The sequence below is a fragment of the Natrix helvetica genome (assembly GCF_964273705.1).
Source record: "Natrix helvetica genome assembly, chromosome: 12".
Lineage (NCBI taxonomy): Eukaryota > Metazoa > Chordata > Lepidosauria > Squamata > Natricidae > Natrix > Natrix helvetica.
The window spans coordinates 16,498,993-16,620,572 of record NC_138556.1 but is presented as its reverse complement, the minus strand read 5'-3'; the positions used below and the strand labels follow the sequence as shown (position 1 = coordinate 16,620,572).

The window sequence follows — 121,580 nt, the reverse complement described above, 5'->3', positions numbered from 1 at the left end:
CCACAAAGAGTGCAGAGAAGAGCAACCAGGACGATGAGGGGACTGGAGGCTAAAACATACAATGAACGGTTGCAGGAAATGGGCATGGCTAGTTTAGTGAAGAGAAGGACCAGGGGAGACACGATAGCAGCCTTCCAATATTTGAGGGGCAGCCACAGAAAGGAGGGGGGTCAAGCTATTTTCCAAAGCACCCAAAGGCCAGACAAGGAATAATGGATGGAAACTGACCAAGGAGAGATTCAACCTAGAAACGAGGAAACTTTCTGACAATGAGAACAATCAACCAATGGAACAGAAGTTGCCTTCAGAAGTTGTGGGAGCTTCCTCACTTGACACTTTGAAGAAGAGATTGAACTGCCATTTGTCAGAAATGGTGTAGGGTCTCCTGCTTGGGCAGAGGGGTTGGACTAGATGACCTATAAGATCCCTTCCAACTCCAATCTGTTAATCTGTTAAACATAATATCACACAAACACACACAAACGCATGGAGAAAGCGTGCAAAGGGAAGTGCGGCGCTGTTCTGCATAAACGAAGAGGAAAAACCGCAACATCAGTTCCCTGCTTTTGAAAAAGGATCGGCACAGGGGCACCGAACACTGCTTTTTTTTTCCAAGAGAATTTTAATAAGCTAAAACCGCTTGCTTGCACGCACGCGTGCTCTCTCTCTCTCTCTCTCTCTCTCTGGGGCTCTGTTTCATTGTGGGGTGTGGGGGTTTTGTTTCGTTTTTTTGCTCGTTTTCACGGTTAAAAACGCCGCCGCCGCCAACGTGGGCATGCAAACTCTTCAACCACTCCAACCGTTCACAGGAATTGGTCCAAGTCCGCCCACTCAACTCTACGGATGGGGAGGATGGAGCTGCTGCGCTTCCCCCTCCAGGGCTGTCGTCGTTCCCCCTCCCCTTCCTGGCATCCGCGGTCCAGACGTTGTCAGTGGTTGCTCCCTCCGTTGGGTCTCGGTCTTCAGCCGGGCAGAGTCCATTTATGGTCTCCAACAACGGTCCCTTTTCCTGCCCCCGGGGACAGCGCCAGCACAGTCTGAAGGGAGGGGCTCCTCCACCCCCTCAGTTTGTATAGACCTGAGTGCCGATTACACGCATGATCTCCTTCTGAATTTTAGGGTCCTGAGTATTGATGTTGGCGTCCCCGACTTGGCCGTCTTCGTACCTGTGAGGATTGGTGGGAGGGGGGGGGGGGGGGAAGAGAACTATGAAATGGTCTCTTTTCGGGGAGGAGAGGTTTTCCCTCCTTCCCATCAAGCCCATTGCTGGGGATCTGGGCTCCCGAGCCATCCCACGGAGGGAGAGAGAGAGTGGGCCCTCCTCCCACGTGGTTCAGGAGACCGAGCTTTTACTCACACAAAGAAAAAGCGAGTGCAGACGTGGTCAGAGACAGGACAAACCCAGATGTTGCCATGCTTCTGGAGATCCTTTGATGTGATCACTGCAAGGGAAGAAGGGGATTCAACAAGGGAGCAGGGAGAGTCCCTTTCGGGAGAGGGGGCGGTCTATAAGCGCTAAGAAATAAATAAATAAGTTGACAAAGCTTGCAACCGTTGGCTCCTTTATGCCAGACAGCCAGACTGGGCAGGGTTCCAGGGTAGGAATCGCACTTTAAGACTTGCATACCGCTTCACAGTGCTTTTACAGCCTCTTGCTGTAAGCGGTTTACACAGATAGCCTCTTGCTCCCAACAATCTGAGTCCTCATTTTATCCACCTCGGAAGGATGGAAGGCTGAGTCAGCCTTGAGCTGGTCAGGATCGAACTCCAGGCTGTGGGCAGAGTTTACCTCCAATACTGAATTCTAAGCACTGTGCCATTATGATCCTTCCTCCTTCCTTCCTCCCTCCCTCCCTCCTTCCTTCCTTCCCTACCACTTAGCAATAACACTTAGACTTATATACCTCTTCCCAGTGCTTTTACAGCCCTCTCTAAGCAGTTTTACAGAGTCAGCCTCTTTCCCCCAACAATCTGGGTCCTCATTTTACCGACCTCGGAAGGATGGAAGGCTGAGTCAACCTTGAATTGATGAAATTTGAACTGTCGGACTGCAGCTAGCAGTCAGCTGAAGTAGCCCGCAGTACTGCATTCTAACCACTGCACCACCTCAGCTCTACTGCCTGCCCACTGTTAGAATGGACTGCAAGAGTAATTGGGACTTCAGATTAACTCAGCAAAGCCTGCATGATGTCCGAAAGGTGATTTTTTCCAAAGGCAACTGGACTTCCTTGGTATTTCCCTTGAAAAGAACTGAAGAAGCTCCTTGGATGAGAAGCGAAATGTTCTCAAGGGAAAAAAAAAAACCAACCTCCAAGAAAGCTCTGTTGCCTTTGGGACAACCACGTTGTCTGATGGTTGAGAATCTCCATGGACAAGATTTTTTCCACCTCTTTTCTTTCTAGCAAATAATCCCATCGATTAGCATTTGCGCGAACAAGGAAGTCGCTTTACGTTGGTGTGTAAGTGGGCAGACAGATGATCTCACAGGTGTGAGATGGACTGGACGATTGAACGCTCACTTTTCAAACTCACCTTCACAAAGTGCGATGCAGTTCAGATTGCGACTCTGCAGGAATCTGGACTGGATGGATCGCGTCTGGGGACGAAAGCAGAGATCCAGAATCAGCCCCCCACCCCACTACACACCTTGCTTGGGCCCCAAATTTCCCCACTCTGCCCTCCTTGAGTACCTGTCCCTGAGCCCCCCACAGGTGCTCTCTCTAAAGAAATGGGCGTCCCTCATCACAACAAACGTGCAATGAGGAGAGAGCGTGGGAAATCGGGAAATCCAGGCGGTTCAAACGAATAGAAGGGTTTGATTGCAAGCTTAAGTTCTCTACAAGAATCTGACCTACTAACGGTCAAAGCAAACTGGCGGTAGAGAAGTCAACGCAATTCAAGGTGGGCTGGACTTAGATCTCTCGTGGGCCTGAAGGGACTGATGATGTGGCCGGCCCCCTCCTTTGGACTCGGCCAGGTCTCCTCCTACATTTGCTTAGGATACCCAATGTGGCAGGTCCATGGCAGATCCAAACATCAGCGTAACGGCTGTGCATGCAATCCGTTACCTGGGGAATCGTGTTCATTCTGTTGTACCTCTGAACCAGCTCATCCTTGGAGGGCATCCGGTGCTGCCCTTTCCCCATCCCTGCATGGACAATAAAGGGGGTAAGAAGAAGCCGCCATGGGGGACGCCAGGATTTGGTTGATCTCCTAGCCCCGTGATGGCGAACCTATGGCGCGCGTGCCCAAATTGGCATGCAAAGCCATGTGGCCCGGCACACGCGGCCTTGCCTGTTTGTCTTCCGTGTTTCTGGCACGCACACACGCACGACGATCAGCTATCCCTCACGCGTGCAGCAGTGCCGAAAACCGGCGTGTGCATGTGTGCCGGCCAGCATGCGCGCTAGGAATTGGGAATTTGGTTTTTCCAGAGCACAGCCCCGTGTGTGCGAGTGCGACATTTCCACACAACCTTTTTGGCACTTGGTGCTGAAAAGGCTCGGCATCCTTGTCCTAGTCCACATGTGAGCGGCGCCCTCAGTCCCTGACGCAAAGTTTGGTGGAGAATGGAGTGATGCAAACGGTGAACATGATCAAAAGGGATCCCACATATCTAGAGAGCAGTGTGTCAAGCGCCCTTGATCTCACACATGGCTTCGTAACAGGTTCCTTGCTGCCTTCCAAGTTCCCCCCTCCCCTTTCTTCTTTTAATCCTTCCATTAAAAGAAAACGAGCTCGAAGCTAACACGATGCAAAGCTAAACCCAAGCCTCACGGATATATTTTGTATCTCAGAAAGACTTCAAATTTTTAGAAAACAAAAGACTTCATAAATGGCCACCAAGAAACAGGTTCATCGCAACTAATTCTCAACTAAGTTGTAAGGCCAGGTCTAAACCAGAGGTCTTCAAACTTGGCAACTTTAAGACTTGTGGACTTTAACTCTCAGAATTCTCCAGCCAGCTGGCTGGAGAATTCTGGGAGTTGAAGTCCACAAGTCTTAAAAGTTGCCAAGTTTGCTGGCTGGAGAATTCTGGGAGTTGAAGTCCACAAGTCTTAAAGTTGCCAAGTTTGCTGGCTGGAGAATTCTGGGAGTTGAAGTCCACAAGTCTTAAAAGATGCCAAGTTTGCTGGCTGGAGAATTCTGGGAGTTGAAGTCCACAAGTCTTAAAGTTGCCAAGTTTGGGGACCCCTGGTCTAAACATTCATTTGAGGCGTGGTTGGTAGCCAACTGCCTTCTTTAATTCCTACTCAGGAATAGATCTCAAAATCTGCATTCATAAAGCATATGTAACCTGGTTACCAAATTAACCCACGTTCAGGCTTTGCACAATACACTAAACTTTAAACTAATCAACAAGCTGAGTTCACACAGCGTATATTTCGCACCTCTACCTTCGGGGTAGAAGACAACGAAGCATAGCCAGCCGAACAAATAGCTTTAAAAAAATAGTTTCTATCCTTGGGCTGTCAAGAGTTTTAAACACAATCACAATCACTCCACGCACACGCGGGAACATATGACTAGTTTTTCCTTTTGTCCTAATTCCTTGCATAGGGATTATTCTTTATGCTATTTATGTTGTTTGTATTTGTTGTCATGGATTTCACCAGTGAGGCTAAAACCAATTTTGTTGTATACATGATGTACAATGACAATAAAGGCTATACTCTACTCTACTCTACACTACTCCATACTCGTATATAGTATATACAATACTATATATTATATTCAGCTACAAAAAAAGGTTAAAAACTAATTTAACATGTTGCCACCTGCAACCCTTTGAGCCCCTCACTCCAGAACCACATCATGTCGTGGCTGTGAGACACAAAGCAGAAGATATCTATCTGTAGATCTCCATTCTTTGGAGGATGAAGGGCATTTAAAAAATAAAAATAATTAAAAGGACTTTGTGACCCTGTCACCGTCGGTGTTTTTCAATTCTGATCCCTCCGCTTCAAGAGCCAGCCCACTGATTGGATGAAGGAGGAGGTTATCGCATCTATTCTTCATTTTTAAACAAATGAATAAATCGGGAGGGTAAAACAAAGAAGCATGAGGTCGACCCCAGCTTTCCCCCTCCTGTTCTTGTTTCGTTAGCTGCATCCCGAATGTGTTTCTCTCGGTTGGAGAGGGAAGAGTTGGGGGGAACGCAACCTATCTGTAGGAGAGCAACTTCAGGAAGCTGGAGACAACCTCCTGGCAGCCAGCAGGACAGAAACAGGATAGAAAAAGCAGGAAGTCTGGGAGAGCCAAAGGCCAACTGTGTCTCACTTGAAAAATAAAAGTTTCTGTGGCAAATGTGCACATTAAGGCGGGCCCCAGGCGCATGATGCAACGGTGACAGGGGTTACGTCTGTCCCGATTGTGCACCTGGTTTACTTGGGACTTTCCCTGACCGTCCGAAAACAAGCTTTCCACCAATCCACGCCGTATCCCAAACTCCATGACAAGCCGCCTGCCCCAAACGGCAGAAAACCCACCCCTCCCGATGGTCTCAAGCTAGCAACCTGCTCCGCGCGAACACAACCGTCTCAGGCCGCAGCGGAGGGAAATCATTCTCAAGGGCGGGAGAACCTTTTCAGAAGGACAGAGAGCCCTAGGGTCAGGCTCCCTACCACAAAAGGGAGAAGAAGACAGGGCCAAGGTTAGTGCTGGGTGCCGCCCCCCACTTCGAGACGCTCCAGATGTCCGCCAAAGGAATCGACCCCCCCCAGATGCGTGGCGTGAATGGTCCCTTCCCCGCCCTCGGAGCATGTGGATGAAGAACACAGGGGGTGGGGAGGGGAGGAAGGGGAGGGGAGGGTGAGAGCGGCTCTTGGATGCAAGGCAAGCGCATGTGCAGGACATGAGGTGCACTGACAGATGGAGGGGACGACGGGAGAGCCGCTTACCTGAGTATCCAAAGGAAATACTGGAGATGGGGCTCAGATAGATGCCTTTGCCATAGGCTGCTCCATGCAGCTTGCAGAAAAACACCAATGTGAGCCAGAAAAAACAGAACAAAACAAAAACAAAACAAAAACAAAACAAAAACAAAACAAAAACAAAACAAAAACAAAACAAAAACAAAACAAAACAAAACAGGCTAGGGCAGGGGTGTCAAACTCGATTTCCTGGAGGGCCGTTATCAGGGCTGTGGTTGATCTCGGGGGGGGAGGGGGGAATGCTGAATGGGCGGGCGTGGCCAGCTTGACGCCACTCCTCAAACTGCTGGCACGTTTTCCTCTTTGCACTGGGTAGACTGGGCCGAAGCCACGCTGGCCCAATCTTTCCTCTTCGCATTGGGTAGGTAGACCAGGACGGTCCCGCATCTGACCACATTGCGGGCCATATCCGGCCCGCGGGCCGTGAGTTTGACACCCCTGGGTTAGGGGAAATAGGACACAGGATGGCCTGGGTCCTGAGAAACTGAGATGTTCTCTCTCTCTCTCTGGAATTATCTAGAAAGACTGGCATTCCTCCAGCCTGGCTGCGGAGTCCCCTGCCAAGGCTAGTACCGTATTTTCCGGACTGTAAGACACACCAAGATTTCAAAGAGGTAAGTAAGAAACTAAAAGGTTTTTGCCTTCTCTCAGCGCCCAGCAGCACTCTGAAGCCTGCAGAGGGCTGAGGGAAGGCAAAGACGCCTCCTTTCTGCCTTGCCCAAGCCCTGCTGAAGCCTGCAGAGGGCTGCTGGGGACTGAGGGAAGGCAAAAAAGGCTCCATTTTCACGAAAAATGGCCCAGTTTTTGCAAAAATGGGGGGCGGGGCTTCGGGAGGCAACAAATGGCTGTATTTGGTGTATAAGACGCACCAACATTTCCACGCTCTTTAAGGGGGGGGAAGGTGCGTCTTATACTCCGAAAAATATGGTAAGTTCCATTCTGTGCAGTAGCCAAACACTGATAAGATCTTCCGATGCGGGGCTCTTCCCCCAGGCTACCTTATCTAGAGAAAGCCGGCTGCAACTGAGTCAGCCTTCCGGGCAGGGCCCTGGGATGGTGCATCCCAGCCCAGCCCTCCTGGAGACAGATGTGGGGGAGGGCTCTCCTCCAAGGCCGCTGCTCACTCTCAGCATATAAGCACGTTAAGGGTGTGGCTTCGATCTGCTTGATGATAGAGCCGGCCCTGGGCACTGAGCTCTTCAAATTAGACAGGGGGGTTGGGGGGGGGGAAGTACGCACGGAAAAGTAAGAGTTAAAAACCTTTAGGGGAGGGTGGCTGAAACGACCTCCTTCTGCTAGTATTTCCTTCTTTGCTCCGTCCCCTTTTAAAATAGTCGAGTCAAGAGTCTGTTCTTGGATAACCCCCACCCCACCCCGAATTACTTGGGTCTTTCCAGGTCTCCTTTTATGAACACAGAATCATCTGCCCCCCCCCCCAAAAAATCTCCCCCTTAAATGTCTGCTGCAGCTATTCACTGTCTCATAATCAGAAGAAATTGTCCCTCCACCAGAGCTGATTCCGTGGTTTAAAGAGGAGAGCTAGTTGCCGCAAGGAACTATTTAAACTATTTAACTATCTAAAGTTGTTGTTGTTATTATTGTCATGTTTCCCCCAAAATACGACGGGGTCTTTTGACCCCCGAAATATGCACTTGGCCTTATTTTCGGGGAGCTCTTATTATTTTTGAGGTTCAGGAGGCGGCAAGCGTGGCCCCCTCATGGCTGCTGCTGCGTTGCAATATTTTTGGGGAGGGCTTATTTTAGCGCCTGCACTCAAAAGCCTGATTGGGCTTATTACCCGGGGAGGTCTTATTTTCAGGGAAACAGGGTAGTATTATTATTATTATTTTTAAGAACAGGGAGAACGACGTGTTCCTCTTGAATTCCTCAGAAGAAAGGGTAAGCAGAAATAAAATGAGATTTTTTAAGGCCATAATGCCCTCGTATGGAAGAATTTGAGTGTCTGTAGGTATGTGGGTGTGTTTATTTCCACAAACACAACCGGGAGGTGTGAAGTGCACAGCGTTTCCTCCAAGAAACACCATTAGGGATGCGATGCAGTTAATCCACGCTGAGTTGCTAAGTCATGCCGGTGGCCTCAAGGACGGGCACAAATGACCCTGTTGCATTGAGCTGCCCGATGCTACTTCACCATGGCACCGAGGGGATTGAAGCTGGCTGCAACTACAGCACACGGAGCCCTTATGCTCTACCAGGGGGGACTCACACTGCTGAAGGGCTAGCTGAATAGCAGCTGCAAAGGAGAGGCCAGTGTCCAAAAGGTCGCTCCGAGAGCATCTTGGTGGAGGGAGGGCAGGAGTATCACGGGGGCAGGACTGGGGGCAGACATCCAGAGCTGCCTGTAGCCAATTGGACAGGAAGGGATCCTAGATGAAGCAGGACAAGTCAGCTGGGTAGCCGTGATGATCATTTTAAGAACTGTGGGTGGGGCTGTGGCCCAGGAAGCCCACAGCCTCCCGTGTTTTGAGCTGCCCCGCTGAGAACGTCAGGAGCCCAGCCCAGTCTCTTACCTGCAATTTGGTGTAGGATGCATTGACCAGGCCATTGCGCAGAATGGAATGCCAATTCTCAATGTGAGAGCCACTGGGTGGGTGGGTGGGTGGGTGGGTGGGGAAGAAGGGGAGGGGGGGGGAAGAGAGAAAGAAACTCGTCACTCGCCAGTCCTGTCTGCCGCCACAGATAATCAAGTGAGCATCAATATAAGACCTTGTGGCAGAGAACAGGCCACCCCCCCAACCCCCAGGCTAAGTGAATCTGCAGAAATTGCTTGCAAAACCACTGCCTTTCCCAAAGCAAAGGCAAAAAATGAGGGGAGAGAGAAGAGAAAAGAAAAAGCAAGCAAAACAAGAAAAAAAGGAAAGAGAAAAAGGAAGAGGAAAGATAAAAGGAAAGAAACAATAAAAGGAAAGGAGAGCAGAGGGAAGGGAACGAAAGAAAAGAAAAAAGAAGAAAAGCAAAACCTGAACAGTCTCTTGACAAAGCACCCCACATCACCCCTTCTCATCCTGGTTAGACTGGGAGAGGGACTGGGGAGACTTACTGAAAGGCGAAGGTGCTGCCGTACAGTTTCTTGGCTGTCCGGAAGCGCGCCTCCTTCGCAGGAGGACTGCTCAGCAGGAGAAATTGGTGTGAGGTGTGCATAAATTTCAGCTGCTACCGAGGGAAACAGACCCACGTGAAAAAAGAGAAGGGGTGGGGGAGAAGAAGGGCACAACAGCACAGAGAGAGAGAAAGAGAGAGAGAAAGAGAAAAAGAAGGACCATCATGCAAGGTAGTTTTTTTTGCCGACAAGCTCCAGTTCCGATTTAACAGCCTGCCTTTTCCAAATCCTGGGGTTGTTGTTGTTGTTGTTTTTTAAAGGTTTTAATGAGCATTTTAGAAGTCTTTTTACGAACGGTAAATTATTCTGACTCATAACACAGGACTTCCAAGGGGGGGGGTCCCCACCCCCCAACACGTTCGCTGACTCTTACTTTAAAAACCATAGTGTAACCGTGCTGTTCTTTTTATCGAGTCATACCGGGAGAGAAAGCTAGCCATAACTTAGCGATAATTAGCAATAAAATAACGAATCATTTGGAAGGATCCCAGACCCTTCCCAATGAAACTCAATTAACAAAGGCCATTGATACTGGCAAACTTACAGCACATTATAAGAATCCTGTATAAGGATACTGTAAAATCTCCATTCCCACTCCACTCCAGGGGAAGGCTACTGCAAAATCCCCATTCCCTCCTGATCAGCTGGGATTCGGGAGGCAGAGAATACATGGAGGGGGGCCAGTCAGAGGTGTATTTGTCTGTTCTCTGAACTACTCAAAATTTTTGCTACCAGTTCTCCAGAACTGGTCAGAACCTGCTGAATGCCACATCTGGGTGGAGAGGACGGGGGTTGGTCCCCATGAAGTGGCTACAGGACGACAGCTTAAGGAGGCCTAACTTCACAGCATTTAAAAGATGTGGATGTTTAGGGAGCCAGGTGGGATGGTGGCCAGGGGAGCGGCTGGCGGCATCCTTTTAACTGGGAGAGATGGGAAACAAACGGGGGACCAGCTGCCTGCGAAATCAGCCATTTGCTACTGAGTTGCGGGGTGCTTGGCTGCTCTGATGCTTCGGGGTTAAGCGGGTTGGTTGCAAGCGAAGGAATGGAGGCTGGCGACATACCCTGCTGAGAGGTAGCTTGACAATGTGAGATCTGTTGCTGGAAATGATCCTAGGAAGAGCAGAGAGAGAGAGAAAGTCAGAATAGGGAAAAGGCTAGAGATCATTTCATCCAGGGGTCTCCAACCTTGCCAACTTTAAGACTTGTGGACTTCAACTCCCAGAGGAGTTGAAGAGGGAGTTGAAGTCCACAAGTCTTAAAAGTTGCCAAGGTTGGAGACCCCTGATTTAATCAACACAATCCAAAGAAGGCAAATCTAGGCTGCCAGAAAAGCATTCGTCCACCACGGCCAATTTAGCAGAAGATCGGGTGTTGACCGTAATCAGTTCCAGGACTTCGGTTGGCACCCGATTATATATATATATATATAATTTTATGTTAATATAAACAATCCATCTTCCATTAAACAGTGTCTGGGTACAAATATTTTCTGCAATAACAGTTAAAATGTACAATCATATTGATGATTTAATCTATTCCTAGCTTAATACCAATACCTTAAAGGTCTAATACAGGGGTGTCCAAACTTGGGAACTTTAAGACTTATGGACTTCAACTCCCAGAATTCCCCAGCTGGCTGGGGAATTCTGGGAGTTGAAGTCCACAAGTCTTAAAGTTCCCAAGTTTGGACATTCCTGGTCTAATACTATAACAACCCTCTCCTTGATTTATTTAACTCTATTAATACATTTTCTATCTTTTACTCATTTACTTTTACTTCTAATTCTCATATTTATTCTCTAACTATCGACAAAATGATTCCCTTATAATATAATAACCAGTTTGTTCTTTCTCTTTAATTGACTATCTGTTCATTTGTACACATTCTAATAATTTTCCTCATCACATTCTCCTCTGTAGGGATCTCTTCCCTTTTCCAGTTTTGTGCAAATACAATTCTAGCTGCTGTTATTACATGGATAATCTAATATACGTTTTCTTTGCTATAAGTTTCCGGTCAAATCCTCAACAGGAGTATTTCAGGTTTCAAGCCAATATGTTGCTGTATCATCTTTTCCAACTACATGATAAATCCTGATAAGCGTGATAAATCTGTGGCACCTATTCGTACCTCAAATGTCCTGAAATCAAACCAAGATCTAATGCAGGGGTGGGCAACTAAACCCCCTTTAGGACCTGGGGACTTCAACTCCCAGAATTCCTGAGCCAGCGGTGGGTCTTTAAAGGGGCCGTAGCTGCCCAGCCCTGGTCTAGTTGGAGACATTTCAATAGGGAGGTGCTTAAGGACTGCAATCACCGTGCCAACTCTTGAAGTGAACCTGGCTGAGGCCATCTTGGAAGCTTCAGAGTTGCCACACAACAGAGGGAAGGGGGCAATAGCTAGATGGGGTCTTGTAGCAAAAACAATGAAGTTTTCCTGTGGGAACCAAGGACGTGCTCACAGGTGGCTGGCCAGAGGAGGAGCGAAGATACCAAGCAACCGGCCAGCACTTTGATTGGAAGCGCTTTACTTTTTTTAATTAGGCAAAAGCCACGAGGACTTTCAGAGTCGGCTTTCACCAGTTGTGCCAATAGTATGTTTCCAGTAAAACTGTCCTTTGAGGAATTTGCCTGCCTCGGAGTTCTGCTGTCTATGGGTGCATTGCTTGGAAGGCTGACACACCGCAGAGATAACTTTGCTTACTATACCAAGTCCAGCCTCATGCCTTACTCTTAGTTGGCTTCCCAGCAGCCTCTGCCCTATAGTTGCGATCTGCTTGCTTACCACTGTAGGAGGGGATGGGCCAAAGGATCTAACTTGTCCATTTGCTTCTTGATCTCCAGGTAAGAACCCTGGGGAAAAAAAAAAAAAAAGAAAGGCAACAAATTCAGAGGGACGGCAATGCTCCCTCTGAATGAGCCAACGTACTGACTTCACAACTCTACACAGGAATGCGTGTATGTACCAATTTTGTTGCATTTCAGTAGAACGACAATAAAGATGATACTTATACTTATGTACAAACCTATGTCAACGCGTACAGGGGTTCGTGTGCTTTACTTCACACAATTTCTACGCATCCCAACCAGTGGTGGGATTCAATTTTTTTTGCTACCAGTTCTGTGGGCGTGGCTTGGTGGGGCGTGGCAGAGGAATACTGTAAAATCCCCATTTCCACCCACTCCAGGGCAAGGAAACGGTAAAATCTCCATTCCCTCCCCACCCCACTAATCTGCTTTCCCGCTCCCTTCTCCTGTGCAGAGCAACAGAAGGAGATCCAGCCGATCAGTTGGGACTCAGGAGGCAGCAAATAGATGGGGGTGGGGCCACTCAGAGATGGTATTTGCCCGTTCTCCAAACTACTCAAAATTTCCACTACCGGTTCTCCAGAGCCGGCTGGATACCACCTCCGATCCCATCAAGATCAGAGCTCCACCATGACAAGAGATGGGCTTAAATCTAACCCAGACATAAAAGTGTGAATGCCTACTTGAGTCATTTCACGGATTGACATGACGCTGTCCAGGGCTTTCTGCAGCCTCTCGTAATTCTTTTTCTATAGGTCAATGAAAGAGATGCAGATCAAAAATACAAGTAAAACACTCTTACGGTTATAAGCTCCGAGGACCAAAGGCAACACGGATTCTGGTTGAACTGGTGGTTGAATTGCTGATAGGCTACAAAGTTCTTGTTGCTGACCATGGGCTTTGAGCCCCCTAGCTCAAGGCTTCTCATCCATGACAGCTTTAAGATAGCAATAGCAACAGCACTTAAGACTTATATACCGCTTCACGGTGCTTTACAGCCCTCTCTAAGCGGTTTACAGAGTCAGCCTCCTGCCCCCAACGATCTGGGTCCTCATTTTACCCACCTCGAAAGGATGGAAGGCTGAGTCAACCTTGAGCCTGGTGAGACTCGAACTACTGACTGTGGCTAATACTGCATTCTAACCACTGGAAGGGAATGAATGAATGAATGAATGAATGAATGAATGAAGGAAGGAAGGAAGGAAGGAAGGAAGGAAGGAATTGCCCCCAACAATGTGGGTCCCCATTTTACCCACCTCGGAAGGATGGAAGACTGGGTTAACCTTGAGCCTAGTGAGATCTGAACTGCCAAATTGCAGTCAGCCAGCAGTCAGCAGAAGTAGCCTGCAGTACTGCACTCTAACCACTGCGCCACCATGGCTCATATGTGGACTCCAACTCCCAAGAATCCCCCAGCTAGCCTAGGTGGGGAATTCTGGGAGTTGAAATCCAGCCGACTCTGATTTCAATTTTAAGAGTTGGTCCACCCACCCTAAAGCTGCCATGGTTGGGAGAGATTACTCCAGCTAAACCATAAAGCAACAGGTAAGTGGCTTCTATAATGGAGACACTGGATTCGTAGCATGAATGTTATTGGCGACTGTAAATCCTGTGGCAGATAAGAAGGCTTTATGCCGAAGAATCGCACCAACCTTGGGGTTGAAGGCAAGGGTCTTGGGGTCACTGGGATCCACAACAGACGGATAAGGCTCGAAGATGATGCTCTTGCGTGGGGATTCCAAAGCCGCCCGGCACATGGCCACCAGCAGATCGACTACCTGAAGGAAAGGAGACATGGAAGAAAGACTGGGATAGGCTCATCTCCATTATAACATCTCTCCTACTCTGGCATTGTCAACTGTTGGCCCAGATTGTGAGCTGCCTAGAGGTAGGGGGGAGGGAGGAAGGAAGGAAAAAGAAAAAAAGGAAGAAAAATGAAAGGAAAGAAAAAAGAAAGGAAAGAGAGAGGGAGGGAGGGAGGATCTGAGATTTCATTTCTATCATAAATATAGATGATGATTAGACAGAGACAGACAGAAAGACAGACAAGGTAGAAGAAATAGATTCATGGGTAGACAGACATAGATCAAAGAGAAAGATAGAAAATTATACAGAAGATGAGTGAGAGTGAGAGAGATGATAGATGGATGGATAGGATAGGATGGTAGGTAGGTAGATAGATGAGAGAAAGAGAGTGTGAGATGGTAGGTAGGTAGGTAGGTAGGTAGGTAGGTAGGTAGGTAGGTAGGTAGATAGATAGATAGATAGATAGATAGATAGATAGATAGATAGATAGATAGATAGATAGATACGCCCGTATGGAATTGAATATGTATCAGAATCACACCCTGAATTTTCATCCTTGCCGTACCAGGAGTGAATTTTTTTCAGTCCTTTTATTTCTCTTTCTGTTTCGCACATGACATAAATATTTGGGGAAACGATATTCAAATTCAAACTTCCGGAGGTGCTGTCACACTATTGGGTGGGTGGATACAGCATGTTTGAGTGAGGGCTTCATAAGAGACGAGGCCTAATGGAACTTGATGGCAGGCCTGCAAGTCATTTTTTTCTTTAGGACCTTTGGCCTCCCCCACACTTTCTATTATTCTACTATGCCTTTTTTCTATGGTGGGAAAATGGGAAGGGGGATTGTACGGAGTTGGATGACATGTAGCCATAACAAAATTCTTTCTAGAAAGCCAAGGTCATGCTTTGTCTCTGCACCTCACTGGAACTGGATGGGTGGAACTGCCAGCGTCGCAGTGGGAGATTGGACCATGTTAAGGACTTGTGGGTGTGGGGGCAAGATCTTGAACTTTCAACTGGGTGGGGACAACCGGGAAGCTTTCAGATTCAGGTTTTCCCAGATGTGCTCTCTTAATCAATTGGAACTTTGAGCAATACTTTGCCTTGGACTCTGATTTACTTTTGGATGCTATTTGGAACCCTGACACTTGAGGGTACCAAGTTCCACTCAGGTTCTATGAAGTAACCCTTGATGGAGAAGGCCAGAATTAGCCCAGGATTGAAGAGAGGCCTTTCCTGAATCCAAAGTTCTTCTAACCCCGTGCTGTAGATGCTTCCCTTCCGGTTTGGCCTCCCTACCCTTGTACCTCTGCTCCTGTGGCCACTTCTTCCGCAGCACCGGACATCACCCCCAAGGTGTAGAAAGAGAAGACACACAGCTCTCGTGTGCACACAGCTGGCTGAAAACAAAAGCCATACCACTAGTGAGAAAGGATCCCAAAGCCTGTTCTGACCCAGGCTTCCCAAGAGCATGAAGCAAACTCCTTGTCCCGACAAAAAAAAAACCCTTTTATTAATTGACTGTGAATTCCACTCATTGACATCCAGCAAAGTCTTTCAAGGGAGGATTTACAGTCACAGACCTTAGCTGGCTGCCAGGCCGATATCTGCAGAACTGGGCAAGGAGTCCCGGAGAGTCACAAACCGATTAAGCGAATAATGTTCTCCTACAAACTCCACTCCCCTTTCGCTCCTCTTTTATTTAAGGGGCAGTACCTTTAGCATGGACCCATTCTGGAAGACGTGCTGTTCATCGCATACCACACAGTACTCATTCAAAGTAGGAATCCTCTGCTCTGCATATTTCATAATCTGAGAGATAGAGAGATAGAGATAGAGATAGAGAGAGAGAGAGAGAGAGAGAGACAGACAGACTCCAGCAAAGTCAGTAAAACCAACTCCCCTAAGCCTAGGGAAGGGAGCAGAAGACTGGAGGCTCAGCTTGGAGAAGGTTCAGAGTCGATCCTTTCCCATTAGTGGATCTCAAAGCACTTTGGGAAAGCATTGCTAGACTACTTAAGTCAACCTCATCTCAGAAGCAAGGGATCCATTTAAGAGCCATGGTGGCGCAGTGGTTAGAGTAGGGGTGGGCTGCTGGGGGTTTGCACGGATTCAGGCAATCCTCTAGCTAGGATTCTGCCCAGTTCGGCGAACCCCCAAATGCCACCTCTGGCTGCCCCCTCCCAGGAGTCTCCACGTGGCCCGTTCTTCACGCCAGGTAAATGCAGGACCTGCGCGGAAGCTCCGGGAGGGGGAAAAAACAGGCCTACCAAAGGCTCCGGAAGTCTGGAAATAAGCCTGTTTCCGGCCTCCAGGGGAAACAGTTTTCGCCCTCCCAGGGGCTCGGGGAAAGCCTCCGGAGCCTGGGAAGGGCGAAAAATCCCCCCCTGCAATTTTTGAAGCCCACCCCTGGGTTAGAGTGCAGTACTTCAGTCTCCTTCTGCTGACTGCCTGCAATTTGGCAAATCGAATCTCACCAGGCTCAAGGTTGACCCAGCCTTCCATCCTTCCGAGGTGGGTAAGAGGAGGACCCAGATGGTTGGGGGGCAAGAGGATGACTCTGTAAACCGCTTAGAGAGGGCTGTGAAGCGGTATTTAAGTCTAAGAGCTATTGTAAGTGGGAAGGAAGGAAGGAAGGAATGGAGGGAGGGAGGGAGGGAGGGAGGATCGCAATGGCACAGTGATTAGAATGCAGTATTGCAGGCTAATTCTGCCCACTGCCAGCAGTTCATCCTGACAGGCTCAAGGTTGACCCAGCCTTCCATCCTTCCGAGGTGGGTAAGAGGAGGACCCAGATTGTTGGGGGGCAAGAGGCTGACTCTGTAAACTGCTTAAAGAGGGCTGTAAAAGCACCGTAAAGCAGAATATAAGTCTAAGTGCCCAAACAAGCAAGGTTGGGTTGAGTTGAGTTGTGCTCAGTTGGGTCTTTGATTCCAATCAGACCAAAACCCAACTGGTTTATTATGCGACAGGAGTGGGACATCACGCTTAGGGAAGTAGGATATGATAAGGGGGAGGCACAAATATTTACCTGGACGAGAAAGCCGTACTCCAAGGTGGGGATGTTTTTGCAGTGGCCACCAACCTGTGGACAAAACACACACACAGACACAAAAATAGAGACCACCGCATGAGGTCTTCTAGTCCAGCCCCCTGCTCAAGCAGGAGAACCTATAAACAAATTAGCAAGGCAGTAGAACCTTCGCATTCCATTCAAGGTGCTAATTTTGGAATTGCAGGGTGTTTCCCAATTGGGTAGTTTAGTGGAGAGAACCTTTCCAATCTGTTCTTTTCCCCACCTGCAACCCAAAGCCTCCAACCCAGGTCTCTGCTCCAGGAGTCTGCTGATCCTCTCTTTCGATTCTAATTTCCCCAAGGAGAGAGGCACCAACCCCGAAAAAGGGAACTCCACCCAACCAGCCCGAAGGGACAAGGGCGGAGAGGGAACCCACCAGGATGTTGAATGGGACAACACCTGCCTGGGTGCTGGGAGGGTAGCCAAAAACTTCCACCTTAGAATTCTTCATCGTGCAGGAGATTGAGCGGTTCATCAGGCGGTTGACCCTTAGATCTGGCACACCGAGTTTGCCCTTGAGCATCGAGTCCTGGATGACGGGGAAACTGGGAGACCTGTGTAGCCCAAAGAGATGCCCATCAGTTGAGGGATCAGCTGAGGGTACGGAAAAGGAGAATCGTGAGAACGGTGACTGGGTAGAGCTGGGTTTCAAAGCTAGGGGGCCAACAACTGCGGTTGGGCTTTTGGCTTCCATCCATTTCCACATCCAGGGGAGGACAGACGAGAACAACCCAACCACCTTCCACATCCAATGGAGGCTTCCAACCACCTCCGTGTCTCCTTGAGAAGAGAGGACAGAGAAAAGCAACCCTATACCTTCCAACCACCATCCATGTCCAATGGAAGCTTACAACTACCTCCATGTCCAATGGAGGCCTCCAACTATATGTCCAATGGAGGCCTCCAACCACTTCTATGTTCAATGGAGGCCTCCAACTACTCAATGTCCAATGGAGGCCTCCAACCACTTTCATGTCCAATGGAGGCTTCCAACCACCTCCATGTCCAATGGAGGCCTCCAACTACCTCTATGTCCAATGGAGGCTTCCAACCACCTCCAACTACTCAATGTCCAATGGAGGCTTCCAACCACCATCCATGTCCAATGGAGGCCTCCAACTACCTCCATGTCCAGTGGAGGCCTCCAACTACCTCTATGTCCAATGGAGGCTTCCAACCACCTTCAACTACTCAGTGTCCAATGGTGGCTTCCAACCACCATCCATGTCCAATGGAGGCCTCCAACTACCTCCATGTCCAATGGAGGCTTCCAACTACCTCCATGTCCAATGGAGGCTTCCAACTACCTCTATGTCCAATGGAGGCTTCCAACCACCTCCAACTACTCAATGTCCAATGGAGGCTTCCAACCACCATCCATGTCCAATGGAGGCCTCTAACTACCTCCATGTCCAGTGGAGGCCTCCAACTACCTCTATGTCCAATGGAGGCTTCCAACCACCTCCAACTACTCAATGTCCAATGGAGGCTTCCAACCACCATCCATGTCCAATGGAGGCCTCCAACTACCTCCATGTCCAGTGGAGGCCTCCAACTACCTCTATGTCCACTGGAGGCTTCCAACCACCATCCATGTCCCCTTAGGAAGAGAGGACAGAGAAGAGCAACCCTACTTCTGACCACCTTTCAACCTCCTTCCATGTCTAATAGAGGCCTACAACCACCTCCACAACCCCTCTTAGGAAGAGAGAAGAGAAGAAAGCAGCCCTACTTGGGAATGGGTGAAAAGATGCTGAGACCAGCACGGAATTTTTTGATTGTGCCACTGGCTTTGAACCAGCTGTGCCGCTTTTCTTGCTGGGTCTTGAGGAAGTCGTTGCTGAGGTGTTTCCATTGCTGGGATGTGAACATGCCCAGGATTCTGTGGAGATGATTGACAAGGATTAGATAGAACGAGACGGTCGAGAACACACAAGGCAGACTCTGGAGGCTTTCCCCGCCCAATCGGAATGGAACTAATTGTCTCCTGCAAACTCCACTCCCCTTTCGCTCCTCTTTTATTTCCTCTGGGAGGGGCCGTTCATCGTCCACCTGTGGCCTTACTCCCAAGTTGACCCATTCTTTATCTGTTCCCTTCGCCTGGCAGCTCTGCACATGCACACACCAGGAACAGGCTCCAGCTGTTCGTCTGCCTCACTGATGCCTGACTCTGAAGGCAGCTGATAACTGCATATGGCCCTGGTCCCCTCTCTTTCCTGACACAGAGCCCTCATCAGAGCCTTCCCCAGACTCCAGGACTGGCCCAGGTTCCTCCCCAACCTCCTCATTGTCTGAGTCAGCTGCGAGCTCTGCTGGCTGCTGGTGGGCCACAACATTTATTTATTTATTTATTTCTTAGATTTTTAGACCGCCCCTCTCCCAGAAAGGGACTCGGGGCGGTGTACAGTCAATACAAATAAAACCAGTCATAATAATAAAATACATTTAAGATACATTTGGAGGGGGAGATAGGCTGTACTAAGAAATAAATATATTCTAATCCTAAAAACATCACAATTAAAACCCCAAACCCAATTAAAATAAAATAAATCCCCGGGAGGTAAAACTAAGAAAGTGCCAGGCCAGCTGATTGAAATAGGTGAGTCTTTAACTTTTGCCGGAAGGAACGGAGGTCGGTGGTAGTTCGAATGTCTGGGGGGAGGTCATTCCAGAGGGTTGGGCCCATCACAGAGAAGGATCTACTCCTAGGTGTCGCCCGCTGGCATTGCCTAGCAGACGGCACCAGGAGGAGCCCCTCCCTGTGTGAGCGGATAGGTCGCAGGGACGTGTGTGGTAGGATGCGATCCTGCAGATAACTAGGTCCTATGCCATGGAGCGCTTTAAAGATGGTGATCAATACCTTGAAACGCACCCGAAAGGCCACAGGTAGCCAGTGCAGCTCGCGCAGGAGAGGTGTTACGTGGGAGTAACGTGTACTTCCCATAATAACCCGCGCGGCTGCGTTCTGAACTAGCTGCAGTCTCCGGATGCGTCCCAAGGGAAGCCCCATGTAGAGAGCATTGCAGTAGTCCAGGCGAGACGTCACCAGCGCATGAGTGACCGTGCGCAGGGCACTCCGGTCCAGTAGGGGGCGCAATTGGCGCACCAGGCGAACCTGGTGGAACGCCCCCCTTGCCACGGCTGCCACATGGTCCTCCATTGACAGCCGGGCATCGAGGAGGACGCCCAAATTGCGCGCCCGCTCCACGGGGGACAGTTGTTCGCCCCCTATGGCCAGCGATGGAGTCAGCTGGCTGAACCGAGGTGCCGGTACCCACAGCCACTCGGTCTTGGAGGGGTTGAGTTTGAGTCTGTTGTCCCCCATCCAGACCCCGACGGCTTCCAAACACCGGGACATCACTTCGACAGCCTCGTTGGGGTGGTTTGGCCTTCTGAGACAGGAGAGGGACTTGTTTTTCCTTTCAAGAAATAATCCCTTGGTCCCACAGTCAGAGTATATCTCAGGATTCCAAGGAGCGATCCCTGACTCACTTCTTCAGCTGCAGGCCCAGTCCAAACCCTTCCTTGTTGGATGGTTGGAAAACCTCGATGGACGGTTCTGGAGAAGAAAGCCAGAGTTAAGTGGTTAGCATTTGAACAAGGAGTCTAGTGTGAAACCCCCGTAAGTCACACGTAGAAGGGAAGAGACCGCAACCCTCCCTCAACCCCTTCCCCTTTCTGACACACACTAGTGTTTCCTGCTGTGTAATTTTTAAAAAGCCATTTGATAAGGATGGGGGAAGGTTTTCTTTTTCCTCTGCTCGTTAAGGTAAAGGTTCTCCTCGCACATATGTGCTAGTCGTTCCCGGCTCTAGGGGGCGGTGCTCATCTCCATTTCAAACCCGAAGAGCCAGCGCTGTCAGAAGACGTCTCCGTGGTCATGTGGCCGGCATGACTAAATGCCCGAAGGCGCATGGAACGCTGTTACCTTCCCACCTGATTGTACTGTACTTTCTCCAATTCCTACCTCTGGCCTCTCTCCGTTCAAAGAATTTATTCCAAATCATATAATATTCTGTATCTTCTTCATCTTTAATTTTAAAGGTTAGCCTAACCCAGGGGTGTCCAAACTTGGGAACTTTAAGACTTGGGGACTTCAACTCCCAGAATTCCCCAGCCAGCATGGCTGGCTGGGGAATTCTGGGAGTTGAACTCCACAAGTCTTAAAGTTCCCAAGTTTGGACACCCCTGGTCTAACCATTTCGGCACAATCTAAAAAAAATTCGAAGTAGAGCCACAGTTGTTAAGTGGATCCCTGCCCTCGTTAAATGAGCAACACGGTTAAGTGGATCTGGCCTTGATTTGGCTTGTCCAGAGGAGAATCACGTGACCCAGGGATATACTTTTTTTTTCTCACCGCCATTGTAACTTCGAAGACTTACTAAAACGAACGGCTGTTAAGTCGAGGGCCACTTGAAATGGCAACTTAAGGATCGGACCTGGTTTCCTCAAATTAAGGATATGTCAGATAACACTCGGCTAACGGTGCCCCTAATCTTGACCAAAAAGTCAACAAGCAAAAAAACGAGACTCTTTCATTCTCCTTCTGTGTCTCATCCAGAGGCCTGCTACTCACCGGGGCCATCCAGATACTGGGAAAGGGAGAACCGCAGTCGGAGGACGATGGGCTCGGTCCGGAGGACCTTCCAGGCAGTGGCGACCTCTTCCTACAATGCGAAACAATAATGGCATTGTTCATATATTAAGAAGAAACTAGAGTTAAATTTGGAAAATAGGGAAAGAAAAGAAGGTGGTTGGAATTTGATATGGAAAGACGGTGTAAAAAAGAAGGATGCATAAGAGAAGATGTTAAGGAGGAAATCGCAGGCAGCGCTTTGTTTATGAAAGAAGTTAAAACATGTAACCAAAAAATTAAAAATAAAAACTTTGTGGCAGGAATGTCATTCTCTGTGCGTGACTAAGTGATACCAACCAGGGGAGGAAAGAAACCCACAAAGGGGCAACCTGGGAGCCCTTTGCCAACCTCCACCCCTTCGGGGCAAGAGAGGCAATAGCACGGCCTGCAACTTACATCTAGGAAGCCGATGTTGATATGCAGGTCGATGTCCACATCATCAATGGTCCCATATTCCCTACAGGGGAAAAGAGGAGGTTAGGAAAAGGTCCATTGAAACGAGGAAGGTAGGGAAACCAAAGCTGTGGGGCAGAAGCCGAAGAGGAAGCTGGCGAACCCACGGAGGTTTCTCCCTTGTTATTGATGTATGGCTTAAGATGAAAGATTATAGAAGAGAGAGAGTTAAGTTGTCATCACAGAGTAAGTGATAAATTAGGTCCGCATCCTGGACATAAATTGTTTCAATTTCTACCCTCAAAACGATGCTATAGGGCACTGCACACCAGAACAACTAGACACAAGGGTGGTTTTTCCCCCGAATGCCATCACTCTGCTTAACAACTAATTCCCACAACACTTTCAAATTATCTAAGACTGTATTACTGTTGTTCTTCTCATCCTTCCTAGTACCTATCGCCTTCCACTTATGACTGTTACCATGTTGCTTATATCTTCACAATTTATATTGTTTTGTTCCCTAGCATGATTTGATTGCTTATTAGTAACCCATGACTATCACTAAGTGTTGTCTCTTGTAATTCTTGATGAATGTATTCTATTTTATTTTTCTTTAGGCACACTGAGAGCATCGATTGTGTGCACTTATGCACCAAAGACAAATTCCTTGTGTGTGCCGTCACATTTGGCCAATAAAGAATTCTATTCTATTCAGAATTGTTCTTGTAATTGCCTTAAAAAAAATAAGAGAGGGGAGGGGAAAGGGGAAGGAAAAGCAAGAAGGGAAGGGAAGGGAAGGAAAAGGAAAAGGAGAGAAAAAAGGAAAGGGAAGGGAAGAAAAGGGAAGAAGAAAGGAAAGAGGAAAGCAAAGGAAGGGAAGGGAAATATCCCTTTTAGGAACCTTTTCCCCCACAGCTCCAGCTTAGGCTGAAAGCTCCAGTCCACGCACCTGGCTCTTTCCCAGCTCTGCTGCCCTCATCCCGCTCCCCTCCACGCTTCACTAAAAATCCTCCCTGGTTTATTTCTCTGACCTTAACATTTCTGCTGTTGCTATCTAATAATTGCTGCTTCTGCTTCAGAAGGCAACAAAAGCAGCAACTTGTCCTCAGGGTACTAGCAGCTCACAAATACACACACACACACAGGCACATACAGACAGAGACAGAGACAGAGAGAGAGAGAGAGAGAGAGAGAGAGAGAACATTGTCCTGGAAGTCACCTGAGAGAGATTTTATTGCTTCTCCGAGGAACTATATTTAGACGGGAAATGATAACAGTTCCTCTCCATTGCACGTATGTAAACTCAGCTTTGCATTAACCAGCACATTGTCCGGCCTGCAGCCATCTTTTCTTTTGGATCGTTGGCCTGCCACTCTTTCTATTATTCTACTATGCATTTTCTACGGTGGGAAAATGGGAGGGGGGATTGTAAGGAGTGAGATGCTATGCAGCCATAACCAAATTCTTTCTAGAAAGCCAAGGTTATCCTTTCTCTCTGCACCTGACCGGAATTGGATGGGTGGAAGCTGCCAGCGGGGCAGTGGGAGATTGGACCATGGGATGGACTTGTGGGTGTGGGGGGCAAGATCTTGAACTTTCAACTGGGTGGGGAAAACCGGGGAAGCTTCCAGATTCGGCTTTTACCAGATGTGCCAACATGGCTCTCTTCATAAATTGGAACTTTGAGCAATACTTTGCCTTGGACTCTGGTTTACTTTCGGATGCTATTTGGAGCCCCGAAATTTCTGCACGTACTTCAACGCTCCAACCTCAAAGCAAATCTTGTTTTGTCTCGTCTTGTTTAAAAGGAAGTTGACCAGGCTGCAGTACAGGACTTACCGGACAGAGACGGAGTTCTCGCTGTAGAGTTCCTTCACTGCTTCGATGTCCACATCCAGTTGAGGATGCCGATAGAGGTCCGCGGCACAGGTGCCCTGCAGAACGACAGAGAAAAAACCCTCATGGAGTTGTTTCCAGAGACATTGGCCGGTTTGCATGTTACGTTAGCCGTAGTTTGGTGGGCGAGCCGCAATGCTTAAGTTTGCATGGCGGGCTAACTCAAAATTTCATCTATCCACATTGTGGTTTAGCCTAAAACTGTCCAGAGTGAAGACAGTGAGATGCCAAATCCCTAGATATTTAATCGGGATTTGTGATTAGACTTCACTGTGAAACAATAACATTATTTCTACTTATTCCCAATCAGAAAAGGTCAGCATTTGAAAAACTAGAGAGCTCTGCATTGGGGATCCAATAATCCAGGTAGGATATACAGAACGATCGTTATTTTATTTGAGTGAGTGCGGTTTTATGCCGTCCCAATTTTTTTCTAGGAAATCCTACTCACTCCCACCTTAAGTTAGCCACCACAACTCATCATCTTGACCCTTCAGAGGTCTCAGGAGCCTGACCTGTACTCCATATAAAAATTCCTCGGACTCATTTTCTCCATCAGAATCATCATCGGTCCAGTACTGGCCTTTGATGTCCTAAAAAGACAAGAGAGGCACCTGAGAATTAGAGCTGGAAAATCGACATGTTCCCCCTCCGCTATAATTGCATATCCTGAATCACAGAAGGGCTTCATCTTTGAGCTTTTTTGAGGTTTTTCAACAATGACGACAAAAATATTGTCCCCTCCCCCCCCCCTCAGCAATGAATTTAACACCCATGTTAAATTACCTTAAAACTTCATGTAAAACATAAATTGGCATATCCCCCCCCGCCCCCCGTCGGTCCTCTACTTTCCTTCCTGTTTGTTCTTCCATCTGTGGAATCAGAAATTGTATATGCTGCCTTCTTCTGGTTACAAAGAGTTAACCAGGAATCACCATCATTAGCTAATATGTCACGAGCTGACTCATTCACACACATGTATAAATATATAATTTTATTTGCATATAACTTATAAATAACATAATTGTTTATAATAAAGTAATTGATTTATAAATAAAAATTTATAATTGATTTATATACACACACTTAAACAAAAAGGCTGAAAATAACAACAAAATAATAATAATAAATGTTCAGTTGACTGAGTTTCATGCTTAATGAATAAAAGAGATTATTATTATTATTATTATTATTATTATTATTATTATTATTATATTGTTATTGTTATTATTGTTATTGTTGTTATTATTATTATTGTTATTATTACAACTATAATAAAATCGAAACTACACAGCTATGGATGAAGCATGTAGCAGTGATACCCATTGTCATCGGGGCACTTGGCACCATGTCCAAGAATTTTACAAGCTACATCCACAAATTTCAGCTTCCTGCAATAACAACAAGCGGAACTGCAAAAAACTGCGCTGCTCAGAACATCATATATTTTAAGAAGGTACTTGGTTGATACCTAGGACGCTGGCAGCAACCCGTATCAACCATTAGCACCAGTCACTGGTATTTGTGGTGCGTTTTGAATGTTCAGTATATAATAATAATTATAATATAATCCTATGGGACTTTCAGATCCAAAGAGACAGACATTTTGGCCCACAACACACCTGACATCGCTATTATGGAAAAGGAAAAAGTCTGGTTCATTAATATTGTAATGCCAAGTGATGCACACATTGAAGAGAAACGGCTACAAAAAATAACGAAAGATTGTGATTTGCAAACTGAAGTTGAGCAATGATGAAGAAATCAATGGTTGGACGAATAGCCATAAGGAGCCCTTGGAGCAATACCCAAAGGGCTACCTAGATGCATGGAAATTTTAAACCTATCAGACCTGACTTTGCAAAAAAAAGCCCCACCTTACTCAGAACTGCCTATGTACTCAGATGCTACCTTAACAGCTCTTAGGTCCTGGTTAGGACTGGAACTGTTAAGTTTTTACCAGCCCCAGATTGTGAATTGAATAGATTAATTATTATTGTTGTTGTTGGTATTATAATTATTATATTCATTAAACATGAAACTCAGTCAACTGAATATTTAAAAATGTATCACAAATATCATTGACTGGCACAAATGGTTGATATGGGTTGCTGCCAGCATCCTAGGTATCAACCAAGTAGCTTCTTCAAATGTGGTTGCTATTGTTATTAACCTAGATGTATTATTGTTATTATTTTATTAGCCAGATTATTTATTACATCTATTATATCTATCTACCTACTATCCATTCATCCATCCTCTATCTATCTATCTTTCTATCTATCTATCGTCGGACCATCCATCCATCCATCCACTACCTACCTACCTACCTACCTATCGTCCATCTGTCCATCCATCTTCTATCTACCTATCTATCTATATCATCTATCTATCTATCTATCTATCTATCTATCTATCTATCTATCTATCTATCTATCTATCTATCTATCTATCTATCTATCATCTACCTACCTACCTACCTACCTACCTACCTACCTACCTACCTACCATATCTATCATCTATCATCCATCCATCATTATTATCCATCCATCCATCCATCTCTTATCTCGCTCCAGCTGTCTAGCTCATCCTCCATCCATCTGACCAAGGACCAGAGAGGGCTAGCAAAAACTAGGCTGCAATGCTCGCCATGAGCACTAGAGGGAAGCAAAGGCAAGCTGGGCACGGCCCCTTAGCGGAGCCTGGGGGTACTGCAGCCCAGGATTGCCCGTCCGAAGGGCCCCTTTTCCTCCCTCCCCGGCCGCCTCCACAGAGCCCAGCCCCGGGGGGCAGAAAGCGCCCCTCCCCGGCGCCGCCCCTTCCCCTCCGCCTCCGCCGGCCCGCCGCTCACCATTTGCCTGGCGGGTTCAGAGGCGCTGCTTTCTGCTCAGGGCCGGGCCTCGCCCCTCCATGCCACCCTCCGCCAGCCTGCGAGCTGCCAGACGGGCATCCGGGCCGGGCGAGGGGAGAGGAGGCCTCGGGGTCAGGCCGGGCGGCCGATTCCTCCGTCGCCCCGGCAACCAAGGCTCCGTCCTCGAGGAAGCGACGGCGGCGGCGCGGCGGCGGTGACGTCAGCGCTTCTTCATTGGTTCGGGGAAACTCCGCCTCCTGGAGGTGGGGGGAAAGAGAGAGCTAGAGAGAGAGAAGGGGGAAGCCCGGGAACGTGGGGGGGGGGGGGTTGCTGCGGGGGCGCATGGGAGTTGCAGTCCCATCTCATCTGGAGCTGGGATAAGCTGCTGCTTGGCGCTGAATTTCTCTCCTTTCCCTGCATTGGCCATTCAGAATGAATCTTGGGCTTTATTATTATAAGGGAGAGAGGGATGGTCAGGTGGATGGAGATGAGCTAGACAATTGGACACAGACAGAGATGATAATAGATAGATAGATAGATAGATAGATAGATAGATAGATAGATAGATAGATAGATAGATAGATGATAGATAGATAGATAGATAGATAGATAGATAGATAGATAGATAGATAATGGATGGATAGATAGATAGATAGATAGATAGACAGACAGACAGACATAAGATAAATGGATAGAGATGGAGAGATTATATAGAAAGACAGAGAGAGATAATAAGATATAAATGAACAGATGATAGATAGATAGGATATAAATGGAGAAATGATAAAATATAGATGGAAAGATAAGTAGATGATAGACATAAATTGGTAGTGTAATAATAGATGATAGATTGATGATAGAGTAATAGTGCACTGATAGATGATAAGTAGATGATATATAGGCAGAGAGATAACAATTTTGTATTTTTTTTGTACAACGACAATAAAGGCTATGCTATATAACAAAAGAGAGAATAGAGAGAGAGTGAATTAGAAGTTGGAGGATAGAGAGAGTGGACTAAACAGGATAGGTAATAGAATAGGTAGGAGCTAGACAGAAGAGATAAAAGATGTATCTTCTAAGTAGATATAGACGACATTAGATACATTGATATAAAAGCTAGAAAGAGAGATGAGAGTTAGGTGTATAGTCTGACTCTGCACATATATTTCTATCCATATATTTATATTCTTCAGAGCAAGGATAATATTTAAAAAAAATAAGTAAAATGGATACAGAGACAAAAGTGGAAGGAAAGAGTTGAGGCACATTGTCGGAGAATGAATTAAACCAATGTTTCTCAAGCTTGGCAATATTAAGATATGTGGACTTCCATTTCCCAGAATTTTGGCTGGAGAATTCTGGGAATTGGCATCCACACATTTTACAATCGGCAAATTTGAGGAACTCTGGATTAAACAAAACTAACATAGCTGGGATTAGAACAACAGTATTCCCTTCCCCTGTCATAAAATCTAAATAGGTTGGAATATGATGCAGGAAATATCCAAAGCTTTTTGCTTCCTTGGCCATAAGAATGTTATGATAATTAATTCAATAGCCCAATTTCAGAAAACCAGAAAAGAATAACAGAGTTGGAAGGGACCTTGGAGGTCTTCTAGTCTAACTCCCTGCTTAAGCAGGAAACCCTACACCACTTCAGACAAATGGTTATCCAACCTCTTCTTAAAAACTTTCAGTGTTGGAGCATTCACAACTTCTGGAGGCAAGTTGTTCCACTGATTAATTGTTCTCACTGTCAGGAAATTTCTCCTTAGTTCTAAGTTGCTTCTCTCCTTGGTTAATTTCCATTTATTAATTCTTGTGCTTTGGAGAATAGCTTGACTCCCTCTTCTTTGGGGCAGCCCCTGAGATATCGGAGACTGCGATCATGCCTCCCCTTTTCATTAAACTAGACATCCCCAGTCCCTGCAGCCATTCTTCATATAGAATCATTTCATTCTCTTGACATCCTGCTTTGACAACCTTCAGATCAAAATGCTTCTTCCCCCTATGTCGGAGGGTCAGTCGCTTTCAATTAATGTTTTAGAAATGAGCAAGGACTCATTTCCTGGCCTAAAACCCTGATGTGACACTGCTTCGTTTCAACACCGCCCCTTCGCACACTCCAGTTGTAGGGAAAGGATCTGGATTTCAAAGCCCTCTCAAGGTTCCTTGCGGTTAAATGTCACCTTCTATTCTTCAAGATCCTTGTTTTATTCCTTAGGAGGGGATCGGGAAGAATTGTGAAGCAATTCCCTGGAGTGTTACTAACGGACAGGATACAATCCTCTTATTATTACGCACAAAAACTGGAGACCACCCCCCCCTCCACTTTTCCTAAAAAAAAACCAAAAGCTATCCATATGTGCATGAATATGCATGAACAAAAGCAACCCCCATCCTTTGTGCAAGATTTACAACACCAGATTGTGGCTTCCCCCTCTCCCCGAGCAACCTTTACAAGCCAAATAGAGGCAACGGTTGTGGGGAAGAGTTGCTATGTAGCAGTTGGAGGGTGGGAAGTGGTTAAGGATCCTGGCTACCCCCACCCCCACCTGCCCCCCCAAGCAACTCTTCTTCCAGCCTGATCCATGAGCCTGAGCCAAGCAGGCTTCCCAAACCCTGCAAACCATCCTCCCCTCCCGCCCTACTCACAGCGATTGAGTCGATGGTGGGACCCTCTGCGAGGAGATGCGCCAGGGGGAACCTGGCCAGGAGATGCCGAGTGCCAAACGGAGACTGTAGGATCGGCCTCCCTGCAGGAGGAGGAAGCGGCTCACGAGAACATCCCCGAGCTGGCCTGTCTGCCTTGACGGAAACAAAAGGCTTGCCTTTGGCCAGCTGCTGCTGCTGCTGCTACTCTCTTTGTTGTTCTCTGAATGCACCTGCCTGGCAGCCCAGATGGTTGTGCCCATGCTCGGTGCAACTCCGGGCTGGGAGGATCATGTGATGGTTCCCTGGGATCGGCGCACGCCCGGGGGTGTTGCCTGAAGCAGCGCCAGCCGTTGATCAGCCTGATCAAAAATGCAGCCTGGTGGCTCACAGATCCTCCAATGTGGTTGGCCCAGGTGTGCCACAGAGGAGGAGAACAGGTGTCAATAGTATAGCCCCGTGATGGCGAAGCTATCGCACGGGTGCCACGGGGGGCATACAGTGCCCTCTCTGTGGGCCCTTGAGCCATCGCCCCCAGTTCAGTTCCACCGTGCATAGGTGTGCACCTCCCACCAGCCAGCTGGTCTTCGGGTCTCATGCTGTGCATGCGCAAGGGATGGGGGGGCATGTGCGCAGGGGAGGAGCGCATGCGTGGGGCGTGTTTGCAGGCATGGGGCGCATGCGGGGCATGCAAGAATGCGCGAGGATGCATGGGGTGCTATGCTCACATGCACGGGGCGGGGGGCATGCAAGGGGGCAGCACGCACATTGCATTTGGGGGGATTGGGCACTCGGTCCGGAAAAGGTTCGCCATCACTGGGACAGACTTTATTGTCATTGTACATCATGTATACAACGAAAATGGTTTTATCCTCACTGGTGCAATCCGTGGCAACAAATGCAAACAACATAAATAGTATAAAGAATAATCCCTGTGCAAGTAATAAGGACAAAAAGAAAAACTAGTCATTCGTTGCCCCGTGTGCGTGGAGTGGTTGTGGTTGTGTTTAAGAGTCTTGACAGCCCAAGGACAGAAATTATTTTTAAACCTATTTGTTCGGCTGCTTCAATGTCTTCTGCCCGATGGTAGAAGTGCAAAAAGACACTGGCCAGGGTGTGAATCATCTCTTGAGTATCTTCCCTACTCTGCTAAAGCAGCGAGATCTGGCGATGTCATCCAATGGTGTCAGAGGGCAACCAATGGTTTCTTGTGCCAAATTGATCTCTCTGTAGTGTCTTCCTGTCTGCAGCTGTTAAACCAGCATACCATACTATAATGCAGTAACTGAGGACATTTTCTATCGTGGACCGATAGAAAGAGGCCATCAGCCGTTGTTCCACCTGATTTTTTCGCAGGACTCTAAGGAAATGAAGTCTCTGTTGGCCCTTGCTCATAATGAAGGACATGTTGTTTTTTTCCAGGTGAGATCTTGACTCCCAATAATTTAAAAGAGGAAAACCCACCCTTCACACACTCCGCCCTCGATATACAGTGGGGCAGGTTCCTCCTCTGTGCTTCCAGAAATCTAGCACCATCTCCTTTGTCTTACTAGTATTTAGATGTAAGTCGTTTTTTGAGCACCATGCGGATACTTTAACAGTTTAACAGAGCTGGAGGGGACCTTATAGGTCATCTAGTCCAACCCCCCGCCAAAGCAGGAGACCCTACACCATTTCAGACAGACGGCAGTCCCCGTCTCTTCTTGAAAGCCTCCAGGGATGAAGCTCGCACAACCTCTGAGGACAACTTCTGTTCCATTGGTCGATCGTTCTCAACTGTCAGAAAGTTCCTCCTTATTTCTAGATTGAATCTCTCCCTGGTCAGTTTCCATCCATTATTCCTTGTCTGGCTTTCAGATGCCTTGGAAAATAGCTTGACCCTCTCCTCTCTGGGGCAGCCCCTCAAATATTGGAAGTCTGCTATCCTGTCTCTCCTGGTCCTTCTCTTCCCTAGATTAGCCACGCCCAATTCCTGCAAGTGTCCATCATTGAGTTGAGTTGGACAGTCTTATAAATGTATGAAACAAACATTTTTACATTAGGGTTTTTTCTATCAACACTGTTATCTGAACAATCGGATCTTTATCGCTATGCTTGAATGTTTGTGGCAGGTGTCACCTCAAATAAAATATGCCGTCACTTCTGCTATTGTTTTCCAAGCTCTGTATTTTTACCTTTAGCAAAGAAAAAAACAGTGTTCACATCCAGTCCTATACAGTCGGTCATTGTTAGTCAGGTAATTTCAAGATCCTTCCCACTTATGCTTGATATAAAATCGCTAAAAAAAAAAACACCAACTGGACATTGCCCTGAAGCGTTTTGCAATTTAAAAACTTCCATCTCAGTACGAAGTTTCGCTTAGAAGATTCCAAAATAAATAGATGACTTGAAATTGTAGCTCTCCCCGCCGTGCAGTTGGACAAATACACTTCACGTACAGGGATGGCGTAGATAAAATTATCTTGCTTTCTTCTGCAGTGGCTGGGGGCAAGAGCTTTTTTTAAACTCCCAAACTTGCAGCAACTTAGCAGTGGACAATTTTAATCATTCTCAAAATCTTCTTCCCAGAATTTGAAGCTCAAGAGCAGAGACAGCTACGCATCCCATTTGAAGGTTCGGGGAAGGATTTTGAAAATTTGGCCAACCAAAACAGCCATTTATATTCCTTGCAGACAGCTGGTCATTTGCATTTTTAGAGAGTCATTGGGGCTCCTGTGTTCTCAAGAAATCTTTCCATTCCCCACCATCCAGTCAGAGCTGAAGAAGCTTCTTGGATGAGAAGTGAAATGCCTTCAAAGAAAAACCAGAAAGTCCAGTGGCCTCTCGAACAAAAGCACCTCTGGGACAACTGAGGACACAGATTAAACCTCCAAGTGGTCTCAACAACCCTCTAAAAGGATGCAAATGATCAGTTGTCTGCAAGGAATATAAATCCTTCCATTCCCCACCATCCAGTCAGAGCTGAAGAAGCTTCTTGGATGAGAAGCGATACGTCTTCAAAGAAAAACCAGAAAGTCCAGTGGCCTCTTGAAAAAAAAAGCACCTTGGGGACAACCATGTAAACACAATGAGTAAACCCAGTTCTCCAGTGAGTAAAAGTTACCAGCAACAACAAAGACAGCAATCTAAGTATGCCATTTTGCTTTTTTATTTTTTATTTGCTTGAAGGAACCAACAAAGGACCACTCTTACTAAAGAAAGGTTTCACAATGCATCCTGGATAAATTCATAATACTGAGAACTGTTTCTAGCCACATACAAAGACTTCCATAACAAGCCATCTACTCCAGGCCAGCTTCTTCGTCCATCTAGCCCACACTGTTGATACAACCAGTAGTAGCTTTCCACCAATCCGGCAGGAGTTTTCCACATCATACTATACTTTGATTCTTTTTTAGTGGAAGTTCTTGGGAATTATATCTGCAACCTTAGCCCACCAAACATCCGTTCTGGCACTGAGATATGGGCTCTGTTTTCTAAATCCTTTTTTGTCTAGCTTTCCAGTCCATTAGCCATCAATCCAGATAGCAATCTTCTCAATGCATCTGCTTTCCAATTAGCAAACAGCAGAAATCCATCAGTACTGAGAATCAGGTAAAATATCTAAGAGAAATCTGTTCTCTTAGCTGAGAAATTAAAACAGCCTTCTATATCTGTAAAAATAGAGACCCCCGTTCCAATGGTGGGATTCATTTTTTTAAACTATTGGTTCTGTGGGCGTGGCTTGGTGGGCATGGCAAGGGAAGGATACTTCCCCTGCCATGGATACCCCATTCTCTCCCAACTCCGAGGGAAGATTGCTGCACAATCCCCATTCCATCCCAACTCCAGGAAAAGGTTGCTGCAAAATCCACATTCCCTCCCGGTCAGCTGGGACTCGAGAGGCAGAGAATAGATGGGGGTAGGGGCAGTCAGAGGTGGCATTTACCGTTTCTCCAAACTACTCAAAATTTCTGCTACCGGTTCTTCAGAACTGTTCAGAACCTACTGAATACTACCTCTGCCCCGTTCAATCATGGGATGGAACCCACCAAAATTAATCTCATAGCTCACTAAACCTAGTTATGTTGATCAGGGCTTCTGTGCTGGCTATCAAGTTGCAACAGACCATGATTTAAAGTGGAGCACAGATGTATAAATGACCCAGTGAAGGGATGACATTTCTAAAGTCAGGGATGAAATAAAGTGGCAGTTAGGTCTTCTCGTGATGTCCTCAAACATTCAAGCTGGCACCCAAAATTTTTTGGATGGACACAATATTAGAGCCTACAAACATTGGATCTGCAAGGCCTCCATTGCAGAGGCAGCCATTGAAGAAGTAGAAGAGATGTTCCCAAGGGGCAGGAATGGGTGAGCACTGATGGAATTCAGGATTTGGGAGGCGAGCGGGGTGGATGCAGGGGCCTGGGCGCAAGAGTCTGGATTTGATGACGCTCACAAGGTCCATCTCAGAACTGGCCACTCCCTACATGGAGAAGGATGATCTGGAGCCCTTGAAGAAGGCTTTGGAGTCCAACATGCAAGGTGCGGCTGCATTGGCCACTACGGAGCATATGATGCAACCATTCTTGGATCTGCAGACTTCTGGTCCACCAATGAACGGTTTCCAACCTCTTGCCTGCTCCATGCAACGAAGAGCCTGTAGACCACAAATGGTCCACCCGACCTCGGATTTACATGCACGGCTCCAGGCCGTGACTTTTGAGCCCTTCGGTGCAAGTCACTGCTCTGCAGCCAGGCAGCTGGAGGGCTGAGTAGAGACCGGATAGAGCAAAGACATGTGCTCAGCCCCCTGGATGGGCAGCTTGTGGCTGGCGTAGTGGTGGATAACTTCCGGGACATTGTTGAAGGGAGGGCTGTGCTGGCCCAAGACAAACTTGTTGTCTTCCGTCTGCAAGAGTTTCATGTGAAGGAACCCTTGGCTGCTCCTAGGGAGAGAGAGAGAGAGAGTGAGAGAGAGAGAGTGAGAGTGAGAGAGTGAGAGTGAGAGTGAGAGAGAGAGAGAGAGAGAGAGAGAGAGAGAGAGAGAGAGAGAAGAGGAACATAGCACATATGTGCGATCAGGGTGCCAGCTATTCCCTTTACTGATTGTGATACCCCCTCCTAAAAGGGACACGGTGGCTCGGACGCTGAGCTTGTCGATCAGAAAGGTCGGCAGTTCACCGGTTCGAATCCTTAGCGCTGCGTGACAGAGGGAGCTCCCGTCACTTGTCCCAGCTTCTGCCAACCTAGCAGTTCGAAAGCATGTACAAAAAGGCAAGTAGACAAATAGGGACCCCCTTTGGTGGGAAGGTAACAGCGTTCCGTGCCCCCTTTGGCATTGAGTCATGCCTGATGATCACGGAGACGTCTTCGGACAGCACTGGCTCTTCGGCTTTGAAACAGAGATGAGCACCGCCCCCTAGAGCCGGGAACGAGGGGAACCTTTACCTTTACCTTCCCCCCTCCTACCAAGAGGAGGAATCGTTCGTATGATTACACTCACTTGAGGGAGAGGGAAAAGGCATCGTGGCTACTTTCACTGTTCCGAACCAGGTAACTTGCTTCCCGGCAAAGTCGGAGAAGGGTCTCAGCATCCACCCGACTCAAGGTTCCATGATACCACCTGCAAAGAAGAGATCCCCTTTTGAAAAATTATTCAAAAAGTTAAACTGCATTTTTTTTTGTCGTTTAATTACCCCATAATCCCTTGTGGGGTGGACTCTGGGCAAGTGAATGGAGCTGGGTTTTTACTGGCCGGATGCTCTTCCCTGTCGCCAGTGCGGAGTTTTGTTCGGCAGATATCTTCTCATTCTTCCCAGAGAGAGAAATATCAGCCTCAACCTCGGATCGAACTCACATTCACTCCGCATTGTGAGGTGAGAGCTCCACCTCTAGGCCACCGCATCACAAAAAGTTAAAATATACAAATCCCGAAAAATAAAAGAATGACAAGCAATACCCCACCCCACCCCCCGGCAAACAAAAGGAACAAAATGTTTTTAAAATACCCTTTAAAAAAGAACAGAAAAGAAAGAAGGCAAAGAAGAGATTCCTCTACGTAGGTCAGGGTCTCCCTGGGAGTGAGAGGGGTGGTCTCTAAATCAGCCTACTTACGCTTGGCTCTCCAGTGGCAGTGCAGGATTGACATATTCGCCAAAAGCTACCCCATCCTCTGGGCTCAACCACACGGGCACATGGTCTTTCACGGTGGCTGCACCTTGGAGCAGAAGCACATAATGGAATGTGAAAGGTGGAGCTGTGGGATGCGGCTGCGGGACAAGAGTGAAAGGCAGGATCAGGCCCCGGGGGATTATGGGAAGGGGCAAATAAGATGGAGATGAAAAATATAGCCAATGTGCTGAGGATTCGGCAAAAGCAGGGGTATCTGCGGTAGGAGCAAGGGGGCCTTTACAATTAAGGATCATTACCCCTTTTGACACATTATGTGATAGGCGAGGAGGTAGATTTCCCCGGAGGGAGGGGCAGAATTCCAAAGGAGCAAGAGGCAGCCCAGATATTTTGTGTGAGGGAAAGAGGGTGAAGACAGTTTCTCCTCAATTGTTCCCAGAGTATATCATACTGTAGATGGAAGATAGGAGAGTTTACAGGGACAAGATTCTGGCTATAGGCGTTGTACAATAAAAAAACTCAGCTGGGTAAGGATTGTCATGTGCCATTCTTGGTTTTGGGTCGGACACACAATAGCTGATGAATTCTGGGAGTTGAAGTCCACAAATGAGGTGATGGAAGGCAGTGAGGAGGTGGATTCCCAGGAGGGAAAAGGTGCAATGCAGAGGAGGAAGAGGAAACTGAGCCCAGATATCATGTGTGAGAGAAAGAGGGTGAAGACAGTCACTCCTTAATAGCTCCCAGAGCAGTCAGACAAGATTCTGTCTGTAGGTTTGGAACAATAAAACACTCAGCTTGCAAGATTCACGGCGTGTCACTCCTGATTTTGGGCCTGACACTCGCATGTGAAAAAAGTGTGTGTGTGTGTGTGTGTGTGTGTGTGAAGTTTTGAATAAGTTGCAACTTTTCCCCCCTCCCTCCTCTCCTGCAAAGAGACCCCTTTGGGCACAGGACGAAGCCCCAATTCTGTTGTTAAGCAACCGTTCATTAAGCGAGGACTACCTATAGCTCAGTGGTGGGATTCAAATTTTTTCACCTCCGGTTCTGTGGGCGTGGTTTGGAGGGCATGGCTTGGTAGGCGTGGCAGGGGAAGGATACTGCAAAATCCCCATTCCCTCCCCACTCCAGGGGAAGGATACTGCAAAATCCCCATTCCCTCCCCACTCCAGGGAAAGGATACTGCAAAATCCCCATTCCCTCCCCACTCCAGGGGAAGGATACTTGAAAATCTCCATTCCTCCCAATCAGCTGGGACTCGGGAGGCAGAGAATAGATGGGGGCGGGGGCGGTCAGAGGTGGCATTTACCGGTTCCCCGGAACTACTCAAAATTTCCACTACCGGTTCTCCAGAACTGGTCAGAACCTGCTGAATACCACCTCTGCTATAGCTGACGGTGCAGTTGCCATTATGCAAAAACGTGTGTGCTCGGTTATACCATTTTAAGGGCCGAAACACATGCACACACACACCTTTCTTTAGTCAGCTTACTCACCATTGGCCTCCAGGGGACAGGGCAAAGCAGAAGAGCCTGGAGTGCTGGTACTGGCATTTGGGGGACCCGGGGAAGCATCTCTGGAGCTGGCGCTTTGGAGAAGGAGATGTTTCTCAGGTTCCGAGCGGATAGTTGAGCCATCAAGCTGTCCAACCGGCGGAGGCCACGGCAAGTCTTTGACCCCTTCAATCTCCACTGGGTGAACCATCAAGAGGGAAAAAAATTCAGGAGGAGGCTGAAGATGTCCATAGAGCGGGAGGAGACCCCCGGGGTAGGTAGCCTTGCGACTGTGGGTGGGAGGAGACCAGCCACTGAGTCCAATTCCCAGGACCCCTCCCACTCAGACCAAAGGAAAGAAATGTGGAGGGAATCAGAGGTAGATTCTGCAGGCTACAGATAATGTCTTTTGCAATTGGGGTGGGGGGTAGAGGGAGGTGAAGGAGGGAATGAACAAATTGGGGGAAGGGTTTCGACCTGCTATTTTATTCCTGCTCTGATCTACACCTAACCAGAGATGCCTCATGAGAGGGAGGGAGGAAGGCGAGAAAGGAGGAGGAGGAGGAGGAGGAGTATACTGACCCAGGCTTCCCGAAAAAGCATGAGGCAGAGTCCTGATCCCGACAAAACCCCTTTCATTAAACGAATGTGAATTCCTCTCATTCACATTCAGCCAAGGCCTGGCAAACAGCCTTTCAAAGGAGTATTTATGACTACAGACCTTATCTATCTTGGAAAGCTGCCATGTAAATATTGTCCGAATGAGCAAGGAAAGACTGGGCACAGAGTCTCTGAGATTCACAGACAGATCTTCACACTCCTGAAATGAATCTAATGACTGAACGAACAAATAGTTTCCTGCAAAAGCCGACTCCCCTTTCCCTTCTCTTTTATGTCCTGGGGGCGGGGACAATCACCTTCCACCTTTGGCTTTACTCCCAAGTCTACCCTGATTTTTGAGTTGTTCTTTTCTTCTGGCAGCTCTGCGTATGCACACATTGGGAACAGGCTCCAGCTGTTCCTCTGCCTCACTGCTGTCTGACTCTGTAGGCACCTGATCACTGCCAGAGGGCCCTGGCCCCCTCTCTGCCTCCAACACAGAGCCCTCGTCCGAGCCTTCCTCAGCCTCCAGGACTGGCCCAGGCTCCTCCTCGATCTCCTCACTATCTGACTCTGTTGCCAGCTCCATTGGCTGCTAATTGGACACAACAAGGAGGAGGAAGAGAAAGAGGAGGAGGAGAAAGAAGAGGAGGAGGAAGAAGAAGAGGAGGAAGAGGAGGAGGAAGAGAAAGAGGAGGAGGAGAAAAAAGAGGAGGAGGAGAAAAAAGAGGAGGAAGAGAAAGAGGAGGAGGAGAAAGAAGAGGAGGAGGAAGAAGAAGAGGAGGAGGAGAAAGAAGAGGAGGAAGAGGAGGAGGAAGAGAAAGAGGAGGAGGAGAAAGAAGAGGAGGGGGAGAAAGAAGAGGAGGAGGAAGAAGAGGAAGAGGAGGAGGAAGAGAAAGAGGAGGAGGAGAAAAAAGAGGAGGGGGAGGAAGAAGAGGAGGAGGAAGAAGAGGAGGAAGAGGAAAAGAGAAAGAGGAGGAAGAGAAAGAGGAGGAGGAGAGATTTGGCATCTGTGCCAAATGGTGGAGCATCTTATCTTGGTTTACCAGCAAAGACTCTGGAGATCCGCTCCTTCTTCCACTCCCAGGGCTGGTCATACTCCTCTGGAGGCCTCTCGTCATCCTCTGGCAACCACGAGTAGCGACAGGAGACAGCAGGCTGAGAAGAAGGTTGGTCCTCTGGGCCCAATTCATTCTCAGGGCCTTCGTAGGGCGTGTCATACAAGTGCAGAGGCTTCTGAGTGGCCAGTTCTTCCTTGGACCCGTTCTTCTGAACCTCTAGGTGGCAAAGAGGAGAAGAGAGTCCGCTTGAAGACTTCCCACGCCTGGATATGCAAGTGTCACGACACCAACTCTCCCCTCCAATTAGAGCTTCTCCTAGCGTCTTGGAAGGACAGTCTGCTGTGGAGGAGGAGAGGAGGAGGAGGAAGAGAAGGAGGAAGAATAAGAGGAGGAGGAAGAGAAGGAGGAGGAATAAGAGGAGGAAGAGGGGGAGGAGGAAGAGAAGGAGGAGGAATAAGAGGAGAGGAGGAGGAAAAGGAGAAGGAAGAGGAAGAGGAAGAGAAGGAGGAAGAAGAGGAGGAGGAAGAGGAGGAGGAATAAGAGGAGGAGGAGGAGGAGGAGGAGGAGGAGGAAGAGAAGGAGGAAGAGGAAGAGGAGAGGAGGAAGAGGAGAAGTGGAAGAGGAAGAGGAGGAGGAAGAGGAGGAGGAGAAGGAAGGAGGAGGAAGAAGAGGAGGAGGACTGTGGGGTCCTTGGTGCTCTCTGAACTTGGTTGCTTTCTTGCAGACGTTCCATGACCTTACTAGGTAACATCATCAGTACTAGAAGAGAGTGGGATTTGCACTGGGAAGATGGAGGTGGTGGTGGTGGTGGAGGAGGAGGTGGTGGTGGTGGTGGTGGTGGTGGTGGTGGTGGTGGTGGAGAAGACTGTGGGGTCCTTGGTGCTCTCTGCGCTTGATTTTTTTCTTACAGACTTTTCATTTCTCAACTAGATAACAGTCTCTGTGCACTGATGGTATTACCTCCTTGGGTCATGAAACGTCTGCAACAAAACAACCAAGCTCAGAACGCAGTAAGGACCCCACAGTCCTCTTCCTCCTCCACTCCAGAAAAAACCCACTCCCTTCTAGCACTGATGATGTTACCTCGCAGGGTCCTGAAACGTCTGCAAGAAAGCAACCAACCTCCGAGAGCACCAAGGACCCCACAGTTCCACCCCGGGCGACCAAAATTCTCTTTATCTGTCCATTAAAACACCTCCCTCCTTACCAGCCAGCAGCTTCTGAGCTTCGAAGGGTTCCATATATCCTTCATTTTTATCCCTTTGCTGTTCCTGCCTCTGACTGTGAATGTCTTGCCTTGTGTCGAATGGGTCTGAATAGTCTTGCGGAATGGCCATCTACAAAAGGAAAGGGGCATTTAGCCGTGGGTTCAGCAGTAGCAGGAGACGGCCAACTTTGGCTTGGGAACAAGGAAGAAGGACCCTCCTCCAAGCCAAGTTGCGTCCACGTCTTTAACTCCAGAAGATCTAAATTAACAATGTCAGCCTCATACAAAGAGAACTTATGCAAAATGTTCTATTGTTGGCATCTAGCACCGGCAAGATTGGCAAAGATTTACCCAAATTTGAGTCCCAGATGTTGGAAATGTCAACAAGAACAGGGCTCATACTTTAATATAGGGTGGACCTGTCCGGAAGCGAGGAAATATTGGAGTAAAATAAGAATTTGGTTGCAAGGCAGGCCTTCCAATCCAATTTAAATCAGAGATATTTTTGCTAGATATAATTAAAGGAACATTTACAAAGGAAATCAATTGTATCATTATACATATACTGACAGCAGCAAGAATAGCATATGCCCAAAACTGGAAAAGAGATGGCATACCCTCCGAAAAACATGATCATTTAAAAAATAATAGACTGCACGGAAATGGTTAAATTAACTCTCAAACTGCAAGATAAAGAAGAAAAAGAATACTATGCAGTATGGGACAAATGGTATCAGTGTTTAGAGAACAGGAATAACGAATGAAAGTAGAATATTGATATATGTAAATATTAAGTTATAGGAATTCCAGAAGATCCAATTCGACTTATTGACCATCCTGGCCATCCTGGAGGATTTTGAGATCTAAGTGAGAAGCAAAGTCACTGGTCCATCTTGTTCATTCAGCAGCAAACTTTAATTTTAAACTTTAAAAAGGCAGGGGGTTGGACTAGAAGACCTCCAAGGTCCCTTCCAACTCTACTATTGTATTATTGTATTAATTAATGCCTAACAAATCTATAGCAATGGAGCCCCTGTTTTTCTGCTTGTATATTCAAAAGAAAGGCCCCCAAAGTAGCAGCTCTAAAATCTACAAAACCTAAAAGATCAAAGTGTAGGTAGGGCTTTCTGTCTAAGCAGGGGGTTGGACTAGAAGGCCTCCAAGGTCCCTTCCAACTCTGTTATTCTATTCTATTTACAAAACGCTAAAAGAAGGTCGAGCAGTTTGCAACTCCAGGATTGTCTGTGCATGTTGTGTGAACACCAGTCCAAGCTACTGGGTGCAAACCCAGCATTAGTGTTTTAAGGAAGATTTAGCATCTGAGCCCAGGAGTTTATGGGGTGGGTGTTTTTTTAGATAAAAGGCTACCATTAATTAATTCATGTATATACAGTAAAAGCAGCCCAACTGCGCGTTTCGACTTTTCTAAAACGCAAACAAAATACCTGTTTCATTTGGGGATTTTTTTTACGGCTTTTTTTCTTTTTTGTGCCTCATCTGTTTAATTGAACAGTTATTTATTTTTATTTATTGTAAATAAATGTATAATAAATATAATTGGTCTTTATTTTGCTTTCCTGAGCAGCCCTAAAATACCGGTTCTGTGGGTGTGGCTTGGTGGGCGTGGTGGGCTTGGCAGGGGAAGGATACTGCAAAATCCCCCTTCCCTCCCCACTCTGGGGCCAGGCAGAGGTGGCATTTGCAGGTTCTGCAAACTACTCAAAATTTCCGCTACCGGTTCTCCAGAACCTGCTGGATTTCACCCCTGATCCAAGCCAACACACGCCTACGGGGACCATCCCTTTGCCAGCTACTCTCCTTTCTCTCCCCCAACGGGAGGGGCATCAAAGACAAGACAGACTGCTCCCCCCCCCCCACTCCCAGATGCTTCCCAGGACCAACTCCACAGACCCTCTACCTTTAGCAGTGACCCATGGAGGTTGGAATCCCCCAACAGCCCAGCCAAAAGCAACCAAGGCGGATTCCAAACCCACCCACCTACCCCAATCCCCCCCCCCCAGCCCTGGAAAGGCGAAGGGCTATCTTTCCCTCGCCCCCCCCCCTCCGCGGGAGAAAAAAAGATGGGCGGAGATGCCCAGCCCCCCCCTCCTTCCCGCCGCAAGACCTTGTTCTCCTTCTGGTCCGGCGGGTCCCCCAGCCCGAGGGAGGGGGGGCCCGCCGCCGCCCTCTCCGCTTCCACCCGGATGAGCCTCCGGCGGGGCGAGCGGCAGCGTCGCGGGGCGGCCGGGGGGTCGCCGGAGCCCCCGCCGTAGGGATCCTCGAAGTCGCGCTCGCGTTGCAGGCGGTAGGCGGCCAGCAAGTCGGGCTGCTCGGGACCCGCCGCGTAGTCCGGCTGCGGGGGCTCCGGCTTGGCGCTGCGGAAGAGAAGGCGGTCGCGGAGCCAGCGAGCCATCATGCCGGACCCCCGCGCGGGACCTCCGAAGACCCCCCGGGCCCGCTCCGAGCGCAACGCCCCCCCCGGGGGGGGAGGGAGCTCAGCCGGCCGGCTCCACCGCCATCCCCGATCCCGGCTGGATCGCTCGGCTGCGGACCCCCGCGGGAGATGCCCGGCCGGCCCGAAGCCCCTCGCCCAGCTACTCACCCACCCAACCGCCCAGCCACCCCGCTCTCCCCCAGGCGCCCAACGCCGCCTTTAAACCCGCATCCTCCGCGTCTCTACCTTCCAGATGCTGCGGGACTACAAAGCCCGGCGGCCCCGGGCGGGCGGCTCTTGGTGAGGGATGATGGGAGCTGTAGTTCGCCACTTCGGAGTAGTCTTCCTCCTCCTCCTTCTCCCCCAGCGCCCAGCCTCTGCTGAAGAGCAAGGCGAAGGGAAGGGAGCGTCCGCTTGCAAGACGCGGGACCTTGCCAGATGTTGCACCGGCGTGCACTTCCATGGGGCGCGGCCATTTGGCAGTGGCTGATGGGGATGTTTGAGTCCCAAACTGGTGTCCATCGTGCTGGCCTGGTTCGGTCTGAGCGACCCTAATCCTATGTGATCCTATCCTATTCCTATTCCATTCTATTCCATTCTATTCCATTCTATTCCATTCTATTCCATTCTATTCCATTCTATTCCATTCTATTCCATTCTATGGGCTTGATGAGTCCCATGCTAATCTGTGTCTGTTAACCCTCAACGCACCTTGCATCATATAAATACAGCAACATATTATATTATGTGTGGATTTGTTGGAAGTGCCAATAAAATAAAGATCAGTTTAATTTTATCGAACGTTTACATTTTTATTCCTGTGAGTAGTTGTCGTAGGGGACCCAGTGCACTGCCTTTTGGGGGGGGGGGGCATGATGCTGTTTCTTTTTAGAGCAAATCTTTTTTATTTTTATGTTTTCAATATTTTTATTCATAAACATTTTGAATACTGTATGGTCAGGGATACCATTTACCAAAAAAATGAGGAACCACAGAAAATACAGTAATAAACATTAGCACATGTACTAATGCTGTTAAGACAGTCCCGTGCATTGGAGTAACGTGTGAACCAGCGATAGAGAAGGTAGGAGGCGTGTTTGGGATCATCATGTATGCCCCCTGTAGGCAGGTTTATGAAAAAGCAACAGGCTGATAGACTACCTGGAGTGAAGCTCGACTACATTTGTCCGGAATTTGGTAGAGGGTCTCCTACTTGAGCGGCAGGTTGGAGTAGAAGACCTTTAAGGTCCCCCCTTCCAACTCTTCCAAATCCACGCAGAATAAACATTCAGAAGCAATTCACTCCGAATCTAGAACCGGATTCCTGCTGGAACCCAAGCTCCCTTTCTGATCCGTTGCGCTGAATTTTGCAAGAGCTCATTTCTTTTCCTTTACTGCCGAATAATTTAAAAATAATTTAAGAAGTACCTTGTTATAAAATGTTGGAAATCCGAATTTAGAGAAAAAGGGAACGCGCCCTTGCCGTGACTCGGATTCGAACCGAGGTTGCTGCGGCCACAACGCAGAGTACTAACCACTATACGATCACGGCGAGCCACCCAGGCGCTGGGGAAAGAGCTTGGCAACCACCTTCTTCATTTCTGCGGTCCCTGACGTCATCGCTTCTTCGGATGGGAATTCCTGCCTGTCTCGCACAGCGCCACCTTTGGTGAGTAGGCTGCAAAACAGGAAGGAAGGAACTAAACTGAATTTTTGGGGGGCAATAGATAATTTGCAGTACTTTCAAACAGTACTGCAGAGTCCCGAAACATCACTTAGGGATGCTTTGCATCTTTTCATCCCTGTAATGATTCCCCCCCCCCCCCACTACATCTTTAAGAATTTTGCATGCTTGACTTTGCATTTGGCTGCCACAAAGAAGAGGGGGATAACCTATTCTCCAAAGCACTTGAGGGCAGGACAAGAATAGATTTCTATTCTATTCTACATTCTATTGATATTGATTGTTTCCTGATTGCTTATTTGTACCCTATGACTATAATTGTGTTGTACCTAATCTGGACGAATGTATCTTGTCTTTTTATGTACACTGAGATCATATGCACCAAAGACAAATTCCTTGTGTGTCCAATCACACTTGACCAATAAAGAATTCTATTCTATTCTAGTCTAGTCTAGTCTATCGTTTAACAAAAGATATTTGGGGCTTCTTTGTGGCCCTAGGTTTGAGAACTGCCTGTACTGATCTGAAGGTACAAGGTTGGATTGTGAAATTGATTTAAGAAACCTTTTTTATCTGGGTGGCACCCGAGTGTAAAGTCTATTAGATATTATGGCACTTAAAATTGATATGGGTAAGTGAGTCCCCTGGAGCTTGGTGCCTACAACATGCAAATAGAATTTTGCAAGGAAGTTTTGCCACACTGTTTTTTCCTTGAACAATTATCGAGAAGCTTAAAGTTTATTCTTTGGCTTCTGATTGCATGTTTGTGTTGGTCCTTATCATTTTCTCGTATGCTAGTAATTTTTGCAAACCGATGTGCAATTCTTGTTTATTCATCGGATTTGGCATTCGTTTGTCAAAGCCTCCCAGAAACACATAAATATTAGGTACGTGCTATGATAAAATTATGACTCATCATCATAAAAGTACCATAAAAACGGGCACAGTTAAAGGAAGAATGGAAGAAAATTAAAGCTAATCTTAAGGACTAGGTGAAAAAAGAAAGTTTTTCCTACGGAACTGGGGGGAAAAAACACGTTTTGCAATCAAATTCACCTCTAATGGTATAAAAAGCTTTAAAAAAAAGGATTTCCCCCTAAAACCTGAAAAGCCAATGAAGTCTGGTAAGAATAGACAGCAGTGTGCCAAAAATGTCTGACTTTCCCCACTCTGAGAGTAGAAGAAATGGTTGAATCAATTGGAAAAACTCCGGCGTGTTTCTTGAAGACAAAGTTTGTAGAGTTGATTTTGGTGAGCATGGAAGGACCATTAAAGGAGGAAGGAAGGAAGGAAGGAATCATCAGAGAGGAAGTGGTTCAGAAATAATTGCACAGACCTGAGATGGGGAAAGAGCAAGAAAGAAACTTGAACAAACCCTGCCTTGATTCTCCTTAGTATAAGATTCATCGGGGAGTCTCTGGAGATTCTCAATCATGCAGGTCATGGCTACCCCAAAGGTGCTTTTCCAAAAAGGCAACTGGACTTTCTGGCTTTTTCCTTGCCAACGTTTTGCTTCTCAGCCAAGACATGGAACGGGCGCGCAATTTGGGCGTCCTCCTTGATGCCCGGCTGTCAATGGATGACCATGTGGCGGCCGTGGCAAGGGGGGCGTTCCACCAGGTTCGCCTGGTGCGCCAATTGCGCCCCCTACTGGACCGGGATGCCCTACGCACGGTCACTCATGCGCTGGTGACGTCCCGCCTGGATTACTGCAACACTCTCTACATGGGGCTGCCCTTGGGACGCGCCCGGAGACTGCAGTTAGTTCAGAATGCAGCCGCGCGGGCTGTGATGGGGAGTACGAGGTACTCCCACGTAACACCTCTCCTGCGCGAGCTGCATTGGCTACCTGTGGTTTTCCGGGTGCGTTTCAAGGTGCTGATTACCATCTTTAAAGCGCTCCATGGCACGGGACCTAGTTACTTGCGGGATCGCATCCTCCCACATACATCCCTGCGGCCAATACGCTCACACAGGGAGGGACTTCTCCTGGTGCCGTCCACTGGACAATGCCGGCGGGCGACACCGAGGAGTAGGGCCTTCTCTGTGATGGGCCCAACCCTCTGGAATGACCTCCCCCCCGACATTAGAACCACTTCTGACCTCCGCTCCTTCCGGCAAAAACTGAAGACCCACCTGTTCCGATTAGCAGGCCTGGCATAATTCAACTGTCCCTCCTGGCAAACGCACTATATCTGGTTATTTTAGGGGTTTTTTAATTCACTGTATTTGTTTTTAGGGGTTTGAATTTATTTTAATCTGCTTTGTACAGTTCTTTTAATGTCATTCTTACCTCCTCCATGTCAGCTGTCAACTGTACATACTTAATTTTATTGTATCTGATATATTTTGTATGAACTGTACACCGCCCCGAGTCCCTTTCGGGAGAGGGGGCGGTCTAGAAGCATTAAATTAAATTAAATTAAATTAAAAACATTTCTTTAGTTCCTGAAGAACCGAAGAAGCTTCTTGGATGAGAAGCGAAACGTTTTTAAGGGGGGGGGGGGGACAAGAAAGTTCAGTTGCCTTTTGGAAAAGCACATTTGGGACATAAATTTCAAGATCATTCAATCATGGATGCTCCAACACTGGAGGTTTTAAAGAAAAGATTGGACAGTCATTGGTCTGAAATGGTACAGTGCCTTCGGCTTGAGAAAGAGCAACAAAGATGATTAGGGGACTGGAGTCTAAAACATATGAAGAGCTGTTGCTGGAATTGTGTATGTCTAGTTTGATGAAAAGAAGGACTAGGGGAGACATGATAGCATTGTTCCAATATCTCAGGGGTTGCCACAAAGAAGAGGGAGTCAAACTATTCTCCAAGGCACCTGAAGGTAGAACAAGAAGCAACGGGTGGAAACTAATCAAGGAGAGAAGCAACTTAGAACTGAGGAGAAATTTCCTGACAGTTAGAACAATTAATCAGTGGAACAGCTTGCCTCCAGGAGTTGTGAATGCCCCAACACTGGAAGTCTTTAAGAAGATGTTGGTTAGCTATTTGTCTGAAACGGTATAGGGTTTCCTGCCTAGGCAGGGGGTTGGACTAGAAGACCTCCAAGGTCCCTTCCAACTCTACTATTGTATTGTAAAGGTCCTCTTCAACTCTGTTATTCTGTTGTGTTCTGTGGACATTTTTTCTTTGTTTCCTTAATGACGTGGTTCCTTCTTATCTATCTCCCTTTCTTATCTGTCCCCTGAAAGGATCTTGTAGAGCAGATTCCTGTCTTTTCTCCTCCCTGCTTGCTCTACGTGCCTGCTACGTCTTCAGACCATTTCAACCCAAAGTTTGTCCATTGTTGAAGATCCATCCTGGGCTTTCCTGGGCTTTATTTCACCCACGCAAAATTTCTTTGCCTTCTGATTGTTTTCAAACTATCCGAGAGTTGAACTGTTTAATGTGTAACTATCGCCAGAGCAACCTCAAAGTTGTTGTTGAACCATCAGCATGTTTTATGCTACCCAGAGTACAAGGGGACACGCAACTGTCCTGCCGAGCACATGGTCTAAAATTATGGGATTGTGGTGGTGTGGTGGCCATAATTAAAATGAGGTCAGATCTGACTGCAATGGGGTATTGCCGAAATGGTGTTCCTAATAAATGACTGGATTTCTTTTGAAACTTGGCTTGAGGCTCATGAATTAATTAGGGCATTTTTCGGAAACCTGACAGATGATTTATAGCACGGGTGGGGAACTGTGGCTCTTTTGTGACTTGTGGACTTCAACTCCCAGAATTCCTGAGGCAGCTATGTTGGTTCTGGAATTCTGGGAGTTGAAGTCCACAAGTCGCAAAAGAGCCACAGTTCCCCACCCCTGACCAGGCATTGCAAGGACTACTGGAATTCCACTTTATTGTTATAGCTTATAATAATAGAACCTTGAAACCCTGCCAAAGTCTACTTCTATTCCTCCTTCTATCAAATAAAATCAAGGCGGGGTTATTTTTCTTTTCTTTTTCTTGCTTTCCATTTTTCCAACACTGAATGAGCTTTTCTTTTCCCTCAACTGCTCCTGAGTACCGAGATGATCTTGGAAAGAAAAGATCAAAGGGATTTTTGCATTTCTCTACAAGGGTTACACCGAAGGCTCTGCCCAAAATATGACTTGAAGAAGCAACAGAGAGTGAAAAGGTTGACATCCATTCTAGTCCTTCTCTTCTCTTGACCCTAACTTGGATGCGTCGTTGGCATTTAATCCTAGGTAGCCTTTTCTGCTTCTACCTGTTCTGTGTTTAAGGAGTAGGGCCCCTTTGCAGTCTAAAACCAGATGTGTTTCATATCTGAAGGACATCAAGAGGACCTCAGGAGGACTAAGAAGCCTCCTGCAAGCCCTCCTGCAGAATCTTTCTGCAATCTACTACATCCTCATCACCCCATTCCTTGCAGTTGTTGGAGAATGGATTTTGACTTTGATTGGATTGGGATCTTTCTTCTCAGTTCCCTAAGGGGAGAAAATGAAGTTCTTCCTGGAAATAGGTAGGTAGAAAGAGTGCGGAAACATAATAAAACTCCCAGGTGGGTGGGAATGGGGAGGAGTAGGACTTTTGTTATGGGCTAATAAATCTATCTCCAGATCTTTGGACTATGCAGCTGTTAATTGATTACTGATTTATGATCTGGTCTTAAGGATAAGTAGTAACTAAAGGACTTCTTCTTGGTTCTGAGGGTGAGCTGCGGAGAAGAGACTGGTTTTGCTGGGAGTTATTTATCATGGATATGGGTAGGATTACTGTTGGGAAGAGAACCAAACCCACTAAAGAGGGATTAAGGAGCAACTGCTTCCCCTAGACGAAGGAGCCAGATAGCAAAAACTGTGGGGCTAGCTTGTGACCTCCTGCAGTTGTGGAAGGAAATACAGTGGAAAGAATCACAGTGCGACTTGTTGGTTGAGAAGGAGAGCAGCACACTTTGATAGCAACGGTGCAACCAATACACTATCCGGTACACTCAACTGAAACAGGTAGTGTCAGGTAATTGATTAACTCATCGGGTTTGTAGCCCCTACAGATGTTTGTAGCCCATGGATAGAAGCATTCTACCTGGAAGTGGAGTTATAGGATTGAAGTGCTGGAGGGAGGGAAGGAGGGAAGGACAGGGGTGTGACCATGGCTGGTCTGACAGTAGGAAGATGTTCTGGGGAGCTACTTATTTATTTATTTAGTTTGCCAAATGTGTACGAGATAACATGTATAAGTATAAACACGGACACGAACACAGGAAATAGGTATGAATAAATGGGGACAGTAGGACAGGGATGGTGGACACTCTGGGGAGCTTATGCACACCCCCTTTATGGACCTCTTAGGAATGGGGTGAGGTCCACGGTGGACAGTTTGAGGTTGGAGTTATGGGGGGTTTGAGGATGTAACAACAGAGTCGGGTAGAGCATTCCAGGCGTTGACCACTCTGTTGCTGAAGTCGTATTTTCTGCAATCGAGTTTGGAGCGGTTGACCTCGAGTTTGTATCGATTGTTTGCCTGAGTATTATTGTGGTTGAAGCTGAAGAAGTCGTTGACAGGTAGGACGTTGTAGCAGACAATTTTGCCTATAATGTTTAGATTGGACCGCAGGAGACGCAGTTCCAGATTGTCCAAGCCCAAAATTATTCTATTGTGAGTAGAGGAGTGGAGTACTCTTCTCGTGAAATACTTCTGGATCTACTCAATTGTATTAATGTTCGATATTCAGTGTGGATTCCAGGCAGATGAGCTGTATTCGAGAATTGGTCTGGCAAAGGTTTTGTATGCCCTAATTAGCAGTACAATGTTACCGGAAAAGAAGCTTCACAAAATTAGGGTTACAACTCTTAAGGTCTTTTTACAGTGAGCTCTGGGGCTTAGATCGTTTGTGATGAGTACTCCTAGGTCCTTGACAGAGTGAGGGCCGTCTACGAGATCGTTTCCACCCAACTTGTATTTGGTGTTCTGATTTTTATTGTCAATGTGCAGGACAGATCATTTATTAGTTGAAAATAAATACTCGGCAAGCTGACAGTGGATCTTGTCTTCCAGAACAGGCCAAGGTGGAGGTAGCAGCTTCAGAACCCCAAGACAATGGACGAAGTCAAGATTTCACCGAAAAACAGTCATAAGGGCTTGGAAAACCCAACATTTGAGCTTATGGTAAGTTTTTCTCCTCCTCCTTAGCTTTGTCCTTCACACTTTCTTCAAAGATGCTAATGGCGTCTGTGTTTTTGGCAGGAATCAGAGAGAAATGGAATGGAGGAAGTCAAGATTTCACCTACAAATGGAGATAGCATGGTAAGTTTTTCTTCCTCTCCTTAGCTTTGTGCTTCACATGTTCCTCAGAGATGGTAAATGAAGTATGTGTTTTTGGCAGGAATCAGAGACAAATGGAAATGAAGCACCGTCTCTTGGGGAAGAAAATCCTGTCCAGGACAGTCGTTTTGGGAGGTACTAAGTATGGATGACCAAGGAAATGTGTTGTTTCAGCTGGAGAATCAACTGTTGTTTAAAACTAGTAGATCCCCAGATGTTCCCCTTCTTAGCTGCTTTGTGTGAGCCCCTGTAGATTGGCAGCCTCAATCTGAGATCCCAGTTTGTCTTTTCATCCCAACTTGTGCAAGGAAGAAAGAATAATTACCTCTCAGAAATGCCACAGAAATATAATAGCTCCTTTGGATATTACTTGATATTATTGCTATTGTTTGTATGCTGCTCCATTTCCAGAAACTCAGAGCCGTTTACTGTACTAATGTAGTGAGATTTTTTAAAAAGAAGAATCAAGCCATGGGATTAATCAAGGTGATGTGGTCCCATACGGAAAAAGAGCCTGATTTTACTCATCCTTAAAGGTCTTTGGGGAAAGACCTTCAAGGATGAGTATCAGATCGTTAGTATTTCTTATATTATTATTACAACACTCTGATGCTAAGGAGACGTTCTACTCCCCCTCCCCACCTGAAAAGAACTCCGTTCCAACTGCCACTCAGCTGTGGCCGTGGCCAATGCGCAACTCATCCAGCTGGGAGTTTAGACATTCTATTCCCCCTCCCAACCTGAAAAATGCTCTGATGCTAAGACTGAAGGAGAGAAGGGGATAAGATAGGAGAGGCCTCTATAGGGCCAGCCTGAGGGAGAGAAGGGGATAAGATAGGAGAGGAGAGGCTTAATTTTCAAGCTGTAAGTGTCAATTTATCAAGCCCGATCACAAAGTTTCATAGCAGCGCATGGGTATCCAGTTAGTCTAACCATAAATATCCAAAATGGGCTCCACAAAATTATGTATAGGATCCCTTCCAGATGTTCTGTAATGTTGATTTTCTTGATGTGCCTTTCAGCTGGCTCAAGAACGTGACTCAGCCTTTCTCTAAAGCAAAGAGATTCTGCAAGGCTCATCGTAAATTATTCCACCGGGTATTCTTAGGCATCTTATGCGCAGGTAAGTCTTTCACTCTCCGGGTCGCAAGTGGTGATCACAGGACCCCGGGCAGTTGCAACTGTTATAAGTACATGTCAGTTGCCAAGTGCCTGAATTTTGATGGCATGACCCTGGAGCTCCTACGATGGCTATAAGTGCAAGAATCGCTTGTAAGTCCCTTTTTCCCCCAGTGGCGTCGTAATTTTGAATGGGTCACTAAGTAAATGCTCATAAAGAGGGGACTCCCTGTATTTCAGCCAGTGCTGGAACTTCTGCCCCAAACCTTTGTGAATGGCACTAGTCTAAATGAACTGTATGGACCAGCTATAACTAATTTGCGGTGGTTTCTGAAGACTTGAGACCTTGGGCTGTTCAATGCTTTGAGGTCTTGATGTTCAATGCCTTGAGCCTTGGTGGCACAGTGGCCGTCCCCAGTGTTTAGAATGCAGCATTGCAGGCTAATTCTGCCCACTGCCAGCAGTTCGATCCTGACTGGCTCAAGGTTGACTCAGCCTTCCATCTTTCCGAGGTGGGTAAAATGAGGACCCAAATTGTTGGGGGGCAAGAGGCTGACTCTGTAAACCACTTAGAGAGGGCTTTCAAGCACTGGGAAGCAGCATATAAATCTATGGGCTATTGCTAGTCAGTCCTTCCTTCCCTTTCCTTCCTTCCTTCCTTCCTTCCTTCCTTCCTTCCTTCCTTCCTTCCTTCATTTCTTCCTTCTTCACTCACTCACTCACTCCACTTCCCAGTGTTTAGAATGCAGTATTGCAAGCTAATTCTGCTGACTGCCAATTGCCAGCAGTTTGAATCTCACCAGGCTCAAGGTTGACTCAGCCTTCCATCCTTCCGAGGTGGGTAAATGAGGACCCAGATAGTTGGGGGCAAGAGGCTGACTCTGTAAGACCACTTAAGAGAGATTCCTTCCTTCCTTCCTTCCTTCCTTCCTTTCTTCTCAGTAGTTAGAATGCAGTATTGCAGGTTAACTTTGCCCACTGCCAGCAGTTCGATCCTGACTGGCTCAAGGTTGATTTAGCCTTCCATCCTTCCGTGGCCTGTCAAATGAGGACCCAGATTGTTGGGGGCAAGAGGCTGACTTTGCAAACAGCTTAGAGAGGGCTGTAAAGCAATGTGAAGTTATATATATATATACGTGCTATTGCTATTCTCATTTTAGGGTACCTGGCCTACTTCATTGCTGCTTGTTACCTGGACTACCTTCGAGCTTTGGCGTTGATTGTTTTGACAAGCCTGGCTGTTGCTTTCCTGGCTTATAGCTTGGTCAAAAAATATTTGGGAGCCAAGATTGTCCAGATGTTGAGCCCCTGCAGCAAATGCTGTCAGAAGGCCTGGCCGTGGCTGAAATGGTAAGGGGTTGATTGGCTGCACAGATCAGTTTTATGTCAGGTCTTTTTCAAGAAGCCATGGTGAGCCAATCTTCACTTTGCTTCTTTAGATATCAGAGCATTTCTAGAGCATTTCCAGAGCACTTCCAGAGCATCTCTAGAGCATTTCTAGAGCATTGAGCTGGTGGTTGGATTGCATGACCCTAAGGGTGAGCTTGCATCTTATAACTCCATGATCATGGAGGAATAAATACAATGCAATGCAATGAAGAACACAACACAACACAACACTACACAACGCAATCAAAGAAATAATATAAGTGATGCAACATAAAGATAATACAACTGATTTTTTTAAAAGGCTAAAAAAAATGGATTCCGCCCTAGGATCCTCAGCCAGGCAAGTAAAATATAAATATCCTAGCACAGAATGTAAATCCCAACATTGTGGAAAGTAAGAGGGGATAAATTAAGTATTGCAATAAGGACTTTTCTTATATCTTTTCTCCCCGCCCCCCCCCCCCATTGTTTTCCCCCACAGGCTTATCAAGAATGTGTATTTAATAAAATGGCTTATCGTGGGTGTATGTTGAATCAGGCCAAGTACATATTATTCTGCTTCCCCTGTAATTTTCTAGGGTTTTGTGCGCCCTTCTTCTAATTGCTTTGATCACATGGCTGGTTCTGGACATGTCCGAGAGGAAAGAGCAGCTGATTTCATTGGGTGGCTACTGTGTGCTGGTCTTCTTGTTATTTCTCTTTTCCAAGCATCACATGGCTGTAAGCACTATCATTTCTTTCTTTTTTTTTAGTTTAGCACCTTAACCAAGATTCAATATAACAGGCTTTTTCTTTTGGTACTGCTTTTTATTCACTCTACCTCCAGTCGCGCTTCTCAGAGCAGTCTGTAAATTCTCCATGATGTTGGCTTATCGCAGTGATGGCTAACCTTTTTCTAAAGGTGTGCCTACTCAACTGCACATGTGACTCTGCGCATGCACACGTGACCCCCACCCCGTGCATGTGCGCAGCCCCACCCCTGCACGCAAGGGGGAGTTTTTGCCCTCCCCAGGCTCCGGAGGCTTTCCTGAAGTGTGGGGAGGGCGAAAACAGCCTCCGTTTTCACCCTCCCTAGGCTCCCCATGATGAAAAATGGCCCAACGGCTCAACCAGAAGTTTGGCAACGCCCGCAAAGCCACACCCACAGAGCCAGCAGTTTTCCCCTGCCATGCCCACAAAGCGGCACCCACAGAACTGGTAGTAAAAAAATTTGAATCCCACCCCTGGGCCATGCCCACCTGGCCAAGGCCCACACAACCCTGATGTGTCCATGAATGAAATTGAGTTTGACGCCCCTGGTCTGGAAGATGTTCACAAAATGTCCTGGGTTGCAGGTATCCTGGAGAGCTGTGTTGTGGGGTCTTGGTCTACAGTTTGTCCTCGGACTCTTCATCATCCGAACTGAACCTGGATTTCAGGCTTTCCAATGGCTGGGCAATCAGATTCAGGTATGAGTAGAATAATGTTTGAAGATGTTATGTGATATCCCTTGTTCCTTGGGCACAAAATCTCTCCTTACAAGTCACATGTCTACTAGCTAGGATTGAAGTGCTGGAGGGAGGGAGGGAGGGAAGGAGGGAAGGACAGGGGTGTGACCATGGCTGGCCTGACAGTAGGAAGATGTTCTGGGGAGCTACTTATTTATTTATTTAGTTTGCCAAACGTGTACAAGATAACATGTATAAGTATAAACACGGACACGAACACAGGAAATGGGTATGAATAAATGGGGACAGTAGGACAGGGATGGTAGGCACTCTGGGGAGCTTATGCACGCCCCCTTTACGGACCTCTTAGCAATGGGGTGAGGTCCACGGTAGACAGTTTGAGGTTGAAGCTGTGGGGGGTTTGAGGACGTAACAACGGAGTCAGGTAGAGCATTCCAGGCGTTGACCACTCTGTTGCTGAAGTCGTATTTTCTGCAATCGAGTTTGGAGTGGTTGACCTTGAGTTTGTATCGACCGTTTGCCCTTGTATTATTGCGGTTGAAGCTGAAGTAGCCTTTGACAGGTAGGACATTGTAGCAGACAATTTTGCGTACTATGCTTAGGTCAGACTTTATCGGTGTAGTTCTGGATTGTCCAAGCCCAAAATTTCAAGCCTGATGGCCTAAGGGATTCTGTGGCGAGCAGAGGAGTGGAGGGCTCTTCTCGTGAAATACCTCTGGACTTGTTCGATTGTATTAATGTCTGATATACAGTGTGGATTCCAGGCAGATGAGCTGTATTCGAGGATTGGTCTGGCAAAGGTTTTGTATGCCCTAGTTTGCAGTACAATGCACCTTCTAATATTGTTCCCCTTACAGGCATTCCTCAACTATACCACGGCTGGATCCAGCTTTGTCTTTGGGGAGAAACTGATTCAAGAAAGCTTTGCTTTTCAGGTGAATGTAGATAAACATATTCTCCCTCTCCTCCTCTTCCTGGCCCCCATTTTCTCTTGAAGGTCTTAAAAAATGGCTTCACAGCTGCCTTGCCCAGGTCTTTGGTTCTTTATGCTTGGGTGAAGGATGGAGTGGGAAGCCTTGGCTGGTCCATTCTGTGCCCTTGCCTCTATCCACTGCTGTCTGCTTCTGTCAATTAGGGAGTAACATCCTGCTCAAAGCTCCTCCAAACCGGATGAACACCTGGTTTGTTCAGGGTGCCCCTTGTTTTACTAGGAAGCTAGGTTTTTCCTAGGCTTCAAACTCCACAAGAACCGTATGACTTCTGTGTACGAGGGTGTGATGCTTTCCTCCAATTATCCTTCATTATTAATCATATTGGTTAGGTTTGATGGGAGCTATCATTCAGCAACATCTGGAAAGCTGCAGGGGCCCTGTGCTAAGGATGCATACTGTTCTCTTCTGTCTCCAGGCCCTGCCCATTGTTGTCTTCTTCAGTTGTGTGATGTCCATCCTCTACTACTTGGGAGTCATGCAGTTTATAATCCTGAAGGTAACACTGAGTTTTAGGATTCCAAGAATAAGCTTATAATTTTCCTAATAGAGCGAAAACAGTATATAGAATAGATCATACACATATACCATACATCTGGCCATAAGGCCGGATGTAGGGCCTTAGTGTATGGCCAAGAAACATTATAAGGTACCCAAAGAGAGTAATATAAATTCTTCCGCTCTTAGAAAGTACTACTAGAAGGGAACATGTTGACTCAGTGACTAAGACGCTGAGCTTGTTGACGAGAAAGGTCGGCAGTTTGGTGGTTCGAATCCCTAGCATCATGTAACGGAGTGAGCTCCCGCGACTTGTCCCAGCTTCTGCCAACCTAGCAGTTCAAAAGCATGTAAAAAATGCAATTAGAAAAATAGGAACCACCTTTGGTGGGAAGGTAACAGTGTTCCGTGCACCTTCGGCGTTGAGTCATGCCGGCCACATGACCACGGAGACGTCTTCAGACAGCACTGGCTCTTCAGCTTTGAAACGGAGATGAGCACCGCCCCCTAGAGGTGGGAATGACTAGCACATATGTGCGAGGGGAACCTTTACCTTTAATAGAAGGGACACAACATGATAATTTACAAGGAAAGGGGTATGATGAAGTAGACATGGGGGTATCAGAGTTTGATAAAGAGAGAGAGAGAGACATGGAAGATGCTCCCTCAAAATGAACATCAGGGTATCTTTGTGGATGAGAAGAGAGCACCACAAGATGTGGGCAGCACAGGAGGTGGGGTTAATTCCATTAACTGTGACATCTGTCCTGGCTGTGGACTTCATTCCAAGTCAGACCCCACTGCTCCATCTAGGTCACAGTTGAGATCAACCTTCTGGAAGAAGCTCTTCTGGAAGAACCTTCAGTCCTACTAAGATGTATCAGATTTTGGACAAAAGGCTTTCTGGAACGCAAAGCATATGCTTGTCATTGAGCTATGGCCCCAATATTGCTGCAAGATTGGCCAATGAATCAGCAAGAGATTAAGTCGAGGATATTCTGGACAATGACCCATAAGCTGCCAGTGTCCTCCAAGTCACACCCTCCAACCTTCTTCCAACAGTTGTCCTGGCTCCTGCAAATTACAATGGGCACAGCGGCCACCGAATCTCTGAGCGTGGTGGGGAATGTATTTGTGGGGATGGTAAGTGATCTTGACTTCCTCCATGAATGCCCCTGAATGGTCCTCTCAACCTTCTCTCTAAACAAGAGAGGGAACAGACTTCCATTCTAATTTCTTTCTGTTTTTTCATTTTCCAAAGCTATTTTGTTTCTGCATTTCAGAAAAGTCTCTTTTCTCCTCCAACAATTTGGAGGAGGGGGGAATTGCTGGGGAAAGGGATACATACTTTTGATTTGAAAATGCATACATGTATTTTCTCTGATGCATCTTTCTCTACATGCATCTGCCTTTTTCTTCGATATAACCTTTCTTCCTTTTATTCTGCCTTGCAACATTTAAAGAAATGCAGATTTTAGAACTAGCTAATGTTTGGATTATATTTTGGTTCTGAAGTGCAAAACGAGGTAAGTTTGCATTCAAGCGAATTTCTCTTCCATTTTTTGTAACGTGAAACCATCACAAAATTTCTCATAGTTTATTCCAGAACTGAGTATTTTATTCTCCTGGGCTGTGTGCTTAAGCAGAATGTTGAATCAGGCTATCTACTTGTTGCTTCTGAGTAACAGAATTCTGAGTTATATTTCTGGGGTCTGCAGACGTCTTGGTTGACCTCTATTTGATTTTATCTTTTTTTCCTCCAGACTGAAGCACCATTGCTCGTCCGTCCCTACCTGGGAGACATGACACATTCAGAAATCCATGCTGTGATGACCGGTGGCTTTGCTACCATTGCTGGTAGTGTGATGGGCGCATACATTTCATTTGGGGTGAGTGATAAAATACGATATCCATTCAGACTTGTATCTGACTCTTGGCGATTCTATGGGCCAGGTCTCTCCACATCTTCTGATCTTGCACTACTTCTTTAAGTTGTTCTGTGCTCTGGCTGGTGCTAGCTTTGATGGTGGGGGTGAGTTTACTGTACAGAAAATAAAGAAAATAAATATCTACAGCTGAGTCTGTACAAGAGGAGGAAATTCTTGTACAGCAGCATTTACTGTTGCATAAATGATATGGAATTATCATATGTATCATAGCAGATTATATACACGTTCATGTTTTCTGAACCAGGCTATTTGACTGCCTACAGGTACAATATTGGGACATTATTTAGGTCCTTCCTAAGTGCAGACCTTGGGGTGAACTTCATTTAATCAGATGTTTAGAAAAGGCATTTAATCAGGTGAAATGGGAACTAGATGAACATCCAGAGGACATGAGTTGATGTGAACCACTTTTGACAAAGCCAATTTATTTAGACTATTACTGCAGCACAGTTTAAAGCTGGATCGTATTTTATCTTTAATTATAATCTGGCCTTTGGTCTGAGTTGTTTTATCGGGTGAAAGGGAAATTGTAGTAAAAGGCCATCTCGTGATGTGTGATTTGGTATTATCAGTATCATATTCTAATAAACTATGTGGGCAAAATGTCTTGTAGTTCCCTATAAGCTAATCACCTTTTTATTAGAACTGATTGGAACAATGAGTGTATAATTATTCTACAGCAGAGAATAATTACATCATTTTTAATTGCCTGGAAACTTTTAAATTACTGTTTGGAAAAGGAAAGAATTTGCAAAATTCCAGAGTTAAACGTCTTGGATTAAAGAATATGGCATTTGTCGACTCTTCTGTGGCAATTTGCGATTCTTCTTGCAGATTGATGCCTCGTCTCTCATCGCAGCCTCAGTAATGGCAGCACCTTGCGCTTTAGCTATGGCCAAACTTGTCTATCCAGAAGTGGAACAGTCCAAATTCCAAAGCCAGGAAGGCATCAAAATTGCCTGCGGGTGAGAGCGGCTAAAATCCATGAGGTTCCTATGGCTTGTATAGGGATCTGGGAAGCAGGTTTCAAGGAAAATGTGAAGAGAAAAGAGGAGAAGACCAATGTGTCAAGCACAGCTGGGTGGGGAGAAGATTGGAGAGGTACAAGAGAAGAAGGTGTGGCTCCAGCTTCCCAGATGTTTTTACGTGGGTTGGCAGGAGGACTATGATCCAGGTCCCATCAATTAAAGAATGTCATCTAGCAGGATCTCTCTGTCACAGTGGCTGCCTTTTGAAACTCCACAGCCTCTGATTGGGATTAGATTGGCCCTGACTCTGCTTAGCACATTTTTTTCAGCATGCACCTCAGTTGTCTATGAAGGTATGAATAGCAAACAAATTTAAGAAGGAGGGAGAAGGAAACAGAGAGAGGGAAGGGAGGGAGGCAAAAGGAAGGAAGAGGAAGGGAGGAAGGGAGGAAAGGAGGAAGGAAGGAAGGAAGGTAGGTAGGTAGGTAGGTAGGTTCAGGACCATCTCGCCATTTCCTTCTCTCTTTGTACATTCCCGCAGGGAGGAAAAGAATATTCTGGAAGCTGCTGGTAATGGTGCCTCTGCCTCTGTGGGACTGGTGGCCAACATTGCAGCCAACCTCATTGCCTTCCTAGCGGTGCTGGCATTCATCGACGCTGCCCTCAGTTGGCTAGGAGGTATGGTTGGGTTGCCCCAACTCTCCTTCCAGGTATCTATCACAAGACCCCCCCAAGTTGATTATGACAGCATAATGAAAATATCAAGAGGCATGAGAGGTTGTCTAGCTAAATTATTAAGATGTGATATGCCCAGCCTGACTAAAACCATCTCTGCTGGAAGAAAGCCACCTTGTGTCTTCTACTAGTTCTAGGTTTCTACAATCCATTGCTATTTGAGCGGGCTCCCTAGTAACATTGGAATTGAGGTTCAAATCTTTTGGCAAGTATCAAATTAACCCTGATTTAAGGTATGTATTAGGCCCAGTTTCCAACCATCATTTGTTTCAGCAACTAGTCCCAAGAAGAGAATGCAGAAGCTGTGTCCCACACTCATGAGGCACACATCCCAATTTTGTGGTGTCTAATGGTCGAAACCTATTGCATTATGCAACACCAATATATCAACTAGATCTTTGTCAAATTTAGGAAAGAGGGGGTGCTCAGGAGCAGAAGGGTGTTGTGGTACGCCGGCGGCCTGTGGAGCTGGCAACAGAGTCAGACAGTGAGGAGGTTGGGGAGGAACAAGGGCCAGTCCTGGAGTCTGGGGAAGGCTCGGACGAGGGCTCTGCATTGGAGGCAGAGAGGGGGCCAGAGCCATCTGGGAGTTATGTGCTGCCTCCGGAGTGACATCAGCAAGGCAGAGGAACAGGGAGAGCCTGTTCCCAGTGTGTGAATGCACAGAGCTGCCAGAAGATAAGAACAGTTAAGACAAAAGAGGCAACTCGGGAGTAAGGCTTGGAAATGATCGGCCCCTCCCATAAGACAGACTGGTGGTGAATCATTACGGGCTGTGAATGACCATAATTCACAGCCGTTGAAATAAAAAGGGGTTTTGGGACTAAGCGTGTGATTTTTTACTGTCCCAGGAGACCTAGGTCAGAACAAAGGGCCAATGGACATGTGCAGAGGTTAGCCAAGCACTTTACTTACAATGCTCCTAAAAGAATTGTCTTCTGGCTTTCAGCTGATCTGCTCCTACGTCCTGATGCCTTTAGCCTTCTTGTTAGGGGTGAGCTGGGAAGAGGCTTCCCGGGCTGCTGAGATGCTGGGAATCAAGTTCTTCTTAAATGAATTTGTGGCCTACCAGCAATTGTCGGTCTACAAACAGAATCGTCTGACGGGTCTGCCCGAGTGGGATGGTCCTCAAAAACAGTGGATTTCGGTAAGTACCCTGGTCCTAAGCCACTGCTCTTTCTCCTCCAAGCCCACCTACCCTGCCCTCTTCTTGATTTGGTGGGAGCAATCTCAGAAACAAACTCATGGACGTCCTGATTGGCATGTGGTTACAAGAGGTTCAATGGATGTTTCTTCTTAAGACCAATGCTTTTCAATCTTGGCAACTTTTCAGATGCCTGGGTTTCAACTTCCCCATGCCGGCTGGGGAATTCTGGGAGTTGAAGTCCACACATCCTAAAGTTGCGGAATGGGGACAACTCGTTGCAATCAACTTGCCATGGCCAACTCAACCTGTAATATCTTTGATACTACTGGGACTCTTGTCCGGCACCAAGTTGTCCCACCGCAAGTTGGCCATGGCGAGTTGGCCATGTTGAGTGGTCATAGACCCCTAAAGTTGACTATCCTTGCTTGAGTATCCAACAGCAAGTGCTGAGCAGGGAAAACTGGAATATGCCAACTGGAAGAGGAATGGGTGGGGGATTTATTCTTTATCACAACACTGATTATATTCTCTCTCTCTTCCCCCCCCTCTCCCTCTCTCTCTCCCACTCTCTCCTTCTCTCTCCCTCTCCCCCTCTCCCTCTCTTTCTGTCTTTCTCTCTGTCTCTCTCTCTGTCTCTCTCTCCCCCTCTCCCTCTCTTTCTGTCTTTCTCTCTGTCTCTCTCTCTGTCTCTCTCTCCCCCTCTCCTTCTCTGTCTCTCTCTCTGTCTCTCCCTGTCTCTCCTTCTCTCTCTCCCTCTCCCTCTCTCTCCCTCTTTCCTTCTCTCTCTGTCTCTCTCTGTCTCTCTGTGTGTGTCTCTCTCCCTCTCTCTCCTTCTCTCTCTCCCTCTCCCTCTCCCTCTCTCTCCTCCTCTCCCCTTCTCTCTCTCTCTCTCTCTGTCTCTCTCTCTCTGTCTCTCACTTTCTGTCTCTGTCTCTCTCTCTGTGTCTCTCTCTTCCTCTCTCTCCCTCTCCCCCTCTCCCCCTCTCTCCCTCCCTCCCTCCCTCTCCTTCCTTAGCCCAGAGCTGAAACCATTTTAACCTTTGCTCTGTGTGGATTTGCCAACCTGAGCGCTATTGGGATCATGCTGGGTGGCTTGAGTAAGTCAACAAACCAGTGGGGAGCTGAAGGCTTCATGGTGGGAGGAAAAAGACTCTTTTTGCTTCCAGGGGCGGGGAAGGAATGGACTGCCCCATAGCTACATCCTCTGTGGCTTAAGTATCCCAACCTCTCCTTCCAAAGGCTTGGTTATTCTCAGTTACCAAAAGTGGCCCTGAGGAGAGCAATTTCAAAGCGTAGATATCCACATCTTCCATCTGCTTTTCTTTTAACACGAAGCTCCGATGGCACCACAACGCAAGAGTGTATTTTCCAGCGTCGTCCTGCGAGCTTTGCTCACCGGAGCCTGTGTCTCCCTCATCAATGCATGCCTTGCAGGTACTGCCTGGGGGAGGACGATGGGGGAAACAGGGGGAAAAGTGAAACAACTACAGTTGAGTCCCAAATTTTCATTGCTAAGTAAAACATGTGTGAAGTGAGTTTCGCCCCATTTCCCCGCCTTTCTTTGACGCTGCCGTTGTCAAGCGAGTAACACGGTTGTTAAGTGAACCTGGCTTCCCCTTTTGACTGCTCTGTCAGAAGGTCGCAAAAGGAGATCACACGTGACCAGAGGTGGTGTTCTGCCCGTTCGGACTGGTTGACCTGAAATGGTAGTGGAAATCGCAGGTGGCCCCAACCACCCGTCCCAGCTCTACGGCATCCCGTTTAGGTCCTTTTTAAAGCCAAAGTGCATGCGCGGATACACACACTCACAATTGCAAACCAATAGGGAAAGGCACTGGTAGGAAAGGGACATGGTGGCTCAGTGGCTAAGACGCTGAGCTTGTCAATCAGAAAGGTTTACAGTTTGGCAGTTCGAATCCCTAGCGCCGCATAACGGAGTGAGCTCCCGTTACTTGTCCCAGCTTCTGCCAACCTAGCAGTTTGAAAGCACATAAAAATGCAAGTAGAAAAATAGGAACCACCTTTGGTGGGAAGGTAACGACGTTCCATGCGCCTTCAGCGTTGAGTCATGCTGGCCACATGACCACAGAGACAGTGTTGGCTCTTCGGCTTAGAAACGGAGATGAGCACCGGCCCCTAGAGTTGGGAACAACTAGCATATATGTGCAAGGGGAACCTTAGGGAAGGTAAGTGAATACCAGCCCTGCATGTGACCCCTGGGATGCTGCAACCGTCATAAATAGGAGTCAGTTGACAAGCGGCTGAATTTTGATCCTGTGATCATGGGAAATACTGCAACGGTCATGTGAAAAACAGTCACAAGTTACTTTTTTCAGTGCTGTTGTAACTTTGAACCCTCATTAGATGAACTGTTGTAAGTCGAGAACTACCTGTATAGGGTTCTTGTGTTCTCTCAGCACAAGCTCGTGTTTTTTCTGCGCGCAGTTTTCTTTGCAACAATACGGGCTGGTGGGTTTGGACCAGGGATGGGTTCCTGCTGCCATTACTCCCAGTTCAGTGCCCCAAAAAGTTTGCACGTGCACACTTGCTTCGATAGCGCTTACGGAAAATGTGCGCTCTGCACGCCTGCGCATTTGCACTTAAAATGGTCTGCGCATGCGCACAACATTTAAAAAGGGGGGAATTATATTTTTTCCAATGAAGATTGTTCTGAGCATGTGCAGAACAGAAAACCAAGATGGTGCCGCCAAGGATAGAACGTGTCCACCGAACCGTTACTACCTATTCGGTTGGACCACACCGTACCGGTAGAAACCCACCTCTGGTTTGTACCCCCCAGTTGGTGACTTCCTTTCTCTTTAAGCAAAGGTGTGGCTTCTCCCAAGAGCTCTGAATTTCCTACCCACAGGAATCCTTTATGTGCCCAGAGACGTGCCCAACTGTTTAGACTTCTTCAACAGTACCGCCATCAACTCTACCAGCTATGCCCTGCATGAATGCTGCAAAGATTTGTTCAGCAGGTGAGATCTTCCGTGGGTGGCGCTTGTGTGAAATACGCGGGGAAAGGAAGCTACCCCCAAACCCTGATTCGTTGCTTTGCTTCGATGCTACTTTCCACACAGTAGGGCACATGGATCTTTCCACCAGCAAGGGTGAGTCAATTGCAAAGGATATTATCCGGAGAAAGATTTTGGGTTAGCACAGGGATGGCTAAACTTTTTGGGTTCGGGTGCCAAAACCACACACGCGCGGCTACTCGTGCGATAGTGTGCGCGCGTTTGCCCACACCCGTAATTCAATCCCACCCATGCAACCACTGCACATGCGTGCATGACCTCTCGCTGCCCCATCCCACGCACATGCGCACATGATCCCCCCCCACCTTCCTGAAGCCTGGGGAGGGCAAAAATGGCCTCTCCTGGCTTCAGGAGGGTGCCGGAGGCCCTCCGGAAGTCAGAAACGCCCCATTTCTGAACTTCTGGTAGGCTTGGTAAGTCCGTTTTTCACCCTTTCCAGGTTCTGGAGCAGTGGTGGGTTCCTGCCGGATCGCACCGGATCGCGCGCTCCCTTTCGGCGCTAAACCCGGAAGTACGGTCTTGCCCCGCCCCTGGCGATGGGACGATGCTTGCCTGCGCCCCACCTGCTCGGCTGGGAACGGAGACGTTTCCTCAGCGGAGCGGAGCGCCTGAAAGGGACGCAGGCTCAGCCTGCCAGGCTGCCACCACTCCACTGAAGACATTGCTGAGCAGAGAAACGTCTGCGGTCCCAGCCGAGCTGGTGGAGCGCAGGCAAGCGTCGTCCCGTCGCCAGGGGCAGGGCAAGACCGTACTTCCGGGTTTAGCGCCGAAAGGGAGCGCGCAATCCGGTGCGATCCGGCAGGAACCCACCACTGTTCTGGAGGCTTTCCTGAAGCCTAGGGAGGGTGAAAACGACTTCTCCCATCCCCCTGGAGGCCCTCCAGGAGCCGGAAATGGCACGTTTCTGAACTTCCAGTAGGCCTATTTTCCACCCTCCCCAGGTTCCGGAGACTTCCAGAGACCCTGGCACTCCGGAGGCCCTTCAAAGAGTGAAAATCAGCTGGCCGGCGCATGCATGCACACTGCAGTCAACCTAGGACAACAGCTCACATGCTCTCAGAGGTGGCTCTGTGTGCCACGTGTGCCATAGGTTTGCTATCACGGGGTTGGCACATGAGATCTGTGTTTAATCAAGGTTTAAATGCCCACATCACATCAGAGCTGGTTTGTATTGTACAAGAGTTCAGAATGGAGCTGGCCAATCTTTGCCTTTTGCTAAGCCATGATGGACAAAGATTTCATAGATTCCCAGTTCAGGAGTATGAACTGCACAGGAATTTGATGCAGCAAGAGAACGTCAGGAGACAGAATTGCCAGAAATGTGTGGGTCAAGGCCTCTTCAATAGCTTTACACTTGATTCTGCGTGTTAGGAGAGACACTAAGGATGATATTCTCTGTGGTTTTATTTAACCTTAATTGCCACATGGAATGGGCTCCAGGCCATGGACACTAGGAAAAGCTTTCGACATGGTAGACACGTATCACGATCTGACTCCTTCTGCGCTGGCTGGCAAAGCTGAACCGAGTACATCGTCAACAGTTTCCAAGATGCCATGTTTGAAAATGGTGTTTTTGAAATCCTGGTCATCAATGCAGACCTAGAAATCCCTCGATTTTGTTTATTTATTTGATTGGTCAATTGTTGACAAGATAATAGGTACAAGAATAAACATGAGTATGAATGAAATGGGTGCAAATAAATGGAGACAGTAGGACAGGGACGGTGGGCACACTGGTGCACTTATGCACGCCCGCTTTACAGACCTCTTAGGAATGGGGTGAGGTCCACGGTAGACAGTTTGAGGTTGAAGCTGTGGGAGTTTGAGGATGTAACAACAGAGTCAGGTAGAGCATTCCAGGCGTTGACCGCTCTGTTGCTGAAGTCATATTTTCTGCAATCAAGTTTGGAGCGGTTTACCTTGAGTTTGTATCTGTTTTGGACTCTTGTATTATTACCGTTGTGTATGTGGTTCCCATTTCCTTTAAAAAAAAGTTTTTTTAAATGACCATGAGATGGCACCCTTTTGCCTTGGGAAAAAAACGACAGCAAATAGATACTCAACTTTGTAGTGGCTTGAACGGTTCAGCATCTCTATGGCCGGTCATTTAATTTCCAGAAAGAAATACTTCAAATCTATCAAGTGCTGAACAGATTTCCACTTTACATTTGTTGCTTTAAAAAAGAGAGAGAGATGATCTGCACAACAGGTTCTCCTATTCTCTAGGTAAAGGTAAAGAGACATCACTGGCAGTGATGGCTCACCTTTTTTGGCTCAGGTGCTGAAAGTGCTTGTGCACGTGTGCGTGTCCACACCCATGTGCCCACCGTACATGCATGCATGAACCCCGCAGCTCCCCCTCCCCCATGCAATCATGCATGATCCCCCTGCCCTCCTGAAGTTGGGGGAGGATGAGAATGGCCTCCCTCGGCCCACCCAGAGGCCCTCCAGAAGCCGGAAAAGCTCCATTTCCGAACTTCCAGTAGGCCAGGTAGATCTGTTTTTCATCCTCCTCAAGCTCCGGAGGCTTTCCTGAAGCCTAGGGACAGTGAAAAAGACCTCCGCCGGCCCTTCAAAGCCCCCAAATCAGCTAGCTGGTGCACACATGCAATGCTGCAGCAGACCTAGGGACCTGCGCCATAGGTTCGCCATTACGGCCTTAGAGGACCACAACACGAGTGTCATTGAGCTGGCCACACCCCCATTGGCCATGCCACCCTTCCCCCCAAGGTCAAACGGAACTTTGATACATCTCTCAATTGATACCCCTGCTCTAACCTCTCCATTTTTCTTTTCCACAGTTCCTTACCTGGTTCCAGTGGATTCCTCTCCTTTGGTGGCATTTGGGAGACTCTACCTGCCAACACAACGCAGGCCTATCTCCAGGAATGCTGCGGTTATTATAACTCCTCCATATGTGCCCAGCCTTAACTGGGGAAGAATGAGATGATGGAGCAGAAGACAACAATTCAAGGGATACGTAGAAGATGAAGGAAGGAAGGAAGGAAGGAAGGGGGGGGCAGTTGAATAAGTTCACGGGATTGTGCAAGAAAGAGAGGAGGGAAAAAGAGCACCTTTGACTGTAAAATAAAGGGTTTTATCAACGCCAATGAAGAGTGCAAAGGGTTCAAAGCTGCACTGTGATGTATGAAAAAAAAATCCTCCGTAGTTTTGGTTCGAAGTATTCCACGCCACACATCACGCAAACACAACACTCCTTTCAGTGGTTTAATTTTGTCACAATGCAAGAAAGGGTTCAAGCAGTGAAGTTGTTCCTGGCACAGATGGCCAAATCTCTGTTTGCAATTGAACCCCAAGAGTTCATCCAGCCTTCCTTTGATCTCTCTGCATTCATTCCTGTTGGGTCTTCAGTTGCAGAGGTGACTGTGTTTGTCTATCCACAGCAGAGATGGCATTCAGCTGGTTCTGACCAGTTCTGGAGAACCGGTAGCAGAAATTTAGAGTAGTTCGGAGAACCGGCAAATACCACCTCTGGCTGGCCCCACCGCCATCTATTCTCTGCCTCCCGAGTCCCACCTGATCGGGAAGAAATGGGGGATTTTGCAGTAATCTTTTCCTGTTACGGCCACTAAGCCATGCCCACCAAGCCATGTCCACAGAACCGGTAGTAAAAAATTTAGAATCCCACCAATGACCCACAGATAATCCCACTGGATTTCAATGAGATTTGCACTGGAGAGAAAACCCCACTCACCACGGAGTTTCTTCCCAAGTAATTAGGAAAAAACCTCAAACTTGCAGATGGCAAAATCACTTGTTTTGAAAATAAACCAATGTCCTCATGCGTATTTTCCAAGAAACCGTGTTCTCAAGTCTACGCTTACCAAAGTCTTGGCAACCAGCCGGATTTCAACAGAGAAATGCACATACAGTACATAAAATTCAGAGAAGGTCTCCGCTGCTTCCACAGAAAAGTTACATCCCGTTTCACTTTATTCAGCAACTCTTGAACCCCAGGTTGTTTATTATGATATTTTTTTTGAGTCAGCATTACACAACCCACTCACTCCCAATTTCTCCCCATATTCTTGTAAACCAGCAGTGTCAAACTCAATGCCTGGGGGCCGGATCTAGCTTGTGGAGTGCTTAGATCTGGCCCATGGGGCCGTCTGGAAACAGCAAAGGTCCCGCCCGTGGAGCCTCTGCCAGCAAAAACACAGCTCGGGAGGGCTGCATGCGGCCCTCCCGAGCTCCGTTTTTGCTGGCAGAGGGCTGCAGGAGGCCATCGCAGCTGAAAACGGGAGACCGTTTTTGCTGGCAGAGCGTTTGGCCCACCACAGGTGACCCTGACCCGAGTGACGTTCAGCTGGCCATGTCCCCCTTGGGCACGCCCACTCCGGACCCCCGAGGTCAAACGCAACTTTGATGCAGCCCTCAATGAAACCGAGTTTGACACCCCTGTTGTCAACCCATTGTCCTATGGGAGGGCGTGCAACTTCCATCCTGCGCCTGAAGGAGCTTTGAAGACCAAGTTGGGCCCTGCCACTTCAACATCACAGCTTCAGTAGAAGTTCCGAGACACTGAAGGAGGTTCTACATGGTTTGTTGGATGACCCACGGGGGGGGGGGGGAGAGTCCAAGCTCCCTTCTTTGGCTTGGGCAACTCAAGCATGAATATCAAGCAGCAATATTTATAATGGACTAGCCCACTGTTTTCCTGGCATTTACTTATCCCAGTCCTGTATTAGACAGGAATGGTGATGTCAAGTGGCAACGTAAATGCAGAATGGGCTGTCCTCCCTCCTTCCATTAATGTCGCCACAATTCCTGAAGAGGCAATGGCAAGAACAACATCTCCTTGAGCCCTGATTTTGGCGACAATTGAATGAGTTAAAAAGGTTTTCCCTGTGCCCCCCGAAACGTGAGTTCTAATGTTGGATTTTCCCCTTCACCAAAGGGAGCCCCCTTGTGGAATACTGTGAAGCCATTACCATGACAACTCCACTGCGCTGTATAGTAGAAGCCATTTTAAAGCAGTACAGTAGAAGCCATTTGAAGGCACAACAGGCTGTATCTTAACAGAACCCCCCCCCCCCAGCAAGAAGCGTTTAATCTTCCGATAATCTCTGCAGACTCACTGGATTGACCAAATGTCCTCCCGGCTTAGCTGCGACATATTTGACATTTGTCATTGTCCCCAAACACAGCCACAGCCACATCATGGGGAGTCTCATCAAGGAAGCAGAATCCCCCTCCGAAGGAGAAAGGGGGGAGTCAACACTCTTCTCCTAGGTGCTCTTTTGGGTGTGGGTGGGAAGAGAGGACCTGGCCAAAGTTAATGTTCTCGCTGGGGTTGAGGTGGCTCACACCATCGTGGGAAAAGCAGAGAACTTTGGGTCTTTGGTAGGGGACGTATTGCAGTCAAGGACATGAGTCCTGTAGAGCACAGGTCCACTTGGCCACCTGGCATCAAGCCCCCATCTTGGCGTTCAACCTATTGGGAGCCACAAGACAGGCTCAATATTCAAAGCACGGCCCAAAGCACCAAGGAGAAACAGAACCACACGGGCACTTAAGTAGGGTGCCAGGCTCCTGCCTCATGTGATGGGACTGTGAAGGCAGATGCCACTCTCTGCAGGGCCAGTGGTGACCACACGGTTGCATTCACACATCGTTCCCGAGGGGTTCCAAACCTGCCCCGAGAGCCATGGTCAGCATGGCTCTTTCCCTCAAACACCACACACAGACCTCACACAAGGAAAGGTGGGGGAGCCACAGGAGGACGAGGCAACCCTGCCCCCTTCCTCAGGCACACACACAAGGTGCCTGGCTGATGGCCCCCCCTGCCCATCACTGCAGCTGTCCTATCTTCTCGCTGTCTTTTCCCTTGGGCCATGCCGTCGATTGCGATTCTGCCACATGTTCTGGAAATTTCCGGGCATTCTTTGGGCTCACAGACCCTTTCCTGGAAGCCTGGGGGCTCGAGAGGCCTTTCTTCTGGAGCTGAGGGCTGGATTGAGCTGAGGAGGACTTTCTGCCCACGTTGGGACTCCGAGAACCTTTGCTTCTCGGTGGAGGTTGAGGAACCTCAAGGCTCTTCAGAGCAAGGAGCTCACAGTAACGGTTGCATTGATGGGAGGTAATGAAGTGATTGAGGAGGTTGGGGTAGCAGCTCTCCTTCAGGCCTTGGTACCTGGCAGAGAAAGAAGGTTACTTCCCAAGATACATTCCCCTTCCATCTTTGACATGCTCATAAATTATGGGATTCACTGATGCTTCCCCCTCGTCTTATATCTATTAATGGATTTGTTCTGACGTAGGCTTTCTTAAAAAGCAAAAAGCAGAGTCTTGGTACCGTCAAAATCCCTTTTATTTTACATGACTGTGAATTCCTTTCATTCACAGTCAGCAAACATACTTTCCGAGGAATATTTATCAACATGAACCTTATCTCATTTGGAGAGCTGCCAGATAACTAGTTTCCAAAAGCAGGGCAAGGCAACACTTGGCACAGATTCTCTTATAGTCAAAAAAAGAACTTTCCACTCTTGAAACGACCGAAGGAACAAATTGTTTCCTGCAAAAGCCCCCTCCCCATTCGCTCCTCTTTTATGTCCTATGGGAGGGGCCAATCACCTCCAAGGTGTGGCTTTATTCCTAAGCTGTCCCTGCTTTCTTAGTTGTTCTTGTCTCCTGGCAGCTCTGCGCATGTGCACACTGGGAACAGGCTCCAGATGTTCCTCTGCCTCACTGCTGTCTAGCTCCCTCTCTGCCTCTGATGCAGAGCCCTTGTCTGAGCTTTCCTCAGCCCCCAGGACTGGCCCATCTTCCTCCCCAACCTCCTCACTATCCAACTCTGCTGCCAGCTCCACTGGCCCTTGGCGGACCATAACAGGACTAGCTGGCATCTGAGAGACAGCCTTTGCGTTAGCAGGCACCATAGAAAATTGCAAAGGATGTATCTGGAGAAAAATTTCAGCTCAACCCAGGAGATCTGTGGGTGACTAATCAAGGTTTAAATGCCCACATCCCATCAGATCTTCTGGCCTGGATTGTACAAGAGTTTAACATGGAGCTGGCCAATCTTTGTCTTTTGCTAAGCCATGATGGACAAAGATGTCATGGATTCCTCGTTCAGCGGTATGAACTTCGCAGAAATCTGGTTAGACAGCAAGAGAGTACTATCATGGTTTCAACCTAGAAGGAAGCTATGGAAGGAAAATGCCCTAAGATACACTGAAAGTTGAGTAAAAAGGTGCCAAAGCTGTTTATTATTTGGCAGGAGGATAGGAACTGCTAGTTAGCGATGTTGGCAGATTCCTTTATGTGCCAAAAATATAGAATCGTAGGGTCGGAAGGGATCTTGGAGGTTTACTAGTCCAACCCCTTGCTGAAGCTCTAGTCTTGGCTCACTCTGGTTGAACCCCGTTTTCCAGCCTGGATGGAAAGCAACGCAATGTGGTTACTTACCCCTTGGCTTTGGTAGCAATCTTCACATTGGTGACTTTCCACCCAACACCTGCAAGAGAAGCTCTGATGAAATCGTACGGCAGGTCCACCACTCCTCATTTTTGTTCAGCAACAACTACCATGCTGACTCTTAGAAGGTCACACTGAAGCCAGCTTCTATCCATTCATCTACAGCAGAGGTGCCAAAATCTACATTCCTACCACTTTTGCTGACCTACAAAAGTGCCAACGACTCTCAGCATTACTCAGAACATCAGGAGGACAACAGATTACCTAACAATCTGACCTAGAGAGGTAAAGGTAAAGGGTCCCCTCGCATGTATATGCTAGTCATTCCCAACTCTAGGGGGGCGGTGCCGATCTCCGTTTCAAAGCCGAGGAGCCAGCGCTGTCTGAAGACGTCTCCGTGGTCATGTGGCCGGCATGACTCAATGCCGAAGGCTCATGGAATGCTGCTACCTTCCCACCAAAGGTGGTTCCTATTTTTCTACTTGCATTTTTACATGCTTTCAAACTGCTGGGTTGGCAGAAGCTGGGACAAGTAATGGGAGCTCACTCCATTACGAGGCGCTGGGGGTTCGAACAGCTGAACTGCTGACCTTTCTGACTGACAAGCTCAGCTGAGTCACCACTGAGTCCCTTCTGACCTAGAGAAGCGTCACCTAAAAGTTAGAGGGTGCATCTAGTTGCCCACACAAGAGCCTCACCTTCCAGGTCCGTCACCAAGATGTTGCCATTTGTCCACTGGTAAAGCCAGTGCTGGAAAGCAGAGCACTTTTGCCCAATCTCAGAGGGGTCGGGTGGGGCCAACCTGTTGCCATCTCCTTCTCGTCCACAGTAGCACTGAAACGAGCCAGGTAAGTCTTGCTCCATGGTTGCGTAAGGAATATTGTTGGCTGGGCGATAGATCAGGTAAAGGGGGATTATCCTGCGTCAAAGAAAAAGAGTGCTCCTATTAGAGAACTTCAATTGCATGGGTTGACATATCAGATGTGGCCATTGTCTCCCAATTAAGACAGAGGGTGGGCCACCAGTCAAGAGCAAGGGTGAAATTTGACCGGATGGGACCAGCTCGGGCAAACCGGTAGGGATGATTTGAATCAGTTTGCCGAACTGGTAAAAATCACCCCACCCATGCTCGCCCGGTCACCCACTCAGTCGCCTGGTTGCCACTCGCCTCTTCTGGCCACTCACTCGGCCCTTCCGGCCGCTCGACCTACCCACCCAATCTGAACGTTTTTCCTTCCATTCACAGCAGAGCTGCTGCAACCTGTCCCTTTAAGGTAGCCCCCAGGAGGGAGGGATCGGGAGAACCACAAAGGAAGCAGCAGCTCTGCTGTGAACGGAGGGAGAAATGTTCAGAGTCTCTCCTGTATTTAACGTTGAATTCTGTGGCAGAGAGAATCCGAACGGAGGTGTAGGACCCTCTGCAAACCGATGAAGTTTTAAGCAGGCAGTTCAAAGAAATGACGTACTCAGGTATTGATCCAAAGTCAGCAATGGCTCGGGTCTCTGCAGCAAAGATCTTGCAGTATTCCCGACTCGAATTCTGGATTTTACACTCCTGCAAGGAAACAGACACGGCTCTTATGACTATAATTCCAGGCGCAATTGCGGTCATAGGTCAAGCACTTTGTCTAATTCTTGGTGACTGAACTTGAAGGTCTGCTTGACCACAGCACTGGGGTCTACCCACCTGAATGGTGATATCGTAATTCCTCTCCACCAGCGTGTTCTCACTGCGTCCACCAAATGCAATGAGGTTGTGGACCTTAATAATGCCAGTGTGCCCAGACTCAAAGACCGGCTCAAGGCCATAGATGGCACGGGCGCGGCAAGCCTTGCGTAGAAATCCTTGTCCAGCCTCCAGGTCCTCCACCGTGATCCGACCAAAGAGCTTATCCCCCCAGAAGCCAGAGTCCGCTAGGCCTTTGGCAAACACCATGGGGGTCATCTCGATCTCCTCTCCAGCTGAAAAGAATAGAAGATATGTCTTAATTTGAAGACTGGAATTCCTAGCAGTGGAGGAGGAGAAGAGGAGAAGTAACCAGGTGGTCATCTGAGCCAAGTCTACCTCTGCAGCAATGGCTGAAGTAGGAAATCAGGCATGGCTTGATTCCATCAAGATTTGCTGGTCTGATTCCATAAACAGCATTGTCTGCAAACACGGCAGGTGGATTCACATATCATAGAGTGCCAAAACAATAACCATCTTGGCCTATGTATGGCCGCAACCAATGAAATAGGAGAAAGGCCCAGAATTTTGCTCCAAACATCCATGAATATAATATCTGCCTTGTTTGGATCTTTGGCTTCAGTATGAAACTGGGTCAACTCAACCTCTTCCCTTCAACTGGAAAGTCATCCACGGTGAGAAGCTTGGAAGGGTTCATGACAGGGGTCAGGTTATCCCCAAGGGCATTGACTCACCATACCTTTTTCTGGTGTACTTTACCTTCTATTTCTTCTTTGGCGATAAATCCAGACAGCACTAGGGAAAAGAGCAAGATAGGGAAAGAGATATATTATGATTCCCTTACTCAGAAGAAGATCGGAAAGGGGTAAAGAGATCTCAATAGAGTTGGATTCAACGCATTCCTGGACTTGCTCTTTTGGAAGAGCCGTAGGAGATGACCAGGATGACCCCGAGGGAGGAGTCAAGCAAGTCATTAGTCTCAAATTAGTCTCATGCCCACAAGAGATCTAAATCCTGCTCACCTTGAATTCCATTGACTCTTATTGACAGTCAATTTGCTTTGACCATTAGTAGTTCAGATTCTTGTAGACAGCTTAAGCGTGCAATAAACCTCTATACTCATTTGAACGACCTGGATTTCCTGATTTCTGACACTCGACACCCCCTTAAACTTTGAGACTCATTTCTCTAAAAAGTTTCTTACTCACCCCTCTCTATACCTATTACAATGTCACACTCCAAAAACTAAAAGAGACACGTTGTGATACTTCCCAGAAGATTTATCTATTGTTTCCCACTATAGGCAAAGTCTAGCCAATGAAAACAAACTACCACCCCCACATAAAGCATATACTTTGGGAACTATTAAGGAGGGGGCATCTTCACTCTCTGTCTCTCACACAAACTATCCGAACTCTCTTGCTTCTCTAGAATCCAACCCTTCCTTCCTGGGAATTTGGCTGACATTCCATCACAAACAAGCTCCAAAAAAAATAGCTGCTTTGCAATAGATTGTATCTCCTGGCTTCCTTTATGTTCAACTCTGGTTGTCTCTATTTTTTGTTGCAATTCCTTGCCTTTGTGCACACACAACTTCCCTCTGGACATTTTAATTTCATAACTTCTGTGGGCAACAGTTTTCCCATGAAATATTGAGTAGCAACAGGATAAAAGGACAACAGACCAGTGTAGTTTTTGCCCATCCTTCAGAAATTGTGGAGTTCAGTTTCCAGAATTTTCAATAATGCCCACGTGTGTTGGGGGATTCTTAGAGTTGAAGTCCACAAATCTGGACTCATTAAGGCCATTATCATGCCCACTAAGACTAGGCCTGTGCCAGGGTTCCAAATAGCATCCAAAAGTAAATCAGAGTCCAAGGCAAAGTATTGCTCAAAGTCCCAGTTTATGAAGAGAGCCATGTGGGCACATCTGGGAAAACTCGAATCTGAAGACTTCCCGGTTTTCCCCACCCAGTTGAAAGTTCAAGATCTTGCCCCCCACACCCACAAGTCCATCCCATGGTCCAATCTCCTACTGCCATGCTGGCAATTCCACCCATCCAGTCCCGGTCAGGTGCAGAGGTGCAAAGACAAAGGATGACCTTGGCTTTCTGGAAAGGATTTTGTTATGGCTACATTGCGTCTCACTCCGTACAATCCTCCCCTCCCATTTTCCCACCATAGAAAATGCCTAGTAGAATAATAGAAAGTGTGGCAGGCCAACGATCCAAAAGAAAAGATGGCTGCAGGCCTGAGAGGCTGGTGCAGATGGAAGTCTAGCATTCTATCTGTATTATCTCTTCTGCTACCCAGGCCTAGCAGAGGAAGCCTATCTACTGGGCGACTAAATCTTACCTTCAGAAGTCAGCAGGAAGTCGGTACTGTCGGTCCCATATTCATTCTGGATGGTACATTGATACACCCCACAGTCCTTCGGGGACACCTGCACAATGGCCAAAGCTGCTTGCCCTTCATCCCCAGAGCTGGAAGACATGAGATCTAGAGCACACACTGCAGGAATGTCTAACCAGATGCTTCCAAGTTATCATCATAAGAATTAAAGAAATTAAGCTGATTGTGAATAAACGTGACCTTTTGGGTTGAATTCGGTAAGCTAACAGCCAACAGCCCTCCCCAATTTGCTACCTACCAGAATTTTTAAACAAGCATGACCTGATGATGGCTGGGAGTTATGGGGGGGGGGGGTGAAATCCAGTCTATCTAGAACATTGGAGAAGGACTGAAGATAGGAGTTTGGGCCGGGGTGGGAAAAGTAAGACAGGGCAAAAATTGTGTGGGAGACACTGCTCACACTATCACATTTCTGCTGCAGCCTTTTACTACTGGTTGTGTGGGTGTGGCTTGGTGGGTATGGCATGGCTTGGTGGGTGTGGCTTAGTGGGCATGGCAGGGGAAGGATATTGCAAAATCTCCATTCCCTCCCCACTCCAGGGGAAGGATACTGCGAAATCCCCATTCCCTCCCAACTCCAGCGGAAGGATACTGCAAAATCCCCATTCCCTCCCAACTCCAGGGGAAGGATACTGCAAAATCCCCATTCCCTCCCCACTCCAGGGGAAGGATACTGCAAAATCCCCATTCCCTCCCCACTCCAGGGGAAGGATACTGCAAAATCCCCATTCCCTCCCCACTCCAGGGGAAGGATACTGCAAAATCCCCATTCCCTCCCAACTCCAGGGGAAGCATACTGCAAAATCCCCATTCCCTCCCCACTCCAGGGGAAGGATACTGCAAAATCCCCATTCCCTCCCAACTCCAGGGGAAGGATACTGCAAAATCCCCATTCCCTCCCAATCAGCTGGGACTCAGGAGGCAGAGAATAGATGGGGGCAGGGCCAGTCAGAGGTGGTATTTATTGGTTCCCCGAAGTACTCAAAATTTCTGCTACCGGTTCTCTAGAACTTGTCAGAACCTGCTGAATGCCACCTCTGGCCCACTGGAGACATTGCCACAAGACTCACCTTCTTTTGACGTCTGCTATGGGCACCTCATCCTTGTACCAGATCAGCTTGGAGTCACTCAAGATATTGAAGAACTGGCACCATAGCTTCAAGTTCCCGGAGGCATCGGAGAACTGTTCTGCTCGGATCTTACGAACGACTTGCGGTGCTAAGAAAAGACGACAGATCAGAGCAGTCAGTTCTCAATGCCTAAATGGGATGTTGGGATTAAACAAGCGGCAAGTCCTCAACTCCCTTGGCTTTGAAAAGAACGTTTTGGATTCTAGAAAGCAGGGGCTGCACAACAGAGAGGCTTCCGTAGGTTTTTTCAATCCACAGTTGTGAAGGTTTCAGGATTTCTTCCCACCCCGTTCAGCCTCCAGCCACCTATATCCCCCTGTTCTGACCTAGGCTTCCCCAGCAGCCCAAAGCCGAGTCCTCGTCCCGATAAACCTCTTTTATTTAATGTACAGTAAATTCCTCTCCAGAAAAGTCCCAGCACACAGTCTTTCAAGATAGCTCACAATTACCGACCTTTTTATCAGGCTTGGAGAGTGGCCAGGCCGAGATCTTTCAGACGGGCGCAATACTTGGCGAGAATGCAGGAATGAACTAATTGTCTCCTGCAAACTCCACTCCCCTTCTGCTCCTCTTTTATTTCCTTTGAGAGGGGCCATTCACCGTGCATCTGTGGCCTTACTCCCAAGTCAACCTCTGTTTTTTAGCTGTTCCCTTCATCTGGCAGCTCTGCGCATGCGCACACTGGGAACAGGCTCCAGCTGTTCATCTGCCTCACTGATGTCTGACTCTGAAGGCAGCTGATAACTGTCAGATGGCTCTGGTCCTCTCTCTGCCTCCGACGCAGAGCCCTCATCAGAGCCTTCCCCAGACTCCAGGACTGGCCCATGTTCCTCCCCAACCTCCTCACTGTCCAAATCTGCTCCCAGCTCTGCTGGCCGCTGGCAGGCCACAACACCTCCAGACAGAAGGTCTTTTCAAGACCTCCCTCATCAAGATCTCTTGACTCTCCTAGAAAGAGGTATGCACACCTACCTTTAAATGGGTCATTTGTTTTCCTACGTTCTCGCATCTTGGCCACACTTTCTTCTACACTCTCTGGAGCCAACGGGGAGCTGTCGTCCTCCTTTTTGCTTTCTTCTGCCGTCTCCTGATACATCTTGGGAACTTCCAGAGTTGCCATCTTCCTGGCAAAGCTTGGGGAGCGCTTCTCCACAGGAGGAGAACCCGGGGCCGAGGTCTGCAAGAGAGCCTGGCTCTTGCGGCCCTGCTGTGGAGACACACTGGGACTGTCCCTTTTGGGCCATGGCTGGCTCTCCAGGGCCCCTTCTTCCATCTCATCAGCTGGCTTGGTTTTGGGTAGAAAGATCTTCCGACGGGCTCCAGAGGCCAGCTCCTCAGGTGTGGCACTTGGCAGAGCTGCTGGGGTCTCACTAACCATCTCAGAAGAAGGAAGATGGGGGAGACCTTCTGGTTCTCCTCCAATGCTCCCTACCACAATCGAGGGAACGCAGGGTAGAGGAGGGATCTCCAGTTCAACGTTTAGGTTCTTCTGGCAGGCAAGCAGTTCTTGGTTGATCATTCCCGTGAGTTTCCTAGACGTTTTGGGAGTCAGTTGCAAGTTCTCAGCACTTTGGAAAAGTTGATCAGTCTCCACCTGTTCGAAGATCTTCCTGGAAGTCCTGGGAGTTAATCCCGCAATGCCCACATCTGGCAGATGTTTCGGAATAGCGCTTAGTGGAGTCTTCTCCTCCATCATCTTGGCTTCTGGCTTGAGGCTTCTGGCTTTGCCTTTGTCTGACTCAGAGGTGATCTTCAAGAGCAAAAGCAAATAATTTTTTAAAGAAGAAACAAGGTCGCTGTTCTGTTCTTTCTCCAGGGTTCGATTCTCCTCCGCTGCAGGCTCAGGAGGACGAGAATTCTCTCTTAAAAGAACATCAGAAGCTATTTTGTCCTTTTCCTTCTCTCTAACCTCTGTCTTCTTGGTGTACGTTTTAGACTCTTGCTTATCTTTTTTACTCCTTGGAGGAACCAGGAATTCCTTCTGCACACAGACCTCCTTGGTTTCAGTCCTGGTGACTTGTTGGCCTGGTTCTTCTGAAGCCACCATCTTACCGGGTTCCCGAGATTCTGTTTCTCTCTTAATATCTTTTAGCAAGTGGGCTACGGATTGGTTCCTCTCAACAAGGTCTTCTTTGACCGGAGAAAGCAGAGCTGGTTCTTGGGACTCATGAGGCACAGGAGGCATCACCACTGTTGAAGCTGGAGGAGGACCCTCTGAAAGAATTTGAGAAAGATGTGGGGTTGTTGTGGCAACTTCTGAGACCAGTCGTGACTTTTCTATTGCTTCAGATGATCTCTTCCTCTCGGGAACTAAATGCATTTGGGAGCTGGGTGTATTGTCTCTCAATATCTTAGGGGCTTCTTGTGGCTCTTCTCCTCCTCCTCCTTCAGTCCAAGGGGCAACTTGGTCCAACTCATCCATGGGTCTACCCTGAAAATGGGTTTCTTGGGCTGCTGATGCAGGAGTAATTGGCCATTTATTCTCACGATTAGGAGGTAGTCCACGTTGGATTTCATCCTGGCCCCAACCTGTAGAATGCTTCTCCACATCTTCCATCTGAATCCGATTGTCCATCCCATTTGGCAATGGGACACCAGAAGAAATGCCTGGGATATTCTGAGAAGTCACCGGACGATTCTGGAAAATTGCTGGCTGGTGATCTTCCAGGTGTCGCATTCCCATACTTGAATCCTGGATCTCTGGGCTGGAACCTGATTTCTTCTCCGGATATTTTATTCCTAAATCTTCCGAGATATCTTTTCTTATTGATAAGCAAGTGGTTTCTTCTTTTGTGTCTTCCCCAAACCTGGAATTTGGAGACTGCAAAACAGAGGCAACTGACAAGCTTGGCTGTGAGTTTTCTGAGGCCTGCAAAAGAACAGACAGTCATTATTTCAAAACTAGGAATCAAGACCAGCAAACCTTCCTCTCGCTTTCCATTCTGCATTTGGGGAGAAAAAATTGCATTTGCTACCTCGTTTCTCCTCTCCAATCCATTCCTCACTTTTGATACCCCTCTGGATTGAGACTCATAGCAGACTGTTGTTTTTTTTAGTTTTGCTTGTATCGTTATCAAAAAATGTCTTTGCCTTCTCCCCAGCTGTTCTTTGAAACGTTATTTAATTGAATTCTTAGAAGTCAGTTGCACTTGGGAGAAAGCCAACCAGAGAAATAATTTGGATCCGGGTACATTCAGGTGTTGGGAGCAGAGTAAACTACAGTCTGCAGCAGAAGCAGAAAATGATGTTTTCCCTCTCCAAGTCTGTTAAGCGGATATTCATGAACTGGAATAGGGCTTGGTAACAAAGTCAGCCAATGGGAGCTAAAATACTTTGGAGCCTGGGCATGGCTTAACTGTTCTGTATATCTCGATTGCAGAAAATGCGACTTCAGCAACAGAGTGGTCAACGCCTGGAATGCTCTACCTGACTCCGTTGTTACATCCTCAAACCCCCCACAGCTTCAACCTTCAACTGTTTACCATGGACCTCACCCCATAACTCCATTGTTACATCCTCAAACCCCCCACAGCTTCAACCTTCAACTGTTTACCATGGACCTCACCCCATTCCTAAGAGGTCCGTAAAGGGGGTGTGCATAAGCGCACCAGTGTGACTACCATCCCTGTCCTCCCGTCCCCTTTTATTTGTATTCATTTCTTTCATTCATATGCATGTTTATATTTATGCGTACTATCTTGTACATAATACATACAAATACAAATATATAAGCCTAAGGGCATTAGCTTCTCCCTCCTCCATTTTGCCTCCTCCATTTTGCCTCCTCCATTTTGTGCTTCCATTTCGTGCTGTGTTTGCACTTGCTATTTCTCTTCTCTGCAACGTGGGAAAAGCTACAAGGGCATTGGATGCCTTGTGTGGTGTTATGTATATAAAGATGTTTTGAATCCTGCTGAATTGTCTGATTGTGTGTGCTGCAACGAACTCTGACAAAGTCCAGTGGGGAACGGTCAGCTTCCCCCAAAGCCCTGTAATAACCTTTTTTCTCTTGAACATTTGGTTCCAAGAACCCAAATTAACCTTGCTGACAACTCTTAAGCTGATGGATGGATCAAAAACAAGCAAGCCATGACATCCAAGCCGTCCGCTGAGCACATGGCTTAGCATACATGAAGACTTGGCTTACCCAAAACACACTCCCATACATACAAGGCACTGCATTGATCCTTTATTTTCTGGTTTGCACAATATATTTAATGGTAAACTGACCAGCTGTCGGGGTTCCAAATAACACCCAAAATTAAATCAGAGTCCAAGGCAAAGTATTCCTCAAAGTTCCAATTTATTAAGAGAGCCTTGTTGGCACATCTGGGAAAACCTGAATCTGAAAGCTTCCCAGTTTTCCCCACCCCCTTGAAAGTTCAAGATCTTGCCCCCCACACCCACAAGTCCATCCCATGGTCCAATCTCCCACTGCCATGCTGGCAGCTTTCACCCATCCAGTTCCGGTCAGGCGCAGAGGTGCAAAGACAAAGGATGACCTTGGCTTTCTGGAAAGAATTTTGTTATGGCTACATATCATCTAACTCCTTACTATTCCCCCTCCCAATTCCTCACGAATGGAAACAGCATAGTAGAATAGAATATTAGTGTGACAGGCCAAAGATCCCAAAAGGAACCGGCTGCAGGCTTGATACCAGATGGGTTTGACCAACTAGCTATGCCGGCAAAGAACTAATCCAGGCAGAGGTGGGATTGTACTAGTTCAGACCGGTTCGGACTGGTTCGGGCGAACTGGTAGCTCCGACTCTCAGCTTGGAGCGAACCGGTTTGCTCTGACATTGAAGTGGCCCCTCCCACCTGCCCCTGCGCTATATTCACCTATATTTCCTTTTCTGAAGCCCAGCTGATCAGAGGGGCAGAGTGCCAAGCCTGAGCGGTTATCCTCGCCAGCAGTAACGTGGAAGGTGTTTTCTGTAAACTGTGCATACACACGTGAGGGAAGCGTGTGTGCGCGTGCAAAGCGCACGCTCAAAGAACCGGTTGTTAAACCGGTAGGATCCCACCCCTGAACTCAGGTTAAAACGAAGCCTAGTTTTATGCATACATGCATGAATAAAGCCGCCAAGGTTTTAACTGGGGTTGTGAAAATCTCAGTTAAAGGTACGAGATCAGTGCAATCTAAGGAACTTGACAATTTTGCTCTTTAGCTGCCATTGATTGTTGTGCTAAGTTAGAACATCCTCACCAATCAGCAATATTATTCGACAACTGAATCAGTTGGAAACTTGCCAAACCGTGCAGCATTCTCCCTCCTCCGCAGTTTCTCTATGAGTACAAAATCCTTCTCTCTTCTCTCCAATGAAAAGCATCCAATAACTTGGGGGGCATCTTTGGCTGAAGCATATTTCTTTACACCAACGTCGCTCGTGCAATTCTTTCTGCATCGACTCGGGAACGAGCGTCGCAAAGTCTAATGTAACTAGTACTGGCCCCTTTAATAGCAAACTTTTGTTTTGTGTTTTAAGCCTAGGGCACTGTTGCAATTCAGCCAGTTCTATCTGGTTCAGGCAAACCAGTAGCAGTGGTGGTGGGGGGCTCCGCCGACCCAGCCGGACATCGTCACGTCCTGTTTTTGATGCTCTGCGCATGCATGGAAGTAAGCGAAAGTCAGTTGATTTCATCCCTGGCCTAGGGTGGTTTAAAATGGGCTAAACTGGCTTGTTTGGTTAGAAAAGGAAGAACAACTACTTTAACAAAAGACTGGAAACCCTTTATGGACTTTTTGCTGGAAATGGACAAAAATATCTGAAGCCTGGAATTAGCTCCCCCTTCCATGGTTATGTCTGTTCCCATTCTTAGCTTCAGGTCTTCATCAAAGGCTGAAGCTCTCCTGCATCTCCTAAAATGGTGAGAGGCCAGACAAATTCCAAAGAGGCTGCAGTCCAATCACCAGAACACACCCAGGTGCTGAAAGCTGCTTGAAGAGGGAGATAAGAAGAAGGAAGTCAACGTAATAAGTCCCTCAACAGGGTCGGTTGAGCCTGCTCACATACCACTATATCAAAGCAAACTGTTCCTTGGTAAGAAGAGGGTTACGTGCTTATTAGCTTAATTATCAATTTTAATTACAGCTTTTCCATACAATAAAAGTATTAAAAAGTTAAAGGAAAACAAGAAAGAGACAGTAAGAAAGAAGGGAAGGAGAAAGGAAAGTCAAGTAAAGGAAAGGGGGGAGGGAAAGGAAGAGGAAAGGGAAAAGAAGGGGGAAGGGAAAAGAAGAGTTACCGTTTTTCCATACAATTAAAGTATTAAAAAGTTAAAGGAAAATAAGAAAAAGATAATAAGAAAGAAGGAAAGAAGGAAAGAAAAGAAAGGAAAGGGAAGGAAGGGAAAGAAAGGGAAGAGAGGAGGGGAGGGGAGGAAGGAAGGAAGGCTCTCTCATAGTTTGGGGATTAGGGGCCACTTTTAGCTTTTGAGTGACATGTTGAGTAGCACATTATAACCAGAGCGAGTGTAGCAAACGTGACAATTTGACTCCATTTCAGTTCTGACTGCATTACAATGAATTCATTTTCACTCTTAATAGTGTGGTTCTCCAGGGGAAGGATGCTGCAAAATCATCATTTCCTCCCGATCAGCTGGGACTCGGGAGGCAGAGAATAGATGGGGCAGGGCCAGTCAGAGGTGGTATTTACTGGTTCCCCCGAACTACTCAAAATTTCCGCTACCGGTTCTCCAGAACCGGTCAGAACCTGCTGAATACCACCTCTGATGAAGATACGTGATCTAGGACTAAAATAGAAGAGGAAAATATGGGTTATGTTTTGCTCTGTACCAATTCTGGAACCGAAAACAAAGGACATTCCAAAGCCAGATATCTGCCCCATTGGCCTGGAACAGATGGGCCAATTATCTAACTCAGGACAAACAACAGCATCTGTTCACATTCCAGAGGTCTCCCAATTTCCCCCCACCCCCGTGGAGATCTGGAGTTCCCCAGGAAGGAAATCCTGCCTCTCGTCGAGACACGAGACAAGCCTCCTTCTGCCGCTTCAGCCTCCCACATCCAAAAGCAACCCACCTATGAGCCTTTCCCACACTCCAGCAGTGGTTGCGTTACATGCCACGAAGACCACCTCCGCACATTTCCATGCCTTGGTAAGCTCTTGGGATGCCTAGAGTGTCGGGAGCGTGAACCTTGCCCCGTGAGACTCTGAGTTAGGAAACTCCAGAGTGACTAATGCACGCAAAGCCTGCCACCCACCTGCCCTTCTTCCCTACGGCAGAATCGTATGGAAAAACGGCATCAAACGATGGAAATAGACGCCTGGCGAAGCAGGCTGGTGAGTGTCAGAGACAGCTGGAGTCAGGCTGGCAGGCCTGGTGAGCATGCTGGTTGAGAAGGGACCCTGGAATACAGGAATTTTAAGATCAAGAAAAAGAAAAAAAAAACTAGACAAATAGGTGAAGAGAAGAAAATATGAGAGAAATGAAGTCAAAAGTTGAAAGAGGGAAGAAAGTAAAGGATTGACTAGCAGAATAGAATGACACTTTCTATTAGCAGAATAGAATGACACTTTCTTCTCAGGAAGAATTGAGGAGAAACTTCCTGAGAGTTAGAACAATTAATCAGTGGAACAGAAGTTGCCTCCAGAAGTTGTGAATGCCAACACTGGAAGTCTTTAAGAAGATGTTGGATAGCCATTTGTCTGGAACGGTATAGGGTTTCCTGCATAGTCAGAGGGTTGGACTAGAAGACCTCCAAGGTCCCTTCCAACTCTACTATTGTATTGTATTGTATTGTACTTAGTAAATATAGCCAACGGGGTATATATTCAATAAAATGTGTGGGATGTAGATTAAAATTACTCCTTGCGGATAGCTGATTAAATGAAATGTTTACTGTATAAAGTTAAACGTGAGGATATGTATTACTTAGCGGTAAAACAGAACAATGGATGGAAACGATACGTTCAATTAGATTCACTTTGGAGAGGCAAAAGGATGTTTGTTTATACATGAAGAAAAAAAATGAAATTAAGCGGGAGAATATGGAACAAAAAAATAAGAGGACTGAAATATAAAATGGAAATAGGACGTAAAATGCATAATAGAAGATGTAAAGCAGGGGGGAATCAGGACAACACTTTGTTCATAAAAGAAGTTCAAATATGCAACAATAAATAAACTTTGTCTGAGAGAAGGGACCCTGCAGTCAAGAGTAGAGCTTTGAGTGCTGGATCCATACTGGCCCACATGCACCCCAAAGCTGAGTTGGGTTTTGTCCTCTCTCTACGGCTGTATCTGGCCCACTTACCGAAGAACCAAGGAAGCCATCTACCTATTCTGGTGGTTTCAAAGCCAGGGATCCGTCCTGGCCGTCCAGGAGACCCCTCTCTCCTCTTTTCCTGGCCTGCCAGCTCCTGCATGTCCCTGCTATAAATAGCGGGCAGAACTCGGGCAGTTGCTGTAGAGCTGGTTGGCAAGCATTTTGCATGAGGTCAGCCTCACCCAAGAAGAAAAATTAGAACTTACAGTACCTCAGAAGGCCCTGGATCAGGCAACTGTTTCTCCTCCAAGGCTAGCGGGGTAAGGGCTTGCCTCGCTTCCTGCAAAGGCAGGGGCAAATCCACAGGTCCAGCCTCTGGCTCGGCATCAGGGAGAACAGAGTCCAGCAAGTCCGTTTCACGGATGAGGAGGACTTCCCCTTTCTTCTCCTCCGGGAAGAGAGGTGGGCTTCCAACTCTTGGTGGACCAGTTTGGCCTGGTTGCAGAATGTCACTTTGCGGGGCCCTGCGGCTTGGACATTCCACCTTAGGTCCCATCAGGCCCTCTGTTGTGGGCTCCACTGCCCGGCTGGGATGATGGCATTGCTGAGGGTTTGATTCCCTGTCTGTCCCAGGGGCTTCCGTTTCGCCCTGCTTCATCTCCACGCCCTTAGATCTCTGCCTGATTTGAGTTTCATTTCTTTCTTCTTCCGCCTTGGCCCTTTTCAAGGCTTGAACAGTTGTCGGAAGAACGTCCCTCACCTTGGAGAGGTCTCCAGTGGGAAGGGTATTCTCCTTACTTTCTGGCACATTCTTCTCCACTTTCGGTTTTGCTCCAGCGTCATAATACATCTCTTTCAACGAAAAATGCATCCCGGGTTTGGAAGGGGGGGAATGCAGCAGGGACTTTTCTTGGGGGTGAGTTTCCACTGGCCTTCCGTTGACAATGGGAGATGCGACTTTTGGGGATGACACCGCAGGCCCAGCCTCCTTCTGCATGGAGACCTTCCTCCTTGGTGGCAAGCCATCCTCCAGTTGGGAAACATCTTGGCTTGCCTTCGCTGGAGCTGCCTTCTCTTCCTCTTTCTTTTTCTTCTTCGCTGAAAATTCCTTGGTCACCTTTCCCACCGTCTCGTAAATATATTCAAGGAAGCCATTCTCGTTCCTTTCTCCGTTTTCCTCCCCGCTTTCCAGGGAAGAGTCCCCGTTGGCGGCGGCCACTTCCGTTTCCAGATGTCCAGCGATGAAGTCGTTGGGGAAAGGGGTGGGGGCCGTCAGAGCAGCCTCTCTGTTCTTGGCATTCTCGTCTTCACCAAAACAGGCCTTCCCATCCGGAATCCGCACCTTGGCTACTTCCTCTTTATCCCAGAGGGAAGTGCCCGAGCGCATCCCCACGTCCCCTGTCAACCGTCGCTTCCTCTGGAGCCTGTCTGGGCTGACTCGTCTCAGCTGTTCCGTCTCTACGTTCTCCTTCCCTCGCTTCCTGCTCTGCTCGATCTCATACAGCTTGGCTTCGGCGTTCCTCTTGAGCTTGGCGAACCACCGTTGGTGAATTTTGTACTCCGTCATGGTTCCCACCTCCAGAACTCCAGAACAGGAGACGATGCCCTTGTTGTTTCTTGCCGAAGCCTGGTAAATAGCGGCATCCTCCTCTTGACACCTGTGAGTAGAAAAGAAACACCAACCATGAGGGCAACTCTGGACAGTGAGAATTGAATTTGCTATGGAAAATGAGCAATCTTCTTTTCCTTGATGTTCCCCAGCAATATTGGGGTTCAGTTCATTGGTGAAATTCATTTTTTTTACTACCGGTTCTGTGGGCACGGCTTGGTAGGCGTGGCTTGGTGGGCGTGGCAGGGGAAGGATACTGCAAAATCCCCATTCTCACCAAATTCTGGGGCCAGCCAGAGGTGGCATTTGCCAGTTCTCCCAACTACTCAAAATTTCCGCTACCGGTTCTCCAGAACCTGTCAGAACCTGCTGGATTTCACCCCTGGTTCAGTTCCCAGAACCTCCCAATTAGAATGGCCATAACTGAGGGAGTCTACACTCTGAAAAGGAACAGCAAAGTTCCACATAGCTCTATCATTTCTTTATTTCTTAATTATCATGTTTCCCCCAAAATAAGACAGGGTCTTATTTTCTTTTGACCTCCCCGAAATAAGCGCTTGGCCTTATTTTCGGGGAGATCTTATTATTTTTGAAGTGCAGGAGGCGGCGAGCGTGGTCACCTCATGGCTGCTGCTGTGTTGCAATATTTTTGGGGAGGGCTTATTTTAGCACATGCGCTCAAAAGCCCGACTGGGCTTATTATCCGGGGAGGGCTTATTTTCGGGGAAACAGGGTATAACAATAACAACCCTACTACTATTCTCTTTAGTCTACTAATGTAACTCTTTTTCCCTTTCTTCTTCTTTTAATCATTTTCTCTCGGTCAGCAGAGTTGTCGTATTGTTTGACTTATCAGTCCCCCTCTTGCCAGAACTGTCCTCACTGCCCCTGAAGCAACATCTCGTTTCTCACCTATGCTCCTTACAAAAGGATCAGTGTCCTTCCCCCACACACACACACACCCGTCTGTACGCAAAGGGGACAAAGCTGATTTTTTTTTGGCCTTTGACCTTGCGCTTAGGAAACGGTAGACATATGGACAGATGGTCTACTAGGAAGGGTATCATTCTGAGCTTAACTGAACAATACACGGGCTCTTCCTCTCCTCTCCCCAGAGACAGCTGGTGAATGGTGTCACCCAAGAGATAGGCGCTCTCAGAGGTGGGTTTCAAAAATTTTTACTACAGGTTTGGTGGGTGTGGCTAGATTGGGGAGGGACATGTGACTGAGTGGGCCTGGCCAACTTGATGTCCCTCATGCACACTCAGTCACATGACCCCCTCACCAAGCCATGCCCACCAAAACGGGGGCGAAAGGTTTTGACTGGGGGGAGCTAAGGCAGCACCTGCAAACTATCCAGAGTGCCTGCAAAGTACCCAGAGCACTCTGCAGCTTCAGCAGGGCTGGGGGAAAGCAAAAATGCCCCCATTTGGGTTTTTTTTTTTTTTTGCAAAAAATGGGTGGAAAACAGGCCATTTCTTGCAAAAACGGAGGCATGTTTGCCTTCCCTCCAGCCCTGCTAAAGCCTGCAGAGTGCTTCTGGACGCTGGGGGGACGCAAAAACGCCTCTGTTTTTGCGAAAAACGGCCCATCTCTGGGACCTCTCTGGGACTGGCATGTGCACACCATTAAAAAATGGGGGAGGACACTACATTTTTTCAATGGAGATTGTTCTGCGCATGTGCAGAACAGAAAATAAAGATGGCGGCACCCAGGATAGAACCGGTAGAGTCACGAGTCCAGCCGAGTTACTACCTATTTGGCTGAACCAGCCCGAACTGAGCGCTCCCCTCCTTCCTTACTTGTATAACTGCAGGGTGTGGCGATTCCCGTGTCGCAAAATCTCGTATTTCGGCAATCCACAGTATCGATCCATCTCTTCATTATCTTTGTACCAGGTCACCTCCGGCGGCGGGTATCCTGATGAGGACATGACACATTAGCGGAATCAAGGGGCGTTCGGGCTGGAGAAACAGATCGCGTTCCAAAACAAACATGGAAACCACAGTCTTTGGCCCGCGAGACCAGCTCAAACAAGTTGCCCTGTTCTGGGTTGACTTTGGACACAACCGGAAGGTCGATTTGGACTGGGGGGGGGACAAGGAATGTTGAAAATGGATACTTCCGGTCCAGCCACCGAAAGGGAGATCCGAATCTAAGAAGCATGCTGAGAATAGGAGCAAGAAACTGTTGAATAACCTTTTCCAACATGATGTCTCCCAAATGCAGGAGTCCTTGCATATTGACATAGCCCCGTGATGACGAACCTATGGCATGTGTAGTAGAGGTGGTACGCAGAGCCTTCTCAGTGGGCACACACACCATTGCCAGCTGGTCTTTGTGGGCGCCAGAGACCAGAAAACGGCCGAAAAACAGCCTCAAAAACACCCCAAAAACAGGTCGTTTGGGGGCCATTTTCAGGGCATTTTGGGGGCATTTTTAGGATGTTTCTGGCCCGAAAAACAGTCTGAAGAATGGCCTGAAAACAGCCCATAAAATGGCCTGAAAACAGCCTGAAAATGGCCTGAAAAAAACAGCCTGAAAACAGGCTGAAAAATGGCCTGAAAACAATCTGAAGAATGGCCTGAAAACAGTCTGAAAAATGGCCTGAAAACAGTCTGAAAAATGGCCTGAAAACAGTCTGAAAAATGGCCTGAAAACAGTCTGAAAAATGGCCTGAAAACAGCCTGGAAAATGGCCTGAAAACAGCCCAGAAAATGGCCTGAAAAGAGCCTGAAAAATGGCCAAAAGCGGCCAAAAAAACACAAAGATTTTTTTTAAAAAAGTAAAGGACTCCCTGTGGATTTTACTCCGCCAACTATAGGGGGCAGTGTTCACCTCTGTTTCAAAGCCGTTGAGCCGGCGCCTGTCCTAAGACACTTCTGCGGTGATGTGGCTAGTGGGATGTACGGCAACACCGTCGCTTTCCCCCCTGAAGTGGTCCCTGTTTATCTATTCGCATCTGCAAGCTTTCGAACGGCTAGTTTGGCAGGATGGGAGCTCACCCCATCCCGTGGCGTTCGGGCCTTGAACCTGGGGCTGGTAGCTATGCCTCTTGTGTGAACACAGCCAGGGAAGGACTTCGCCTGATGCAACAATAAGCTATGAAAGGTCAGTCTCCTCCATTCACAAGAGAAGTTCCTGATTTCGCACTCCTTGGAGGGGGAAAAAAAGAGCTGATCCAAACCAGACTCGTAGAGCAGTGGGATCAGGTGCTCCTTCCCTGTCATCCTCAACATAGGCAGGGGATGAGAACATCTCCACCGTTCTAGGAAGTGAGACCGCTTTGGTGGATTTAAGTCCGAGGTTAAAAAACAGACCCTTGGTGGAAGGCCAACCTCTCCATGGAGAACCATACGTCACGGCCTGTAAACTGAACCCAAAGTTTCCATTGGGCCAAAGCAACAAGGGTTGCATCATAGCCCTCTGGTGTCCTTTAAGTGCCTCTGGTCAGCAGGTGCCTTTTCGGGACAATGATATCATCCTGTCTGCATGACTGCTTGCTTCTGAGCCAAAAGAGGTCCTATGCTCGATGCGTAGAGGGCCAAGCTCCAGGGAGGGACTGTCTATCTCAAGAGCCGTCTTCTCCAAGCAAAATTAAAAGGACCCACCTACCATCAGGGTCCAACTGAGGCTTCAGGCGGGAAGAGAAGCCCATCTCTGAAAAGCATGAGCCTACATCCTAAGTTGCCTTAACAGAGGGATACAATCAAGCTCAAGGGATGTCACTGCGTTAATTGTTTGCTAGCCGAACTGATGAGTTACTGCGCAGGTCATAGGCAGGTCATAGGCCTTATCAGCAATGATTTATTGCGCATGCTTCTTAACACACATTCCAGAGTCTTCTTTCCTTTTGATCTTCTGTTCGTCTGCCAAAAAGGTGGACGATAATTTGCTCTTACCAAAATGTAACAATTAGATAGATTTGTTTATTTTCTTATTTTCATATTAAAAGTTTGTTTTAATTAGAACTTGTTATTGGATCTTACTTTCGCTTCTTGAAGATATGCTGTTTGGAAAAGCCGACGGTCTAAGACCTCATTAGCTCAGGGTGAAATTTCCCCTGACAAGGGAGATACTAATACCAACTCTATAGTATAAAGCCTTAGTAAGACCACACCTAGAGTACTGCATCCAGCTTTGGTCACCGCACTATAAAAAAAGATGTTGAGGCTCTACAAAAAAGTGCAGAAAAGAGCAACCAGGATGATGAGGGGACTGGAGGTTAAAACATACGATGAATGGTTGCAGGAACTGGGCCTGGCTAGTCTAGTGAAGAGAAGGACCAGGGGAGACAGGAGAGCAGTCTTCCAATATTTGAGGAGCTGCCACAGAGAGGGGGGGAGGGTCAAGCTGTTTTCCAAAGCACCCGAAGGTGCTTCCAGGCACGGATCTGGGACATGAGTTCTTGTGATGCAATGCTTTCTGCACCACCCATCTCGTCCCTTAGAAATCAGTGGCCACTCACCCATCACAATAAGGAGGCTACAGAAAGCAACCCTAAAGCTGGAGGAAGGGGAAGTGCCAGCTGGTTTGCCATGCATGCCTTTTCAGCAATCATGCTGGCCAAAGATCAGAGGAGTGACGTGGTCCAAGAGCATGAAACAGGATCTGACTTGCTCTCACTCTGCTCCAGATTCGTTATCAAGAGAAGCTATCCAAGAATTTGATTAGTTCTCTTTCCCCAACAGGAGCTCCAGTTACATGTCCCAAGCCCATTACCACTAGCACAGATGCTGTGAAGAGTAGGTGGCATCAGCAAGCAATTTGTGTGCAGTTGAAATCCATCCCAGAGATCTATGAAGGTCTGCTCCAACAATTGACAGGTTTCCAGAGAACAGTGTTTCTCAACCATGGTCACTTCTGGCTGGAGAATTATGGGAAGTCCACACATCTTCAAGCGGCCAAGATTGAGAAATACTCATCCAAGGAGAGAAGTAGGAACCCACCACTGATGTTACCATTCAGGACTGCCATGGCTTTGTTTTGAGATCACTCCTACCAGATCAAAAAGGAGGTAGAGTGGGGGGGGGATTTCGGGACACTCAAAGCCATTCAACCATTTAGCTTGACCTTGTATTGCACTTTTCACTTTTGTTGTTGTTAGTTGCGAAGTCGTGACCCACCATGGCCCCATGGACAACATTCCTCCAGGCTTTCCCGTCCTCTACCATCCTCTGGAGTCCATTTAAGCTCACGCTGACTGCTTTGGTGACACCATCCAGCTACCTCATTCTCTGTCGTCCTCTTCTTCTTTTGCCCTCAGTCTTTCCCAGCATCAGACTCTTCTCCAGGGAGTCCTTCCTTCTCATTAGGTGGCCAAAGTCTTTGAGTTTCCTCTTCAGGATCTGACCTTCTAAAGAGCAGTCAGGGTTGATCTCCTCTAGGTTTGACCGGTTGAATTGCCTTGCAGTCCAAGGGACTCAATGCAGGAGTCTTCTCCAGCACCAGAGTTCAAAGGCCTCCATTCTTTGGCGCTCAGCCTTCCTTATGGTCCAACCTTCATTTACTTTAAGCTTTTGATTTATGTGAACTACCAATAGCCTTTGGATTCAATTAGTGTAGGACTTTGAGTAAATAAATTGCCTTTTTTGTGCAAATTCGCTGGGTTTGCACAATGCACTTGTTATACTGGTTATTTTATTAATTCATTTGTGTTTGCACGCTACATCGAGTCATAAATTTAATAGGCATCCAGAGTTTATGCAACCAGCTGAGCCACATGCACAAAACAGGCAAGCTTAATTTCATTCAATTTAGCATGTTGTGCGAATGTATCTCTGTCCCCTGGTTAATTATACTATTAAAACTGGCTTTTGGGTGAGTGAAGGAAGAATCAAACTATTGTGATTCAAACCACCATAAATATATCACTATCCTTGTCCAACGTTCCTGAAGGACGTCGGTAGTTCTACTAAACGTAGTAAGAATCTCCTGTCTGAGTTGGACTAGAAGGCCACCAAGGTCCCTTCCAACTCTCTAATTCTGAATTTTTCAAGGGAGAACTTCCCCTCCTATCCAAACGGAAGGAAATCCTTTTTTATGAACAGAGTACCGAGATTATAACTGGTTGGAAAAATGAGGGAGAGGTCAGACATGAAGGTGTTATTTTTACATGAGGATGGGCAGAGCGGAGAGCTTAAAATATCAGCCACTGATCAAAGCAGCGAGGGTGAAGACAGACTTTCCAGGCCTCAGAAGAATTCTAGGACCAGCAAAAGGGCAAGGAGAGAGCCCTGCTGAGGACATGAAGGAAGAAAGTTGCAGCGGACCAGATACTTCAGAGTAAAATTGAATTAGAGAGAGAGCAAATGCACTTTGCACCGAAAGAAAGAAAAGGAAATTTATCTTTCTTTCTTTCTTTCTTTCTTTCTTTCTTTCTTTCTTTCTTTCTATCTTTCTTTCTTTCTTTCTTTCTTTCTCTCTCTCTCTCTCTCTCTCTCTCTCTCTCTCTCTCTCTCTCTCTTTATCTATCTCTTTCTAGATAGATAGATAGATAGATAGATAGATGATAGATAGATAGCTATCTAGCTACAGCTATCTCTCTCTGTGTGTGTGTGTCTGTGTGTGTGTGTGTGTGTGTGTGTATGTATGTATGTATGTATGTATGTATGTATGTATATGTCTGCCTGCCTGCCTGCCTGCCTGCCTATCTATCTATCTATCTATCTATCTATCTATCTATCATCTATCTATCTATCTATCTATCTATCATCTATCTATCTATCTATCTATCTATCTATCTATCTATCTATCTATCTATCATCTATCTATCTATCTATCTATCTATCTATCATCTATCTATCTATCTATCTATCTATCTATCTATCTATCTATCTATCATATATATAGATGGATATATATATATCCATCTCTATCTATCTAACTCTCTCTATCTCTATCTCTATCTATCTAGCTAGCTAGCTAGCTGTGTTTGTGTGTATGTTCCAGCATAATTCTCGAGCAATTTCAACCAAACTTGGTACACAGATGACTTACTCCCTGGAAAAAAACACTGTGGGGGTAAGACACCCCTAACACTCCTTAGGGTGTGTGTCCTGTTAAGATACAGCCTGTTGTGCCTTAAAATGACTTCTACTGTACTGCCGTAAAATGGCTTCTACTTTTCAGCACAATGGAGTTGCCATGGTAACGGCTTCACAGTACTCCACAAGGGGGCTTGTGAAGATTGAACCATAAGGAAGGCTGAATGCCAAAGAATGGAGTCCTTTGAACAATGGTGCTGGAGAAGACTCCTGCAAGTCCCTTGGACTGCGAGGCCATCTAACCCGTCTGGACCAAACATAATTTCTGGAAACTGTTGGATTTTCCCCCTTACCAGAGGGAGTCAAAGTCAAGCTGCATTTCTCCTTGGATGGGAAATCATGCAATCCCAACTTGAGTGATGGTCAAATAAGTTCTGAATTATTGCTTAGGAAACCATCCAGAGATCCGTTTTAAGGCGACTTAATTTACATGAAAGGAATGAAAACAGAGCTGAATGGGCTCAGAACGTGTAAATTGGACTGGTGGGAAGGGATCTCTTTAGAAGCTTTCTCCTAAGCCCCACTGGACTTTTGAAGATCAAATCAAAAGCTTCAGCAGGCATCAATCTTATTATCACAGGCTATGTCTATCCCAGGCATGACGGACAAGAGGCAGAGAAACTTTTGATGGTCAAGGATATACAGGGAATAATTCAAGGTGGAGCAAAAAGTGAACGAGAAAAGCCATGGGGGCGGGGGGGGGGGAAGAATTTGGCAGACTGGGGGAGTTCAATGTTAGGCCTTAACAATACACCTTGAGATTGTCTTGTACAGAATAGGTAGGTAGGTAAGTAGGCAGGCAGGCAGGCAGGCAGAGAGAGAGAGAGAGAGAGGGAGAGAGAGAGATAAAAGGAGAAGTTCAAAGAAGCAGATCCAGAAGAAGATGGAGAGACAACATCAAAGATACACTAAGAGAGGAGGAGGAAGAGGAAGAGGAGGAGGAAGAGGAGGAGGAGGAGGAGGAGGAGGCAGAGAAGGAGGAGAAGGAAAAGGAGAAGAAAGAAAAGTACGAGGAAGAGGATGCAAATTTTAACAGTCCCTTTTCCTTAAAAAATGACAAGAACATGACTATTATTTTTAGACTAGCATAAAAACTTTATTGCCACTTTAAATGTACCCTAATCAGCATACATGAAAATGAAATTTCGTTGCATTCAGCTCTCAAAAGGTAACCATTATGCCTACACCTACATACATGCACATATCATAGCATCGTATTCTCAGCCACCACATCATCGGAGAGGTTCGCAAAGCCACAAAAATCTGGGCTCAGAGGCAGCATGTTGGAGAAGGTAGGTAGATATCATTCTAAATATACTGTATGTATACATCAGGACATAACATCCATCAACTGGGATAGGTATCATCCAGTGCTGGGATTCAAACATTTTTACTATGAGTTCTGTGGGCGTGGCTTGGTGGGTGTGGCAGGAGAAGGTTACTGCAAAATCTCCATTCCCTCCTGATCAGCTGGGACTCGGGAGGCAGAGAATAGATGGGGGGTGGGGCCAGCCAGAGGTGGTATTTACTGATTCTCCGAACTACTCAATATTTCTGCTACTGGTTCTCCAGAACTGGTCAGACAATGCTGAATACCCCCTCTGGTATCAGCCCTGTGGTAGTCCAAAGGAAGAATTCAATGCTTGCTCTTGAGAACATCCATGCAAATATGGAGTTGTGTTAACTCACCTATCACAATGCATGTGAATTTGGCATCGGCGTCCTTTGAGACGGCATAGGACTTGAGGGTTGTTTCAAAGACGGGCTGGGTCTCCTCGGTCAGTTGAGCGATGATGGCACAGAAGGTGCTCCTAAAAGGATCAAAGGACCCCAATTAGAACTTGAGCAAGCTGGTTAAGGAAAGCGTGAAGAGTCATCTTCTCTCCAGACGCCTCCATGGAGTACTCCCACATTTCTAGCGGTTGGAAAACACTGTTCCCCTCTCTTAGAAACCTTCTGGAGAACTTAAGAGGCAAAGCACTGCAATGAAGCGATCCCAAGTTCATTCCAGACGTGGGCAGTTGAACAAACTACACGAACGTTGCAACACACAAACTCATCCTGGTCATTCTGGGGGAGGGGGCAGATGTTGCCAACGGGCCCAGCAGCTGAAACATGGCACACACATGGAAACAGCCACCTGGGGGTCAGCATCACCAATTAGGGTCTCTTGTCTTAAAAAATTGATGCAGTTCGTTTGGTACTAACTTAGTGCTGTTTGTCTCAGGGAATCAAAAGGAACATGGCTGGGTTTGTCGTGAAATATTAGGTCCCCTCGCACATTTGTGCTAGTCATTCCCGACTCTAGGGGGCAGTGCTCATCTCCGTTTCAAAGCCAAAGAGCCAGCGCTGTCCGAAGATGTCTCCGTGGTCATGTGGCCGGCATGACTGAATGCCGAAGGCGCACGGAACGCTGTTCCCTTCCCACCAAAGGGGGTCCCTATTTTTCTACTTGCATTTTTTTTTATGTGCTTTCGAACTGCTAGGTTGGAAGAAGCTGGGACAAGTAATGGGAGCTCACTCCATTATGCGGTGCTAGGGATTCGAACCGCCGAACTGCCGACCTTTCTGATCGACAAGCTCAGCGTCTTGGCCACTGAGCCACCGCGTCCCTTTTATATGCAACGCAGAAGGCAGCAAAACCATAGCAAGAAGGATATTCAAGCTGTTATCATTTTTTTTAAAAAAATTATAACGAAACTCTCTCTGGCCACGGCTTAGTTTTGTCAAACAATACGATAATAACCTTTTTAAAACTGCACTTGGGGAACTGAATGGGCCCCAGTCATTTGACGCCAGGAGATAGGAATCTTAAATATTTCTCTAGTTCCAACCGTAAACTAGAGAACTAAACATGTGTTTTCCGGAGGAAAGAGACACACTGAAATTCTCCGAAGTCCAAATTCTTCATCCCGTATCTGGTTTCCACACAATGCAAAGTGGAAGATATGAATAGCACAGCTTTGGAAAAAGGAGGCACTTCCCCTGTTCTGCCTCCTTGGTCCTCTCTTTTTCCTGGTTTTAATCCCTATTTTTTTTTTCCTTCATGGTTATAGCATGATGAGGAATGGGCTTCAAAAATTTTAGCAAGGGGTTCTCTGGGTCGGCGTGGCCATGGTGGGCATGGCGTAGTCGGCCTCCTGCACCATGGCGGGGGGCATTTTTGCCCTCCCTGGGATCCGGAGGCTCTCCCCGAGCCTCCGGGAGAGTGAAAACGACCTCCCCAGGCTCTGGAGGCCTGTTTTCGGTCTTTCCGAATTTCCGGTAGGCCCATTTTTCGCCCTCCCCGAGACTCCGTGCACACCATGCACTTACCTGCATCGAAAACGGGCCGCAGGGGAAGGGAGGGGAGGGCCAGGAGTGGGGTTTGAGGGTTCTGCGAACTGCACCGAATCTTAGCTCGAGGTTCTCCCGAACCCCTGCGAACCCCCAGCAGCACAATTCCAGCCCAAAGTTTTCTTTTGCATAACACAGAGTTCGTTGTTCCGGTTGCTTTCATGCATTTGTGCACGTACCCACGCCGTCTGTGCGGAGGGGGATCAAGGGAGAGGGGAGGGGGAGATGAGATCGCAAGAATCCCAGGCTTTGCTTGTGCAGCTACCCTAAACGTACAGACGGTCATGCAGGGGTAGAACGAGTGCAGATTCATCTCAGACAGAAATGCTGGATGATCAAAGAAACCACGTCAAGACTACGGCCCACATTCACGGTGCAAACGTTGTCTACGGTTTTGTGCAAGTCCACACACTCCACACAGTGAGAGGTCGTGCGCCCACAGTGGCAAATCAAAGTCGCGAGATGTGTGGCAGGCTAGCAAAGATGGCTTGAAGTGTGTGTGTTGGGGGGACGACAGATTCCACCAAAACCTCCCCGGTTAGACCGAATGAAAATATATCATCGCTTTCGTGATAATACATTTTCTGGGTTACATCTCCTATCTTTAGTCCTGCTGGACAGGACTCCATCACCCACTCGCAGGACGCATGCTCAGCCCTGCTGCAGATCCTGGGCTCAACCCTTGGCATCTCCACTTTGAAGGATGGCACAACAGGTGACAGAAAAGTATGCTTGCCCAGGACTTTTGAGAACTGATGCCCAGTTTGGGTGAACCACAGACCATCGGCCAGATCTGATTGAAGGTAGCTTCCAAGATGTATGTCCTCCCTTCTAGAAATTCAGCCCTCTTCCATGGTACCCTACTTCCACCTTGCCTGCCCCCGTTAGATTTTCAGCATTGTCGTGTTTATTTCGTAAGGAGGAGTGAGATGGGGGGAGAATAAGGTGGGCAAGGAATCCCAGCGACTCCTAACTTCTGCCTCCTTCTTGCCAATAATCCTGTCCAAGGTGATTGTCAAGGATAAGCCCTGATCTGGCTGAAAGATCCATTAGATCAATGGGTCTCAACCTTCCTAATGCCGCGACCCTTTAATACAGTCCCTCATGTTGTGGTGACCCCCAACCATAAAATTATACCGATATTCTCTTCTATTTGTCACTATGTCACTAGTGGGCTGCTGTGGCCTAGAGGTGGAGCTCTCGACTCACAATCAGGAGGTTGTGAGTTCAATCCTAGTAGAGGCAGATATAGGGTCTCCTGCATGGGCAAGGGGTTGGACTAGATGACCTTCAAGGTCCCTTCCAACTGTTCATCCGTTAAACTACTTGGACTGAGACACAGGAGGCTCAGATTCAAATCTCCACTCAACCCAGGACAACTTGACCAATCCCCTTCTTCCAGCTCAAACGAGCTTATAAATCTATTGCCAGATTTGAGCAAGGACCTTTTCCAAACTGAGCTTTATGTCTATGAAGTGGTTGGGGGGCGGGAGGGCTTGGTCCTTGAGGAAATCCAACATGGCTTTAAACCAACTCTTAGCAAGGAAGGTACCACCGAACAGAAGCAGGCGGGGGGGGGGGGTTGTAAGCACCCTGGCAAAGTAGGCAGAGATGTTAGTACCCCTGGACGACAGTGCGCCACACCAAAAGTTTGGATGCCACTGAGTCGCAGTTGGGCAAGACATAGTAGGAGTAGATTTACCTTCCATAGCTGGTGGGAGACGCCCGCCTGTGTAGCAAGCTAAGCAGAAACAGCAAACAAAAGAATTAGGAATTAAGAGAGAGAGAGAAGCAGAGAAAAGAGATGAAATCATAGCATCCATGAAACCAATCTTCTGGCCGAGGTCAAGGTTATTAATATAATTCAGCTGCTTCTGAGACTAGTGAGGATAAGCAAAGGAGGTTGACCATGGTAACCGAAGCTCTGAATGAAGGACCTCATGGAGAGGAGCAGAAAGCAGTTATCACAAGGCTAAATGTTCCCCTCCCTCCCAACCACCAATTAGCAGCGGTGGCAGCAAAAAAAAAAAGTCACTTGCAAGACGATTAGTTGAAATGCTTGTAATGACTCCCGCTTTCTTGAACGCTAAAAACTCTGGCTGAGACTATTGAGATATCAACAACGAAGCACTGACTCCTTCTGCAAGAGAAGGACTAAAGGCGAGACGATAGCAGTCTTCCAGTATCTGAGGGGCTGCCCCAAAGAAGAGGGAGTCAAGCCATTCTCCAAAGCACTTGAAGCAGGACAAGAACCATTGGGTGGAAACAAGGAGAGAAGGAACTTAGAACTAAGGAGAAATTTCCTGACATGTAGAACCATTAATCAGAGGCTGCCAGTCTCTCACTAATTCCTGAACTGCAGAATGGAGAGACTCTATCCATTCTCAGTCATCCAGGTCATGTTTGTCCCCAAAGGTGCTTTTTTCAAGAGGAAACTGGACTTTCTGGTTTTTATCTCGGAAGACGTTTTATCTTGGAAGAAGCTTCCAGAGCTGAAGAAGCTTCTTGGATGGGAAGCGAAATGTCTTCCACGAAAAATGTTGTGGCCCGCCAGCAGAGCTGACAGCCGATTCGGACAGTGAGGAGGTGGGGAGGAACATAGGCCAGTCCTGGAGACTGGGAAAGGCTCTGGAGGGCTCTGCGTCGGAGGCAGAGGGCTGTATGCCAGTTATCAGCTGCCTTCAGAGTCAGTGAGGCAGAAGAACAGCTGGAGCCTGTTCCCAGTGTGCGCATGCACAGAGCTTCCAGAAGAAAAGAGCAGCTAAAGAACAGGGGCCGACTTGGGAGTAAGGCCACAGGTGGATGATGAATGGGCCCCTCCCAGAGGAAATAAAAGAGGAGCAAAAGGGGAGGGGAGTTTGCAGGAGACCATTAGTTTGCTTCATTGGTTTGTGACTCTCCGAGACTCCTGGCCAAGTTTTGCAGATATCAGCCTGGCAGCTCTCCAAGCCAGATAAGGTCTGTGACTGTAAATCCTCCCTTGGAAGACTTTGCTGGATGCGAATGAGCAGAATTCACAGTAACTTAATAAAAGGGATTTTTGTCAGGACAAGGAGCTTGCTCCATGCTCTTGGGAAGCCTCGGTCAGAACAAAAAACCAGAAAGTCCAGTTGCCTCTTGGAAAAAAAAGAATGGAGTGCGGACACAGGAGGAACAATGCTGTGTTGGCCGTGACATGACAGTTCGGCTTTAATCGGTTCCTAGGTGTCAACAAACCCTCTTGGGAAACCAGAGAGCGAGCTGAACGCTAACTTGCGGAGGCCCCGTCAGAGTGCAGCATTCCGCAAAGCAGGCATATAAATAGCTCGTCTGTTCTCCCTTAGCCAGCTCTCTCCAACTTCTCTCCTCCAATTGGCCTATTGGCAAGCCGGATTGTGACCCCTTCGTTGCGAGAAATGCCATGCTTTTAATTTGTTTCTTCGAATGGATCCCAAAGTCCTTCTCCAAAACTCAAAAACTTTGACCGGATCTCAGGGGCATCGCTAGACAGCCAAAGGGACGGAAAGTAGGATTGAGATTATGCGACACCAACACACAACAGCTCCAGGTTTAGGAAGTGAGAGGATATGTGTTTGTCTGAAATGGTATAGGGTTTCCTGCCTAGGCAGGGGGTTGGACTAGAAGACCTCCAAGGTCCCTTCCAACTCTGCAATTGTATTATTATAAAAATGGTTCCATATTTTTGCAGGGGAATACAACCTAGGTTCTTTTATTTATTTTTTTACATAAAGTTTTTTTTTAAAATATACATCAGCATTATTACAAGGATGGTGTGGCATCTGAGTGTCATTGATTTTGATACAAAAATAATATTGCTACAAATGAGAAATACTACATTGATCAAACTTATGTGGTTGTAATGTTATTATATATATTTATGTCACCACATACTCCTTCATTCTTCAGTTATTCATTATTTGCTACACCCTTCTAATAGTAATAGCATTATTCTTTTTTAAAAATAATGTGTTATCTTTTAATATTTATGTTTTTCCTCCTCCAAAAGTTAAAAATATAATTGAGGTTGCTTTTCTGCCGTCCCTTACACCCATCCTATTTTATGACCCTCCTCCTTCTTCCTTCCCCTTTTCTCCTTCCCTCCCTTCTTCTCTCCTTTCTTCTTTCCTCCTCTCCTTTCCCTTCTCTACTTCCCCTTCCTCTTCTCCACTCCTCCCTTCTTCTTCCCTATCCTCCCCTCTCTCCTACTCTTACTTCCCCTCCATTTCTTCCTCTCCTTTTCCCTTTCTTCTTTCCCTCTCCTTTCTCCTCTCCTCTGGATATAGCATTATTCTTGAGACAACCTGATAACAACCTTTTTTCAAAATCTAGGTTCTATGTGACCTCTTTGGGCATTTCCTATCTTAGAAGGTTGGAGGTTGCTTTCTAAAACAGCAGGGCACTTTGGAAGAGGCGGGAGTGTGTCCACTTGGCTAGAGAGGGGCAACGGCCATTGACCTGGCTTCAGTCTAGGGGAATTGGAGACAATCTTGCCATCTTGTCACTCAATCTTTTTAGAAATGGGAGGTTTGAGGGTGGAGGAGGCAGGAGGCTGGGGTGAATAGGGAAGAGATGGATTGGAACTGCAGAATACACAACATTATGAATTTTATCACAAAAGCTTGGGACAGTCTCGATCTGGTTTGAAAGAGACAACATCATAACAACAACAACAACAACCAGAAAGGGGAGGGGTAGGCAAGGGAGAGGAAGAAGGCAAAGAGGAGGAAGAGGAAGAGGAGGAAGAAGAAAGAAGAAGAAAGGAAGAAGAAGAAGAAGACGAAAGAAGGAAGAATATCTCAGGGGTTGCGGCAAAGCAGAGGGTGTCAAACTATTCTCCAAAGCACCTGAGGGTAGGACAAGAAGCAATGGGTAGAAACTAATGAAGGAGAGAAGCAACCTGGAACTAAGGAGAAATTTCCTGACAGTGAGAACAATTAATCTGTGGAACAGCTTGCCACCAGAAGTTGTGAATGCTCCAACATTGGAAGGGTTTAAGAAGAGATTGGGCAACTATTTGTCTAAAGTGGTGTAGGGTTTCTTGCCTAAGCAAGGAGTTGGACTACAAGACCTCCAGGGTCCCTTCCAATTCTGTTATTCTATTCTATTCTAAGGAAGAAAGAGGAGGAGGAGGAGGAGGAGGAGGAGGAGGAGGAGGAGGAGGAGGAGGAGGCAGAAGAAGAGAGGAGGCAGAAGAGGAGGAGGAGGGGGGGGAGAAAGAGAAATAAAAAGGAAAAAAGAGGAAAGGAAAAGTAGGAAAAGGACTATAATGACCAGGTATCCTAAACTGTGTAAAACTCACCAGAACTATAAGTTTTCAATAACCATTTGGAAAAGATGCTTCTCTAAAACATTTTTGCTTCATTCCCCCCTTCTAATACAGCAACACCAAAAAATAAAAAAGATAAAAAAACACCACCATCTGCTTCACAGTCAATATATTCCTAATCCATTTTCACAGTGAAACGGCTCATGATAAGAGTTTCCCTGCATTTTCCCACTCCTTATAATCTTTTTTACAGATGGCAGTAAAAATGGTGGACAGCTTCCTATTCGGAAACATAAGAAGCCTTTGCCACATTCCCCCCCCCCATGGTGACTGTGTTTTTGCGCGTGGACCCTGCATCTCTAAGGAGTTCCAGATACACAGCAAGGCTCCAGGTAGGTAAGTCATGCCATAATGGAATTAATATCAAGCACTTGTGTAATTTTTATGCTATTATCTGGATTTGCCACCCCTTAATTCAGGAAAGCACACCCCTGCGTTTCTGTTTTATCCCTGCTTTATCCTCTCAACAGGCTTTCAAGGTAGGCTATGGGGAGATATAAAAATTGGCCCAAGGTCATTAAATGAGGGTCATAAGAACAAACATCCAGATTTTTTCAAACCCTTATTTACTAGATTTGTTTGCTACTTCCTACGACACCATCATCCACCAGACCATTAGAATTTTGTCGCCCACAAACCATTACATGTTAACTTCCCTTCCAGGCTCAAAGTAGATCCACAATTGGATCAACACAAGAGGTGAGCGACATCCCATTCTTAATTCAAAGAAGCCTTCTTAAGGTAAAGGTAAAGGTTCCCCTCGCACATATGTGCTAGTCGTTCCCGACTCTAGAGGGCGGTCCTCATCTCCGTTTCTAAGCCAAAGAGCCAGCGCTGTCCCGAGACATCTCTGTGGTCATGTGGCAGGCATGACTAAATGCCAAAGGCACACAGAACGCTGTTACCTTCCCACCAAAGGTGGTTTGAAATGGTATAGGTTCTTCTGTTTGAGCAGGGGGCTGGATTAGAAGACCTCCAAGGTCCCTTCCAGCTCTATTCTATTCTACTTCTTGTTATTTGAGAGAAGCAACCTGGAATTAATAAGAAGTTTCCTAACAGGGAGGACAATTAACCAGTGGAACAGAAGTTGCCCTCAGATATTGTGGGTGCTACATCACTGGAGGTTTTTAAGAAGAGATTGGGCAGTCACTTGTCTGAAATGGTATAGGGTCTCCTGTGTGAGCAGGGGGCTGCACTAGAAGACCTCCAAGGTCCCTTGCAACTCAGTTATTCTATCTTCCTCCCCTTCCTTCCTTCCTTCCTTCCTTCCTTCCTTCCTTCCTTCCTTCCTTCCTTCCTACCTACCTACCTACCTACCTACCTGCCTGCCTACCTACTCCATCACTGGAGATTTTAAAGAAAAGATTGAACAGCCATTTGTCTGAAATGCTACAGGGGCTTCAGCAGGGGGTTGGACTAGAAGACTTCCAAGGTCCCTTCCAGCTCTATTCTGATTCTTATAACCTCAACCTATCCAACTATATTTGCCCAAAAGTAACTGAGCAGAAAGTACTTCATCGTCTTTTTTTAAAAAAAAACCGAAATTCAATTCTGAAGCAAGCGAACACAACGCTAATCCATGGCTACATTAAAATGGCTTTTTGATACCACTTGTCACTTGCAGACTCCTGGCTGGACACCAAAAAGCTGCCAAGGGTGGTGTGTGTTTGTTTATGTGTGTATCCACACAGACAAATCCATGCAGATTTTTTTTTCCTCTCCCGACTTTTTCAAAGCCGGGATGCCCTTGCTTTTTTCCTAGGGCTGAGAGAGTGTGACTGGCTTTGTCTCTTTGGAAGTTGGAAGGACTAGAACCGTGATGGCGAACACATGGCATGCGTGCCACAGGTGGCACATGGAGCCATATCTGATGGCACGCGGGATGTTGCCCTATGTCAGCTCCAGTGCTCCAGCATGCACTGGCCAACTGATTTTCGGCCTTCCGGAGGGCAGGGCATGGCGAAAAACGGTCCAATGGGCCTACCAGAAGTTCATTTCCAAACTTCCGATACTGCAAAATCTCCATTCCCTCTCCACTCCAGGGGAAGGATACTGCAAAATCCCCTTTCCCTCTCCACTGCAGGGGGAAGATATCTCCATTCCTTCCCCACTCTGGGGCCCGGTTCTCCCAACTACTCAAAATTTCTGCTACCGATTCGCCACAACCTGTCAGAACCTGCTGAATTTCACCCCTGCAGGAGACCCTACACCATTTCGGACAGATGGCAGTCCAATCATTTCCTAAAAGCCTTGTAAGAGGCTGAGGGTGGTGGTGGGGGGAATCGGACGAGTTGACAGCTTCATTCAGACGCCCAGACTAGTATCTGGTCTCTGCCATCCCTCACCTTTCTCTTCCCTCCCCCCCCCCCAGACCTCCCTTCCTCTCCAGCTCTGTGGCTTAGACCCCTCAGCAATCTGATTCTTGGCCTCGCCCCCCCCCCCCTTTCAGATTGCTCTGGTGATCTGGTATTCTGCTTGTTTGGGACACGCTTCGGTTTCCTTCACGGAACGCCCATTTCTCAACTCCGGAATCCTGGCCCCTTCCCCATTTCTTTAAAAGTCGGGTGAAACTTGCTGGCACTGCGGGAAGGATGGAGGGGGGGAAGGAAGGGGTCTTGGGACAGAAGCATTGGGTCAGGGTCGTGTTTTTGGGAGAGAAAGCCTCCAAGCCACCCCAGACAGAAATAGCCCCATTCTCTCTTTTTTTTTTAGGGTTCCAGACCTCCCCAACGCCTTGAGGGGGGGGGGGAGTTTCCTGCTGTTAGATATTAGCATATATCGAGATAAGTCTTCCCTCAGGTCCGCTCCTACAGCGGGAAACAGGTATTCATCTGATTGGTCAATGGGCGTGCCTCATCCCTATAAAAGGGGAACCCTCCGACCACAGGTTAAGCTGGATCACTACTACTACTAATGAAATGAGCTGTTGAGTTACTTCGTGTCCGCAGTCTGTCTCTCGTTGCCCAGATCTAACATTGGCGACGAAGGTGGGATGAGAGACAGATAGGACGAAGAGCGCACTTCAAGAATCTCCGGATTTGATCCAGCCCAGGAATTCGGCAGAAATTCCGGCAGCCATCTCAGATCACCGCAGCGCGGCAAATTCAAACTGAGAAAATGGCGATGCATGCTCCCCCCGCTCCTTTCGACCCAGCAACCGACGAATGGGAAGCCTTCATGATTCGCTTCGAGTGTTTCCTCGAAGCAAATGAGTACACGGGGATCACCGATGCAAGAAAGAAAAATATCTTCCTCGGCTACTGCGGAAAGGAAGTCTTCAATACGGCCAGAGACCTCACCGCGCCTACTCCAATACAAGCAGTACCGTGGGCGACGCTGAAACAAGCCTTGGAAACACATTACGCGCCAAAACCGTCCCGCCATGTCAGCCGCAAAGAATTCAACACGAGGACTCAAATGGCGGGAGAATCCATTAACCAATTTGTTGCAGCTCTACGAAGAATAGCAGCCCACTGTGAATACAGGGATTTGGAAGAGCATATCTTAGAGCAATTCATCTGTGGGGTAAGAGACATTTCGTTGCAAAAGAAACTGTTAGCCAACCCGAATCTAACCCTACAGTCAGCATTGAACAAAGCAAGAGCGTCGGAATCAGCGGAGAAATCAGCAGTGACCATACAAAGAAGGGTCAACGAAACCCAGCCGGCACCGAGACAAACCAGAGTCCACTACGAAGACGCAAGCCCCGACTACGTGGATCCCGAGTTCGAGGACAGTCACCTAATGCAGAGCAGTCACTGGAGGCCTGGGGGGAAACCCGGATCCCGCTTGCCGCCCTGCGCAAGCTGCGGAGGGAATCACCCCAGGTCTACTTGCAGGTTCAGGAACGTTGTTTGTTCGCACTGCAACAAACTTGGGCACATCGCACGAGTGTGCCGGAGCGGAGTCCCTGCCTCACGGCAGCCACCCATGTACCGCCAACAGAAGCCCAACCCAGGGGCTTGGCGAAGTCAAAAAGGGCGCCCAGAGAGAAATCCACAAGTGTTTACCCAGAGAGAAACTCCCCAAAGAGCTGAACGAGCGTATTCCCAGAGAGATTACTCACAAGAAAGTGAGCGAGCGTATCCCCAGAGAGAATTCACACAGAGAGCCGAAAGAGCGTTCTACCAAGACGCTCAACGAGAGTATTTTCAGGATATAGACGATGAGATAGAGTTGACCCAGAGAGAGGAGTTGCGAACGTATCTCACCACGATACATCAGGTCCGCCCTAAGCGGCCCAAAAGGCTGAAAGTCACAGTCCTCTTGGAGGGCTCACCCTGCGAGCTGGAGGTTGACACAGGATCAACCCTGACGATCATTTCATGGGCATCCATGAAACAGGCCATTCCCGGCCTCAGAAAGAGCCAACTGCGCGCTCCTGACGTCCTGCTACGAGACTACCAGGGGAACCAAGTCCCCATCGTGGGCCAAGGCACATTCCACATCCAGTTTAAGGACATCGAAGCCCAGCTGCCCGTGACCATCTCCAGCGCGCCATTGCAGAACCTCCTGGGGCTTGATTGGTTTGAAGCCCTGGGATTAGAAGTCACCGGAATCAACGCCGTGAGAAACAGCAGCGCTGAAAAGATCTTTAAGGAGTTCGAGGATGTGTTCAGCTCCGGTCTTGGTAAGTATGTGGGCAAACCAATATCGTTCAATTTAGATCCAAATGTGGCGCCAATCCGACTTAAACCGAGACGAGTGCCTTTTGCACTCCGCCCAAAAATAGATAAAGAGATAGATAAGTTAGTGGAACAAGGAATCCTTGAGCCGGTAGATCACGCGCGTTGGGAGACACCTATCGTGACCCCAGTTAAGTCAGACGGATCAGTCCGCTTGTGCGCAGACTATAAATGCACAATTAATGTCGCGCTACAACAGAGCGCATATCCGGTGCCCGTAGTACAGCACCTATTGCACTCATTGGGGCCAGGAAAGGTTTTCGCTAAGTTAGATATGGCACAAGCTTACCAGCAACTGCCAGTAGATAGCGCCACAGCGGAGGCCCAGACTATAGTGACGCACAGAGGAGCGTTTAAATGCAACCGGCTACAATTCGGCGTAAGTATTGCTCCAGGATTGTTCCAGAGCGTCATGGAACGACTGTTGCAAGGGATACCGGGAGTCGTCCCATATTTTGACGATATCTTGGTGTCCGCTGCAAACGAGGAGCAACTAAACAAAAGAGTCAGATCTGTTTTGGCCAGAATCAGAGAGAAGGGCCTCCGCCTTAAAAAAGAAAAATGCCAAATTAACGTGCCTAGTGTAGAATTCCTGGGTTATAGAATTGATGGTCAGGGAATTCACCCCACTGAAAAGAAAATTAAGGCAATCCAGGACGCCCCCACACCACGAAATCAAACCGAGTTGCAGGCCTTCCTCGGACTACTTAATTTCTACAGCGTTTTTCTGAGACAGAAGGCGACCGTTGCTGAGCCACTACACCGTCTACTCCAGAGGAACGCACCATGGAGATGGGGACGAGCCGAAGCTGCAGCATTCGCCGGGGTAAAGCGCCTGCTCACCACTGACTCACTACTTGTGCAATACAGTCAAACCCTCCCGCTGGTATTGACCTGCGACGCATCGCCTTTCGGGGTTGGAGCAGTCCTCAGCCACAGGATGCCCGACGGGAAAGAAGCACCCATTGCTTTCTACTCCAGAACTCTTTCATCGGCCGAAAGGAACTACAGCCAAATGGACAGAGAAGCATTGGCTGCCGTTGCAGGTGTGAAACGTTTCCATGAATACCTCTACGGCCGCGATTTTGAACTCATTACTGATCACAAACCGCTGTTAGGACTTTTGGCGGGAAATCGCCCCACTCCGGTCTCCCTTTCTCCACGTATGACCAGGTGGACTGTTTTCCTGGCTGCGTACTCTTACAAGTTAATTCATCGACCGGGCTCCACTCTAGGGCACGCAGATGCGCTCAGCCGTTGCCCATTACCAGACATTTTGCCAGACCCCACTCCAGAAGTACCGGTATTGCTCATTGACTGTTTGGATTCGGGACCGGTTTCTTCTTACGATGTCGCAAGGTTCTCCTCGAAGGACAATTTAATAAAACAAGTGCAAACTTGGGTATGGAGGGGGTGGCCGAAGGGAAATGTGGGCCCGGAATTCAAAATGTTTTGGTCTAAACGGGACGAACTCTCCGTGTTACAGGGATGTTTGTTGTGGGGGGATCGAGTTGTTATTCCTTTTGCTCTACGAAAAAAGGTATTGAATGCTTTGCATATGGGTCATCCGGGGATCGTGAGAATGAAAGCGTTAGCGAGAAGTTATGTGTGGTGGCCCAATATGGACAAAGAAATAGAGGAGTGGGTGGCCACTTGCGACCCATGCCAGGAGTCGAGACCAGCACCCCCGGAAGCGCCCGCCACAGAATGGGAGAAACCCAAGGCACCCTGGTCACGCATTCATATTGATTTTGCAGGACCATTCCAGGGTCAAACCTTCCTCATAGTTGTAGATGCTTATTCTAAATGGTTAGATGTAGTCCTAATGACATCAACCACGGCAGAGGCAGTTATAAAGGTTCTTAGGCGGCTTTTCGCCACCCATGGTCTACCAGATCTGTTAGTATCGGACAACGGGCCCCAATTCACGGCCATGCAGTTCGAAACATTTTTAGCAGGGTTGGGAATCAGACACGCCCTCATCGCGCCATTCCATCCAGCGTCCAATGGTCAGGCAGAAAGAATGGTGCGGTTCGCGAAAGAGGCCCTCGCCAGGATGGGCCCGGGGGATTGGCAAACACGCATTGACCATTACCTCCTCATTCAACACATTACCCCGAGCGCAACGACGGGTAGAAGCCCCGCTGAACTACTAATGGGTCGCCGCCTACGGTCTCACCTGGACAGGCTCCACCCGAATTATTCTACCTCGGCTCCCCCAGACTCTACAAGTAAGGTCAGATCTTTTAGAGAAGGAGACACTGTTTATGCTCAAAATTACACAGGGGGGACATTGTGGATACCGGCGAGGGTCATTGGCATCATGGGCCCTCGATCGTATTTGTTAGAGCTTGAAGATGGGCGGAATTGGAGAAGGCACATCGATCAGCTTCGAGGTCGCCTAGCACAATCCAACTTACGGGATGAGGGCGAAAGTTTCCTGTCCACAGAAAGACAACCGCAGGGAAACTTCATCCCAGGAAACGACGACACCGGCGAGCTAAGCGGGGGACAGGACATCACGCACGCAGCTGAGCAACCCCCCGTCATCACAGCCGCTGAGCAACCCCCCGTCATCGCAGCCGAACAAGATACCAGGGAAAAGAGCATCGAAAACGCAAGACCTCCAGAAACAGAAAAAGCACCCGATCCTGCAACCACTTCAAACCAACAGGAAACCAGTCCTGCAAGTACTTCAACGCAACCTGAACTCCGACGTTCCTCCCGAGCAAGACAAACACCCACCTACCTAAAGGACTATGTCACCTACCGCAACGTCCCATCTAGGAGGGGAGGGGTGTTAGATATTAGCATATATCGAGATAAGTCTTCCCTCAGGTCCGCTCCTACAGCGGGAAACAGGTATTCATCTGATTGGTCAATGGGCGTGCCTCATCCCTATAAAAGGGGAACCCTCCGACCACAGGTTAAGCTGGATCACTACTACTACTAATGAAATGAGCTGTTGAGTTACTTCGTGTCCGCAGTCTGTCTCTCGTTGCCCAGATCTAACACCTGCTCTTGCAAGAAAGAGGGGAGGGCTTCATTTCCTCTACTTGGCTTTTACCCAGAGATTGAATCAGCCTCCTCCTCGCTAGAGCAGTGACCCACCCCACTCCCTAATAATCCCTGAATCTTGTGGCCGCGAATTCCGCACGCCACGGCTCTTCCGAAGGAGCCCTCGCTTCCTCCTACCGCCTTCCACCTCATCTGGTGCCCGGGACTAGAGGCTTCCAAACCGAGGGCCACATTGGGACCCTCGGGGAAGGAGGCGTCTCCTGCTGAAAAAGACCCCTCCCCGGTGCCTGGCAAGGGGCGCAGCGCCCTTTGGCTTTCAAAGGGGGTTGGGGGGCTGGAGCTTCTTATTCCTCGTCCCCAGCGAACCCCTCTTTCCCCTCCGCGGCTCCCTACCTGTTCTCGGGGCGCACGCTAAGGAAGTAGCTGCGCCTATCCGGCCGGTACTCCACCAGGGGTCCGTTATCCTCGCCATCGCTGCCGGGCCCGGGGCAGTAGCCCAAGGCTGACCCGTTGCCCGAGTAGGAGCGGCCCAGGGGTCTCCGCCGGGAGCCCATCGCAATCAGCCCAGTGGTGGCGGCGCTTGATCCGGCGAGCGGGGAGCAGGGCAGGGTAGGGGGTCGCGCACACGCCGGGGGTCCCAGGAGGCTCCCGGTCGGGGGCTGAGTGGGTTACGGGCCTCTCCGCTCAACCCCAGCGCCGCGGCCGTCAATCACGCCCGGAGGGCCGCCACCCGGCTATTTATAGTCGGCCCACTTGGGGCCGTCACTCAGGCGGAGCGTGGGGGGGGGGGGATCCCGGGGCTGGGGGGCTCGGCCAGTCGGCGCTGCCAGGGTAGGACGGGCCCCTCGCGAGGCAACGGAGGCCGTCGGAGTGGTGGGTGGGGGTCTCTGCGCCGCCGTGGGTCGCCTAAAGGGGTCTCAAGGAGATGGTCACCCATCTCCTCCCACTTATGACTGCAGGACTGTAACTTTGTTGCTTGTCTTCTTACGATTGATATTGATTGTTTCCTGACTGCTAATTTGTACTCTAAGATGATCATTAAGTGTTGCACCTGATGATTCTTGGCGAATGTATCTTGTCTTTTTATGTACCCTGAGAGCATCTGCACCAAAGGCAAATTCCTTGTGTGTCCAATTGCACTTGGCCAATAAAGAATTCTATTCTATTTTTCTCTACTCTACTCTATTATTCTTTTCTCTTCTCTATTTTATTCCATTTTCTATTCTATTCTATTCTCTATTCACTTCTCTCTTCTGTCTTCTCTTCTCTTCTATTCTTTGGTGGGACAGGTGGGACGCTTTGATTCTCCTGTTCCCTGCAAAGAAAATGGAACATGCCCACTGAAGCAGGTCCCCCCCCCCCTGAATATCACTAAGTGTTCTATCTTATGATTTTTTGATGAATGCATTTTATTTTTCTTTATGTATACTGAGGGCATATGCACCAAAGACAAATGTATTGTGTGTCCGATCACACTTGGCCAATAAAGTATTCTATTCTATTCTATTCTATTCTATTCTATTCTATTCTATTCTATTCTATTTGTCACCAAGTTGGTTTGCTGTCTAAGGCAGGCCTAGAATTCCCTGCCCTCCATTTCTTCTATTCTTATTCTATTCTATTCTTGTTCTTATTCTATTCTTATTTTTATTCTTATTCTATTCTTATTCTATTCTTATTTTTATTCTTATTCTATTCTATTCTTATTCTTATTCTATTCTTATTCTATTCTTATTCCATTCTATTCTATTCTTATTCTATTCTATTTCTGGCTGCGATTGGCCACTTGGGGATCCAGTAGCCTATGCAATCCAGCCAACCAGTGAGAGGAGCAGATGTCCCGTTTGGCTGCGAGGTTAACTCCATTCCACCCTCCACTGTGTGAATGGAGCCAGTGGGTGGGAGGCAGATGCCCCCAAGGAAGTGTTCAGCTCCTGTTGTTGTGTTTTTTTAAATTCTTGCATTACAATCCAATTCAACAAGACCCACTTTAAGCTGCATCATGTGCCATGGGGCATGCTGAAGTGCTGAGCCGAACATCCCTTGCGTCATTGCCCTGGCAAGCTGCCCTCCCTGAATCTACCTCTCTGGACTCCCTGCCTTTGGCTGGGTACACTTGTAAATTTTAGGAGCGCTGGATGAGCTCTTAAAAAGACTAGAGTTTCTTTCTCTACTACAGCTTCATTGTGCATGGCAGTTTTATGAGCCGTGTCCGCGTGGTGGGGTTGAGAGATGGACCTGATTTAAAAGGGTCCGCGCAGGCAGCCCGTATGACAAAACCCCTCGCGCATCAGGAAGGAATTACGGAGTTCTCACGACGGGCGCTTTAATCTTCTTTGTTTCTCCTTCTTAAAAAAAAACCGAATACCTTCCAGGATTATATTCGCACAATATTGGAAAAAAGGAAGGAAGAAATACCGCGAGATGAAGAGATAATCAAGAAGATATTATTTTGTGCAGAAATGGATAGACTTACACTGAAAATCAAACGGAAAGAAGACACGGGATATTATCAAACATGGGATTTATTTTACCGCTGGTTGGGGGAAAAAGGAGTGGAGATTAAGAATGCAATCTGTACTGTCAAGCAAATTAAATATCCAGACAACACGATGTTTATTAAGCACTAACAAATGTAAACAATAGAAAATTAATACAATTTCTTTTAAAAAAAATTTCCTCCAGGAGCACTCATCCAGATTTAATCTTCCTCATCTCTGGGATCTGATTAAAGTCTCAAACTGTTCTTGGCCCCATAATCAAAGCAAAACTCTCCCCTACAAAACTCCTACAATCTGGACTCGGCTTCCTATCAAAACAAAAACCATCCGTTTACAAATTGCAGCAGATAGATTTCGCAAAGCGTGTTGAGTCACGCTGGAAGCAAATAAGATTTTGGCGTGGGTTGTGTTAGGGAACGCCAATCTCTGGAAAACTTTCTTCACACTTAGGAATCTTCCTTTGGAACACTTGGCTTATCTTCCCCCTCTACACGCACATACACAAACATGCACACAACACTGTGAAGGGCAGTGGTGTCATCTTTTTGGCAGATGTTTGGAATCCCAAACGGAACAGGACTGGCTTCCTGTATCTTCAAGTAAATGTTCTAACCGAAACTTCCCAAGAGCATGAAGCAAACTCCTTGTCCTGACAAAAAACCCTTTGATTAATTGACTGTGGATTCTGCTCATTCACATCCAGCAAAGTCTTTCGAGGGAGGATTTACAGTCATAGACCTTATCTGGCTTGGAGAGCTGCCGATATCTGCAAAATTTGGCAAGGCGTCTCGGAGAGTCAGGAACCAATTAAGCGAACTAATGATCTCCTGCAAACTCTACTCCCCTTTCGCTCCTCTTTTATTTCCTCTGGGAGGGGCCAATCATCGTCCACCTGTGGCCTCACTCCCAAGTTGACCCCTGTTCTTCATATGTTCCCTTCGTCTGGCCACTCTGTGCATGCGCACACTGGGAACAGGCTCCAGCTGTTCTTCTGCCCCGCTGATGTCTGACTCTGAAGGCAGCTGATAACTGTCGGACGGCCCTGGCCCCTCTCTGCCTCCGACACAGAGCCCTCCTCAGAGCCTTCCCCAGACTCCAGGACTGGTCCATCTTCCTCCCCAACATCCTCATTGCCTGAATCTGCTGCCAGCTCCACAGGCCACTGGCAGGCCACAACAGTAAGAGAAGCATGACCAATAATAGCTGGTCCATAATATAATTGGAAGGGAATCCATACTTCAATATGCGCAACCCTAATCTATTAACACACAATGACTTGAACCACAAACTGAGTGACTTTAGTGGCTCCTTGGTGCTCTCTGACCTGTGTTATTTTGTTGCAGACTTTTCATTACCCAACTAGGTAACAAAGTTTTAGCATTGATGAGGTTCCTTAGTTGGGTAATGCAAAGTTTGCAAGAAAGCAACCAAACTCTGAGAGCACCAAGGAGCCCCTCATTTCAATCCTGAGCTATAAAATATTCTCCTTTATCAGTAACTGCATTTTAACCCAATGTGCTACATACAAATCCAGCTTGAGTGATGAGTTTATCATTCAGGCTGTGTTGTCTGAATCCAGAGAACGGGATGTTAACCGTGTGTGAGTTTGTCAAGGCTGTGGTTTTCCCAGTTGCAATGTATAGCTGTGAAAGTTGGACCGTAAGGAAGGCTGAGTGCCAAAGAATGGAGGCCTTTGAACTCTGGTGCTGGAGAAGACTCCTGTGAGTCCCTCGGACTGCAAGGCCATCCAACCAGTCAGTCCTGGAGGAGATCAACCTTGACTGCTCTTTAGAAGGCCAGATCCTGAAGAGGAAACTCAAATACTTTGGCCACCTGATGAGAAGGAAGGACTCCCTGGAGAAGAGCCTCATCTTGGGAACGATGGAGGGCAAAAGAAGAAGGGGACAGCAGAGAAGGAGGTGGCTGGATGGAGTCACTGAAGCAGTCGGCATGAGCTTCAATGGACTCCAGAGGATAGTAGAGGACAGGAACGCTGGAGGGTCGCGGTGGATCGGACATGACTTCGCAACTAACAACAACAAAATACATTTCTCATTTTTTAAAAAAAAATCAGGATGAAGTTGACCAGGGTATGTCCTGCCTAAAACTAACTAAGTGCTTCTCTCTCTTAGAGAGATTCTCTTATTGCATTGTTCCCACTGTGATGGGGATGTTAAAATGAGTTGGAGTCCCGAAGCAGCCGGAAGAGGCTTGGAATGATTCAATCCAAGTCATATTTTTCCAAACCAAGAATTAGCATGTGCTGACCCCAGGTGGCAGCTGCGGGAACGTGGGTCTCCAAAAAGGAGGCGTCTAATCAACAATGTTAGACATAAGGCAGAAGATCAAGGCCCTTCTATGTTAGAAGAAGAGGAGGGTTCCTGAAGACTGCAAATTCCTATGCCATTTTTAGAAGCCATGACCCACCCATGATCACATGCGGTGGGCACGTATGAAGGCAAGAAAATATGGGACGAAAATACACACATGGTTGGAAAAGACGATGAAGCAGCATATAGATTTAAAGCCAGAAATATTTTTTGTTAGGTATAATACCAGAAAGCTGTGACAAAGGGACTGTGTACTTCATACTTTGTGTATTGACAGCAGCGAGAATTGTATCTGCACAATATTGGAAAAATGAGAACACCCCGCCAGACGAAGACATAATCCGGAAAATATTTGGACTGTGCAGAGATGGATAGATTGACATTAAAAATAAAAGAGAGAGGGGATACAGAGTATTATTCAACATGGGAATAATGGCTAGATGTATCAGTGGTTAGATGTAAGATAGAAGTTAGGAGAAGAAAGATTATTATTATGTGTATGTAAAAGAGGAACGTTATTTATTTCTATAAGCATGCTAGTATAATTAATATGGTTACAAATAAGCTTTTAACTATAATTATTGCTGTTATTATGCATATTATTATTATTATTACTGTTTAATCTCTGGTGAGATTCACAGCCTTTGGGGCTGGTTGGTAACTCAACAGCTCGAGTCCTAACCAAGGACCTAGGAACTGTTAATTATTATTATTATTATATACTTTAGTCATTAAACATGAAATTTAGCCAACTGAACATTCAAAAATGCATCAAAAATACCATTGACTGGTGCTAATGGTTGATACGGTTTGCTGCCAGCGTCCTGGGTATCAACCAAGGACCTTCTTAAAATATAAGATGTTCCGAGTAGCACAGTTTTTTGCAGCACCGCTGGTGTTATTGCAGGAAGCTGCAGTTCGTTGATGTATCTTGTAAAATTCTTGGACATGGTGCCATGTGCCCCGATGACAATGGGTATCACTGTTATATGCTTCATCCATAGCCGTGTAGTTTCGATGGCCAGGTCGCAATAGTTCAGCACCATGGAGAGCAACTCTGCAACTAATGGATAGACGTTATTCTAGCAGTGTTTCCCAATCTTTCATATTTTCAATTTTTATATCTACGGCTATCAAAAATTCTCAGCAATGGCCCTGCTGGCTTGGAAATTTGGGGTACTGACCAAGTTTATAACTTGGTCACAACAGTCCTTTGAGAAATCCCTCTCAAGTGCTGAAGCTGGTTTTAAAAAAAATTAATTTAATTTAATTTAATTTAATTCAATTTAACAATCCCCACTGAGGTCAAAATTTTTGTTCCTAAGAGAGACAGTGCTTAAAGTGAGTTTTGTCTCATTTTACGACTTTTCTTGCCACAGTTAAGTGAATCACTGCAGCTGTTAAGTTAGTTAATAACTTAATCCAGGGGTGTCCAAACTTGGGAACTTTAAGACTTGTGGACTTCAACTCCCAGAATTCCCCAGCCAGCATGGCTGGCTGGGGAATTCTGGGAGTTGAAGTCCACAAGTCTTAAAGTTCCCAAGTTTGGACACCCCTGACTTAATCGATAACTTTCCCGATTGACTTGGCTTGTCATCAGGTCGTAAAAGGTGATCAGGTGACCCCAGGACACTGCAACCGTCATAAGTATGAGTCAGTTGCCAAGTGTCTGAATTTTGACCATGTGACCATGGGGAGGCTGCAACGGTTGCGTGGAAAATGGTCCTAAGCCATTTGTTTCAGTGCCGTTGTAACTTCAAATGGTCACTAAACGAACTCTTGCAAGTCGAACTACCTGTATCCCAATCTTAATGGTTCTTGATAATCTCAGGTGGAAGGTGAATTGATTTTGTGCCCTTCTTTGGCAAGATTTAGTTAATCAAGAATCTCACCACTGTTAGAATCAATGTAATGAATTTAATATGCTTTTGAAGAAACCCACCACCAATCATTTATCTAGATGCTAAAGTAACAGAGGCGGTGGTTCAGGGGCTAAGACACTGAGCTTCTTGATCAGAAAGGTCGGCAGTTTGGCGGTTCGAATCCCTAGCGCCGCATAACGAGGGAGTTCCCGTGACTTGTCCCAGCTTCTGCCAACCTAGCAGTTCGAAAGCATGTAAAAAATGCAAGTAGAAAAATAGCAACCGCCTTTGGGGGAGAAGGTAACAGCGTTCCGTGTGCCTTCAGCATTGAGTCATGCCGGCCACATGACCACAGAGACGTCTTTGGAAGAGACACTGGCTCTTCGGCTTTGAAATGGAGATGAGCACCGCCCCCTAGGGTCAGGAACGATTAGCAAATATGTGTGAGGGGAACCTTGACCTTTTTTAAAGTAACAGGGGAAAACAGGTTTAACATGGTAAAGGTAGCAGACAAAACTGTAATTATGAGATTGGAGCAAAGTTCCTTGAAATATTGTCGTATCAGTGTTCATTTACCACCACATGCCATCAAAGTCAGTAACCATTATTTACAATGCTTTTGCCCTACTAAAAGAAACAGCATGGAAATTAGCAGACACATTTCAAAAGGGCACACTAAAAAGTTGGGTCTGGACCAATTTCGTTTCTTTTACTGTGAATGCTAATACTCTTACCACAGAAGGGCATGTTTTTACAACATGTTTTAACGATAAATTCTCCAAGATATTTTGTGAACAGTTTACATCTAATAAGACAGCTTTGAATCCAACACAGACATAATATTAATGCAATCCTGGGTGCATTAACACAGAACTGAACACATACTGAAAACAATGGAGTTGATTCTCAAATAAATGTATACAGGAAGTCTTTGAGTTATGACCGTATGGAGTCGGCCCATTAGGGTCGCAATTTGTGAAGCTCATAAACTGAGTCACTCACATACTCCCCATGTCCTTTGAAGAGTCATGACACCCACATATGATTTATCACTAGACATAAGGGCAATGTGCCCTCCACATGAGGCATCAAGAAAAACTTCAGTTAAATCAGATTTCACCAGAAACACAAGCACAGATGGCAATTTCAGAAATACACACACACTAAAATCTCTTTGGTTTTCTGCTTGCATTGAGATTTTTGTGTCTGTGTACACGCACCTCAGGGACATGGTGGCTCAATGGCTAAGACACTGAGCTTGTCGATCAGAAAGGTCGGCAGTTCAGTGGTTCGAATCCCTAGCACCGCATAACAGAGTGAGCTCCCATGACTTGTCCCAGCTTCTGCCAACCTAGCAGTTCGAAAGCATGTAAAAATGCAAGTAGAAAAATAGGGACCACCTTTGGTGGGAAGGTAAAAGCGTTCTGCGCCACATGACCCCAGAGACGCCTTCGGACAGCGCTGGCTCTTCGGCTTTAAAATGTGCTAGTCGTTCCCGACTCTAGGGGGTGGTGCTCATGTCCATTTCAAACGAAGAACCAGCACTGTCCGAAGATGTCTCCGTGGTCATGTGGCCGGCATGACTAAACGCCAAAGGCGCACGGAATGCTGTTACCTTCCCACCAAAGGTGGTCCCTATTTTTCTACTTCCATTTTTTACATGCTTTTGAACTGTGAGATTGGCAGAAGCTGGGACAAGTCACGGGAGCTCACTCCGTTACACGGCGCTAGGGATTCGAACTGCCGAACTGCCGACCTTTCTGATCGACAAGCACAGTGTCTTAGTCACTGAGCCATCGCGTCCCTTGTTCTAAACACTGTTCTAGAAAGCCCCCAAAACAAATTTCATTTCAACATTAGGAGTGATGTTGTGTTGTCATTTCATTTTTTTCCCTGTTTTTTGTTTTTTCCCCCTGTTTTAGTATCTGGGGAAGATGTGCATTTAAACCAGAAGACTGTTGGAAGTTTTTTATACGGTTGTTACATTTTACGGTGTAAACCATCCAGGCTGGAAAGCATACAAAAAGTTGAAATAAGTAAGTCAAGCCATAACTAGTTGATGTTGCTGTTGTTTTTAATCACACTATAGCGAAGTTAACAATGATAATGTTGTTCTTATAGCTCAGCGCAATGTGCGTGGCGGGCTTTAATGCCTTACTCAAACATCCCGGTTAAAATAGATTTCCTTAGGGCATTGCATAAACCATGCGTACACTAAACTGTACGTCTACTTACTGGCTGGGTTGGCATAACTAATGATAGCTTGAACGGAGCAGGATGAACTCCCAAGAGTTAAGCTTAGGTAATTCTGTGTGGCTTTGGCATCTTGTTCAAAGCCAGCCCGCTTAGTTGCTTTCCCAAAATCTTGTGCAACAATACACCTCAAACAGGCTAATTCAGTAAGCAGGAGGCCTGTTCCTGTGACCTCGATCCCCCTGTATTTCTAACCACTGCGCCGTGAGGTGCACAGCTAATCACGAATTTCTTATCTCCCCTTGGCTGGGGAATTCTGGGAGTTGAAGTCCACAAGTCTTAAAGTTCCCAAGTTTGGATACCCCTGCCTTGGTCCAGGTTTTCAGATAGTATTGCAATTGTAATTCTCATTGTTTGCATATTTACCTTTTTAATGTTTGCAAGCCTCCCAGATATGCCTTATCTCTGAGAGGAGGGCATGTAAATGTAATAAATAAAGGATGCTTACATGCTTTAAATTTCATCCCGACAAACTAGTATCATAGAATCACAGAATGCCAGGATTGAAAGACATCTTGGAGATTGATTGATTGATTGATTACGCTGCCTATCTCACTCTGAAAAACCTGAGATAAGGACAGAACGGTAGCTAATGTTATTCCTTATGGGGTTGTGTTCAATTCTTTTTGCTTTTTACCTCTATAAACTAGAGTCACTTCGGTCAATTATTGGCCTTATGATTGTCTGCGTAGGCAGGTAGACAGACATTGGTCTGACTCCCAGATCTGACTCCAATGATAACTGAGATCAGAGGAGACAGTGAGTTTGAGGGGTGAGCTTTTGAGGGGGCACACACACACACTGGCAATAGACTGCTTGAGTGTGTTTTGTCCAAGGCACCAGTGATTAAGTCACACAGGCAACGAAACTATAAAGCTACAACTGAGAAACTAGAATGGGCGAGTTTACGCGTAGCACGCTAAACCACAAACAAGCCAGGCCCAATTGTGGTTTAGCATGTTGGGCAAACCTTACCGACAGCCCAGGCCAGTTTTCTAGATCAATAACGAGAACCGCAAAGCTACATTTCATTGTTAGGATGACTGGCCCTGCCTGTTGCCCGTGGAAACGGGAGTAATAAGAATCCCATCATTTAGAAATCGGAAAACTTTCTCCGCTGCGGGGACCGTCGGCCACCAGAACTCTCTAAACTCCCATTGTGTCTTTTTGAAAGCAACTTGATGGGTTGGAGAGAGAGACTTGAAGCGAAAGAGGCTGGAGCTGACATGATGCCAGCCTTCTCTTCCAACGCCCCTCCCCTCCAAGAAACCCTTCATTTTCGGAGATAAAAGAAGTCATTAGCCAAGGCACAAAAGGGCATCACAATTATGTCAATGTGCCTCTCCTTTGAAATGAATGGAATAACCTTTTATATAATCCCATTAGCATTTTCAGGGGGAAATGGTGGCATTTGAGCAGATAGTTAGAAAGAATGCGGCTTCATGTCTTGGCAAAAAGGCCAAAAGTATTATCTGATTTACCATCTCAGAATTTGATATTCAATAATGTAGGAGAGCCTAGGGTGAACAGGGAGTCAGCTCCAACCTACTAAGAGGTTGGGGTTTGTTTTTTGTTTGTTTGGTTTGTTTCGTTTTGCAAAGAATCCTAGCTGTATTTTCTCAGCAAAGAGAAAAAGTTTGAGAAGACATTGTAAGCTTATGTAACTATTGCCATTAGTATACAATGATCGTTTGATTATGAACCATCAAGTCATTTTCTGCTTTTCTTGCAGATGTCTTCTGTTTCTTCTTCTTCTTCTTTTGGGCTACTGGGTCTTTTGATTTACTTAAGATGCTTTGGAGGACTGTAGATGGTTTGTGTTACTTAGCTGGGTAATGAAATGTGTGCAAGCCAACAACCAAGCTCAGAGAGCACCATTGTTGTTAGTTGCAAAGTCGTGTCCGACCCATTGTTCCCCCTGGACAACATTCCTCCAGGCCTTCCTGTCCTCTACCATCTTCTGGAGTCCATTGAAGCTCACTCCAACTGCTTCAGTGACTCCATCCAGCCACCTCATTCTCTGTCGTCCCCTTCTTCTCTTGCCCTCAATCCCAGCATGAGGCTCTTCTCCAGGGAGTCCTTCCTTCTCATTAGGTGGCCAAAGTATTTACAGAGGGCACCAAGGGCTCCACAATTCAACCCTAAACTACAGTTATTCTCTTCTAGTATAACTCTTGCTTTGTTAGCATGTAGTTGTTTCCTTGCTATTTGTTTTGGATCGGTATCTCTGGACTAGGGTTACATTCTGGATCTTGGATCTGGAGTTCTGATTTCATTTTTCTTGTGAAACGTTTTGGGAATATCCTGTTCTGTTCCGTCTAATCCTTGGCATACCTAATCTGGCTTGCTCAGGCAGCTCCTAGCATTGACCTCATTCAAACACAGATCACAAGGGATAAGCATTGGACCCCACCCTGCAGAAGATTAAGATATCCATTTCTACCCTTAGTACCTCACCCCCAAACCACTCTTGAGAGTCTGCTCTTTGACATGGTAGAACAGAACAGAGAATAGAATAGAGAAAAGAGAATAGGATATAGAAAAGAGAATAGAATAGATAGAATAGGATAGGATAGAATACCCTGTTTCCCCCAAAATAAGACCTCCCCGGATAATAAGCCCAATCGTGCTTTTGAGCGCATGCATTAAAATAAGCCCTCGCCCGAAAACAAGCCCTCCCCCCAAAATATTGCAACACAGCAGCAGCCACGAGGTGACCATGCTCGCCGCCCCCTGCACCTCAAAAATAATAAGACTTCCCACAAAATAAGGCCAAGTGCTTATTTTGGGGGACAAAAGAAAATAAGACCCAAACACAATGGAATGGAATGGAATGGAATAGAATAGAATAGAATAGGGAAGGGAAGGGAAGAGAATAGGAGAAGGAGTAGAGTAGAGTAGAGTAGAGTAGAGTAGAGTAGAGTAGAGTAGAGTAGAATAGAATTGAATTCTTTATTGGCCAAGTGTGATTGGACACACAAGGAATTTGTCTTTGGTGCAGAAGCTCTCAGTTGTACATAAAAGAAAAGAAAATAGAATACATTCATCAAAAATCGTAAGATACAACACTTAGTGATGTGTCAAAGCCTAGCTTTCAGAGGCTGCACACTGGGGGTGTAGAAGAACGCTCACAGCAACATGAAGTGTGTAAAACCATTCACGCCTCCCCATACTATGAACCACAGGTAGGCCTCGATTTACGACCACAATTGAGGCCAAAATTTCTGTTCTTAAGTGGGACATTTGTGGTTTTGCCCCATTTTACAAACTTTCCTGCCACAGTTTTTCAGTGAATCGCTGCGGTTGAAAAGTTAGTAACACGGTTGTTAAGTGAATCTGGCCCCCCCCCCCCCCATAGACTTTGCTTGCCAGAAAGTCGCAAAA

General features: G+C 47.2%; 4 protein-coding genes across 11 annotated transcripts; 1 reads left to right on the top strand and 3 right to left on the bottom strand.

The window, feature by feature from the left end:
* Positions 1–609: 609 nt before the first annotated feature.
* Positions 610–29,418, bottom strand: PARP6 (poly(ADP-ribose) polymerase family member 6). 5 transcript variants are annotated; one of them, XM_081964635.1, is made up of 23 exons: positions 29,189–29,415; positions 26,531–26,787; positions 24,194–24,271; positions 23,622–23,716; positions 21,783–21,843; positions 21,327–21,417; positions 20,243–20,309; positions 18,483–18,632; positions 17,127–17,304; positions 16,706–16,759; positions 15,391–15,486; positions 14,982–15,074; positions 13,518–13,643; positions 12,549–12,614; positions 11,843–11,910; positions 10,119–10,167; positions 8,995–9,107; positions 8,465–8,537; positions 5,901–5,970; positions 3,069–3,148; positions 2,533–2,596; positions 1,358–1,442; positions 610–1,166 (listed from the first exon to the last, which is right to left on the bottom strand). In XM_081964635.1, the coding sequence occupies exons 2-23, from the start codon at positions 26,531–26,533 to the stop codon at positions 1,064–1,066; spliced, it is 1,863 nt and encodes a 620-aa protein (XP_081820761.1). In that variant the 5' UTR covers positions 26,534–26,787; positions 29,189–29,415; the 3' UTR covers positions 610–1,063. The 5 variants fall into 5 exon arrangements, 4 of the variants coding, with proteins under 4 accessions (XP_081820761.1, XP_081820763.1, XP_081820762.1 ...); XM_081964637.1 differs by having other exon boundaries at positions 17,154–17,304; XM_081964636.1 differs by having other exon boundaries at positions 8,995–9,104; positions 29,189–29,414.
* Positions 29,419–32,324: 2,906 nt separating this feature from the next.
* SHF (Src homology 2 domain containing F) lies at positions 32,325–42,594 on the bottom strand. Of its 3 annotated transcripts, none has more exons than XM_081964669.1 (7): positions 42,335–42,594; positions 39,655–39,784; positions 38,433–38,663; positions 36,790–36,984; positions 35,282–35,436; positions 34,671–34,790; positions 32,325–34,113 (listed from the first exon to the last, which is right to left on the bottom strand). In XM_081964669.1, exons 1-7 carry the CDS (start codon positions 42,562–42,564, stop codon positions 33,906–33,908), a joined length of 1,269 nt encoding a protein of 422 aa, XP_081820795.1. In that variant the 5' UTR covers positions 42,565–42,594; the 3' UTR covers positions 32,325–33,905. The 3 variants fall into 3 exon arrangements, 2 of the variants coding, with proteins under 2 accessions (XP_081820795.1, XP_081820794.1); XM_081964668.1 differs by having other exon boundaries at positions 35,282–35,384; positions 41,780–42,418; XR_014176350.1 differs by having other exon boundaries at positions 33,973–34,113; positions 41,780–42,418.
* A 7,230-nt stretch (positions 42,595–49,824) lies between these two features.
* Positions 49,825–66,260, top strand: LOC309398028 (sodium/nucleoside cotransporter 1-like; the record flags this gene model as incomplete). Its single annotated transcript, XM_081964511.1, has 17 exons — positions 49,825–49,893; positions 50,111–50,184; positions 51,072–51,172; positions 52,329–52,518; positions 53,136–53,277; positions 53,892–54,005; positions 54,863–54,940; positions 55,413–55,493; positions 56,555–56,635; positions 57,256–57,381; positions 58,276–58,406; positions 58,951–59,119; positions 60,094–60,291; positions 61,307–61,388; positions 61,627–61,725; positions 63,161–63,272; positions 66,131–66,260. 17 exons carry the CDS (start codon positions 49,825–49,827, stop codon positions 66,258–66,260), a joined length of 1,977 nt encoding a protein of 658 aa, XP_081820637.1.
* A 283-nt stretch (positions 66,261–66,543) lies between these two features.
* Positions 66,544–109,912, bottom strand: ALPK3 (alpha kinase 3). 2 transcript variants are annotated; one of them, XM_081964599.1, is made up of 14 exons: positions 109,644–109,912; positions 97,924–97,962; positions 94,575–94,696; positions 87,642–87,759; positions 84,502–85,888; positions 76,970–78,866; positions 75,938–76,085; positions 74,811–74,938; positions 73,216–73,251; positions 72,457–72,731; positions 72,236–72,324; positions 71,468–71,688; positions 70,761–70,809; positions 66,544–69,483 (listed from the first exon to the last, which is right to left on the bottom strand). In XM_081964599.1, exons 1-14 carry the CDS (start codon positions 109,802–109,804, stop codon positions 69,141–69,143), a joined length of 5,013 nt encoding a protein of 1,670 aa, XP_081820725.1. In that variant the 5' UTR covers positions 109,805–109,912; the 3' UTR covers positions 66,544–69,140. The 2 variants fall into 2 exon arrangements, with proteins under 2 accessions (XP_081820725.1, XP_081820726.1); XM_081964600.1 differs by lacking the exon at positions 97,924–97,962.
* Positions 109,913–121,580: the final 11,668 nt, after the last annotated feature.

Excerpts from the sequence above, each read along its gene's own strand:
- PARP6 (XM_081964635.1), bottom strand. Across the intron at positions 10,168-11,842 it reads GCCCATCCCCTCCTACAGTG|GATCATTTCCAGCAACAGAT; the intron begins GTAAGCAAGCAG and ends TGCTCTTCCTAG. Across the intron at positions 1,443-2,532 it reads CTGCATCGCACTTTGTGAAG|TGATCACATCAAAGGATCTC; the intron begins GTGAGTTTGAAA and ends CTTCCCTTGCAG.
- SHF (XM_081964668.1), bottom strand. The coding sequence starts at position 42,070 with ATGATGGCTCGCTGGCTCCGCGACCGCCTTCTCTTCCGCAGCGCCAAG. Across the intron at positions 39,785-41,779 it reads CGGACCAGAAGGAGAACAAG|ATGGCCATTCCGCAAGACTA; the intron begins GTCTTGCGGCGG and ends TTCCTTTTGTAG. Across the intron at positions 36,985-38,432 it reads GATCTCCAGAGTCTTTGCTG|TGGAGATTGAAGGGGTCAAA; the intron begins GTAAACCAAGAT and ends TGGTTCACCCAG.
- ALPK3 (XM_081964599.1), bottom strand. The coding sequence starts at position 109,804 with ATGGGCTCCCGGCGGAGACCCCTGGGCCGCTCCTACTCGGGCAACGGG. Across the intron at positions 78,867-84,501 it reads CTGATCCAGGGCCTTCTGAG|GCCTCAGAAAACTCACAGCC; the intron begins GTACTGTAAGTT and ends GTTCTTTTGCAG. Across the intron at positions 70,810-71,467 it reads CTTGGTGACGGACCTGGAAG|GTGTTGGGTGGAAAGTCACC; the intron begins GTGAGGCTCTTG and ends CTTCTCTTGCAG.